Source organism: Acomys minous (assembly GCF_964271855.1).
Source record: "Acomys minous genome assembly, chromosome: 9".
Lineage (NCBI taxonomy): Eukaryota > Metazoa > Chordata > Mammalia > Rodentia > Muridae > Acomys > Acomys minous.
In genome coordinates, this window is record NC_140490.1 from 91,219,053 (window position 1) to 91,353,627 (window position 134,575).

Consider the following 134,575-nt stretch of genomic DNA (forward strand, 5'->3'; position numbering starts at 1 on the left):
CAGGTCTCCAGTTCCCAGTGCTAGCTAGCCGTCTACTGCTGTAACAAAGCAACAGAAATATAATGAGAAAAGATTAGTTTGGGGGTTTATAGCCCATGATTGGTTGACTTCATTATTTGGTGACCTATAGCAAGTTCTCACTTCATGGTCGGGACACAAAAGGGAAATGGAAGGGCCAGGAGTTATGGGGAAGAATAGGGCATGTGTGTGATTTTAAAAAATATTGTATGTATTTATTATATTGTATGTGTGTATGAAATAACAAATTAAGGTTTTAAATCATAGGATTAATAAGTACCATATGCTTTTGAAAAGCAGGGTAGATATAGGGGATACATAGATACATGTTTAGAAATCTCACACATAAGTAGACATCTTTAATCTCAGCGTTCAAGAGGTAGAGGTAGAGGCAGAAGCAGAGGCCCGCAGATCTTTGAGTTAAAGACCATCCAGGTCTACGTAGTGAATTCTAAGCCAGCCAGGGCTGTACAGTGAGACTCTGTCTCAAAAGACCAAACCAGACCAAACCAAACAGGCGCAAAACAACAAACAAACAAACAGAAAACCCTCTCCACCCCTAACATTTCCAAATGGCCACTCTGAAGGCGTCACTTTTGTTTTCTAAATACTTGCTATCTTGGCGTACGATACTCACCAACTGAAATGGTTTGCTACCCATACCCTCCTCTCTGTTCTTACCCAACTCTTCTAAAAAGACACATCAGCTTCCCAACTGAATCCTTCCCTCAGTCCTACATATGGAGTTAGTTGCCACAGCCAACCAATAGTGCTGCCCATATTATCACTTGCCTTGAAAGATAAAAGGGGCACAGGAAGATGTGAAACAGGAGAATGACATTAATCCAATTTATGATCTTAAAGGATGACCCTGGGTTGTGTGAAAAGCAAGAGAGGATACAGAGGCCCAGATGGAAAGTTACTGAATGTTAGTCCAGGTGACAGTGACTTCCACTAGCAGGAGAAGTCACAAATTTGGCAACAGATTAGACAAGATAAATTAAGAGAGAATAGGGGGTATAAAAATAACCTCCAAAACGTCAACAAAACATTATGATTTAAACCCAAAATTGTTTTTTTTTAACTGACCTTGAGGTTTGTAGCACTGGCAGCATCGCTTCTGAGATACAGAACCCAGAAGTTGTCATTTGTAGTTTGTTTCGTGTCGTTTTAAAGAGAAAGAGAAAACATGAGTTCCATTTCAGGAACAAAAGTGGCGCCCCAGTAGCAACTAATACCCAGGCTTTATGGAGTCTTCGAATGAGCTCTAAGCCTGAGAGATAATTTGGGGGATCGTTGGCATATAAATGGTAGTTATACAGAGAGATAGGCACAACCCAGGAAGCCCATGTGGCCCTAGAAAGGGGGAAACCAGATCTCATCCTTCTACCGTTTTGTCCTTTCTACCTACAGGCTGAATGTCCCTGCTGCTTCTGCTTTCTTCCGTCTATCCTTTTCCCCCAATCAGCTGGGTTTCCTTTATGGCAATTACTCCTGATTGGATCCAAGGACCCTTTCCTTCAAGTCAACTGCCCTTCCTGTCTTATTCCACCGAGGCTCTCTGAAGCGTGAGTGCTGCCTGCACCGATGGTTGTGGAGAGCTGCTTGACTGTTTATCCGTCATTCTCTCATATTCCGGCTCGCTCCCTTGCTCTTCCTCAGTCCTGTATCCACTTTCTATCACCCACAGCTCATACCTCAAACAACTACACTCCCTCTCACTCCAGCACTTACAAAACCTTTGGTGATCTTGTCTATGTAAGCCTCAACTGCTGCTTCCCTACAAAGCAGTTTTGAGCCGGGCGTGGTGGCGTAATCCCAGCACTTGGGAGGCAGAGGCAGGCGGATCACTGTGAGTTCGAGGCCAGCCTGGTCTACAAAGCGAGTCCAAGACAGCCAAGGCTACACAGAGAAACCCTGTCTCAAAACACACACACACACATACACACACACACACACACACACACACACACACACACACACACAAAACAAAGAAAAAAAACTCATACACCTATGAATAGCAACATCACTTGGCCTGTTTTTGTCTGGAAATGATAATTTCTGTGTTTGGAGCTTGTGACCCTCACCCTGTAATAGACCTTTACATTCAAGCTTATTTTATTTTTTTGACCTTTGTTTCATGACTAAGTATAGAACTCTTCATAAAGTTTATTGGCTGGAAAGAGCTCAGTAAATATCCAGCATCAAGATGTACAATTAAACTTCTATAATTCCACTGTCAACTGTATAATTATTTAGCCAGAAAATGATTCTAAGAAATATCCAAATGTTGAAAAGTTAGCTAGATGCATTTATATTCCAAGAATCCCACATTCTTTCTGTACTTCTGAAAGACAAACAGAAAGAAGGAAATGAATTACATATTGATGTCATCAGAGCATAATATTTCAAGCAGTATTTTTTTAAAAATGCAAAAAGGAAAGCTTTCAAGTTACACCAAATCTCATGAACCACATTTCCCTGGCCTGTGACTCACCAATTTCATGTGAATTAGTTCAAATTTCATGGTAACATGATTCCATGTAAGAGCAGAAGTGATCGCTGAAAAGAATAGTTCGTGCTTGACGGAATCCAACCGCGTCACCAACCAAACGCACTCACGGTTTTATAAAGTTTGGTTTAATAAGGTAAATATTGTGCATAGTTTAATATTTACTAGCTGGAGCTTTGTCGCTTTGGTCACTTGATTGTAAGGCAAATCACACATGCTTTTGCCACTGCCTGCTTCACAACTGCAGTGGGACTAATTCTGTCTTCAGGCAGTCTGTCTTTCTCACTGCAGATGCTGAGGTTTGCTCTCACTGGGCTCCGTAGTATTGGATAGGTGATCGACTCTAAAGTGATAAGATTCTCTACGCTTGGTCTTTCTAATCAAAGCTTTCTGACTGTTTTTCAGCATGACTCTTTGCCCATATTTAAGATGTTTCCACTGTTGAATACTGTTCATGTATAAAATTTTTGATGGTGTTTCACCCATGTTACATATCTACGTTTAGAACATTATATCATGCCAAATACAATGAAGGCACTCGATGGTCATTAAACTTGGTTCTTGTTCCTGAGATGAATAAACTGTATGCTAGAGAGATAGAGCCTAAACTATTGGGCTCTCTTGGAAGCAGAAACTTTGCTTCAGGAGTTAAGTAGGTAGACAGCTACAGTAGTTCTGGGGTGACTTTGGAAATGAAAGCTGAGCACAAGGGAAATCACTGTGACAGGCCTTGGTTCTGTTGGATTCAGCCACCTATGAAAGATTCCCGCCCCATCCCCCCCACCCCCCACCCCAGCCCCCGTTGTGCACATCAGGAGGCTTATAAATTGGATGCAGGCTACTCAATCACTTTCAAAAGTCAGCTTTCTCTGGGGGAACAGAGAACAGTTTTGTAATTCCTATAGTGAGAGAAGCTGCCACAGTGAAATAGCAGCAATTGGGGTTAGGCAGGCACCCCCCCTTTCCAGAGCAGATTCCCCAGTAAAGTGTTTTTCTTTCTTGGTTTTCTTAAAACGAGATCCAAGTTATGGTTTCATAATTTCCCCGTCACTGGCCCTGAAATGAAGTTACTACCGCCCTTAAACTGGACCAGCTCCACTTGTTGCACAGCAAACGTTTGTCCAAGATTCAAACCAAACTGAATGTTTGAGGGTTTGGGTTGTTTTGAGTTTTCTAAATTTTCATGAACCTTATTGCACTTCCTGATCTTTTCTGGGAGAAAGTGTGGAAAAACTGACCACTTTGGTGCCAGGGTTAGAAGCAGCCTCCAAGCATCCCCATTAACAGCATGGAGAGAGGGCAGGCCTAGATAGACATGAAATGATGTGTGTGTATATAATTTAATATATACAATATCTTATTTAATACATATTATTTAATTCTGACATTTTCTCCTATAACACACTCTCCTAGCTCCTCCCACTTAAAATATGTGATAGCAAACTAGAGTGTTGCATTCCTAAAACCAGAATCATATTTAAAAATCAGTAATTTTTCTTCAGAACTGACTAGCTATTAGCTATCATAAAAACAACAATTAAAAATTGAGTAAATGCAGACACGTAGTAAATGCTGTTTTGTAAGAACTGAGTAAAAGAGAAATGGATGACTAGGTTTAAGCCTTTGGACTTGAAGATTTGCCGGATTCCACGGACATTTCAGCAGAACGTGGACTTGCATAAAGAAAAGTCATGCGTGAAACAGGCTTATGAGGAATTCACTCCACAGAAGAGCCTTTGGGAACGCCGAAGCCAGTGTAAGCCATGGATTAGACAGATAGTTAAGGACTGTGCTAGTCTCAATAAATTCGCCGAATCTATTCCTGGCTTGGGCGGGTACCAGTTTCAGAGAGCACCGCCATGAGCGACACCGTCAGACTTCCGTCCTGGTTAAAGAGCTTGCAAGGAAATGGAGCCACGGAAAACAAGGATGAAAATGGCAGTGGTGACCACTGCACCACAAGCAATACGTCATTCTTTACCATTACGACTGAGCCCCTCATGCAGAAGTCTGCGTGGTGGCTATGTCTGGAGTAAGCTGCTTAGTGGTTGCTTGGCATGGGTTGTCACTTGGCAAAGAAGCATTCTATTGATGCGTCAGATTCTCACAGGAGATGTGGAGGGTCATTTAAGAACAAGCCATACTCAAGGTAATGTTCTTACAGGCTTTGTTGTATACCCTTATGTCGAAAGTGCCAGAACAGGGGCTGGGAGGATGTCTTCGCCGTTAAGAGCAGATACTGCTCTTACAGAGGACCTGAGTTCGATTCCCAGAGCCCATGTCAGATGCCTCACAACTAAGTATATCTCCCATCTCAGGGTAATCATCTGGCTTCTGTGGGCAATTGCACTCACAGACATATCCACACACAGACACAGACACACCTACACAAATTAAAAATAGATCTTTTAGAAATCTGGACTGTCGATCTTTTGATTTTTTCCAAAAATAGAAACATAATTAAATATAACCTGGTAGTCTTCCAAAGGACTTAACAAAGACAAAACTGCTGTAACCTATTGCGATTCTTAATCACTGCTTCCAACAATATTTGGAGATAAAATACACTTTAAAAAAAATCCTTGTGAATGTTACCTTGAGTAGGTGTAACTATCTGTACATAGTGGCATGCTGCAACAGAACTGACCAGAGGTCAGTCACCAGGTGTGGGGAGGAGTCCTAGGGTCATGACAAAGGGAAAACTGTTAATCACAGGCAAAGCAGGAGTATTGAAGATCAAAGAAATAGCTCCAGTTATGCATTGGCTCCAGGGGAAGGAAGTCTCAGCTTGGGCCTGTACAATCAGCAGGAATCAGGACAGGATAGCCACTGACTAAAATAAATCAAGTTGATTTATAAATCAACCCAAAACAGCTATGTCTACAACAAAACATACTTCTTATGAGTCCAATAAGACTCATTAAAAATAGTAGAGGTAAGTAATTTTTAACTCACATTTTTATGCAATAGAATTTAATTTACAAAACTCAGAATACAGAAAAATCATAAAGAAAATACATGTACCCCAAATCCTACTTTGAGAAATTGTACTGCTAGGTATCAACTTTAAGAAACACACACACACACACACACACACACACACACACACACACACACACACACGTATATATGTATGTGAATATGTAAATTTAAAATGTGCTTATTTTTTAATGTATTCTAAGAGCTGTCTAACTTCATATATTATTCTTATCATCATCATCATTATTATTAGTTTTTGTGAGACAGGATCTATGCAGCCCTGTCTGTCCTGGAACTCACTGAGCAGACCAATCTGGCCCCGAACTCAAAGAGTTCTGCCTGCTTCCACCTCCCAAGTGCTGGGATTAAAGGCATATACCAGGACCATCTATAATCACTCTTAATGACCACATACATACATTTATACATATATGTACACTCACATGTAAACATATACACATGAGTACATACCACACACAACAAAAACAAATAAGTTTTGTTAGGTACTAATAATGCTGCACTCAGAGTTCTTTTCCCCATGCAGAGTTCTAGCAGTACTATCCGGAAATGATGACAGCTTTGCAGTGGATGTAAACATGCTTTTGTTTTGACCACAAGTGTGGGGTGTGAAACAGACTTGTGTAAGGGTGTGCGATGAGAGAACAGGTGATGTTTGTCCACTGGAAGAGGAACCACCTCTTGCGGGGGCATGGTCTTTGCCAACTGATAAACATCCTAGCATGGACTTTGAGAGGAGATAGGTAGGTAGGTAGGTAGGTAGACAGATAGACAGACAGATAGATAGATAGACAGACAGACAGACAGATAGATAGATAGATACGAGCCCAAAACAAGAGGTGGGGCTTTTTGGTCTTGGTTGTTCGTCACTAGACTTTGAGATGCTCCTAGAGAGAACTGCTCCAGCAAACACTTCGAGATTCTGGGTTCTGGCTGCTGCTCCGGTTTCCAGTCACTTTTGCTGAATTGTTGGTTTGCTGTTTAACAGGTCTGTTGAATCCTGCTGACTTCACCAGTGGAATCGCTCCAAGGAACTGAGTCTTAAAAAGTCTAACTCTCTTGTTTCCATTAACCTCTTTCTCCTCTATATCTAGGCTAGGTGGGTTGGAAGGGAGGTGTAAGCATTAAAGAACCCCCAAAAAGTAGGTTTGAAAAAGTTCAAAGCCTACACAGCTTTGTCCCTTTCTAAAAGTTTTGTATTTTTCTGCCCTTTCATTCCCACTTCTGATGAATCTATTCTTCCCTGAACAAGAAGAACTTATATGTCTTGTGTGTGTGTGTGCACATGCGTGTGCACGCATGTGTGTCTGTGTGTGCGTGTGTCTTGTGTGTGTGATGTGTTTGAGTGTGTGTGATGTGTTTGTGTGATGTGTGACTGTCTGTGTGTGTCTGAGTGTGTGATGTGTTTGTATGTGTGAGTGTGGGTGTCTGTGTGTGATTGTGTGTGAGTGTGTGTGAGATATGTGTGTGTGATGTGTGTGATTGTGTGTGTCTGTATGATGAGTGTGTGATGTGTGTGTGAGTGTGTGAGTATGATGTGTGTGAATGTGTGTGTGTGATGTGTGTGTGTGACCTATTGAGTTGAACTAGGGTTGCTTACTCAAGCATTGGTGGTGAATTATTTAATGGAACATGGGCAACTTACTGGTGGCTACACCACCAAGTAGACACATCCCCCCTCTGCCTCCCAGCAGCAACCACTAACTGCAAGTAGCTCCTCAGGGAGGGGTGCAGCTTCATGATCCCCCCTCCTCATCCATGATGGGATGCAGATGGGTCCAACTTTGGGCAGAGCGCCTGCAGGTAGTCACAACTGCTCAGGTGTATAGTTGTATTCAGAAGACAGCATCTTAGAGCGCTGGGGCCCATCCTCCGGATCTTGCGTTCCTTCCATCCCCCCTTCCACCATGTTCCCTGAGCCTTGGAGTGAGGATGCAGATGTCCTGTTTAGGGCTGAGCACCCAACAGTCACTTTGTTCTTGAACATTTAATTGAACAGTTATTGAACAGTTAATAGTCTCTATATTTCTGGTTATTATTTTTGGTTTTAGTGTTTTGAGCTTGTGTAGCTCAGGCTGGCCTTGAACTCACTATACAGCTGAACAATTTCTTGAACTCTTGATCTTCATGTGTCTACCTCCCAAATGCAGGGATTCTGGGCATGTGCCACCACATACTCTTTAATGAATTTGTTTAAATTTCTAAGACAATGGTAATGAATAATGACTGGCACACTGGTCTTCACTTGCCAATAGCGGAAATATTTCAATGTAAACTATCATATTGGTGTTAATTTATAACAATATAATTGCTCTTGTGTTCTTCCTTAATTTAACATTTATTTTTCAGGTATAGCTATAGTATTTATTCTAATAATTTAATAGAAATCAAGAAAGCCATATCTAAGATAAGTCAAGGATATAAGATGAGCTCATTTCAAATGCTGCAAAAATGATTAAAAATTACTGTTTTCTCATGCCCTTGCCCCTTGCTGAGAATTTACTTCATACAACCAAATTGACTAGAGAATTAAACTAAGGGTAGTAATAAATGTTTAAAGCATAATAAGACTATTATGCTATGCTGTGTTATGCTATACTATGCTGTACTATACTAATAAAAACAAAAACATTATGAGACTAAGACTAAATGAACATTAAAAAGGAAGACAACAGTATGAGATGGTCATATGTTCAGATAATGAACTCTCATACAACTACAAAAAAAACAAAGACGTTATACACAAAAGGACACCTCACAGACTCCTCTCCGGAATGACATGGGCAGTGGAAGTAGCAGTAGGCTAATGTTTTGAAGTTGTAAGTGACCTAGGATAAAATGAGTAATCATTAGACACTTTAATATCAACTCTAAAGTTAAGAATTGGGATTTTTAGTAGGGAAAAAAAAACAAAATTAGATTAAACATAAAACCCATGTAGCGTTGTAACCAGAAGCATCAGTATAAATTCATGAGGTGCCTCACTCACTCCGCATAATCCTTTCATTTGCTCTCACCCACCATGGAGACCTAGAAAAGATCATCTCTACAAGCACTTGTCCCTACAACCAAGAGCACCCCCATTACAATTCCAGTTTTCACCTCAAAACTTGTGAAAGAAGTGCTAGGTTCCAAGTCTAGGGCAAGAAGTGTCAGAATGGACTTGGTATTAATATGTATCATGCCTTGACACGGAAGCTCGTGCCCAAGAGAAGACTTTTTCAATGGCCAAAGATGGGACAATTTGAGCTTTAGGTTGGATAACACCAGCAATTATGTTTAAGTATGTTAGTTTGTGTTGACACCTAGAGAATAACTGGCCACCTTCAGGAAAGGAGAGGCATCTTCCTCCTTTTATTCTGAGTGCTACAATAACTAAAAATAATCAAGCACTCTGTCTTAATTTCTTATGTAAATCTCCTACTATTGAGTAACAAAGTAGCAGATAAGGGTGTGGGGTTTTTTTTGGAAAATATTCCAAATAATAAATTATGAAAGAAACAATATGCAGTTGGAGATGGTTCAGTGGTTACAAGCACCAGGTGCTCTTCCAAAGGGCCTGGGTTCGATTCCCAGCACCCACTTGGCAGCTCACAACCATCTGTAGCTCCAGTCCAGGGGATCTGACGCCTACTTTCAGCCTCCGTAGGCAACAGACACGCATGCGACACACACGCATGCAGGCAACATACCCATACCCACAATTTTTAATGAAAAATTATAAATATAGAATAGCATTACTTTAAACTGCCAGCTAATTAAGCATCAACAGTTAATTATATTACTTCTGACTTTGTAACTAAAGGACTCACTTGAACTCCTGTCAAAGGGGCCAAACCCGAGTCTTTCTAATTCTCTAGGTACTATTACTAATTTGTATGAAAAGGAAATAAATAAGCCAAACTTCACTATGAGAAAAATCCTGACTGGGATATGCTATAGATGACTTATTTTTTGGTTCTTTCACTGGGCGGATTATGAGAAACAGAAAATAATGGGGGAGAGATGTGTCTATGAAAAGGAACAGCATCCTTTTCAACAAGAAAGACTAAACTCTAAATTATGACATGTGCACTTGAACAATAAGAAAACGAAGAAATGTAATCAATGAATACTTATGAAGCAGTAACAGTAGTTCCTCGGAGAGCATAAGTGAGGGGTTGACAAGGCGCGTGAGCCCAGGTGGGCTTGGGTAATGCGTGGAAATGTTTTGTTTCTTGACCTCGCCAGTGGCTATTGTAGCTCTTAATTCACTGACCTTCCAGTTCCCTTTCTGGTTTTGTGTGTAATGCAATGTATTTCTGCATACTGTAATGACAAAAAAAACACTATAAATTATGATTCATTAAGTCACTAAAGTAGCAGTTGCTTTCCTTGTGTGTAACAAAATAACCTGACAAAGCAACTTATTGTTTCGGTGCGTGTTTGAGACTGAGGGTGCAGTGAATTATGGGAGGGGAGACGTTGCAGCCGAAGAGGGAAGCCACTGATCATGCTCAGTTCAGTCAGCAGACAGGCGAACACAGGTGTTTGTTCAGCTTGCTTCCTCCTGTTGCTCAGTCTAGAAATATAGCCCCTGAAACGGTGACCCCCAACCTTAACGTAGGTTTTTTTTCCCACTCTAGTTAACCCAAAATCTAGAAACGTTCTCACAGATGTGCCCAGCGGTTTGCCTTCACGGGGAATCTAGACCCTGCCAAGTGGACGATAAACATCAACCATCAAACTTTGTTATTTATGTGTATTTTATTAGTTGACTAGGAACTGAATCAAGATGATAGGGACTTAAGAAGTGTTCTGTCGTAGGTTTTTGTCTGTCTGACTGACTAGCTGTTTGTCATCCGCCCCCTGCCCCAGATCCATCCCCCTTTCACCTCCTGTCAGAAGAGAACAGCCCTTCCAAGGACACCTACCAAATAAGGACTAACAAGCTACAATAGATCAGGCACATGTTTTCCCATCAAAGCTGGACAAGGCAACCCAGGAGGAGGAGAAAGGTCCCAAAGGCAAGCAAAAGAGTCACAGACAGCGCCTGCTTCCATTGTCCCTCAAGAACACCTGGGAGATGATGTCAACAGGAATCAGTACTCAAGGTCATCCTCAGTCACACAGATATGAGGCTGGAAACAGCCTAAGTGTCCCTCAGTTGAAGAATGGATAAAGAAGCTGTGGTACATTTACACTAGGGAATACTACTCAGCTATTAAAAACAAGGAAATCCTGAAATTTGTGGACAAATGGATGGAACGAGAAATGATCATAATGAGTGAGTTAACCCAGAAGCAGAAGGGCTCACATGGTATATACTCACTTATAATAGGACACTAGCCCAAAAGGCATGTCCCACAAAAGTCTTCACTTACCAGGAGATTGGGATAGATGTGAGGACATCCTACTGGGACTCTAGGTAAGAGAAATATAGGAGAATGGGGAAATAGAAGGATCCAGAGGGTCCTAGAAACCTACAACATCGTGACAGGTGGATCGGGGACCAGGTGTGTCTGCTCAAACTATTTCACTAACCAAAGACAGTACAATAGTAAACATCGAACCCCTACTCAGATCTACGCAATGGACAGGACACTCTCCACAGTTATGTGGAGAGCGGGGACTGACTTTGACATGAACTCTGGTGCCCCATATTTGACCACCTCCCCTTGGTGGGGAGGCCTGGTGGCACTCAATCAAAGAAAGAATAAGCAGGCTACTAAGATGAGACTTGATAGCTTATGACCATATAGTTGGGGAGGGGGTCCTCCTTGGTCATAGACCTAGGGGAGGGGAATAGGGTGAAAGCCGCAGGGAGGAACAACAGGAGGACACAAGGGATGGGATAACAATAGTTGTAATCTGAATAAATTAATTAAAGAAAAAAGAAAAAAACCTGAGGTATGCAATGAGACCCTGTCTTAAAAGCAAAGAGCAGGAAGCTGAATCTAATGGCTGGCAGGTAAGAGCACTGGATACTACTGCAGACGACCTGGGTTTGATCTCCAGCACCCACGAGGCAGCTTGCAAGAGTCTGTAACTCCACTCACAGGGATTCTGACCCCTCTTCTAGCTTCCACGGGCAATGCACACAGACGAGACACATGCACGCGTGTAGGGAGAACACTCCTGAGCAGAAAATAAAAGTAAAACAATGAAAAACAAATGCATGCCCTCTCCTCAAAAAAATAAAAATAAAAAAAGAGTCGATTTTAGTGTCTGATGACACCCTTTACCAAGAACCATTAATAATCCACAGTTCGTGTGGGTGTATTTGGATTTTTAAGGAAGGATTTATAAAGAAAGACAGGCCAATATGATCCATTTCAATAACATTCATTTGATACCTAGTTTTCTTTCCTGACAGATCAAAAGGTCATGGGATTAACCAGACTATCAATGATTAAATAAAAGCTACTAGAGGCACTTAGGTAATGTAACCCAGAAGGGGACATTTCTCCAGCTTCCTGTAGAGCTACATTTAATTCTCATGCAGTTATTTCACATCAGAACACCTCTTAAAACTGTTCCTTAAGTGATTAAAACTTTATTAGAAATAGCATGCAAATAAAAGAAACATTAGGAAGTGAGATTAAAACTGACTAGTTCCTCTTGCCCACTCCACAGTTGACCAACAAAATCACTATTCAGGAGTAAAGTTGTAAGCTACCAGCACATTCCTTCACTTTGCTATTGACATCTGAGATGGGGCTTCCACAAGCCAGCCTGGAATTCTCTATCCTCTCACTCCATTTCTCTACCACTGGGGTTGTAGGCAGGCACTACCCTACCTGGCTACCACACACGTTCTGTCACTAGGATCCCTTACAATGAAACTACACCATTTGGAGTGACAACTGAAGAGAGCGTTTCTTACTTGCCACTCCTTGCAATAATGAGCGACTATATGAGAGGGAGGCAAGATCAAGCCTTGTAGGGCATCAAGAAGAGGACTTTGCAGGGAATAACTGAGCCAACAGCGTGCATCTTTTTCTCTTTGCCTGCTTTCTAGCACCTTCCAAGCAGGAATCTGGAATGGCTGGAACTGCAGCAACTACCTCACGACTTTAAGGAAAAGAATCCAGTCACTACATTCAACAACAAGAAAAATAAGGAGTCTGTTCATCAGGAATGCCCGCCCAGTTATTTCAGATCCTTTACTATGGATTTCTGTTCCTCAGACAACTACTGATACAATAATCAGTGATATATATATATATATATATATAAACAGTGTCAGCATCCACTGACACACCATTTAACAGAAGTGTAGATAAGATACACACACTCAGCTGGATGTGGTGGCGCACACCTTTAATCCCAGTTCTTGGGAGGCAGAGGCAGGTGGATCACTGTGAGTTCACAGCCAGCCTGGTCTACAAAGTGAGTCCAGGACAACCAAGCCTACACAGAGAAGCCCTGTCTCAAAAACCTTTAAAAAAAAAAAAGATACACACAAAAATCCTCTGAGAAAGGAATTACATTTCATAATCCCCTTCAAATTAAAGAAGGCTGCTAGGATTTACCAGAATAACAGCACTGGGGTGTGAAGAGAGGGAAAAAAACAACTAAAATAATGAGCAATAGCAAAGTCCCAACGTTTCTGGTTTATCTTCTGCAACCTTCTATGGAATATCATTATGAAAAACATTTAGTAGGTATCCAGATAACTTTCAGCTTATGTGTAACTGGGTCTGTTTAATGAATTAGCACAATCTCTGCCTCCCAGCGATCACTCCTATGGGCACAAGTCACAACACAGAAAGAGTTTCAAGACAAAAAGATTGCCACTGACGAGAAAAATATAACTTCTGGCAGCTGCTAGAGCCTATCATTTCTTTCCGTCATTGGGGAGACCTTGGCCAGAATCCTTCTGGATCAGTTATTGCTCAGTGATGGCAACTGTGTCCTCCCAGGATAACTGTGGCTTTACACCACAGGGAAACTGACATAACCATTGCTCTATGTCACAGACAAGAAAAACACAGCAATAAGGCTGACCATTAATCTACTGACTGCACTAAAATGCCAACAGAATCTGTAGGCCTCAGCCATAAATTGTATCTGGCTTTTTGTGCCTCAAACTTAACACTATCTAAGAAGTTGGTGGGACAGTGTACACTTAGTCAATTCCTTAAGAGTCACCAAACAGCTACTACATATATCACTGTAAAATTCTACTTATTTATCTGACTACTTAGTGACAGCCTTTCTCATTAGAATACTTGCTGCATGGGCGGGGCAAGGGGGTGCAGGGAAAGCTTGAAATGGTCTTATCTATAACCTAATTCACAGTACTTACTTTAGTGATCCATGTGTCCTGGATGAGCAAAAATATTTGCATAAGAGAATTATAAGACACAAATTTCTAGCCGGGCGTGGTGGCACACACCTTTAATCCCAGCACTCGGGGAGGCAGAGGCAGGTGGACCGCTGTGAGCTCGAGACCAGCCTGGTCTACAAAGCAAGTCCAGGACAGCTAAGGCTACACAAAGAAACCCTGTCTCGAAAAACAAACAAAAACAAAAACAAAAAAATGTTACAAATTTTTTATCATTTCCCACTGGTGAGATAAAACATAAAACAGGGCTGGGTAGAGCTATCTGAAAAAGTGATTGCTGTACAAACAGAGGGCTTGAGTTTAGATTCTCCTAGAGGCCCAGTAAAAAGCCAGGCACAGCGGCATGTGCTTGGGGCAGGCAAAGACAGGTAGAGTGTTTGGCTGGGACCAAATTGGCAACCTTCTCGTTCATGGTGAGAACCTGTCTCAAAAAGTAAAGTGACTTGAGGTAGAGAAAAACACCTAATGTCTAACTCTAACCTGCTCTGTCTGGCCTCTGCACAAGTGTACACACACACACAGACACACAGACACAAAGACACACACACACACACACACACACACAGACACACACACACACACACACACACACACACACACACACACACACACACACACACACACACACACACACACACACACGGTGTGGGGGAATGTGGGGAAAAGACATTTATCCCATGCCCTCTAAGCCTAAGGGAAGGACTTGGAAAGGACTCAAGCTACAAAAGATAGGGGGAAGGGCTCCAAACTGCCATCTCCTGGTCAAGACAGGCATTGCAATCAGGAACTCAAGGTCCCTGTGGATACCTGCTCAGCACCTGCTCAGGGATGAGTCTATCAACAGTTAGGCATGGAGGTGGGCTTAGGGGGCCTACTCCTCACTGCTGAACTTTGTGCTACTGAGAGATTAAGGAAGGAGAGTCGTTGCCTTCCTTTGTGCACCCACTGGTGGCCCACCAGGTTCTAATGGATGGTTCCAATCTGTCACACAGATGGCCCTAGCAAAGGGGTCACAAAACAAAAGAGTCATAAATATGAGGAACGGACTGGTATGTGGGGGCGGGGAGGGAGAAGGCAGTTTGATAAGGATGGAAGGGAGGTAAGAGATGATGGAGAGAGGGAAGCATCAAAGTGTGGTCCTGCATCTCCCAGAAGGGCCGCTGGATGCACAGCGCTGGAAGTGTGCATTTCTCCACTGGAAGGTCTGAGCACCCATTCTTGGTTTTCAGGTAGAAAAGGATGAGACACATAATGAGGTCCATGTCACAAAATCTCTGGTCCAGCCGGGGTGCAGGAAAAGAAGATATTCTCCGCAATATATGTTATTGTTCTTTTAGCTGGCCTGTCCGCGCCAGGCCAGGGGGCAGCTCGGAACTCGGGGCTCCAAAACTTAGGGAGTCTGGCTGCTGCTGCTTCGGGAACAGCGTGAAAGAGCAACAGGATCTGTGCTGCCGCCAGCCAAGTCAGGGGCCCAGGAATGAATTTTTCCGGGGAAAACGGAAGCTCCTTCATTCCCCAGTGCTACAACTCAGAATAAACAGCCAGCTTGTTTGATGAAATAGACGGTGATCGCTGCTTTATTTCATGTGAAACGGGGACTTATAAACCTTGGGCAGTCGGGTGGAGCTTTGAGGATGAATGTCTCTCATTGGCTGGGATGGGGACTAGTGGTGATGCTTTATTTGCACAGGGAAAGATAACAGGCAACAAGTTTACATAACTGACCACACCTTGGGGTTGTGTCACGTGCTCCTGAGGCAGGCTCGGAAACATGGAGAGAGAGGGCTTTGTCACAGACTTTCCATTCTCAGGATGAGATTTTAAATGTCAAGTTTTGATATTTTGGGGGCGGGGCGGGGTTATGGAACACGTTCTGTCTCGCTAGTGCCACGCCAACCCCCCTGGAGGCACGGTTCATGAGCCCCACATCCAAGTTCTAATGTTGGACTGGAATCCAACAGAACACCCTCCAGCGACGAGAATGTTCTGCAGTCACCACTCACGTGTGGCAATCAAGCTCTGGGCATGTGGCTAAGGGGGCAGCAGCACCACGATGCCTCACTCCGTCTGACTCTACACAGCACCCATTAGTGTCTCTTAAACATTCACTGAAGAATGTCTCAGAGCTTGGGGAACCTTAAATTATGTTTGGGGCTGAAAGTGCCCGTGGCCCCTGCCACACACACACACTGCCACTACACCCAAAATATACACAGCCGAAACAAAAATCCAGGGATGCTAGTCAGCACGTTGTTTACATGAGAACTGTACTCTTCTAAGTTATATTTAAAGAAAGAGTGGGAAAGAGTTTTGCCACTGTTGGCTCTACTGAGTACTAACAGGGTTTGGATATACAACATTGCTGGGATTACAAACTCAAACATCTGAAACATAAACACAAGATGAAGACAAATCCAAGACGAGATCAGGGTATGGGATTGAGGAGAAGCTGTGGTACAGCTACAAGGACTTTAAATATAACCCTTAGGATATGGTTCCAAAGGCTTTATCCTTTATCCATCCATCCATCATCCATCTATCATCTATCTATCTATCTATTATCTATCTATCTGACTACCTATCTACTTATTTGTGGTGACAGAATCTCGTGTAACCAAGGCTGACCTCAAACTTGCTCTGTCGCTGAGGATGGCTTGATCCTCCTGACTCCATCTCCCAAGCAGCAGGAGTATAGACATGTGCCAGCATGCCTGGCAAGGTTTCTAATGGACCCTTGAAACGAGACAGTTGGCATTTTCAAAGGTCTACCCTGGGTGTTAAACGTAAAAAGGTGGATGATGAGGGTAGGTGGCAGCAGGGAGGTAAGGAGAGAGGACTGGGGCAAAGCGCGGTAGACTCCTCCACCTTCTGTTACTTTGCATTCTGATTGGCATACATACAGTGGCATAGCCAAGAACAAATTCTACTCAGTTTACAGAGGAGTTTTTTTTTTCTTAATTCAGATACTATTTACACTAACATGTTCTAATCTGTTAAAAGATGATCTTACGGATATTTGTAACAAAGCTGGGTAGTGGTAGAGCACACATTTAATCCCAGCACTTGGGAGGCAGAGGCAGGCAGATCTCTGTGAGTTTGAGGCCAGACTGGTCTACAAAGCGAGTCCAGGACAGCCAAGGTTACACAGAGAAACTTTGTCTTGAAAAAGCAAAACAAACAAACCCACAAATATTTGCAACAACACTCCACAGGATAAAAAAAGTACTTCTAATGGATGTTGTGATGCTTTGTGCTGCTAGCTAGTCAAATTGACAGGATGTTGAATCCCCTGGGATTTGAGCATGTGCATAGGGAACCGTCTTCATCGTATTGGTTGAGGGAGAAGAACTGCCCAATGTAGGTGGTGCCGGGAGATGTCTGGGATCCTGGACTAATCGGAGAGAGAGAACTGAGCATGAGCAACAGGGTGCAGCGGTCACTGCTATTCCAACTGTGAATGTTACATGACAAGCTCCCGCCACCTAGATCTCCCCCACCACGATGGGCCATATCCTTGAGCTGTGAGCCAAAATAAACCATTAACATTGTTTTGTCAAAGTACTTTGTCAGAACAACAGGAGAGAGACTAAAAGAAACAAGTATGTTCTTGGATTAAGTAAATGAGAAATGGAAAGATGCGCTTATTCTATTTGCTAAAGCCCCAGAGGAACGGACGCCTCCAGAAGCCGTCTCTAGGTGTGCCAGCAGTCCATGTTTCACAGAAAGGTAGTGAGATTAGTGGGCAACCACAACTGCCCAAAGGAGGTCAGTTTAACACAAGGCCACTTGTGTTCTATGCTGCAATCCCCGTGCGTCCCAGAAACCTCTAGTTTTCCTGGAAATGTTAAGGGCCAACTCCATGTGTGTGACTGAGCTTCATCTGTATCACAAACTAGATGTCCGATTTTGAGCAATGACTTATTCTCTGCCCCCCAATACTTTGGCTAGCTAACACATGAAATGCATTTAGTAACATGGTATATAGTGAATACAACGGTGACTTTACGAGTTTCGTGACTGAGTGGCCACGGAATCCGTCACAGGAACTGCCCTGCCTGCTTGCACACCAATTGTTTTGCCAAAGAGGAAATAAGCACAGAACTGTTAGGTAACATGGTCATGCCCATCTGAGCAGCAATCCTGAGAGTCAAACACAAGGATGTAAGGCCCCTTAGCATGTGCTTTTAAATGATGCTCCTGTGGCTCATATACACATTCACATGCTAAGCTGCCTCACACACACTAGTTCATTGTTAGATTCCCCCCAAACCCGTAAATGTTACATGATTTAGAATGTCTTTGAAAATATAACTAGGTTAAAGGGTTTAAGATGAGATTATCCTGGGTTATCTTAGTGGGTACTAAACGCCATCATATGAATACTTATAAAAGAAAGGCAGGGGAGTAAGGACAGATGCAAAGAGAGCACTATTAAAGGCAGAACAGAGAAAGATTCCGCCACAAACCAAGGAAGGCTAACAGTCACCAGAAGCTGGAAGAGGCAAGAAAAGACCATCCCCTGGAGCCTCCAGACGGAGAACTGTCAGGCCCACACATTGATTTCAGACTTAAAAGCTGTAAAAGAGAATCATCTGTTTAAGCCACTAAGTGTATAGTCATTTGTTACAGACCTAGATAATTAATAAATAGCTATCATATATTGTGCCAGTTTGTCTCTTAACAAGATAAGGCATCCTTTTTTGTTTTTGTTTTTGTTTTTGTTTTTGTTTTTGTTTTTCGAGACAGGGTTTCTCTGTGTAGCCTTGGCTGTCCTGGACTCGCTTTGTAGACCAGGCTGGCCTTGAACTCACAGCGATCCACCTGCCTCTGCCTCCCAAGTGCTGGGATCAAAGGCGTGCGCCACCACACCTGGCTAAGGCCTCCATATTTTTATCTTGTGCGCATTGAAATTTTACGATGTGCCACTATTCTTCAAACTAAGAAAGAACTAAAGTGTGAGATGGACAATAAACTAGTAAACAAATGAGGTGGTTTTACAGAGAAGTACAGTAAGTGGCCTAAGGAGGGAGGTAGAACAGTACACGACAGAGGTGACGGGCTCCTTTATCTCGTGTGACCAAGGAAACGCTCTCAGAAGCTGTGAGAGTTGAATGAGCCTTATGAGTGGCAAAAGCTGGAACATGGGAATGCGCTTCAGACCAGTAATGGCAGAGAAGACTGACCAAAACTGATCTTGTCATAGCACAGCAATAGAAAGAAGAACAGCATGGCTAAAGAGTGATGAAAGAGGGAGACTCTGAACAAGTACACTCAGCAAGGAAGGCGGGAGTTACAATGATACTTTCATAAGAAAGATGGATTGATTTGTCTTTCATGGACCAAAAGCATACAAAACTTCAGAAGGCATTCAACAACAAATGGTTATGGATTGTGCTTTTGGGGTCAAATAGGAACCAGCTAGGCATAGAGGCTGATGGCAACTTGTCTTACCCTAGTATTTTGTGATTAAATAGATGTCTGCTGATTGAGGAAGGCCTACGTGATACGGTCCTCCTAGCTAGTGAAGGTTCTTATGATGATGGCAAAGGTTGACGTGGGAAAGGCTTCTCAAATATAACACTGTTCCTAGCATCTCCTTATGTAATATTTGATGAGCATGACCTTAGTGAAGGCTAATCACTAAACTGGAGATCAGAGTCAAAGAGTGGGCTACAAAGTTACATCGCATGATTCTAGCAAAGAGTGAGGTCATGATGGCAAGACTCGGCAGACAAGGATAGCTTTTATAGACTAATAAATACATAATTTTAATTGTGGCAATGTATTGCAAGAGTGAAAATTCAAAATATAAAGCTTGGCTAGAGTACTCAGACAAAGCTAGAAGAAGAAGAGTCGTATGTATGTATATGTGCATGTATGTGGTGGTATGTGCATGTCTGTGGGGGCACATGTTTTGTGCAGATACAAGTACACATGTGTAGAGGCCAGAAGTCAACACAAGGTATCTTCCTCAACTGTTCTCTACCTGACTTTGAGGGGCAGGTTCTGTTGCTGAACCTGTAGTTCGCCAGTTAGGTAGGCGGAATAGCCAGTGAACTCCAGGTACCTGCCTATACTCATATCCCGGTACTAGAATTATAGATGTATGCTACAATGCTTGCCTCTTTCACTGAATTCTGGAAATTAAACTCAGGTCCTCATATTTTCATGAGACATTTTATGAAATCCAAGAAGTAGGATCTTGAAGAACGTTTTAGATTTGGATGGATGAATGGGTGGATGGATGGATGGGTGGATGGGTGGATGGATGGATGGATGGGTGGGTGGATGGATGGATGGATGGGTGGATGGATGGATGGGTGGTTGGGTGGATGGATGGATGGATGGGTGGGTGGGTGGGTGGATGGGTGAGTGGATGGATGGATGGATGGATGGATGGATGGTTGGGTGGATGGATGGATGGGTGGATGGATGGATGGGTGGATGGATGGATGGGTGGTTGGGTGGATGGATGGATGGATGGGTGGGTGGGTGGGTGGATGGGTGAGTGGATGGATGGATGGGTGGGTGGATGGATGGATGGATGGGTGGATGGATGGATGGGTGGTTGGGTGGATGGATGGATGGATGGGTGGGTGGGTGGGTGGATGGGTGAGTGGATGGATGGATGGATGGATGGATGGATGGATGGATGGACGGACGAACAAAATGAAGGGATTTTAAGAGCAAGAGTTATTGTTAGTATAGCAATGATGCTGGTAAAGAGTACTGCCATGGAAATGATGAAAAGATTAGCAGGTATGCCCGTTATCCAGAATTTTTCACTATTCAATGTACCACACACAGGAAAATGTAGTCTTACGAATGAGCCACACATTTAACCTATATAGAAGAAACCACTACATTTTAAAATGTTTTAGTAGTCTAGAGTTTGAAATATAGGAATGTTTGAGGGCTAAAGAAATTCATGAGAGCACAAATCTAAGATTCCTAACATGCATAACAATGAAGATCCAGTGTAGCTTTACAGTAAATAACAGGAAGAAGCCTTGAATTTGGAATCAGTGTATACATAGAACAATTCTTGTTGGTAACCCAGTGTTGAAAGCCGCCATCAGATTGTTTTTCTGGAAGCAAGATATCGTATAACTCCAAAACTGCTAGGAATGAAAACAAAGTTCAAAAATCATCTTTTCAAGAACAGTCATGAAAACAGTCATGAGTATTATCTTAAGCATGTTCATCAACTTTCAATGGTACTTGAGTCTTGGTTTGTGACAAAGCGTGAAAGGAATTCTTAAAATTATCAGTTTACAATTCTAATATTTGAGTGTGTTCTATTCCTTACAACTGGCTCGATTGGCTTAATTAATTTCGTTTACATCGCATGAAATACAACGACCCGTCCGGTAACGAGATCCAAGGCCAGGCTGACCTCACTATGTGGAAATGAGGCTGGTACTGGGCCTCGTGATGCTCCTGCCTCCACCTGCAGAATTCTAGGATGGCAGGAGAACCGGCATGCCCAGCTCAGTATTGTTGACTCTGGGTGGTCAAAATAACTATATTTCCCTGTTAACTCTATAACACAACCCAGAGGCCCCTGGAGAGGGAATGGCGGAACGGATTCCTCTGCAAGCCAAACCTACTATACCATCTGCTCTGTTGACTCTGCGCCACACGCAAACGTCACTTTTGGTACCTGTTTTCCTACACCTTTATTTCCATTATTTTTTCTCTTTCCCCCTCTCTTATTTTTAAACTATGCTATCAGAATATCAGGTACATTTAGAAGTTTATCCACTTCACTGATTTCTACATATGTTTAAGAGTTGGGAAGTGAGATGAATGTCCTTTTTAGTTTATACTGTCAGGAGAATATGAAATCTTCTATTATTTGCCTCACAGATTCACCTGTCAGTGTTATCACCGTGTTAGATCTTCCATCTTTAATTGGAATCTTCCCTTAGTGTCACACCATGTTTGTGTGTAATTCACCTTTTCTGCGTTCCTCACTATAAATCCTTGGCACAGTGTCACTAATCAATGTCACCCCTTAGTCCCCCTCATTCATCCTTAAATCTTTTCCCATCGGGGATTAGTACCTATTAGTATTATTGACAAATGATTGGTTAAGGTGATTAGCGAACACCATATGATGAAGTCAACAATATTAGCTCTCATAAACACAGTAGCAATTGGCACAGATGGTTGGTCCATGTGTTACTGTGCATCTATTTATTAATTTACAGTGACTTTATTTGAATTTTTGAAAATTAAAAATTACATTCCTAAAATAAATAGCATCTGGTCATGACATATGACTTCCATATAACTAGATTCTAGATGAGAATATTTTGTTGAGGGTTTTTATACCTATATTCATGAGAAATAATGGCTAGCCTTTATTGTTTTTCCCTTATTTTAATATTCTTTTTAGGTTTTGGTAACCAAGTTTATGCCAGACTTATAAAAATCAGTCTGGATGCAGCAAGAAAAATTAAACATACACGTAGATGTGCACAAATACACAAACATATACATGATTTACCATAGGGATTTGACCACATGCAACTGTGGTAGCTAATTTCACATCCCTTGTAAAAATCATTCCGTCTCCTGCTGACATCAGATGGATATAAATTAAAAACCAAGGAGCAAAAGAATAGAGGCAACCAGAATCTACTTGAAATGAGCATGGCTTGAAACAGAGTGAGAGTCATCAGACTTTCCCATGGCTGAACCTTCCAATACAGAACACACACACACACACACACACACACACACACACACACACACACAGACACACACACACACACACACACACACAGACACACACACACACACACACACACACACACACACACACAGAGCCAGAGAAATTGAACATGATTCCAAGGGAAAGCAGAGAAATAATAGGCCTGACTGCTACCAAGGCCAGTGAGATGACCCAGCAAACAAGTGACATCATGTGTGAATGACAGAGACTTATTTTCCTTCACTTCCAGTTCTCAATGGCCCCTGTGCTCCACAGCAACTGGAAGCATACAGGTAAAGACAGCGAAATTCTGAAAATCCAGTTCCGTCAAGGCAAGTAGATATATTGAAAAATCTACACAAGAACACTTAGAACCCACACTCTTGACAACTTTCAAGTACATAAGTTGTTATGAGCTATAGCCACTACCTTATACGATACGTATTTGAACTTATTCCCAACAATTTTTTTTTCCTATTTGATCAGTATTTTCCCAATTCTCCTCCCACAACCAAAAATACTTCTGTTTTATTTTTCTTTTATTGAAAACATATTTTCATATACTATTATCCTAATTATAGTTTTTCCTCCCTCCACTTCTCCTGTTTCTTCCCACCTCCCCTGACCTCTGCAGATCCACTCCCTTTCTGACTCACATAAGAAAAGGCTTCTAAAAGACAACTAAATATGACAAAATAAAACATAATTGGATGAAGTAAAAAAAAAACTATCTTATCAAAAGTTGTACATAACAACCCAACAGGAGGAAAGAGTCCCAGCAGCAGGAACAAGAGTCAGAGACCCACTTGTGTTCTCAGTCAGGAGTCTCATAAAAATCCTAAGGTGACAGCTATAGCACATATGCAGAGGACCTGGTGCGGACCCATGTAGGCCCTGCGCTTGCTGCTTCAGTCTCTGTGAGCTCATGTGTGCCTCGTGTAGTTGGTTCAGAGGGCCCTGTTCTCCTGATGTCCTTCATCCCCTCTGGCTCTTACAATCTTTACCTCCCATTACACAGGATTCCCTTAGTTCCTGTTGGGGCGGCATTTGATGGAGACATCCCAGTTAGACACTCTCAGCATAATGGCTAGCTGTGAGACTCTGCACCTGTTCCCATCTGTTGCCTGAGGAAGACTCTTTGATGATAACTGGATAAGGCACTGATCTATTAGTATAGAAGAATATCATTAGGATTCATTTATTGCTCTCTCTCTCTCTCTCTCTCTCTCTCTCTCTCTCTCTCTCTCTCTCTCTCTCTCTCTCTTGAGTAGTGTTTGGTTTACCTTAGATCTCTGAGCCATTCTTGGTTACACGAGCAGTGTCTAGTGCCAAGTATGGCTTCCTTCTTATGGATTGAGCTTTAAGTCAAATCAGACATTAGTTGGCTAGTCCCAGAAGTTCTGTGCCACCATTGCCCTATCGTATCTTTCAGGCAGGATAGATTGTAGGTCAAGGGTTTTATGGTAGGCTTGGGTTTCCATGTTTCTCTTTTAATAGCCTGGAAAGTATCTTCCCTTAGGAAAGAGACTATAATGTAGGGGTTAAGGCATATAGGCACCAGTTTGACCTCTACATGTTCCACAAATTCTGTGGGTGTTGTCCTCAGCATCGGGGCCCTGATGTCAGTTTGTGGATAGCAACACTTTGTCTTAGTAATAGCCTGGGTTCTTTGCGGGTGCCCATGGATTCCCTGGTCAACAACTCAATTGAACGCAACCCAATACCAGCACTGGAAGCTTCACCTAGCAACACGAGACGGCCTGTTGACACTCACTCCATACCAGCACCACCCCCACGCCCCCATTAGTAGAGGTCTTCATTAGGATTGCCTTCAGAGATTCCGGGGTTTCCACACCTCCCCACAAAGTCCCCCCAGTTCTAGCCATCTCTCCTGACACTCTCGCCCTCTGCACCATCTCCCTCCCCTAGCTGGTCCTCACCCCCAGCCCACCCATAAAATATATTATATTTCCCCCCTCCCAGGGAGATGCATGTGCTCCCCCAGACACACCTCCTCTTTACCTAACCTCTCTGGATCTACAAATTATGGCTTGGTTATAACTGACTTAAAGACTAATATTCACTTATAAATGATATATGCCATTTTTTATCTTTCTACGTTTCAGCTACCTCACTCAGGAAAATTATGTCTAGTTCCATCCATCTGCCTGCAAATTTCATGTCATGTTTTTAACAGCTGAATGATACTTAATTGTGTTAATGTACCACATTTTCTTTATTCGTTCTTCTGTTGAGGGACATCTAGGTTGTTTCTAGTATCTGGCTATTATGAATAAAGCCACAGTAAACATGGTTGAGCAAATGTCCCTGTGGTTATATGCCCAAAATTGGTATAGCTGGATCTTGAAGGAGAGTGATTCCCAACTTTCTGAGGAACTGTCATATTGATTTCCATACTGGCTGTACAATTTTGCACTTTCACCAGCAATGTAGAATTCCCCTTGCTCCACACCCCTACCAGCATAAGCTGTCACTGTGTTTTTGATCTTAGCCATTCTGACAGGTAAAAAATGGAACCTCAAAGTAGTTTTGATTTGTATTTCCCTCATGGCTAAGGATACTGGACATTTCTTTGATTCCTAGCCATTTGAGACTATCTATTGAGAATTCTGTTTATATGTATACCCATTTTATTTTATTATTTTGTTTTTAATTAATTTATTCAGATTACAACTCAATTGTATCCCATCACTTGTATCCACCCGTTCCTCCCTCTGTCCCATTCCCACCCTTTTCCCCTCCCCTAAGTCTATGTCCGAAGGGGATCTCCTCCCCCACTATATGGTCATAGCCTATCAAATCTCACCTTGGTAGCCTGCTTATTCTTTCTTTGAGCACCCCCAGGGCTCCCCACCAAGGGGAGGTCGTCAAATATGGGGCACCAGAGTTCATGCCAGAGTTAGTCCCTGCTCTCCACCCAACTGTGGAGAATGTCCTGTCCATTGGCTAGATCCAAGCAGGGGTTCAATGTTTACTACTTGTATTGTCCTTGGTTAGTGCAATAGTTTGAGCAGATACCCCTGGGCCCTCTGATCCACCCGTTACAATGTTCTTCCTGTAGGTTTCTAGGACCCTCTGGATCATTCTATTTCCCCATCTCCTATATTTAACATAGAGTCCCAGTGGGATCTGTCCAAATCTCCTGGTAAATGAAGACTTTCATGGGACCTGCCTTTTGGGCTAGGGCTCAATTATAAGTGAGTATATACCTTGTGATTGTTTCTGTTTCTGGGTTAACTCAGTCAGTATGATCATTTCTAATTCCCTTCATTTGTCCACAAATTTTGGGATTTCCTTGTTTTTTATAACTGAGTAGTATTCCATAGTGTAAATGTACCATAGTTTCTTTATCCATTCTTCAACTGAGTTTCTTTACCCATTTTGGTTGTTTCAGGTTCTGGCTATTATGAATAAGGCTGCTATGAACATGGTTGAGCATATGTCCCTGCTGTGTGGTGGAGCATTTTATGGGTATATTCCAAGGAGTGGAATAGCTGGGACTTTCCCAGTTTTCTGAGAAAGCACCAGATAGACTTCATATGGAAAAACAAAAAAATCCAGAATCGCTAAAACAATCCTATACAATAAAAGATCCTCTGGAGGAATCTTCATCCCTGATCTCAAGCTGTATTATAGAGCAACAGTAATTAAAACACCATGGTACTGGCACAGAAATAGGCTGGTTGATCAATGGAATTGGGTCAAAGACCCAGAAATGAATCCACACACATATGATCACTTGATTTTTGACAAAGAAGCCAAATCTATTCAATGGAAAAAGGATAGCATCTTCAACAAGTGGTGCTGGTCGAACTGGATGTCTACATGTATAAAAATGCAATTGGACCCATATTTGTCACTATGCACAAAACTCAAGTCCACCGGAGACATTAAATCAGTTAGAAGAAAAAGCGGGGAAGAGCCTGGATCACATTGGCACAGGAGACAACCTCCTGAACAGAACCCCAAAAGCCCAGTCCTTAAGGTCGACAATTAACAAATGGGACCTCATGAGGCTGAGAAGCTTCTGTAAGGCAGGAGACACTGTCAACAGAACAAAGCGACAGTCTACAGACTGGGAAAAGATCTTCACCAACCCTACATCTGACAAAGGTCTAATATCCAAAATATATAAAGAACTCACGAAATTAAACATCACCAAACCAAATAGCCCAATTGGGAAATGGGGCTCAGAACTAAACAGAGAATTCTCAACAGAGGAATATCAAATGGCTGAGAAACATTTAAAGAAATGCTCAACGTCTCTAGTCATCAGAGAAATGCAAATCAAAACAACTCTGAGATTCCATCTTACACCCATCAGAAAGGCTAAGATCAAAAATTCAAGCGACACCACATGCTGGCAAGGATGTGGAGAAAGAGAAACACTCCTTCCTTGCTAGTGGAAATGCAAACTTGTGCGCCCCATTTAAATTGGATTTTTTTTATATCTAGTTTCTTAAACTCTTTATATATTTTGGATATTAGTCCTGTACTGAATGTGGAGGTGAAAAATATTTTTCTATTCTGTAGGCTACCTCTTTGTCTGAATGACAGTCCTTTGCCTTACAGAAGCTTTTCAGTTTCATAAGGTCTCGTTTATTAATTGTTGAACTTAGTGCCTGTGCTATCAGAAAATCCTCTTCTGTGCCAGTAAGTTCAAGGCTATTTCCTACTTTCTCTTCAGTTAGGTCAGGGTATCTGGTTTTATGTTGAGGTCTTTGATCCACCTGGATTTGACTTTTGTGCAGGGTGATATGTGTAGATTTATTTGCATTCTTCTACAGGCGGACATCCACTTGGACCAGTACCATTTGTTGAAGATACATTTTTCCAGAGTATATTTCTGGCTTTTTTTAAATCAAAGATCAGGTGTCTATAGAAGTGTAGATTTATATCTGGGTCTTCAATTTGATGCCATTGATTGGGGGGGGGTCTGTTTTTATGTCAATATCAAGCAGTTTTTATTACTATAGTTCTGTAGTACAACTTCAAATTGGGAATGGTGAGCCCTCTTTTATTATCCCAGATATCCTGTGATTTCTATATAAAGTTGAGAATTATCCATTTAAAGTTTTTAATGGATCGTGGTAGAATTTTGATGGGGATTGCATTGAATCTGTTAACTGTTTTTGGAAGGATGGGCATTTTTGCCATTAATGCTCGAAATTCATCAGCACAGGAGATCTTTCTATCTTCTGAAATAAATTTTAATTTCTTTCTTCAATGACTTGAAGCTTTTTTTTAATCATACAAAGTCTTTCACTTGCTTGGTTGGAGTTAATCCAAAATATTTTATATTAGTCATGGCTATCATGAAAGTTGTTTCCTTAACTTGTCAGTCTGTCATTTGAACATAGGAGGGTACTGGTGTCTGTGTGTTGATTTTCTATCCAGTACTTTGATGAAAGTGTTTATCAGATATATGAGTTCCCTGTTGGAATTTTTAGGGCCATTGTGTATACTATCATATCATCAGAAAATAGCAAAATTTTTACTTCTTTCTACTTTGTATTCTCTTGATTGCCTATATAGATTAAATATGAAGAGGGTGGACAATCTAGTCTTGTCCCTGATTTTAGTGGAATGGCTTTTAGTTTCTCTTCATTTAATTTGATGTTGGCTATAGGTTTGTTATAAATTCCCTTTATTATGTTGAAGTATATCCCCCGTATCCCTAATCCTTCCAGGACTTTTAACAAGGTATTTTGGACTTTGTCAAATGACTATTCTGCATTCAATGAGATACATTTTTTTCTCTCACTTTGTTTATATGGTGGATTACATTTACATTTCATATATTGAACCATCCCTGCCTCTCTGGGATGAAGCCCACTTGATCATGGTGGATGATCTTTTTGAGGAGTTCTTGGATTTAGTTTCCAAATATTTTATTATGTATTTTTGCATCTATAAGGGAAATTGGTCTGTAATTCTCTCTTTGTGGAGTCTATATGGTTTGGGTACCAAAGTAACTGTGGCCTCATAAAATGAATTGGGCAACATTCTTGTTTTTATTTTGTGATATAATTTAAGAATTATTGGTGTGAACTCTTTTTTGAAAGTCTGGTAAAATTCTGCACTAAAACCATCTGTTCCTGAGCTTTTTACCCCCATTGGGAGACTTTTAATTACTGTTCTCATTCTACTGGTAGCTATAGGTCTATTTAAACTGTTAACCTGATCTTGATTTAATTTTGGTAAATAGTACCTATCTGAGAAAATTATCAATTTCTTCTAGATTTTCCAGTTTGACGTAGAGGTTTTTGAACTATGACCTAATGATTCTTTGGATTTCATCATGTGTCTGTTATATCCCCCCTTTCATTTCTGATTTTGCTAATTTGGTTATGCTCTTCCTGTCTTTTAGTTAGTTTAGATAAGAGTTTGTCTATCTTGATTTTCTTAAAGAACCAGCTGTTTCATTGATTCTTTGTATTTGCTTTGTTTCTATTTTATTGATTTCAGCTCTCAGTTTATTTTCTGCCATCTACTTCTCTTGGGTGTGTCTGCTACTGCTTGTTCTAGAGCCTCCAGGTGTGTTGTTAAGCTGCCAAAGGAGATCTCTCCAATTTTTATGTAGGCATTTAGTGCTATGAACCTTCCTCTTAGCACCACTTTTGTGGTGTCCCATAAATTTTCCATGCTGTGTATCCATTTTTGTTTAATACTACAAAGTCTTTTCCTTTAATTCTGTTTGACCCATTTATCATTCAGTAGAGAGCTCTTCAGTTTGCATGCATTTGTGAGGTTCTGTTGTTGGTCTCCAGCTTTAATCCACGATAGGTGGACAGGATCCAGGGAGTTATTTCAATGTTCTTGTAGTTGTTGAGATTTGCTTTTTGTCTTTGTATGTGGTCAATTTGGATCCACCTTCAGCCTACTTGTTGCCCTGGGAAGAACAGCCCTTAGGGTAGCAGGGAGTGCCTGCTAGAGTTAGGGATTGGAAAAACCAAAGTGGGGGAGGGTTAGAAAAGGAAAATCTGTGGGGTCCACAAGGAATGGAAGCAGAGGACAGGGAAGGCTGCCAAAGGGTGTTCTGCTGTAGAGCTGGGCATGGGACTGTGGGGGTTTGATATGAGGGAACAGGAGAGTGTTACTTCCTCTATTTTTCTAAAGGGTTTCTATAAGATTGGTGTGTGTGTGTGTGTGTGTGTGTGTGTGTGTGCGCGCGCGCGTGCAGAGGCCAGAACAACCTTGGGTGATGGTGTTCCTCAAATGCTATCTACCTTTTTATTTTTTATTCCCAAGAAAAGGTTCCCCCTACTTAATTAAAATATTTATTTTTATGTTTTGCCTGTATGTACATGAGTGCCCTGCATGCTAGGTGCTAGGAACCAAATCTAAGTCTTCTGCAGGAGCAGCAAGTGCTCTTAACTAGTGAGCCATCTCTATAGCTCAGGACAAGGTCTCTTCCTGAGTAAGCTAGGCTGGCCAGTGAGCCCTGGGGATTCCCCTGTCTCCTCTTTCCCAGTGATATGGCATATGTATGGGGCTATACATTAAAAAAAGAAAAAGAAAACCTTCGGTTCTGGGGGACCAAATTAGGTCTTCATGTTTGCACAGTAAGGACGTTAACAACTGAACTGTCACCCCAGGCAAGATTTAGGTATTATTGTGTGAAAGAATTTATCAGTAAAATCATCTTCCCTGTGACAGTAGTTTTAACTCATGCATTCAATGACTTTCATGGACACAGAAATATTTAATTATTAAACTTTTCTTGTGCCAGTCTTCTTATTAATATTTACTAGTTGTTTACAAAAGTTAGAAAACTATACCCTTACAAGTTGCTCATATTTACAAGTAAAGATTTATTGTGACACAGTCAACCCTTTAAAGCACATAGTATGTGTCATGGCTGCTTTTGCATTACTGTAGTAGCACTAAACAGCTATGGCCCTGTGGCACAGAAAAACATATCTAGCCCTCTGCAGAAAAACGTTTGCCAATTTATTGTTCATTTAATTTGTAAAACATGGTTGAAGATTGTCATTTCTGGATATGTGTTTCTCTGTGCAAATATGTGTACGTGTGTGTGTGTGTGTGTGTGTGTGTGTGTGTGTGTGTGTGAAATCTGAGAAACAAGAGGAGAAGAGACCAGATCCACAATTATCCAACTTAAGCAAGCTGTAACCCAGACCCAGAAAGACACGCATGGCATGTACTCACTCATAAGTGGATATTAGCCATAAAGTACAGGATAACTAGGTACAATCCACAGACCCAAAGAGGCTAGGTCACTAGGAGGGCCCAAGGGAAGGTGGCAGCATGTCACTCGGAAGAGGAAACAAAATAGTCATAAAAAGTGGATGGCAGGAGGAAACTGGGGGAGTGGGAGAGGGGAACAGCGGTGGGGACCAGATGTGGGGAGAGCAGGGTAGGAGGGCTGGGAGAGAGATTGGAAATCAGTGGGGGTGGCATCTCTGGGAAAAGCCAGAGACCTAGGACAAGGGAAGGCTCCTGGGAGTCCCTTAGGGTAACAGTAGCTGAGACTTCTAGCAGGGAGAGATATGAGCCTGAAGTGGCCACACCCTCTAGGCTGGCTGCACTCCCAGTGGAGGGAGAGGACACCAGCCCATCCACAAATCCTTCAACCCAAAATTTGTCCTGACTACAAGAATTGTTGGGATAAGGATGGAGGAAGATTGGCAAACCAACAACTGGCCTAAACTACCCCATGGAAGAGAGCCAACCCAACACTATTAATGATACTTGGATATGGTTGTAGACAGGAGCTTAGCATAACTGTCTTCTGAGAAGATTCATATAGAAACTGATGGAAACAGATGCGGAGATCCACATCCAAAAGACAGGTAGATCTTGGGGAGTCTTATGGAAGAGTGTGGGAAAGGACTGAGGGAGCCAAAGGGGTCAAGGACACCACAAGAAGACCTACAGAGTAAAGTAACCTGGGCCCATGGGGCCTCACAGAGACTGAACCAACAACCAAAGAGCATTCATGGGCTGGACCCGGGCCCCATGTATATGTAGCAGATGGTCATCATGTGGGTGCCCAACAATGGAAGTAGGAGCTATCTCTGACTGCTGACTGCCTTTGGATCCCTTTCTCCTAGCTGGGTTGCTTTGTCTGGCCTCAGTGAGAGAGAATGCTCTTAGTCCTGCTGAGACTTAATGTGCCAGCATAGCGAGTAACCATGAGGGGGCTCCTCTTCCCCTCAGAGAAGGGGAAGAAGAAGGGGGGGAGTATGAGGGTGGGACTGTGATTCCAAAGTATAATCTATGATTTTAAAAAGAAAGCTTAGCATACATAACAATCATGAAAATGAAACAAATTGTGTAATCGACTCTAATATTATTATAAAGACAAGCTGATATATGGGCAAAGTTATTCCATCACCTTTAAAATCTGCTCTCTTAGCAAGTGTCAAGTATGCATCAAGACATTACAGCAATAAAACCTAAATAAATACCTCAACCAATAAACAAGTTAGGAAGTCTCAAACAGCTCTTTACTGTTAGGGATTTAATTCTTGAAACAGGCATCAAAGCAAAGCAGTTAGAGGAAGGAAAAATGTTTCAGTTGGATCTCCACGTGGAAAGAAAAAAAAACCAGAGGAACTATGTCCTACGACTTACAAAATGCAAGAATTAATATGAAAGATGATAGATTTAAATATAAGATAAAAAGCATTCAGAAGTATAAGAAACATTTATAAAACGGACTATTACTCAGCTATTAAATACAAGAACATCATGAAAATTGCAGGCAAATGGATGGAACTAGAAAATATAGTTCTGCGTGAGGTAACCCAAATCTAGAAAGACACACATGATGTGTCTTAAGTGGATATTGGTCATACAGTACAGGATAAGCATGCTATAACTCACAAACCCAAAGAAGCTGAGTAACAAGGAGGACTCAAGGGAGGATGCTTGAATCCCACTGAGAAGGGGAAATAAGCTAGACATCACAAATGGAGGCTAAAAGGAAACTGGGTGAGGGGAGTTGGAGAGGGCAATGAGGTTGGGGTAGGGAATCAGGTGTGGGGAGAGCAGGGACCGGGAGAGATGAGAAGGCTGGGAAACTTAAGGGAAATTGAGGTTGGGGTATCTCTGGGACAAGCTCTTAGGAAGCGGGGAGGCTCTGAGGAAGATAGGACCTTACCTGAGACTCCTAGCCGCAGGGATACTGAGACTGAAGTGGCCACTTCATGTAGCTAGGCAGGGCTTCGAGTGGAGGGAGGGGCATGTCAACCCACCCACAAAACCCTCAACCCAAAAATTGTCCTGCCTACAAGATGTGCAAGGATAAAAGATGGAACAGAGATGGAGGGAATGGCCAACCGATGACTGGCCAACTTGAGACTCACCCATGGGAGAGACCCAACCACTGACACTATTAATGATTCTCTGCTATCCTTGCAGACAGGAACCTAGCCTAGCTGTCATCTGAGAGGCTTCATGAAGCAAATAATGGAAACAGATGCAGATGTCCACAGCCAAACATTAAGCAGAACTCAGGAGTCTTGTGGAAGAGGCAGGGGAAGGATTGAGGGATCTGGAGGGGTCAAGGACACCACAAGAAGACTTAAATAGCCAACTAACCTGGGCCCATGGGGGCTTCACAGAGACTGAACAACTAGCCAAAGAGCATGCATGGGCTGGACCTAGACCCCTTACACATATGAAGCTAATAGCCTGCTTGGTCCTCAAGTGGATTCCCTAACAACTGGAGTGGGGCCTGTCTATAACTTGGACTCTGTTGCTCCCTCTGGATCCTGTTTCCCTAGCAGGGCTGCCTTGTCTTGCCTCAAGGAAAGAGAAGACACTCAGTCCTGATATGGCTTGATGTGCCAGGGTGGGTTGGTCTGGGGGATGAGGTATGGGGCAGTAGGTGGGAAGGTGGGATGGGGGGAAGGAGGGAATGGAGTTGTGATTGGGAAGTAAAATAAACAAATAAATAAATAAATGGAAAAAACTTTCATATGTTAGAAATAAGCAAATACTTCTTAGGAAATTAAAGCAATAACAATTCTTTCTTTTCCTCTTTTTTATTATTTTATTTTTTACATATACAATAACTCCTTAATTTGATAAATTGTGTCTAATCAAAAGGAAAATTGTATGCTCACCAAAATTTTACTAAGCTAAGGGAAGACTAAGAGATAATAGTAACATACACACATACACAGAGAGAGAGAGAGACAGAGAGAGAGAGAGAGACAGAGAGAGAGAGAGAGAGACAGAGAGAGAGAGAGAGAGAGAGAGAGAGAGAGAGAGAGAGAGAGAGAAGTACACTAGTAATAATGAACTCTTACAACTCAGTTAACAAAAGGAAACACACATGCTCTACAAAAACCGTGGGAGGCAAAACATTTAAACAGCTTACACAGAAGATCTCTGAATAGCTAAAAATCTTCTCAGCCTCTGGGAAATAGAACTAACGCCACAATGAGACATCACTAACCATCGACAAGAATGGCTGAAAGGAGAGACCATGCACCCACTGTGCATGGCTTACCAGCGGTTAACACACCTTCATATTTCCTGCCTGTCTTATTGAAAATCATCTTATCTATTATTAAGATGTGCACTAGATTGTGGGTACTTATGGGCCATTCTTATTTTATTTTTTAAAGCAACAAACAAAGGAAAAATTATTTGAATATACAAGTTCCTGCTTTCCTGGCTTTTAAATAACTGACCACCTATAAAGGTGAACATCAGAGTATCATCAGACACGATTCTCAGAAATTTACATAGCAACAGCATGCTAATTATAAGAAGTGAGAGAAGCTTAATAATAAAATGATTTATAAAGATGGTGTATGCAGTAGTTGGTCAGAAAATAAGGCCACATTTAACATAAACCTAGTATTCAGACAGGTTTCCTGAAACACACAATTCCATCTGGAAATAGTTTTTCTTCTTCAAAGTTGCTTTCTACCACTTGGGGAACTTTCATTTTCAGCATCAATGAAAAAGAAATCTGCCATGCTCTACTGAACATCAGAGTAACCAATGTAAAAGAAGTTATCATTAAAACCTGGAAACTATCTCCATAATTAAATGGTTTGGGAACCTCATAGTGTTCAGAGGCTGGAACAGTTGAAGCAAAATAAAGGAAAATAACTAATTTTTAAACTGTCAGAATGGTTTGGATTTGGCCCCAATCTTAGAGGAAGCCTAGCCAAAACAATTCACCCAGTGGAAACTTAAAATAAAATACATAATTGTTAATATTTATTATACTTCAAGACTGCAACTAAGAAGAAAAGAAAAGGATAAGTATTAACAAGCACTTCTATAGAAGATGCACACACCTCCACCAAAGCAGGTTTTAAATGCTGGAGGTGGGGGGAGGGGCGGGGTGTGGGCCACAAAAAAACAGCATTAAGAAGATTAAAAGCAGGAGCAAAAACAGACAAGCACTCTCTAAGAGTAAAAATAACAGAGATTTTTGTTTAAGTAACATCCATAAAAACACTTGCCTATTTTAGTAGCCTCAAGTGACTGAGCATAACTATGTCTATCTGATACCTTGCACACATCATATAATGTAAATTACTAAAACAAAAGAGGAAACATTAAATACTTCTCTACAGCTGAAAATAACAAGAAGTTTAAATCCTATCAACAGAATCCCACACCCAAATAGTTCAACAATAAGGGAATAGATGCTCTTTCATCCCATCGTATGGAATGAGTACAATCTAACGTCAAATTCAGACACACTCAACACAGAGAGAGAACTCAGGATCTCATTCGTGATAATAAAGGTAATAATACTGAATGAAATATTTCCAAGTTGGATATAAATAAAAGATGTTTTACAATCACATGAAAACCTTAATACTAGAAAAAAATATATTAGCATACTAAAGAAGAAATTTGTATGATCGTTTCCAAAATACATAGAGTATTAGGCATTCAATAAAATCCAACAATTTGTGGTAAAATTGGTAGTAAGGCAGAAATAGAATCCCTTGCCCTTTAGACAGTATACTAGAGACCTACAGTCTGCTCCAGGGTAAAGTGTTGCTAGTCTTTATAAAACCATCACTACTGTAAAGATGTCTGCTTCTCTCTCCATTTCAACACTCGCTGGAGGTCTGGGCAGTATGTCTTCACAGGAAGTCCTACAGGAATCCATATGCTTTTGCAGCAAGAATTGTCCCAAGAATAGCCAAGGAATTGCTTAAGAAAAACTGGCAGCAGATGAGATGGCGTGTAGGTTTCACCCACAAGACATTAAAATACAGATTGATAAGGCTGTTGATGTGACAGCAGAGTGAACGACTGAGAAAGGGGTTCACACATTCAAGGAAGCCTGTCGTCCCACACAGACAGTACTGCAGGGCAGCAGCAGGAGGTATATAGACACCAGAGACAGAAAAGCCTTAATAGACCACTGCTTGCAACATCCTAAATAATTTAGATTTAATTAAAAAATAACGAATGTGAAAATAAAAACAAGTTTTAAAAAGGAAAATATATGGAAATATGTTAATAATCGCAGAGTTAGTAAAGATTTCCTTTAAAAACAACATATTAAAAATAACTAAACATGAAGGAAAAATTCACATATTAAATAGTAAGCAGTTTGGGCCACCAAAACACACCGCAAACAAGTCGAAATAACAAGGCCCCAAAACAAGAAAAATATTTCCATATACATATCCAAGGTACAGAATAGTATATGAAAAGAGCTCATAACCAATTATCAAAAGACAACTAAGAGCCAGGCCTGCTCCTCTTGCCTCTCTGGATGTTGAGGAGGACTGAAAATTTAAGGCCTACATGGGTCACATTGGAAAACAGTACTACACCATCTAAAGAATGAAAACTAAAAGAAAAAAAGGGCTAGAGAGACAACTCAGTGGGAGAGCATCCTAGATTCAAATCTCACGGCAAGGGAGAGAACACAGAACACACCTAAAAGCTCAACCTCTTTAGTAACTAGGGAATTAAAAATTCAAAGTATAATGAAACACTCAAGTAATGTCAAGGTAGAATATGTGGCAATAGGGATTCTTGTACCCCATTAAATTAAAGTATAAATTGGTTACAACAATTTGGAAAGAAAACTTGTCATTTCTAAATCACATATTCCATGGCCTAGAAAGTCCACAGCTAAAAACATAGCTTTATAAACACCACACACACACACACACAGAGAGAGAGAGAGAGAGGAGAGAGAGAGAGAGAGAGAGAGAGAGAGAGAGAGAGAGAGAGAGAAAGCAGAAAGCATTACAATCTTAAAAATTAAGTCTGAAATGTGATTAAGAAACATGATTTCTAAACTGGATGTGGTGGCAACACATACCTGTAATCCCTGTTTTTGGTGGGGTGAGGCAGGAGGATTGCCATAACTTTAAGGCCAACCAGGCCTACATAACAAGATCCTGTCTCAATAAATAAGAAACAAAGAAAAACCTAAACATTCTAAAACTAATCCTTATAGATTCCATGACTATCTATTAATTACTAAATTCACTAATAAAAACCAGCATTGTCCTCTTGGAACTAAGAAAAAACACATCAGACAAATCAGCTTTAGAGCAGCGCCTTTAGTCTATGCTGACAAGAGACTTTAATCACAGAAGAGCATATCAAGTGTTTATAAAGGAAAATCTTTTCTAGAGATATCCTCCATTTAGTAAGGATTAAAAGGACATAAAACTTTTATCCCTATTATCCATGAATTAAATAACTTGTTTTAATATCTTAATCAGAAAATACACAGAAGAAAACAGTAATATCAAGGGAGCCCAGCGTCCTGTGGTCTTCCTTAATAACAACCCACTCTCAAGAGCCTATAATCTACTCAGCAGAAAGCCTCCTATTAAAGACCTTAATCAGATTCTGAGAAAATTCACACACAAAATAAACAACAGGTCACTAAAACCAAAACAATGCCGGCGTTAGCGGCTTTACAAAGGGCCAGGCTCTGCGCGATGAGTCACTTCTAAAATGATGAAAAGATAAGCCCTTCAAGTGTTTTCTATTCAGACAGAAAATATATAAAGGCAGGAATCATTCAGCCACCGGCAGAGTGCGAAATTGTCCCCTTGCGCACTCTTGTTTGCCTTTAGCATCAAACTAAGGATGGCAAAAATGAGTCTTTCTTCCTACATGTTAATGCTGACCGTTTCTCTGTTTTCTCAAGGTATTCTACTTTCGGCATCCAAGTCCACAAGGAATTTAGAAGACGACATAGTATTTAATACATTTAGGATGGGAAAAGCCTTTCAGAAGGAGGATACGGCAGAAAGGTCAGTTGTTGCTCCTTCTCTGGAACAATACAAAAACGATGACAACGGCTTCATGACCGATGACGAGAACAAAATTTCAAAGGTGAGTGTACATGTAGTCTGTCTTTTACTGCACTAGTAATGAGAGCGATTTTTACAAGTCACCCAGAAGTGGATGTCATATTTTCACTTTATAAATAGTACGTGCAAACAGAGCCACAGGATGCATTAAGATATCTAGTATAAGTTCATACAAGCCAGGCACTTCTCCCATCTTATCCAAAAACTTTGGTTCTTGTATCTAAGAGGTTTTGGAAGTGAAAAGCAGCAGAGAGCATCTTAGAATTGATCAGCAAGACCGTTGTGCAACTGGGTTTAGCTCCACTCTAGCCAGCTGGCATACAAACCAATCTTCTCTTACAGAACACAGGCTTCAAACAGAATCTCATAAGCCGTGGCCTGCCACTGACTCTGGCTATAAAACCTTATCTTGCTCTGAAAGGATCCGTAGCTTTTCCAGCTGAGAATGGAGCTCAGAACACTGAGTCAACACAAGAAAAGAGAGAAATTGGGGATGAAGAAAATTCAGCTAAATTTCCTATAGGAAGGAGAGATTTTGACAGTGAGTAGCCTTTTAAAAACTCAACTCCACGTAACTCTGTAAAAAGAGCTCTGTGCTCACTGACTTGTATATGAGCACAATAAAATCAAGTAAGACCCTGGTTCGGTTCTACCAGTTCGTAGGTGACCCCTGTCAAAATGGGGAATTTTTAAAAAATCAGTAATTGTGGTTTGATTTATTCAGAGTTCACTATAAGTCCATAGCTTTTCTTAATTCTGTGCAGTAATTATAGCTGTTGTTTGTTCCCTTTCAGTGCTCAGGTGCATGCTGGGAAGAGTCTACCGGCCCTGCTGGCAAGTCTGACAGCTGCTGGTCCATGTCACCCTTTCCAACGGCTCATTCCAAGTGGAGAGAAAAGCCCTCATGTTGATATGACTGTTTTATCTGAAGTGTCTGCTTTACAAGAAAACTACTTAAGATATGTAATAATCTAAATGATATGCTTTGACTTGTGCATTAAACTTCATAAAAGTTCTGCATATTTCTGACTTACTGGTGTTTCTGAATAGTAGCTAACGTGTGAGCCTCAAGTATATTTATCAAAATGATACAGCATCAACATTTATGTCTTGAGATTTAAAAGTTAGTTCATGGCTTTGGTGAATAGCCTTATATGTACCTAAATCTGGAGCACACAAATGACAAAATCATAGCCTAAAAAACTGACTTATCTTGGTCTGGCCAGGAATCAGTTTGACCTTGGCAGCACACCTACTGCCTTTTGCCCCTCGGGCCAGCTTGCCACCAGCTTTATCGCGTGCGTCATTGGGTGCTTTAGGGATCTTAACATCTTTATGTTGGTGCCGTTCATTTCCATTATCACAGCGAACATTCTCACTGTCAAAATCCATCTGTTTCCTTTTTGATATTTTCTTTTCTGTAGATTTTCTTAATATTTTGTCATCTTTATACTTGCCCAGATGCACATTTTCAGAACTTGTTTCAGGTCCTGCTCTTCCAAAAGAGGAATGTGCTCCCTCTGTTACAAAGGATGACAAGGGGAAAGGAATAATGATATTTAGTATTTTACATTATGAGACATAAAAAAATAATCATTAAAAATGGCCAGAGTATTTAAAGACATGGTTATAATAAAATAATCCTACTCGATTAAATGTCAAGAAGTATATAATCACATTTTCATCTTACTATGCCATTTCCCGTCCCAAACATGAATATCTATGTAAAAATACAACAGGTAAAACTATGAATTCTTTTCTAAATCCACTTAGAGCATATTGTATCATACTCCTATCAGTAAATCTGTACTTAGGTTCAATTTCTTAAACAAATCCAGGGCTAGAAAATATAAGTCTTTATATTTCTTAGTGCTTTGCAAAAATAATCTAGATTTACTAAGATAAAACCATTTGGTTGACTAATTGTTTAAACAAGGTTAATTACCAGAAGCATCATTTTCCAAGTGCAGAGCACACAACGGCTTTGATGATAAATTAACATCCCATTTATTCTTGCTCATCATGTAGTCGTCTTTATAAGTACAAGCAAACTGTGATCTAATCAATGTCTGCCTCATCTGATAACAAGAAGAAGAAATGTGCAATTATATTTTGTCTTATTTTCCATTTAGCTATATACACACTGCCTGGTGATTAACACAGAATATATAGACTTGCCTTACAGGGAACTTTTAACCATATTTTGTTTAGTTTTCAAACTCACTCATTACTATGGCTAGCCTCTTAGTTCTTTTTAGAAACACTAGCTTTATCCATATATTATATTTTTATAACAGTTTTAAAAATCAATTTTATAGTCTTTAGAGGTTCTGGAATGCATTCCTTCCTTTGGGCTGCCCTGAAGTGACTGCTATGATAACTGAAGTAATAATACACCCATAAAAGTCATTAAAAAATGGGAGTTCTCCATCTAATGAAAAAAGGAACACAATACTTTGAGAGAAAGAGTAGTACATGTGGCTAAAGAGACTGGCAGAAGGAGAAAAGCAGGACAAAAATGGGACCGGAGAAGCTAAAAGAAACAGAAGTGGCGGATGCTTAGCATGGGGAGCACAAACAACAGGGAAGACATTGCTTCTTGGTTAAAACAAATACTTGGGAAAACGAATGTTTGTCATTATATCATTCTAGGAAGATTCAACAAAGAGTATTAGTGGTCAAAATTTCAAAATATATTCTTAAACTTAACGTCAAAAATAAGAAATGAAAGCCCAGCTTTCTCATAAACAGAAGATAATCAGACAGATAACGTTCCTTCTAAGTGGGGTGTGGTAACACACTGAAGTCCTAACACACAGAGGCTAATGTGGGTGGATGAAAGTTGAAGGCCAGTCTGGATTATATTCTGAGGCACTGGATGGCAAGGAGGGAAAGGAGAAGGAAAAGAGAAAGTTAATTTAGCAAATAGGACAGGAAAACAAGCAGTTTGAAATGCATTCTGCAAATATGAGACTACTGAGCTATTATAGAATTAGGAAAACATTTCAGAATAACACATAACATGACTGCCATCAGTTACACTTGGTCCATAACCATTAATCTTATGAGAGATTTCTCCAAATCACTAGAAGCTATCTTACATCCTTTTAACACTTCCAATTATATTATGTTGGTTATTACTAAGAATATTTATTGATTGAAATGTAATTACATATTATATTCAATAATGTTGTTATGTAATCAGAGACCAGTGCTCCAATTCACTTAGATGTTTGCAAAGATGACGGCAATGAAATCCCTGACCATTGTTTAAAAGATATGACAACAGCCTCCTTTCCAGCTGCTTCATAAAAGCCAATTTCATTCAGAGTGATAAATTATCTTTATGACTAATGACACACATTTCCATATTAGAAAAAAATTGTGTTCCATAATTTTCAATGAAGAACTAGGCAACTGGAGTTTTTAAAATCACAAAGTTGCAAAAGAGTATAAAAATTCAGAAAACTACAGCTACAAAGCACTGTGTTCATATAGTAATGAGAACAGGTACAGATGAAAAAATGATTAACCATGAAATACATATCAAAATACAAAAAACAAGCTCCTTTATCCACTGCACCATCATGCCAGACCCTTATTAACTAGATAACTTTAATAAATAAATAAATCATCAACCTCTAATATGTCCACACATAAGTATAATAACATTCACTTCACAGAACTGTTAGCATTATAGAAGTAAAAACATAAACGTTGCTGAACATTGTGTACACCTTTGATCCCAGCACTCAGAAGGCAAAGGTAGTCAGATCTCTGTTAGTTCAAGGCCAGCCTCGCCTACAGAGCAAGATCTAGGCCAACAAGAGCCAGAGTGACACTGTCTTAACAACAACAACAACAACAACAAAAAAATGTGTGTGTGTGTGTGTCCCCTTGTCCCAAACACCAAGTACAGGTGATTAAAGATTGGGACATATATGTGATATTTATGTTCACTCTGGAGTTCTAACATAGACACTGGGTGACTATTGTAACACAGAGGAAGGATGGACGCCATAAAGTAAGTTCTGCTGAATCAGGTTCCTCGGGTCCAGGCCAATTCTGAAAGGATAATAGAATGTAGCTCAAAACAAGGACCTTATAATTAGCTTCTTTGTTTAATTATTAAAACAGTGCAAGCTACACTGGCTTGCATTTATAACTTGAAAGGGAATGCTTTTTCTTTGTTCATAAAAGATGAATTTTTCTGCACAAGATTAGTGGTCACATAGAATTGAGATTACTTCCTGTTGTAAATCTTCCAAATCTCTCTGTGTATTTGATTTGGAATCACAAGTAAGCAAAACAGTTCCCCCTTGAAAGTGCTTTTGAAGTACTAAACGACTCAGAATAATGTCCAGATTCATACATGGCTGTTAAAATCATTTCATGTTCAAGTCACATGAGAGAAATAGATTGAATGTTTTCTTTTGTGGAGTGATTTCCCTCCTTTGGGAAGATTGCTATCCACAGTGAAACTGCAACGAGCTTCAGACTTGCCAAGCACGGGAAAGTCCTTTGCCACGGCCCTTTGTACACTCATTAGGACGCTCCCAGTAAGAGGGAAACAGAACTTCACATAGGAAAGCATGAGCTGAGTTAAAGCACTGAACAGGCATAGACACTCCCAAGTTAGATACATTAAGGAAAGGAAGGCCTTAAGCTTAAAGAGGGAAACTATCCTCAAAATACCTGCTAACTAGGTATCTTAAATAAATTATTCCAAATTTATCTTCCTATTCTTACATTATCACATTTTCAGAAGAATAGAGATTTTATATCTTTTGGTACTTGAAGAACTTAAACACATATAAAGTATTTTGCTATCAGAGAAAAGTCAACTATACAGCTAAATAGAAAAAGTCATCTAAGCAATATTTAGGAGCTCTGGAGCTTTCAAATGGAGGTCAGCCTCTTAAAACACACCAAAGTGGACTAGAGAGATGGCTCAGCAGTTAAGAGCACCAGCTGCTCTTCCAGAGGACCCAGGTTCAATCCCCAGCATCCACATGGCATCTCACAACTGTCTGTAACTCCAGTTCCAAGGGATCGCAAACACACAAGCTTCCTGGACTCGTCTCCTTCCTTCCATAGACTCCTTTTACGTGGCCAATAGCAATTTCTCAGCACATGTTCCAAACTGGCAAATAACACCAGAAAGAAAACAATCACTAGACTAGAGTCATTCTCTCTGGATTCTGAGTTTAGCTCTTCTGCTTCACAGCTTTAACATGTCTCTAAGATGTGTTCCCTAAACTTATCTGCCTTTTCTATTCCTGTTACAGTATGACAAGTGGTGCTCAGCCACTAGCTGGGAGTCTCCAGTCTGTGGCCAATTACTTAGTTCTATTCCCTTACTTGAAAGCATCTTATTTCTCCCCAGAGTCATATATTTTCTGGCCCACATTTTTTTTTTTTTTTGCCCACGGGATGGCTGGGGTAGATGTTGAGGCAACCTCTAAAGAAGTTCTTCTTTCTGGGTCCCCTTCTTGAGTTTATTAGTATATATTACCACAAGGTCCACTTTATCTCATCAGGGGCTATACTTCATTCTAACTAGAGGAGCATTTGGGTGGGATTTAGTATGGAGCCTGGGAGGCTTCACTTCTCTCAGTACATACATTTTAGGGTTCTTTCTCACACATTACTATTCAGTTACTTGTGGCTACAAGAAAAAAAACACACATTTACTTGCTTCTCAGTTTAGGAAATCCTAAGGAGAATTCCCATAATTATGTGTATTCAATAGTACTATATCTGTTATCTGGTAACCAGGCCTAGGACTAAATTGGTACTGCACCCCTGTATCTGATGATTAGGACTAAATTAAGTTGCTAAATCATGCTAAGCTTTTTTCTTCTGAGACTTTTAGCTTCTGTTGTTGGCCATGTTGGGGGCACTGCAACTTATTACAATATGTTTTGTTATTTTTCTCAGTGATAACTTTTGGAGTGTGTGTGTGTGTGTGTGTGTGTGTGTGTGTGTGTGTGTGTGTGTGTGTGTGACTTGTGGAAGTCAGAGGTTGACATGAGGAAGCTTCCCTCAGTCGTTTCATCACTGTAATCTTTGAGGCAGGGTCTCTCACTGAAACTGGAGACTGCCAATTTAGCTTAGCTGGGTGGCCAGTACACATCAGGATTGACCTGTCTATCCCACCACTGCCTTCCTCCCCTCCCAGAGCTAGGGCCACAGGGGCAAGCCAGCATGACAGCTTTTCCTTGGTTGCTAAGAATCTGAACCCAAGCCTCTATGCTTGCACAGCAAACCCTTCACCTACTGAACCATCATCTCCTCAGCCCTTTTTTTTTTTTTTAGTTTTAATTACTTTTTAATTCATTTTAGGAAGCAAGAGAGAGGAGATTCTTAGAATCAATCTCAATGCACCTATTTAATTCGGATATGTTTTCAAGTTATCTAAGAAAGAATTTTCTAACACCACAAGACAAGCACTATTGATGGAGGCAGCAGAATCACAGAGAAGAGAACTTTCTTACCCTCCTCATGTCTCCAGTTCACCGTGCCCACTGCTCCTTGTTTTAAGGATCCTATACCTTCTTGATTGGGTTGTTTCCATTATTAAGTAGATAAATACATATACAACACAGAATCACCAAGATGGTAAAAAGCACTGAAGACACAGTAGAGAAAAGACATATCCAGGACCTTTCAGTTGCAGCAGATATGCAAGGTGCTGGCAAACCAGGATGGAAGGAATAAAGTTTAAGAAGGTTAAATGTGCCCTTAAAAAATCTTGTAATAAAAAAGTAATGGTAAAGAAATGAAAGAAATATTCTCCAAGGGTCTGTCTATATCAAAGCCATGAAGGTTTAGTGAGAGCCTTCCCATTTTCTTCACAGGGGAGTTTATTGGACTATCAGATGCACGTTTCCTAATAGACCCCAGTGTGAAATGAAAGTTGAATTCCTAATTTTGCCACCAGAGGAGCATCCCTGTATATTTATGAATAAGGGCACTCAAATCTAAGGAGAATTGATTTTGTAATATTGATTAATTATTGTAACAATTATATAATCAGTTAATCCAATACTGATTTGGATATATAACACCAAGTACAAAAACTCTAAATCCTCTAGTATTTTCCTCTTTTAAAATGCTCAGAGTAGTTCAAGTCTTGATCACATTTAATTCCCATAACAAAGCAGACATCACCACAACTTTATACTAAGTCAGCAATAAGTGGTTGGACTATGGCTTCATCGTCACTCGAGGGGCAAACAGTCTTCTTATTCCCAACAAACACTCTACCTGGCTGTGCTTCAGTTGTAGGTGTGGCTAAACTAGTGGATTTCACATCCGACTTTGCAAAGGCTGCTTACGATAAAGCATAATTATGAACTCTAATTCTTTACTGTCTTTAGTTTCAGAGCTTTGTAGACGAGGCTGACTCCACTGTTAAATAATAAAGCAACCTAAGTTTAATTTCATGGTTTTGCACATTGACATAAAATACTGCATGGTCCTTGTAATAGACAGCATCCCTCTAAAATCTGTTTCTACCTATGTACATGACACTAAATTAGATGATCTTTTCTATTTCTCTAATACACATGAATTTGTTCTCATTTTACAGTAATTAGCTTATCCTTGAGAATTCTAAAAATGCACAATCCCAAAGCACATTCTAAGTATTTGTCCTTATGCCACAGATAAATGCAGTCCTCATCATTTTGCCAAGGAAACGTCTCTGCAACAGATGGAGACCACTACAGAAAACCATAAGCAATCAAAACAGAACAGTGGAACCCGGTCCCAAGGGCTGCATCTACAACACAGCTGCAGCACCTAAGGAAGGCTCAGGGATCAACGGAGAAGAGAGGGCAAAGAGACTTTTTGGAGCTGAGGGATCAGGGAACTTGTTGTGAGATTAGTATTAGAAGCTACATTCATAAAATCTCACCAACATGGCTGCCTAGACATGGCCTGCGCACGGATGACATCAGCAGACAAGCTAACATAGATGAGGGCAGTGAGAGAGGCAGGGAGGCGGGGGACATCAAGGGGCATCTGCCCTGCACAGAGAACTACAGGCAACTCAGGAATGCTCAAAGTAGGAAAAATAGTTCTCCCCAGGGAAGGACACCAATACCAAATGGTCAGCCATGAAAGTAAATACAAACAAGTAACATTATACAGACTAAACAGGTTGTATTAGAGTATACGTGTGTGTGTGTGTGTGTGTGTGTGTGTGTGTGTTTACACACACACATAGATGTATGTATATACACATAATAACTAACAAAAATGAGGCCATGAATTTCAAAGAGAAAAAGGAGGGGGTATGTGAGAAGGCCTGAAGGAAGGAAATGGGAAATGATGTAATTATGATTAAAATAAAAAGAAACAATTTTAAAAAGAAATATAAAAGAAAAATTTACATAAAATTAAACCATCAGTTTTCTTTTTCTTTTTGATTCAACTGGTTGTATGAAAATATCACAGACTTTTTAAAATTAAGAATATTTAAAGTTGTCAATATCTTCTATAGATTTAAAAAGAATTTATACACTAAAATTGTTTCCATAAAGTTTCAAAGACAGATGTGTTTTGAAAAACTTTATCCTTTGTCTATAAGTATTTATATTAACAAAGTTGACAAATTTGATTCACAGAAAAAAGATACAGCAAACTTAATGACATTAATTACTAACAACTACTAGGAAGTAATAGAAAAATTATGCTGACTAATAAATAGCACAAGCTACAGTTATTTTTCTGTTATAACAAGATGAAAAATTAGTTGATAATAATAACTTTTATATAAAAACTTGTAACAAATTAATAATTACTAACATATAACATATACTATGTGCCCACAATATAGTACCTACTGGATAAGAGTATATCACTGTAAAACATAAAATAAAAAATTCAAAAGTTTGAATAAACACATTATCAGCTATAGTCACATATGTTCTACTGAAAAATCAGAAAACCTACTTCGTGATAAATGAAACTATAACCAACGGCTAAGGAACAAAGTAAAGACTCTCTCATCAAAATCTAAAAAGATATTCTGCCATTATGTCTTCAGAATTTATAATCTGGATTATATATAATATATGTTATATATAATTAAATTATATTACACATGAATGTTACATATTATATATAATTATATTACATATACTTATTAAATTTTAAATTTTTACATATAACATAAAATTAACTTTTAATTATATATAATTTAGAATGTCATCCAAAGGCCTTTCCCCTTTATAGTCTTAGTACCATTAACAATATCAGAAGTACAAATAAGACCACAGCTCTTTTCACTGATTCAATAGACATTAATGCAACATTTACAACAGCAGCTGCTTATTTCTTTTATTTTAGTTCATATAAAGTAAAAAGCCACAGATAGGTCAAGATTATGTAAAAGCAATGTTTTTACAAACTGTCATTGCTTTTTTTTATTGTGCTATATGAATTACATAATTACAATATCCAGCCCTGTTTTATATATTTACTTCTTCTAAAATAGAACAATATTTATCATTTTATAATTAAACTTTATTGTACCTTATTTTTTTCCACTTGCATTGATTTATGGATTCTCTCTCTAAGTGGTTTAATTGATGTGTTATTCATTTGTGTGGGAGACCTATGAGGGAAAAAAACACATTAATAGGGCTTGAATGACTCTGTTCTTTCAAAATTTATATTGACATTTAAGCACCAATGAAACTATATCACGAGAAAAGGCCTTTAGAAGGTGTTCAGTTTAGTGTAAGAGCTTGAGAGCTGGTTTGGCCATTGTTGTCCTTTCAAATTTCCAGCCATGTGAAGATGCACGGCAGTGCTACTCATGAGGAGCAGGCCTCTAGCTGTAAGTGGCAACCAGTCTGCTGACACTTTGATCCTGAATTTCCAGCCTACAGAACCATGAGAAATGACTCTGTCACTCATAAGTTACCCAGTCTCAGACACCCTTTGGTAGTAACGCACGTGAACTGTGACACCCATTGGCCAGAGTAGCGTTTAAACTAGTTTTCTCCCTACTCTCATAAGCATATTTACAAGAAAAAGCCCTGCCATCATCTGACTGTATTTAACCACTAAATGTGACTGCACGTGGGGACAAGGATTTGAGGAGGTAGCTGCAGGTAAAGGAGCTCCTCAGGGCACCTCTCTATTGGATAGGACAAATGCATGGTAAGAAAGGGGCAAGAGAGAGAGAATATTACGTGCACACACTTTAAAAAGGTCATGTAAGAAAAACAAAACAAACGGGCATCTTCTAACAAGGCAAAGTTCTCACCAGAACCCACCTAGGCCACTTCTCACTTCACACTAGGTCTGTGTTGTTTAACAGCAGTCTGCATCGGTCTTTGCTATTTATTATGGCTATCGGAGCAATGCCATGGCCATACAAGGTCTTTACAGAACACCAACATTCACTTAGCAAGGAAGCCAGCAGACGCCGACTCGGCTATACATGTGGTGTGCAGGCCTCATTCTGTTCTTCCGCAGAACAGCAAGCAGTCAAGGAGGAATGGCTTCACGTTTGGGGAAAGAAGCCTTTGCTAACAGCTCTCTTCAGCATATTTTTCACTCACTCTCAATTCTCAGTTCTTCACTTAGTCAGTGAGGATGCTACTAAAAGGAACGGCTTTACAGGCCACGTCTTAACAAAGTTCTTGACATATACCAAAAGAAATCATTTTTTTCCACAGCAAAACACTGAAATGAAAACACTAAAATGGAAACAACCAGCTCCACTCTTACTGCTACATCATAAACAGAACTGTGCTGCAGCGACATGTCCAATCTTTCTTTAGCTTTTGCTTTTTTCATATTATCCAGCCTCTTCCACGTTTTGCGCCATAAGTACACATTCCTCTGATAATCAGCAGGTATTTTTCATATTAAAAAAACATTCAAGCTAGTAGTCACACACATAGCTTCCACACCACATACCTGAAGAGTGTGAGGAGAGACGTCCCGCTGTGAGGAAGTGTGCTCTCATCATTATACAAAAGCTCTGCTCTGTTCCTGGTCGGGGCACTGGCTGCATCTTCGTCCAAAAGAATCAGCAACATTTTCACAGCATCTCTGCCACAGTATGCAGTGTCATGGTTTATGGCAAAAGATTTTGGCTAGAAGGGAAATTGGTTTTAAAGTAGACATAACAATCATTCCCAACTAGGTGAGTCAAGCCACGCGTTTCTATTTCAAATGCCACTCTTCTTCTTCTATTGCTGAAATCACAGAAAATCAGCTATAAAAAGTAGACATTTCTCCATCCAACCACACTATAATCAATCTTACCAATTTTCAGATATATAAAAATATGATATATATACATATGCATATGTATATGAATATCATATTCTGATGTGAGAAGCATTGTGCTTTAAGAGAGAAAAACCTAATAACTATCTAGTTAGGCCTCAACACCATGACTTTTATCTCTTAATCTCTGTGTATTTTTCCTCTCATACAAAAGGGGTATGGGGTCCTGGCAATCCAAACCAAATTGGATCTAATCAAGAGCCAGGAATGGTGGCGCTCGCCTATAACCCCAGCACCGGGGATGCAGAGGCAGAGCAAAACTAGTTTCAGGTACATAAGTTGAAGATCAGCCTGGCCTATAATGAGACCCTGCCTCAAAAAAGCAAAAACAAAAGGTTTAATAAGATGAAAATGCACGATTATTCTATATTCTAAGCATTCTGTTAAGAAACTAAGGCTTCAAAGGTGAAAACCACAATCTTCAACGAAATCACAGCCCTCTGATAAGATAAATACGTTATCAAAAAGCTACATTAGAGTGCTGTGACATTTCCAACATAAATACACAGTGTGGTAGAAACACTCACAATGGTGAGAGTCCTGTGGCATAAAGGACAGCCTGGGGAGGAGTCCAGTGAGAGAGGAAGGAGCTTCAGAGACAGACAGAGGGGAAGTCTAGGTGCCAGGGGGAAGGCAGCGTCCCACTAAGCAAGTTCAATAATCTCATTTAGACCTTAGAAAAATCAACAGTAGCAATGGGTAAAATATATTTTGGGACAAAGTTTGTCAAATATGGACACAGCTGCAGCAACTTAAAAGACTATGATAAATTGGTTTTAAGATGAAGTGGTCTGAAATAAATAGTGCTAGAGATAAAACAGATTAAAAATGGAGAGCTGGGAAATGTAGCAATGAGAGAAAAAACGAATGTCACAAGTAATACATGACAATGCAAAATTACATACAGGTACATATGAACATAAACTCTTGGAGATTTTTGTTAGGTTTGAAATAATCTACTAATTATGTACACGACAGACTCTGGAAAGATGCTTAACTGCTCTATGTTCAAGATGTACTTCCCTGGCAAAAGAGGAGCAATGACAGTGCCTTGCCCACTGGGGTGAGGGACACAGTGCCTAAAATAGAGACAATCTTTCAGAGCCCTCTGTGGCACCTGTGTGCCTAGGGTTGGTCTTGTTCACTGTGTGTTCAGATACTGATTTCTCTGCCCCAAGCTCAGGTTGCAATCTAGACATGGGCTGGAAGGAAGAGATAGTAGGCAGAGAGGGTGAAAGGAAGAGGAAGAGGGTCACAGGACCACGGTGTAGCACATGAGGAGTCACCATGAGGACAAGATGGAGCAGGGGTGGCCAGGGTAAGACTAGAAGACAGGTAAGAGGACACATGTCTGGGAAGTAGCCCAGCTAGTGTAGCCGGGTTAGAACAGATGAGAATCTGCCCAGCTACAATGCTTTAAAGCTTATTAATAAATCTAACAGGTCTCCATCTCATTATTTGGGAGCTAGAGAGGCTATAGAAAAAAACATTTACATTCAGCACCTGTGCCAGTCTCCTCCACATTTATTAATGTGCTTTTGGCTTCTTTTCTCTATTTGGCAGCTGGGGATACCAGACGAACTGAATGTGCAGCTCTACTCAAAGTAAAACCAAGAGCCTACGATGAACAGACAATTACCACATAGTTTACATCAGTGTCAGCAAGTGCCACATTGCTAATAGTACCCTCACTGAGTGTTGTTTGGTTATCTTTTCAAGATCTGTGACTTAGTGGAAAACACAAAACTAAAACAGGTGGCATGTGTGGGGATTTTGTCTACCTACAAATGGGAGACTGGCACTCTGAGTGATCTGAGACGGCGGTGGTTCCTGGCATACACTTGCAGTGATAGCGCCCTTGTGCGTGGTGCCAACACAGTCACTCAGAATGTTGGCATGCACATGAAATAAATGGGGTGGAATCCCCGAATCTTCCCCACGATGCCTTTGAAGGAAATCTAAGACCACACATTTTTGTAGGAAAACAGATAAAAATGATCACCAAGGCCTCTGGATGAAAGAATGAATAAATAGCAAAAGTGTTTGTTCATGCACTGCCTGCCATGGTGACACTTAATGAAAGGGGCCTTTGTTAACCAAATAAATACCACAATGTGGACAGGCACAATGGTTTACATGTGCAATTCCAGCATCATAAATCTATACGAGGAGCTTGAGGCCAGCCTGGGCTACATAGTGAGCTCCAAACCAACCTGGGCTACACAGTAAGACTTTTTCTCAAATAAAAACAAAGAAAGAAAAGAAAAACACAGACCCACTATAATATGCACTCTGAGGTTCTGTTCTGTATTTAAAATCCTGGTAGCTCACTTCTATAGTAATTATTAAAACTGACTATCAATGCAAAGAAGCCAGAGAAGAAGTGTATGCTGGATAAGATTCCAAAATATAAAGATGACTGAAACGTAGCCAACTGGAAATGTAATTAGTAATAAAAATTATATAGCTCTATAAATGAAAACTAAACTTCTGACTACAAAACCTGTTCTAATGGGACTGCTGCTGTCCTGCAGAGAGAAGAGTACTGGGGCCAAAACCCAGACTATAATTTTACATCTAAGTAACTAGGAAAATAATGGTATTATAAGGATAATTATTGAAAAGTAGCCCTAAGCGCCTTAAATATTCAGTGCTGAAAGAGATACTGGAGATTATCCAAAGCCTTATTGTAACAAATATATTTTCCCCAAGGGTGTTATGATTTACCTAAGTTGAACATAATCCTATTGAGAAAATTTAATTTGATGGTGTCATCTTAAAGCATACAAAATACATCTTCTGACTTAAGTAGCAATAGCAAACAATTTCTGCAGTGAACAGAAGAGATTATGTTTTGTATAGAAGGACAATGAAGAATAAATCTGTTACCGGTGCAGGACTGAGGCTGGTGGAGCTGACAGCTACATCTTCTTGAGAATTGATAATATTTTTAATCCTCAAATTCAAATCCTGAACAACCTCCTCTACTGCTTTATAGAAAGGATCCCCACTGCTGTGGCCTTTGGTCAGCTGTGTCTTTATCACCGATAATATCCGACCCCCTGCAAGGCTGGAAACAGAGATAAGAGTGTGCTTGTAATAGGTTTGTAAATGACAGAATGCTTATAAGCTTGAAAACTTGTTTCTCAGTGTTAATCAACACCTTTCAAAGAACATAGCTTTGATCTTATAGATCAAATAAGAGAAAGATAAAAAACCAAGAGAAACAAAATAAAGATGTTCTGAGGCCCAGCATGACACAAGTTACATCTTCCTTGATTTCAAAGCCGTGTCTATGTAGTATGATGACAGATCTGATGGATTCCTATATATATCAAGTATATGTCTATATATGTAGGATATTACCGTTACACACTGCTAAGATAGCAGAAACAGTCACCTCTCATTGAACGCCTAACACATTACATTCATCTTAAAACCAATTCAATAAGCTGTTACGAGTCTCATAAGGATTAAATAACTTGATCTAGGTCACACAGTGGTCCAGGAAGGGAGAAGGAAAAAAGAAGGCTCACCTGAAGTAAATACTATACTGCCAGACATGAAGACAAAAGTATTATATTATATTATATACAGAAGAGGAAAGTAAGCAAGTCAATATTGACCCAAAGCAACCCAAAAACTAAACCACTTATGGCTAATAGACCAGTGTTTTTCAAACCCTGAAATCAGTTTGTTTATATGCCTGAAATGGGGTTGCAGCTCCTACTGTACAGGACTGGCATAGGTCCAGTGTGAGGAACACACGGGGTGGATCTTGGTCTGCTCTAAAGAAGAAACTAAAAGTGTCCAACAATAAAAGACGACTCTCTTTTGAAGTCGTGAGGTATCCCTGGAAAGGCTGTGCTCAATAAGATATGTCTGATGCAGTTCTACCTTTCTCCTCCTTGCACATGCTCTAAGCATCTCTTTTGTGATAACATAAAGGAAAAACTATGAACTGCTGCTGTTTATCCTCAATACATTATCATCAGATCATACATCTTAGTCAGGTGTTCTAACAAGCATCTGAAATATGACTGATGAGGTAAATATTTGGTCCATATAGAAGGGGAAAATTATGAGACAATGGCAACTCATTAGCTCCATCTCTCTCACATTTCCTGTCTTGGCTTTCTGAGTCACTTGCTCCAGAAAGGGTGCTATGTAACTGTGTTGGTAACACGGGTGACCTTTAGGCTAGAGCAGTGTGGGAACCATTTCACACAGAAATCAGCTCTGAGAGAGGAACTGCATTTAACAATCTTCAGATACCCACTTCCCCTTGAAGAGAAGAGAGGACTGATGTTGATGAGTAACAGAGCCCTGCCCCACCTGAAGACTGTAGTAATAAAACACTGCACATTTCCCCTGCAGAATGAGCCTTTATTTTTATTACTTAATAAAAGCTTCATATTTATTTAGTTTTCTAACGGTGCTTCAACACTTTCACAATGGTCGTCTGCTCTTCAATAAAAAAGTATGCTGCACACATGGAACATTAGACCCTAGGATGTGCTTTTTTGTTTTGTCTTTGGCAATCTCATAAAGACTTAGGTCTCACGGGATAAATCCCTTGAAGTCTGTATAATATAAACATATGTCTGCATACTATAAAGATAAATAATTCTGTCACCAAGAGTTTGGGACAACCTAGTTTTGTTAGAGGTTGTATTGTCAAAAAGTCTATGGTGGGATGTTCAATGCTATACATTCTGAGTGCCTCTGATCACAGTCCTAGGAATGGGTGTACTAAAGCTAAAGGTTTTAACTGTAGAAAAAGTTATTCTTTATTACTCATATTCCAATGCAATATAGTAGTACATAGGAGGTTGAATTTACATTATCATGGTCCATACTTGGGATAGACATCTCATTGAGCAAAAATAATAAAAATACAGGCTAAAAATCAGGTGAAGAAAAGTCAGAGAGACAAGTAAAAAATGGAGCAAGTCAAATAGAAGACCAGGTGGATTCTATTCTGTGGGTGTGTGTGTGTGTGTGTGTGTGTGTGTGTGTGTGTGTGTGTGTGTGTGTGTGTGTGTGGTGTGGTGTGGTATGGTGTGGTGTGGTGTGGTGTGGAAATGTGTATGGGATCCAGAGATCAACTGCCTGAGGAGCTGTCCACCTCATATTTTGAGGTCAGGTCTCACTGGCATCTGGACCTTGACTAGTAGGCCTTGGCGGGTGGCCGGTGAGTCCCAGGGATCTGCTGTCTTCCCCTTTCTAGCTCTGTAATTATTGGTGCACTTTACTGCACCAGGCTTTTTATGTGTATGCTGGGCATCAAATTCAGGTACTCAGGCTTGCATGATAAGCATTTTACCCAGTGAACCATCTCTCCAACCCAGAAAAACTTCTCTTTGAATAGCCACTAACAATACTATGGGACAGTACTGGGACAGCTCAAATTGCAGATCTTGCAGGAGCATATAATCACCTACAGGGACGATCCCTCAGCATAAAGATGACCTAAGGATGAGGAGGGTTCCTATGAAAGCCTAGCGATTATAAAATGTTTTAGCATGCAATGTAAGATTCAGATGAAAGTTCCTGCTGTCATCATTTCTTCTTAAGCACAGTATTTTGTGGACAATTCAAATCAGTAAGGCAAGAAATATAAAAGGTAGGTAAAATAATTAAAATCTATCCGGTGCTATTAATTTGTGCCAATGAAAGGGTCATTCTGGGGAATGTCTGTTGAACTTCTGTAATCAGAAGTCTAGGCTGGTTCTAGGAGTCTCTTCACTTACCTGAGAACTTTCCTTGCAGCTATTACTTTAAACTTGTATTTCTCCTAAGAGAACAGACAAACTGGATGAAATGTAGCCAAAACTAATCCATAGTTGGCAGTTTGGCACTTTCTGCTTTTTCTGGGAATTACTCTCTGAAAGGGTTTTGGTACTAAATTCTGTAAACTACTTTGGTTTCGTTCATTTGTCAAGATTGTTTACAATGCATTACAAATGCTCTCAAGTCATTCTACCATTCAGAGTTCTGTGATGTGACAATGTGGGCTGGTAGTGACAGGCTACTGCTGCTATACGTAAAGGACGGTGATTTATTTTTCTTTAGATGATGCATGCTCAATGACTTGCAGGCTAGCCATTACAGTACTAGAACTGACAGATGTGTAATGGGTCCTTTCGGAATAAAACTAGTATTAGTTGATCATAGTGCTTGATTAGGACTATTAAGGATGACTACTGAAAAAACTCTGACAGCTATAGAATACATTATTGCATATATGGCTATTTTATGTTTTCTATCAATATTTTAAGCTAAATGTTTGTACGATTCCAATTTTGGTCGGCTTTCCCCTAACTGGACTATACTTGTTCTCGTGGCGGTGAAATGCTATGCATATTACGCCACATGAGTCCTCATCCTACCCCATGTTAAGGAGCCCTCTAACTTGTAACGCAAACAGTAATGGGGAAATTTTAGCACAGTAGCTACAGTTCTCAGGACCTATGTCAATAAGGTAATATTGGGTGAGGTTACTGGCCTGACAAAAATCGTTTTTATTAAAGAGGGTCTTCTGAGTAGTTTTTAAATTTATCCTTTTATTGAAGTAGCTAGGTCAGTTACATATGTTTATTAAAGGTACAAATAAATCATCAAATCATTTTAGTGGAAATATTAAGGATAATAAAATGTGAAAGAATGTCTTAGTTGCAAATTATAAAAATTAAAATTTTCAAATAATATTAGGAAAAATTAACCATTTGTCCTCCCCATCACCCTCATTCTTTCTATGAGAACAAAACTGCTGAATTCTCAAGATGATGTAATTCACTGCCAGAATTGTAGCTAGCAAAAGATTTATAAGACTTATTCTAACTGCTTGCCAAGGCTAGAACTTTGGCTACCAGCAAACACTGTAAATACTGCTACCATGACTAATTCATATATTTCCTAGTAAAGCCAACCATTAGACTCCCTAGTGCCGGTTTGGTAGCTTACTTCAAGCTGCTACTTTTAGAACCTCAAAGTTCCAGGGGTTGTTAACCCAAAACTCCAAGCTATCTGTGCCACACACTGGTTTACAAGATGAATAAAGCTTTTGAGGGCATAGAATGATACTAAAAGTGTAGAGAGCACTTGAGTGGAAAAGTGGAAGGAAGAATGAGTTATTTAAAAAAAAAAAAAGAATGAGTTATTCCCAAAATAATTTTTGCTAATTTAGATCAACATTAAAAGAATAACTTAAAGAACAATTTAAAGAACTTAAAAAACAACTTAAGACCAACTGTAGCTCCCAATTCCATCACACTACAGTCCCTAGGCAGAAGATACAGTGTTGCTGGCAATGAAAATCACAATTAAAAAATAAAGTGGCTGGAAGAAAACACTAAGCAATAATATGACTAAATACTTTATGCAATTGGTTACTCTTCATTTTGCTAAATAAAGTATTGAGCTTTGTCATTATGTAGTCAAGAATTTGTTAACTATTTGCTTTAATACCTTTAAAAATAAATGATAAAGGTATATAAGTAGTATCAAAACACTTCTGAAGTATTTTCAAACATGAAACAGGTAATTTTTAGCCAAATTAATATTCTATAACTACATATTTAGTCCAATATATAACGCAGGTATTTATTCATTAAAAAGCTGTATAGTAAACTTGAAGTACAGCATTCTGAAGTTCTTAACAACAGAACCTAACTGATAAACACTGACGCTTCCAAGATATTTTCAGGTAAAAGTATAGCAAGCATTTTTACGGTGGCACCTACTGGCAAAGTTCAGAAATGCAGCCAGCTTAGCTAAAATGGCCTCATGAAGAGCTGGCAGAGGACGATGAGTATCAGATTGCATTTTTCCATTTCCCCCTTTTTCCCTCTCTACCTATCTTCATTCTTCCTTAGACTCCATGGATATCACAATGTTTCCTTTATAGGATAAGCACAAACTTGAAATCAGATACAATAGCTAAATATATCTTTATCTCTTAAGTTATCAGGTGGAGGAACAAAGAGGATAAAGAAACCGGAGGGAAAGGGAGGAGTTAGATTACACACAGTTGTGCATATGGGCCAAGACTCCTGAGGCTTCATCCTGTACCAAGCATGGAATCTTGAAGGTCTTTAATCACAGTGCTATCAAAAGCCATTTCAGAGGGATGACACTGGCACTGGTGCCAGGACAGGACAGAGCAACACAGGACTGGAGGAGGAATGAACAACTCAGGTGAAAAAAAACCAGGTAAGCAAGGATGAGGACTGATACAGGCAACAAAAACTAGAAATAAGGTAGTAATTACAGGAAGAGAAGACAAGAGAAGAGGTAAAAATGTTTCTTGCTTTATTCCGTTGTTTTGTTTTGTTTTGTTTTGTTTTGTTTAAGGCAAGCTAAGTCAGAGACTTACAGATACGTCAGACTTAGACTTGGTTAACTGGAGGGAGGAGAGGTGAATCCACTAAGGTGTCAAGTAGCTTTTCAGAGAAAGACGAAAATTAATTCTTGCTGTGTGTTAAATTTGAGCTACTTTGAGGCACCGTCTCAGAGATGACTGAAGATGTCTTGGAAGCTTGGTGCTGAAGTTGGGTTTCACCAAAGACCAGACTGGGAAGAATTTACACGGAGGACGTTAGAGAGGTAGAAAATGAGAGAATGGCATCACAGATGCTACGAGAAGTTCTAAGAAGTGAGCAAAAACGAGGAATCACAACACTGCAGATGGTAGTAGCTGCCAGAGCACATCATCGAGAGAAGAGTAAGGATGACAACAGTGTGAGCCGCTCAAGGGTATCAGGAAATTACCCTCTGCTCTGCCTCAGAAACTGTGCTATGGCTGCCATGTTAGCAAAGACAAGCTCTTAGGACACTTACTGCTCAGGAAGAAATGTATCAAGATAGAAAATAGAGAAGGAGGAAAATAAAGAATACTAGTTTTCATGAATCTGAGCAAAAAGATGGAAAAGGAACGGGAACAGAAAACATAGCTTGAGGGGTTTTTTTTGGTTGGTTGGTTGGTTGTTGGTTGGTTGGTTGGTTTTCTTCTTCTTCTTCTTCTTCTTCTTCTTCTTCTTCTTCTTCTTCTTCTTCTTCTTCTTCTTCTTCTTCTTCTTCTTCTTCTTCCTATCCTTATAAGACTATGGCTAAAGTACTAGTCAAGAAAAAGTGTAAAACTGTAAGACAAATTGCATAACCAATGCAGCAAAAGCCCACTAAGCTATCCATAACCCCACAGCTGGCTCACTGCAAGTTTATCCTTTAGATTGAGCGCAAGTGTAACCTTTTCCCAGGCATGCCTTCCTAACGCCTTTATGACAAGCTTCCACAAACCAGTCAACCTAGGTCCTTCTCACTGTATCTCTTTCACCAAATACTGTAGAAGTAGGGTATGATTTTAGTTTTTGATAGTTTTACCACTTTGAATTATAAAATTAATATATACTTGCAATTTAAAAAGAAGAAAACAAAATTGTTTTTTGTTTGTTTGGGGGTTTGTTTTATTTTTCGAGTCAGGGTTTCTTTGGGTAGCCTTGGCTGTCCTGGACTCACTTTGTAGACCTGGCTGGTCTGGAACTCATATAGATCTATCTACCTCTGCCTTTCCAAGTACTGGGATTACAGGTGTGTGCCCCTGAGCCCAGCTGAAAACAAAACTGTTTAAGTGGACTCCCACTTGAAGATACTATTTAGATACCCACTTCACTGGTGTCTTCCCCACAAGATAAGGTAATTAATTATTCATTATGACCAAACTGAATACTTCAAATAAATGGTTGCTAAGTTGAAGAAATACATTCTTTCATTCTAGCTGCCTATAAAAGAAATGCATTTCTAACCATTTGGTCAATTTTCCCACCAGAGACAATCCATCAAAATTTTAACAGATTTGTTGAACTGAATGTACAAATTTATCTTAGCTTTCTCCCTAAACCTTACCAAAGCCACAAAAAAAAAAGGCAAACCAGATTTTAAAAATACATACAGAAAAAGAAAAGTAGAAGACAATATTGGTAATAGCAGAGACATTTCATCAAAGTATGGAAATACAGAAAACAGAAAGACAAGCATTAATTACCCATAACCCCCACCCCGCAAAAAATAAAATAAGTCCAAGTCACTCGCTGTTGATAGAAAATAAAGGAACACCAATGTGACCCTTAGAACCTGAAGACGCTGCAGAAGAGTCTCCGAGGAAGGCCTCGCAGGCAAAGGTATGGAGCAGACAGTGAGGGAGACTCTGCAGGAGCAACGTCTTCAAGGGCAAACGATGAATTGGTAGATGGATTAATATTAACACAGATTTGTCAAGCTTGATTGATGAAAAATAAGTAGGAAACAAATGTAGAGAGCAGGTGTTTAGAATGTGAAATGGCTCCCTTAGGCTCATGTTTGAATCCGGTTCCAGGCTGGTAGAGCTGCTTGGGAAGGTAGCAAAACCTTTCTGAAGTGGTTCAGTGGGGTGTCTAGAGGCTTTAGATGCTGGCCTCACTTCCTTTTTACTCTGCTTCCTGGGTAATGCAGTATAAGCAGCCACTTTGCTGCTCTTATGTGATAGATATCCATATAAGGTGATACATCGCAATTCAGAACATAATCCGTAAAAAATATGGAATGTGGGCTGGCAAGATGGCTCAGTGGATAAAGGTGCTTGCTGCCAAACCTGACAACTTGAGTTCGATCCCTGGGACTCCTGTAGGTTCTCTCTGACCTCCATTCCCATGTCATGGTATACATGGGCGCTCCCCACCCACACAGGCACACACATATGTTAAAGAAAGAAAGGAAAAGAAATCCAGAATCTGAATCCTGAAATGGAAAGAAGGTCCTCAGAATGAGATGACAGATTGTCCATCAGGAACTGGACTAATTCAAGTGCGAGCTCTGGTGCTTATGGCAGTGTAATCGGGGTGAACTGCTTGATCCCATGCTTCGGTCTCTTCACCTCTGAACTGAGAATAACACACTGTCTACCACATGAGGCTCTATACTGACCAAGTAACAATCTACACAGAAGAGTTTAAAACAATGTCCAGGGCAAAAGTGTTAGTAAGTATCAGTTACATTTACTTGAACAGCGCTATGGCTCACCAACCAAAATGGCAGCCATCTACAACTGCTAGTAGGGACAATCTACTCCAGCCCACAAAATACTATAAACTGAACATCTAACATATGTATATTATTAATGCAAGCCTCTCTGATTTAAATAGAATGATTGTCTCTAATGTCATGTAAAACAAATCCTAAATAAAGCAAAGACTTGCAGATGTAAGAAAACGAAAAACAGCAAAAACCAGAGTATGGAATCCACTCTTTTCGCTCTCCTTCCTCACTCTTGGTGGTGGTTTCCTTTACTGCTAAGAGTACACTTTAAAGAATTACTTGGTCATCTCCAGCTCTGAAACTGTTTCTTCCAGGTAAAGGTAAATAATAACCATCTTCACTAACGAAATTCAGCTGGAACATATCCTTTGGTTTTCTCACACACACAAACACACACACACACACAGTCATAGGCACATACACACACACAAGAGAAAGAGAGAGTTGCACACACATACATACACACAGTCACAGACATACACATATACACACACACAGACACACAGAGACAGTCACACACAGTCACAGACAGACAGACAGACAGACAGACACACACACACACACACACACACACACACACACACACACACAGTACCATGGCAAGGCAGACTCTTAGAGAGGAAGGCGTATTGTTATGATGTACTCATTTTGGTATTTCATTCCTCCTACCTAAGATTTGCTCTGGTGTTTGGTGATTTCCGTATCACCTTCATTCCCACCTCTGATTCTGTAAACTTTTAGAAAGAGAATAACAGCACACATTTATACTTTGTAAGTCATTACCTGGGACTGGGCATCTCTCCGAGGATTTCCTCTAACTTGCCGATGAAATGAATGAAGTCAGACAGCCCTTTGGCATGTGCCCACAAAGGATCTGCCGGTGATGGCGCATAGCCTTTCCCTCCAAGCTCTGACACTCTGACAAATGACGTGGCCATCTGCGAATGAAAACGGATGTAGCAGTTTTAATGATTTTGAAGGTTAAACTATAATATAATGAGGCTGGGTCCATTTATATAACCCTAGGTACACAGCTACAGTGAAGCGCATTTCACGGGTCAAGTCACTCTTTGAGGAGCAAATAATCACAAGAATAAGTGCCACGTGGAGTCTGTGCACTAGCTGGAGAGACTAACTGGCTGCAGGTGAAGACTGAGGGGCTAATTCAGATGACAAAGCAAGGGAAAAAAGAATATATTTGTATTCTTTGGTTTTGTTTTGTTTGTTTGGTGAGTGGGTGGGAGTTTTGTTTGTTTTGTTTTTAGAGACAGGGTTTCTCTGTGTAGCCCTGGCTGTTCTATACTCACTTTGTAGACCAGGCTGGCCTCGAACTCACAGTGATCCTCCTACTTCTGCCTCACGAGTGCTGGGATTAAAGGTGTGTGCCACCACGCCCAGTGTAAATTCATATTCTTAAGAGCAGACCATTGACTGTGCAGATTTTAATAATGAATATACTTTTATTTATATGGATGACTGGCTATGGAAACCATTATATAAAAGAAATTCATTTTCAATGTTAACTACTCTGTTGTTTTAAATGGGCCCAAACCTTTATTTTGCTTTGCTATGAAACACGATTTGTACAAGATAATCACTAGATTCCAGCAAGTTTTCACATTCCAGGGTAAGCAGTTCAAAGAGCTGTCTTTACACCGATAAAAATATGTATGTGATAGCTTTATCCAAGAACATCTCCAACAAAAAGATAAAATGTTTCAAAAACAGTACCTTCCGAACTATCCTCTAAAAGGCACATTACGAAATTAATCTGTGGGAAAGATTGCTGGTCAAATAACTTGAGGAAAAACAGATGAAATAACAAGGTTAACTGCTTATGAGACATAAAAAGTCACTTTGCTGAGAGACTTCTCAAAGCTCTTACTGCACAGATATGAATCATGTAAACCAGCAGCATATATGCTATGTCTGAAGAATTTGCCCTTGGAAATACTCATTCAAGAAGAGGCTATGAAAGCCAGGCACAGTAGCACATGCTTGTAACCCAGCACTTAAACAGAGACAAGAGGACCGAGAAGCTGTGGTCACCTTAGACACAGAGCAAAGCCACTCAAACTAAAGAAAGAAGGAAGGCGAAAAGAAGGAAACTATACATGTGTTTATTTGGGCAAACAGTCTACAGAATATATTTGTAGAAAATACTGCTTAAGATAAATTCTCCCTTACTGAACATGAAAAAAAAAGTGAATAGATTTTCAAATATGAAGATAAAACATAACTACTTAAAAACTGTTTCATTATAATTACAAGTCCTAAAAATGTAAGCGTCCATACCAAAAACATAGACAACTGTTTCTCTCGAGCAGCATGCTTCAGGCTGGTGAAGGCCTCTCTCCCCAGTCCTCGGTCAGGGATGTTGAGAATATGAGCCAGGGCCAGGTCATTCTTTGAATTCACTAGCAGGCTCAAATAGGAAAAGAAAATGGTCTTTGCCAGTAGCCGCACCTGTACGGTAAAGCATTCTGTTATTTTCTTTACGGCAGTTGTTCTGAACCTCTTTTTCACACGCAGTCAGAATGCACAGACTCCTGTGATCACAACACTGCTTCCCGTTCTTTAGGCAAAAAGAACAGGCAGGCAAACCTGGAACAAGCTGGGTAACCAACATCGTCTTTCTTACTGAAATGAAGCCAGTAACAAGAAAATGCTAACTCCTGGAAAATGATATAAAAGACACAGTTCATCAAGGCCTTTCTGGTGAGGCTTTTCCCTTACTTCTCTGCATAAACTTGCCAGAAAGTAACCACCAATGATAGTTTCTAGAACCTAAGAGCAGGAGCCATCTGGCTACTGTACCCCAAGTCTACATCCCACTATAGAGCAGATACAGCGCTAAAGTTAAATACTTAAGTTTTTAAGTCATTTTGATAATGATTTTGACATTATCAAATAATTAAAGATCAAAATGAATAAAACAGATGTTTAGAAAACAATGGCACTTAGTGGGTGTTGGCATTAACTGACCGACTACGAAATATGTAAGCCGTATAAAAACATATTAAATGTGTGAACAAATCTCAAGAGTTTCTACACCATTTGAATAATCAAGATAGAGAGGTGTTAGCAAAGAGACAGATACCCAGCTCCGTAGGATTTGAAAAGAACCCAGAAGCAGCAACAAAAGTAGAAAACAGAGGGTGCTCCATTCTTGAGACTGGGATAAGAGGTCTCCAATATTCATATGAAAACAAATGAATCTCAACCAAAAGCTCACGCCTTTTATGAAAATTAACTCAAACTCATAAATGTAAATACAGTTTTACAACTTTTCAAAGAAAACAAAGGATTGGGCAGAGAACTTAGATTTGACACCAATAGCATATTCAAGGGTAAAAAAAAGAAAAGAAACAAACACAACTTAGATCCCAGCAGAACTGAACTCCCCTGAAGGACTGACTCCCTTGTGTTCCCTTCAACTGTGGCTGCCACCTATAGCTCTGGAATTGTTTGTTTCTAGTTCTAGCTCTCATGTCGTACACTCAGAATCTTCTAGACCATTTCCTCAGATAACAGATTTGCAAGTGCTGAGCTCAATTCATAGTCAAATCAAGAAATTTATACATGCTCCAATAACACCGTGAATCTGAAGCCCCAGTAATGTGTCATCTCCAAATTCAAAGTATTTTATTTAAGTTTTCTTAGCCCAGTTTAAGAGGTAGAATACCTCCCTATGGACTGTTGGCCAAGGAGACCCCAATACTCCGGAAGCAATACAGACTACCCTGCTGTTCCTGGTTCCCTACCAGAACTACCTATCAGACCCTACTGCTGAAAACACAACACACTTTGGTGGCACAGCATAGAGTAATCAAATTCGAGCCAGCCTACTTGCTACGTTTCATAGTTCCAGAAGGTGCTGTGCAAGCTACTAGCAGGGAAAGGTTGTCAAAGGTCTTACCTAGCAGTGTGCATGCTACAATACTGACATGCAAAGCAAGATGTGCCCACAGATACAGTGGTGGTTTGAATGTTACGGATGTAACTAGACACTTTCTGACTGATTTTTGTGACTCATATACAGAAGGGAATTAATTGATGCCTGATACTATAAATCTGTCCAAAAGCCTGTGACTAGGGAGGTTACAGGGCCAAGAGAAGTAGGGAGAGATCTATCACTGTTGTACTACATGTTTATAGTACTGTTATCACACTACCCTCTAAATAGTTGTGTTTGTGTGCATACTCTGGTGCTGCTCTCAGACTAAGGCACAGACATGTCTCTTTGTAAGGAACAACAGTTAATGAAGAGACTCAGAGCTGATCAAAATACTAAGACTGAGTGAGTGCTCCTCCCCAAATGAGACATCTCTATCAGTACCACCCCAGTCCTTCCCAAAGCTCAGGGAACATCCAAGGAAGAGGGAACAGAAAGACTTAAAAGCCAGAGAGGAGGGCAAGAATGTGAAACACTATCCTCCGGACAAGGGACAGATATTACATACATGAGCTGACAGGAGCTGCAGTTATGTCCACAAAACCTACACAGTGCAACATTCCCGGATGCACGAAGGAGGGACACATACGATTCCCACCCCTTGCTGAGGAACTATTGGCAATTGATGACTGCTAGGGTCAGATGAGCTATTTCCCATCAGAAGCATAGACCCCCAGTAAATAACCATGCACTATGTCCAGGCAAGCAACCACAATTAAGCTCACTAGGCTTTTTTTTTTAATGCATGAAATTAGGAGCAAGATGTATTGAGGAGAAGAAAAAAGACTCTAGATGAAGTTGGAGGTTAAGAGAGAAGAGTAGGAATGAATATTATAAAATTGTATGAGAGCCCCACCCGACCCATCCTCACCCCCGGCCTATATATTTGAATGTTTGGTCCCCAGTTGGTAGAAACATTCTGAAAGGATTAGAAGGTGTGGTCTTGTTGGAGGTGTGTCATAGAGGCGTGGCCCACAGCACTGCCCTTGACTCTCTCTGCCTCCTGGTTGCTGTCCTAACATACAAGCTCTCAGCACCATGCCTGCCTACTGGCACGCTCCCTGCCATGACGGCAATGGACTCACCCTCTGACAATGAAAACCATTAAGTTCCCATTAAACATTTCTCCTGTAAGCTACCACAGTCGTAGTATATCTTCATAGCAACAGGACTGTAATGCAGATAGCATACATAAAATTGCCAGAGAATAAACAGAAATTATTTTAACTAATATGTGTCTGTTCTGCCTAGCCACATTAAAATGTTTTGAACCACATATTATATAATGTGCTTTCGATCGATAACGATGAACTCATGAGGAAACTTCTGGTAAATAGTGAGCAGATCCCAAGTTAGCCTACATTTCAAAAGAAATTTAAAGACAGCAACCCTTTGGATAATTTAAATGTGCAAATGTAAAATAATTCTTGGACAGGAGAAGCAGGCATTATTAATTTCAAAAACAAACCCTTAGACAGTGCCCACTTAACTTGGTGTCTCAAATCTGTAATTCCCAGCACTTGGTGGTCTAAGGCAGGAGGATATCTGAGCACTCAGGGCAGCTGGAACGACATAATGAGTTCCTGGACAGCCTGAGCTACAGCGTGAAACCTGCCTCACAAAAACAAAAATCAAGCAAATTCAACAAAAGGCTACATAGGATACGGAAAGGTTACTGAAATTATAGACTTTAGATAAACTATTAACAAAAGTAGAGCCAGGCAGTGGCACATGCCTTTAATCCCAGCATTCAGGAGATAGTCAAACAGATCTCTAACTTTGAGGCAGGCCTAGCTTACATAACGTTCAAAGTTAGCCAGGATTACATAGTAGCCCTTTTCAAAAACAAACAGCAACGAAAAGAAAGAAAGAAAAAAATTTTCATAAAGCACAAGAAAGGAAAGCCCAGCTGGGCGAGGTGGCTCACACCTTTAATCCCAGCACTTGGGAGGCAGAGGCAGGCAGATCGATGTGAGTTCGAGGCCAGCCTGGTCTACAAAATGAGTCTAGGACAGCCAAGGCTATACAGAGAAACCCTGTCTCGAACAAAACAAAACAAAACAAAAGCAAAAACAAACAAACAAAAAAGAAAGCAAAGCCCAAAGATAAACCCCAAGATAGAGGTAAGGGAACCCGGGTGTAATAAATGCTCATGCACTGTGCATCAGGGGTGCCTCAGCTGACCCAGAATTTTTTTATTTGCTTAAACACCCGGTAAGGGAACTTTTTCATATATTCCACTTTGTTACCTCAGAATTTCTAAAGCAATAGTTTAACACTTTAGGGAGGACAATGGGGTGAAATAAGAAAATAAAGAACATTTCTTAAATTCATCTTACTGTTCCATATGAAGATTTTTGGTGTGCCATTAGTAAATGTATTTGATAATCAGAATATACCAGCCTGGCACAGTGTGTATACCTGTGATTCCAACACTCACGGAGGCAGAGGCAAGTGGATCTCTGTGAGTCCAGGACAGCCAAGGCTGCACAGAGAGGAAACCCTGTCTTGAAAAGCAAAAAACAAACAAACAAAAAAAAATCAGAATATATCTTTGTAAGACTGCATCTCCAAAAGTTACTTTAGAATTTTAAGCATACTGATTTCTAAAAGCACCTTGTAAGTCAGGCACAAGCCTAAAAAGGTCCCTAGAAAGAAGACAAGGTACCCAGAGTAAAAGGGGGGAAGCTGATGTCAGCAAGGATGAGCAGCTCTGCAGACATGCCAAAACAGAGTCGGCACAGCTGGATGCAGGTTCTGGAGATGCCAAGTGAAGTGTGTGCATCTTTGATAACTCTACTTTTGGTGGCTGTACAGTATAAAAAGGTTTTGATTTTTTTTTTAACATCAAGCTTTATAAACAGCAGAGTCAGTTCTTACTGGTATGGGTGTGCACGCCAGTGTACGTCGTGTGTTTTGTTTTAAGCTATGTGCAAGAACACAGGCACTACCCTGTTGTGGCAGAGGGAGGACGTGCTCCTAATAGAATGTTTCCAAGGCTAGCCTGATGCAGACTTCCTGCTAGCACTGACACTTCCTCCTGACTCTCACTTGGCACAAGTTCCTTGTGGTGTAAGAGTATTCATTTTTATGTTTTCTTTCCCCTTCCACTATCAACATGGAACTCCCTTAAAAGCAGACGCCTGCTAGGGCCTGATCCCTAAAACTGGCTTTGGTAGTGTGTCAGAGATGGTGTTCCCCCTACCACAGTGGGAACTTCTCCATAGTGTCGTCTTCATACTGGCTCTTCTGCCAATTTCTTTCACTTCCTGAAAGTTGGGGTCAGTCTGAAAAGTTGGGAAGCACACTTACTGTGGAACGGCCGGCTCTCACTCAGCTGTTCAGAGTGTCAAAAGAAGCCTTCATCGGTTTTACAGAGCTAACTTTTTCATTAAAAAAGGGATGGTGGAAGCTGCACACAGACCAGAGCAAAAAACAAAGAGAAGGCAAATATCTCACACACACACACAGACACACACACACCTGGTATTCTTGACAGGAAACATTCATAGCAGCGCTGGGATATTTTTATAACAGAAACAAGAAAATACTCAAAAAATTTAATAGGGCACATTAAAAAAAAAAAAAAGACAGTGGAGCTACCTTAATGGAGCTCCCTCCATTTTAGCAGTAAAGTATAATAACTCTCAGAGCACTGAATAAACAACAAAGGCAAACAGAAAACATTTATCTGATTTACCTCTTATGTAGCTCTATCACACCAACTTCTAAATTGCTAACGTGGTTTAGGCAATGACCTTCACAACTTTAGAGCTATGTTTACCCCATTAGACAAGACAAAGCCTTAGGTGACTGAAAGTGATTAATGAAAACATTATAAATTAAAAACTCGGGGTTCTACAATTGCTAAGAAACAATTGATTCGGGCAAGGATAATCACTGCATGCGTTAAAAAAAAAATCCATTAGGTAAAAGGTTGCTGTGAAACAGGCCTGTTAAAATGGTGTCAGAAGACCTTCTAACAGTCTTTGGTGATGATACAGTGGAAACTAATTTTTATATTAGAGATCTGCCAGCTCAGGACAACCTGAATTTCTATTTCCTAATGTGATACAAAGTGAAAGATTCCATATCAGCCATGATGAATTTCCTAGAAAATTTTAACACTAAATCTTGACATAACTTTTTATTAGAGATACAACACATATAGGGACAAGTTAAAGAATAGCAGAGTATTAAGCAGACAAAGGGAGAAAAGTATAATTAGGGAATCCTTAAACATTAAAACAATAAACAGAGACACATAACTATTTTAGGAACATGTGGAAAAATCAGACATTGTATTTATCCTTTATTGCCAGGAAACAAATGCTGAGGAATTTCAGGCATATGGCACAGGATTTAATCCTTAAGACAGAAAAGGAGACAGAGAAAAAAATCAGGTACATTATTAAATCCAGGAAGCAAGTAAGCAAGTAGTTGGAGTTGATGACAGAATGTGTTCTTTAAGGTGCAATCTGCTTAGAACAGGCTTTCAGAAGAATCTACCTCAGCAATGTTTCCCAAAAAACGGAAAGAGGGAATCACCAAGTGTGTTAAATTTATTGGCACAGACCGCCATGAAAGGTAGGATTTCAAAATACTTCAATAAATTTTACTGACTTTGCCAACATTCTAAACTCACATCAATGGTGATTCTATTAAACATAGACACTTTCATAAACATTAACTTGTGGTGAGCTGAGGTCATAGGTACCTAGCATAACCTTCAGCTAAGGATAAACCCCATTTGGACAAACCTGAACATGGTACTAATTCTGAGTAGTATGCACAATGTAGACACTGAAAGAACATCATCAGTTATGGAACACATCAGCTTAAGAACCGGTCATCTGAAACAGCAGGTGTCAGCTTTGCATAGTAGAAAGTTTCAGATAGATAGAATGATAGACAGACAGACAGACAGACAGACAGACAGACCTGACAACCTGAAACTGAAAGTGTCTCTGTCACTTTGAGCTGTACCTGTGTTTGCTTGGGGCTGGTTGGTTACCATGGCCCAAACATGAGGACGCAGTTAGAATGGCATCCTTATCAGTCTCAATGCATTATCCTTTGCACATTCAGCTTTATTTTAAACAACTTAAAAACTTGGGGAAATGAAGATAAACCAAGCAGTAACCCCACCGGGCCAGCAGACGCGTGGGCCACATGCTGCTTTAGCTGGCTGGCAGTGCTATCAGTACCTGCTCATCGCTCCGGTTGCACTTCACTGGGGATGCTGGTATATGAGGGCTAGTTTCGTCATTTACTGCGCACTCTGTGCCAGACAGAAAATCCCGGAGTTGAATCTGTAGGCGATATATGGCATAATAAAATAGGAAGCAGAACACCAAGTGTCACGGGCGTTCCAGTGCAAAGACGGTTACAAATGAGCACAACAGTGTCTTTATGTACTTTGGCATATTCTCACAGGTCCTTTTAAGCTGAATGATAAGCAATTACCATTTAATTAATCTTTTATTAAATAAACAAATTATAATTCAATAATAAATTATAACTAAGGAATCTTTTTTTTTATTTTTTTATGTGCATTAGTGTGAAGGTGTCAGATACCTTGGAACTGGAGTTACAGTTGTGAGCTGCCATGTGGGTGCTGGGAATTGAACTCGAGTCCTTTGGAAGAGCAGACAGTGCTCTTAACCACTGAGCCATCTCTCCAGCCCCTAATTAAGGAATCTTATAATATTTATCAGGTCATATCTATGTATGTATCTTTTCATCCATACATCCTAGAACTTAAAACTGATCATCAGCAGACTACAATTTCTCTTCAGCTCGCAGTACTATTGACTATGACAAATAGACTGTTTAGTTATACCCTCAGGTGTTTTCCCTTCTGGAGAAACTACTAGCATCTTCATGTCAAGTTCTCTAAGGTCTTTAAATTTACCACTTCTTAGGATACTAATTTTTATGTCAATATGCCTGTTGTACTGGGAAATCTTTCCTCATATTTTTTCCAAATTATCATGAAAACAGCTTATTTTTCATAAAAATTAGGAGGATTTATTTGGGAATATTACATAGCAAGTTTTTGTGTTTCTTTATATTCTCATGTTTTATTTGAAAAGATAACAGACATCATTTTTATAATGTATTTTTGTTGGTTTTTTATCAGCTATTAGTAATTATAAGGAAAAAACTGAGCCAACTGAATACTCTGTTCACACAGGAGGAAGTTTATAAAAGTTATGAATGCTGAGCCATCTTACACAGTACATTCTTCCCACACGCAGAGCTGGGGTGGATGAAATATGGAAGGATCCCACTGACAACCGCTGTCGGCCTGCATCTAATTCATTGGCAGATTTCCTGACTTTCTGAACGTTGGTAACCCTCCAAAACAATGCCTCAAACACAAACTAGAAGAAGAAATACTTTCCACCCAACCTGAAGCTTAAAAATTATCCTCCTCACCTGCCTCTTGGAACAACCTAGACCTTACATGCCCTTGGCATATAGTAGACTGCTTTCCCATGTCAGTTTCTAGTTTCACGCAGTAGCTGTGCGGATTTCCAACTCTAGCAACAAGCTTTTTACCTGTCTGAGAAAAGCCAGCACACACACCCCTCCCTGCACCTGAAGAAGGGGTGGGGTAAAACAGGAGAAAGTGGGGGGGGGGTGCTGGAAAGTACCGGTGCTTACGGTTTTACAATCAAAGAGCTTTTTTTTTAATAGATAAAGTGGGTGGTACAAACATTTGTAAGGGTGATGCCAGCTTTATATTTAGTGGCTATGTGTCCAAAAGAACAAATGTCTGTGCCCTGTGTGGACCTCAGAGGAGGCTTCTGGCTGGTCTTCTGCATTAAGCTGGGTCACTGGTTTCTTATTCTCGGTTTCAATGGTGAGATGGTGCTGCGAGGCTTCCTCAAGATTCTGGAGCAGGCGACTTTCCCACTGCCTCACCCGCTCCATGACAGCTGCCCGTTTCGTGGGGTCTCGCTTTCCCCTGCGGGTCTTGTGGAGAATCTTGGGCAATGGTGAGTTCCGAGACATGGCTGTGAGAGACAGTTGCTTCTGTGGTGGATGTTCAACCAGTGAAGCTAACGCGGAGGGATCTTCCCCCGGAGCTGAGAGGTCCTGGCAGGGCCTTAACTGCTTACAGGGCCGCCTGGGCTTCCTTTTCCGCGAGGTGGCTGTGGCTGTGGCTCTGACCTCTGTCCCGGGAACGAGGACGTCCTGGGAAAGGTATGAAGGTGTTAGGAGTCCATCTTCCACCCTCCGTTCACAAAGGCTCAGGGCATCTCCTACAGGTCTCTGGTGACAGCTAAGGGTAGCTTCCTCGGAAGTCCTGCGTTCTGTGAGTTTTCTTAAGCGTGGGCCCATCAGGGGAAAGAGCTCTCTCGCCGGCCGGCCGGCCTGAGTTCAACGTAGGAAGCTGCGCCTGGGGCCCTCTCCTTGCAGCCCCGACAGTTGGAGCACGTGCCCTAACATCCACCCCTACGTCACCACACGGCATCCCCAGCAAGCGTATCTTTGTTAGGTAAGATCCAGCAAGTCTTGTGCTGCTCGCGTGTTATCTGTGAATTTCTGTGTATTTAAGATGCTATTCTCCCCTTAACAGCCCTCTTTTGTTGTGAATATGTCGCCAGTTGACTTTTCGCTCTCTGGCCAAGGAAATTGTCCCGTTGTCTCCATGCCAACAGGAAGCAATAGAACGACTTCTTGGCTAGAGAGAGACAGAGAACCCTGCCAGCCACAGATAGCATCTGCTGATCTGTCCCGGCGCGTCCACAGATCTCTGTGCCTAAGTTCTGAGATGGATGTTTCTGCTGGCCGGAGGTCTCTGGTGGCTAGACACTTGAAGTTCTCTTCATGTGAAACCCAGCTCTACCCCAAATCTCTCTCCTTGATATTCCAGTTAGAACCCAAAGCCTTGTATGCTCCCAGATGGAGAAGAATTGTAATCTAGGAAGTAAGGTTCAAGTTACCATGTTTCCGGGTCTACCTCCCCTTTGTCTATCTTAACTCCCAATAATTGGTGCATTAAACTACAACACACAAGAAACAATGCAGCTCTATTAAGACCATGAAGATTCAAGAGCATGAAGGATCAGAACTATTTGGGATATTCTGATATGTAACTTTAAAGACAGCACAAATTAATTAGGGTTACATTTAATGTGCTTCTGAAAAGTCAACCACAGATAAGTTTTACTGTACAATTGTTGTTTCCTTGAGAAAACATTAGTGTCTGAGACCAAGTTGTTAGAATTCCAGAGTTTTGCTCACAAACTAGCATCTTGGCAGCTTCAGTTTAATTTTGGTATTCTGTAGGGCCATGTTGACCTTTACAGACAATCTTCCACATAGACGGCCTGACGAGCAACCTTTACTTGTCCCATTTCTCAGTGAGGACATGTGTTAGGGAACCCACTCACCCTAAGCAGGGAAAAGGACGGGATGAAAACAGTCTGCCCAATAGTTCAGGCATCTCTTATATTTTTTGTTCCTGCAACTCAGTGCTTACATATAATTAGCTGTAGATATTAGCTGTGTGAGGGCTACTCAAAAACCAGCCCTATAAGCAAGAAAGAAATCTTCTTTCAAGGACACAGAAGACCACATGTGAATGTATACTTGAACAAGTTATAGTAGGGCAAAGGTCTGCATGATGTGCCAATGAAGTAAAGGCAACAAGCTACCGCATATCTGCTCTCCCTTTCCTACTTACTAACAGAAGATTTGCCTCTACCCTGGCACGTGACTACCCTGCATAGAGACTACATTCTCCACACACCCTCAACTAAGCTTTAAGCAACCAGACTGAAGCACAAAGCTTTTCCCTTAAAAGGAGAATGCCATTCCCCGGTCCTACCGCCTCCTGCAGTGAGCGCTGCTGTACTGTTGGAACTCCAACAGCCCTGTGACCTTTAACAGAGAATCACGTGGGTCTTCTACATGAAATGAACTTCTACTTCCCCTAAACACGTTTTTAAAAACTATCTTTTTTATTTTATGTTCATGAGTGTTCTATTCTCATGCACACCAGAAGAGGAAATCAGATTCCACTAGATATGGTTGTGTGAGCTGCCATGGGGGTGCTGGGAACCGAACTCGGGTCCTCTAGAAGAACAGCCATCTCTCCAGCCCTCTAAACACATTTTTATAGTAGAGATTTCCATTATACTAAATTTATATACTATTCCCAATTATCACATGAAAAGAGCCTAGTATCTCACAAAAGACAATAAATAATTCCTCCTAACTCCAGTTATATTCAGCCATTACCAACATTTACTTAATACTTTATTGGCACACAGAAAGTAGTATTTTCAATACTCCAAAACTAAAACCTTTACATAACAAATAGATTCTAAAATAGTTTATCAATTCTAATATAAACAAATCTAAGATATACTATGGCTTTTAAACTTATACCCTATTAAAAGTAAATATGTTTACACACAGAAGTCTGTTATCTCATAGATATTATATCATTTTATTCTCTAATAGTAATACATGACAAGAGACAGAGTTTCTCTGTGTAGCCTTAGTCCTGGATTGACTTTGTAGACCAGGCTGGCCTCAAACTCATAGATCTACCAAATAAACAGATGTACATTCAACAAAAAGGAAAAAAGTTGTAGACAGGAAATCTTTGATCTAATTCAAAAGAAATCTGGCATTTGGAACTTATTTCTTTGCCAAATTTTTATCTATTAAGAAAAATGTTCTTATATCAAAGAACAGTACCACAAGCCCAACAAAAATATTTCTTTTGTGTAAAAACTAGCAGGGAGCAGTGGCACATACCTGTAATCCCAGCACTTGGGGAGGCAGAGACAGGTGGATCTTTATGAGTTCAAGGCTAGCCTGGTCTACAAAGAGAGTCCACTACATCCAAGGCTACATAAAGAGATTTTTTTTTCTCAAAAAAAAAAAAAAAGATCAAGTAAAAACTAGCCTTTAAGTAGCTACATTTTCCATTTTTAACATGATTTACAAAGCAAAAATATTATCAACTCAGTATATCTTTTCTGTTTACCCAGTACTTTAGTACTGAAAACAAAGACTATTTTTTCTGCCTTCCACCATATTTTTAAGACTAGTAACTCTACAGTTTAAAATAAAAGTAACTTAGCTGAACTTTAATTTGATTAAAGTAGAATTATTTTTTAGAATACTTACAGAGGACATCATGTTATTCTCACAATTAGAAGTCAAGGTGCTACATTTTTTATAAACATCAATCAGATCTAGCATATTACTATTCTTCAAGAAATCATCATATGTATTCTTAATGTCTTCATAGTGGTCAACCACTTTCATACTTTCAGTGGGCAAGTTCAGTTTCTCATGTAAGAGGTATTTCCACGTCAGTAAGACATCACTGAGACAGACTGTAAATTCTCCATTGTGCTGAAAAAGATGAGGAAAAAAAGACAAATTTGAGTGCTTGATGCTTGGACATCCATTTATCAAGGCTTTTAATTGATATGAGAAATACAAGTAGCATGTTGCTAAACACAAAAATTTTGATAATGTGATAAAATATAAACAAACAGGCAGATAAAAAAATTTAGCAAATGGGGTTGGGCATGGTGGAGCACACTTTTAATCCCAAGACTTGGGAGGCAGAGGCTAGCCTGGTCTATAAGTTCAAGGACAGCCAGTGCAACACACAGAAACCATGTCTTGAAAAACAAGGAACTGGGTGAAAGAAGAGATAGAGAGGACACGTGGGGACAAGTCAGGTGAAGAGAGAGCAGGATGGGGAAGAAAGGGGAAACTGGTGCTGGGGCATCCCTGGGACAAGCTGGAGACCTGCGATGGAGGAGGCTCCTGGGAAGATACAGGGGCAACCCTAGCCAAGATTCTTATAGCCGGGGATACTGAGGCTAAAGTGGCTACCTCCAATAGCTAGGCAAGACTTCCAGTGGAGAGAGGGGAATACCAACCCACCCATAAAACTATTAACCCACCCACAAAACCTCAATGCAAAATTTGTTCTGCCTACAAGATATATAGGGATAAAAGATGGAACAGAGATTGAGAGAATGGCCAACCAATGCCTGGCCCAACTTGAGACCCTCCCCATGGGAGAGACCCAACCCCTGACACTAGTAATGATAACTCTACTATCCTTGCAGATGAGAACCTAGTACAACTGTTCTCTGAGAGGCTCCATCCAGCAGATAATGGAAACAGATGACAAACCTCAGGCAGAACTCAGGGAGTCTTGTGGAAGATTTGGGGCATATATTGAGGGAGATGGAGAGGTCAAGGACATCACAGGAAGACATACATAGCCAACTAACCTGGGCCCATGAGAGCTCATAGAGACTGAACCAGCAACCAAAGAACACACATAGACTGGTTGGTCCTAGGCTCCCTACACATATGAAGCTGATGGACTGCTTGGTCCTCAAGTAGGTTCACTAGCAGTTAGAGCTGGGGGTATGTCTGTCTTGGACTCTGTTGCCTCCTCTAGATGCCATTTCCTTGGCAGGGATACCTTGTCTTGCCTCAGGGAAAGAGGAGACACTTAGTCCTGATGGGATTTGATGTGCCAGGGTGCATTGGTACCCAGGCAGGAGGGTGGAGTATGGGGGAAGAGGGTGGGAGGGTGGGACTGAGAGGAGAGGAGAGAGTGGGGTTGCAATTGGGATGTAAAATGAACAAATAAATAAATGAAAAAATTTAATGAATGCATAATCAATGTTTCATATCTTCAATTCCACTATATCTTTTACTCAAAGTAAAAGGATGAGTACACAATAAACTGGACTTTGCTAAAGTGTTTTTAATCTTTTACTTTATATACCCAATGCCAAGAGGTAGTCCTATAAAACAAAATATATTCCAAGTACTGGCTTTAAATTCAGTCTTAGTGTCAGGCTATTATTATTATTACTTATTTCCAGTTTGTTACTATTGAAAAGAAACAAACGTTTCATTGCAAACCCTGGAGACTGGAAAGATTTGTTTCTTCCCTGGTCCTAACTACACTAAATTATAATGAATAAGTGCCAAATGTCAAATTATGCTGCTTTCTACAGATACTTAGATGCTACTAAGCAGACAAATTTATTCTTTTACTTCTTGGATTCTGTTTTTCCTGAAAGAAACCAAAAGATTGTGATCTGACTGTACTAGTGTATAGTTTATGAGGGACCCAATAGCATTACTGACATGATTTCATCTCAGTATAAAAGCTTTCCTTAAAGTATCTCCCTGGGTAATGACATGATACATTTCCAGCAGACATGCTAAAGGTTGCTTTGCATTCAATATGACCTTCTCCTCTATTAGTATGCAAGATATTAATAACGGTGACATCAAAAAAGCACCAGCCTTAACTCATTAAAAAAATTCCAATATTTCATTTTCAATTCACCATGAATAACAAATATGTTTTGGCATTCACATGGGGTTCTGTGAAGTATAGTATGTGCTGCCTTCCACAGCTATGTTTCTTCCAGTTTCTACTAACACTAGGACTTTTACAGTAGTCCCATTTAAAATGGATAGGTACTTAAGTAGTTAGCAATGGTTGTAAATGGGATGAAATCTTAATCAAGAATAATACAAAATAAATCAACACACTCAAAGCATACATTTTTGCATATTTGAATTACTAAAAAATCTATATCTTTATATCTTTCATGATAATCAGTCATATATGTTCTTTGAGATCCAGATTTTAAAGATATTCAAGAGTGCCTGGGTGCAGAGGACTCTCCGGTACCCAGATCCCCAGAAAAGCCCCTCACTTGCAGACCACCAACACTCCTCCAGCACCGCTCAACAGCCTCTCCTCTCCTCATCACCATACCCTGGCCCACACCTCCAGTGGATGCCCCCTATTCCGTCAGCGACCACACCAGCACCCAGTACCCTAGAATCCCTGGCAGGCTGCCAGAACTCCAGGCCCCAGCTCAGGCAGAGACCCTCTACTCAACCACAGGCCACTCTAGCCAGAATACCAGAAAGGAAACAGAAACCAAGAAACAAAACACCCACTCAACAAAGACAAACTCAGAAACAGGCACCAAGACCAATAATCATCCCAAACCCAGATATCTAAATGCCAGTGTAAAATTACAGCTGCCAATAGCCAGGGCAGTATGTCATCACCAGAGCACAGCTGTCCTCCTACAGCAAGCCCTGGATATCCCAACATGGATGAAGTATAAGAAAATGACCTTAAAACAAACTTTATAAAGATGATAGAGGTCCTTAAAGAGGAAATTAATAAATCCTTTCAAGAAAGCCAAGAAGGAGGGAAAAAACCCATTGACAGAAACAAAACTATTTGTTTAAAAAAATAAAACTATTTCCTGAAAATGGAAATAGAAGCAATAAACAAACACAAACTGAAGGAATTAGGGAAATAGAAAATCTACAGGAACTACAGACACAAGCATCACCAGTAAAGCGCAAAGAATAGAACAGAGACTCTCGGGTGTTGAAGTTACGATAGAAGAAATACATCAGTCATAGGAAACATTACATTAAATCTAATCTGCTCCTGACATAGAGCATCCAAGACATCTGGGACACTATGAAAAGACCAAACCTAAGAATAGGAGAACTAAAAGAAAAATACCAGCTCAAAGGACCAGAAAATAGTTTTAGTAAAATCACAGGAGAAATTTTCCTAACCTAAGGAGGACACATGCCTATAAAGGTATAAGAAGCTTGCAGAACACCAAATAGACTGGACCACAAAAGGAAGTCCCCTCACCACACAATAATCAAAACACTAAACACACAGAACAAAGAAGAATATTAAAAGCTGCAAGAGAAAAAGGCAAGTAACATAGGAAGGCAGATCTATTCAAATTGCACCTGACTTCTCAATGGAGACTCTAAAAGCCAGAAGGGCCTAGACAGATACCCAGCAGACTCTGAGACCAACGATGCCATCCCAGACTACTACTCATCCAAACTTGCAATCACCATGAATGAAGAAAACGAGATATTCCATGACAAAACCAAATTTAAGCAATATCTATCCACAAATCTAGCCCTACAGAAGGTTCTAGAAGAAAAACTCCAACCCAAGAAGGTTAACTACACCCACAAAAATATACACAATAATCTCACACCAGCAAAACCCAAAGAAACCCAACACACACACACACATACACACACACACACACACATACACACACACACACACACACACACACACACACACACACACACACACACAAACCATCACCAATAGCAACAATAAAATAATAGAAATTAAAAATCATTGGTAGATTTTTGGACCTGGCCAAGCAGGAGACACCATCTTGGGTGTTGACATTCATCACAACAAGGACTGAAAGGTATATAGAAGAAGTTAACGCATTCCTATTCACAGATAGTATATAATATACATAAGTGACCCCCAAAATTCTACCAGGTAACTCTCTGAGCTGATACTCACCTTTAGTGAAGTGGCTAGATACAAAATTAACTCAAAAAATGAGAAATCCTCCTAAACACAAATGACAACTGGGTGAGGGGAAAAAATGAGAAAAATAGCACCTTCACAATAGCCACAAATCATATAAGGTATCTTGGGGAAACTCTAACCTGTATGACAAAAAAAATTCAAGTAAGGAAGGGTGGGAATGGGAAGATAAAAGCGAGGAGATAGCAATCAGGATGTAATATGAATAAATTATAATAAAAGTTTTAAATGAAAAAAAACCTTCAAGGTTTTGAAAAAAGAACTTGAAGAAGATATCAGAAGATGGAAAGATCCCCATGCTTATGAACCAGTATGATCAACAAAGTAAAAATGGTCATCCTACCAAAAGCAATCTACAGATTCAACACAATCCTCATCAAAATTCCAACACAATTCTCTAAGACCTTGAAAGGAAAATACTCAACTTCTTATGGAAAAACAAAAACCCCAAAGTAGCTGAAACAATCTTGTACAATAAAAGTACTTCTGAAGGTATCATCATCCCTGATTTCAAGCTGTACTACAGAGCAATAAAAACTGCATGGTATTGGCAATAAAAATAGGCTGATCAATGGAATCAAAGCAAAGACACAGATGGAAATCCACACACCTATGGCCACCTGATTTTTAAGAAATACACAATGAAAAAAAGACACCATCTTCAACAAATTGTGCTAGTCAAACTGGATGTCTGCATGTAGAAGAATGCAAATAGATTCATATTTATCACCTTGCACAAAACTCAAGTCCAAGTGGATCAAAGACTTCAATATAAAACCAGATACAGTGAACCTAAAAGAAGGGACACATTGAACGCATTGGCACAGAAGACAGCTTCCTGAACAGAGGACTGACAGTGCAGGCACTGAGAACAACAATCAGTAAATGGGATCTCACGAAACTGAAAAGCTTCTATAAGGCAAAAGACACAGCTTACTCTCGTTCTGTTGACTATAGATAGTTAAAGTAAAATTATGCAAGTGCATCATCTTGTATATTACCAGATTAACAGCGTTCATACTGGTATTGTAAAAAAAGTTTTAAAGCCAAATAAAAAGGGCACTCCACACACCAGCTTACATAAGCACATGCCTACCATGACAGAATAGTCTATGATTCAAACCAGTAACAACTGATTGAGAGAGTAAGTGGTCAGATTAGAACATGTTTTACTCTGAAAACAGGCCAGCTGACTAATGTATGAAGCAAGTTCAAAATGTTCAACTCTTTAATTCTCAGATGGATGTGAGCTGTACTTTACAAGAAAACAAATGAGAAGTGCAAGAATTACACTTCTTTTTGAGAACTTCTATGTAAGTACTGCATCTGTATTATTCCTGATCCCTCTCTGCTCCAATTCCTCCTGTGCAGCCCCATCCCTTCTTCATTACTGTAAAATGTACATATGTGCTGACTAGACTTGGTCACTTCACAAACCAACTAGAGTTATCTGAGAGAACTTCAGTTAAGAAGATGTCTGCATAAGATCCAGCTATAAGGCACTTTCTTAATTAGTGATTGGTGAGGGAGGACCCAACCCACTATGGGTGGTTCCATCCCTAGGCTGGTGGTCCTGGTTCTATAAGAAAGCAGGCTGAGCAAGACAGGGTAAGGAATCCATGGCCTCTGCATCAGCTCCTGCCTCCAGGCCTTGCCCTGTTTGAGTGCCTCTCCTGACTTCCTTCAATGGTGAACGGCAATATGGAAGTGTAAACCAAATAAGTCCTTTCCTACCCCAACTTTGCTTTTTGATCATGATGTTTCATTGCAGCAATAGAAACCCTAACTAAGACCACATGTATGTGTATACACAACCTAATGAATTCATTTAGCATTATTTGAATGTACCCGAGTCCAGGACTAACCAGCTGGTATTGGACATGCTATGTATGAGTTTACTCTCGAAAAAAACTGATTGTCCCTCTCTTAGAAGCCACTGACTGCCTGAGGCTCTGCATTTAGGGAAGAGACTTTTAGAGTTTCCTCTCACCCACACTGGCATGTCAGTGTTGTAATTCTGCAAGTAACATTCAGGCAACCATAGTGTTGAGATTTCTTGGTGCAGTTCCCCTATCATGCCTAGAGGACACTATGTAGCAGGAATGTCATTTTTAAGAGCATATGCACCCTGTATATAAAATTAGTTTATGATGACTCAGCTTTTAAATAAAATGTAAAATTTTAATTAATTTGACTTCATTTGGTACCATTAGAGAAAAGAGCATGGATTAATTATTTCTGTAAAATTAGTTATGCAAAATACCACCAACTCAGTTTCTCTGGTTATAAAAAAAAAATTTAACAGATTAAATAAAATTTGATAATTGGTAACTGAAATTATCTATTTTTATCTCTTTCCCCTTTCAAGGTAAAATAATTCTTGAAATGAAAATCGTTAAGTGTGTGATTGTTAAGTACATTTATTCCTATTTGTTAGATCATCTTCAAAGCTAAGAGTTTACCACAGGTGCAATAATAATTGCTCTGTGTGAAGTTATGAGGTATCTTTGGTTCATGCAGTAAAACATAAGTAACATTCTTTCACCTAACAAAGTGGCAAATGCCCTATTATAGGACAGATACACTGCCAGATTCAAACTGTGAAGCCATTTCTAAAGAAAAGGCCAAACAATAACTGTTCCCCAAAAACGTTTGCCAAGACACGAAATCAAAGGTCCCCAGTAAGGAGCTAGAGGCGCTGGAGCTGGGGTGAGGGTCTTGCTGAGCAAGTGTGAGGACCTGGGCTAGAATCCAGGTGCCCACGTAAAGCTGAACAAGTAGCTCTGTCTGTAATCCTAGACTGGAAAAGGAAAATGAAAAACTACCCAGAGCGACTAACCAGTGGACTGCCTATTAAAACAGTGAGGTTTCACCTGGATACCCTGGCAAAAACGGTGAAAGAGTATCCATTTCCCCTTTCCCTTTCCGCCCTCCAAATGTAACCCTCTACCACCTTCTTTCAAAATGACGGCCTTTTTAATTTTTGAGTTGTTCTTGTGTGTGTATGTGAGTGTTTGTGTCTGTCTTTCTGTCTGTCTGTCCGTGTATCCCTAAGTCTATAAATACAGCCCGTCTGTCTGTGTATTCCTAAATGTATAAAGACAGCCTGTCTGCCTGCCTGCCTGCCTGCCTGTCTGTCTGTCTGTCTGTTCCTAAATGTATAAAGACAGCCTGTTCAGTCTATATGTTACAGGTAACATGTTTTCAGGACTGACCATTTGATGCGCTCGGTGAACTCTTGTGTGGGAAGACTATTTCTCCCACTCTCAGCATTCCTTAGTTGCCTGGAGTTTTTTGTCTAAGGTAGAGGCCCTCAAGAGCATTCGGCATTAGCATAGCTATTAGTTGTTCTTGTTCGGGTCACGTTTAGACAGCCATGTTGGTGAGACTTCATGGATGTAGCTTCTGACATTTGCTGGAGGTTGGCCTGATGTATGTTGATGATATTTACTGCTCGTTGTCTCTGTGGCCCAAATTGTCCCTTGCCTAAGAGCCTAACCTGTCTGACCAATAAAAGGCCATCACACCTGGGCAGGGCAAATGGGATAGGCGTGGCTACGATGCCCAGGCTTTGAGAGACAGACAGAATCTTGAAAAAGAGGAGGGACCTTCGCCAGCATGTGATGTAATCTTCTATATTTTGGCCATTCAGATAGGTGTAGAGCAGTATCTTGTTATCTTTAGTTCTCTAATGACAGATGATATTCAACATCTCTGTGTATTTTTACTGTCTGTATATGTTCTGTAAGGCCTTTTATATAGTTTTAAAAGATTTGTTAAGCCGGGCATTGGTAGCACATGCCTTTAATCCCAGCACTCGGGAGGCAGAGGCAGGCGGGATCTCTGTAAGTTCGAGGCCAAACTGGTCCACAAAGTGAGTCCAGGGCAGCCAGGGCTACACAGAGAAACCCTGTCTCAAAAAAACAAAAAACAAAGAACAAAAAAAGAGACAAAAGCTAAGTAATATTGAAGATATGGAGAAAGAAGAACTGCTGTACTCTAAACAGGTATGAAAATTAGTGCACCTGTAACAGGAAAGCAGTGTGAGTGCTCCTTAAGTATTTTTGAATAGATGCACAAAATGCATGTACATTCAATTTTATAGATCAATTTTATAGATCTACAAGATATGAAGACAGAGACTAACCCAAACACCACACTGGGTCACTTCAGTGTCCTGTTCTCATCAGCAGACAAGTTACCTGACAAAAATAAACATCTGAACTAAAGGACACTTGAGACCAGATATTGCTAGAACACTCCATCCAGTGGTGCAGAGTATACATCCTTCTTAGCAGCACATGGAACTTTCTCTAAAACCAGTCATATAATAGAACACAGAGTAAATCTCGAACAAATATAGGAACATTGAAATAACTTTGTGTATTCTATATGGCCACAAAGAAACAAAAGTAGAAATATACAGCAAGAGAAACTACAGAGCATATACAACCTCACAGTTATTGAACACACAATGAGACAATAGAAAAAGTTGTTGGAGACCAAGAAGCTCCTAGAACTGAATGAAAATGAAAACAGAGCAAACCAAAAGCTACGGGACCAATGCACTCAGTCCTAAGAGGGAACTTCACAGCTGTTAGTGCCTATGTTAAAATATCACACAGATTGAAAACAAATAACAGTGCATGTTAGGGATGTGGGAAAATAAGAATGGTCCAAACCCAAAATCAATAAATAGAATAATTACAAGCAGAGTAGAAATTAATGAAAAGGAAACTTAAAAAAATAAGATATCAATGAAATAATGTGTTGGTTCTTTGTAAAAGATAAACAATATTCATAAACTCTTAGCCAAACTAACCAAAAGACAAAACCTAAATTAATAAAATTATATAAAACGGAAATGTTAGAAGATACCAATGACATCATCAGGAGACATCTTAAAGACTTATATTCCACAAGCCTAGAAAACCTAAAAGAAGCTGAGCACTCACCAAGATTAAACAAAGAGTAGATAAACAATTTTAAGTAGATCTATAGCAAACAAGGAGATTAAAACAGCAATAACAAGATTTCTCAATATCAACAACAATAAGAAAAGCTCCCAAGCCCAGATGGATTCACTTCAAAATTCCAGATGGAACTTAATGAACTGACTTGAATGTTTCTCCAAGGAGAGGAAGTCTATGGAACTGTTTTTATGATGCCAGTATTATCTTGATACCAAAACTAGATAAAGACACAACAAAACAAAGAGAAAATTATAGACTAATCTCTATGATGAACATAAATGCAAAAATTCTCAATAGAATACTCACAAATGGAGTTAAATAACACATGGTCAAGTTGCCTTCAATCCAGAGATGCAGAAATGCTCAAAAGAAGCAAGTCAACAAGTAGACTACACCACACAACTGGACACAGGGACAGAAATCACACAGTCATCTCATTAGAGACAGAAAACATCTCTTCGTGAGAAAAGCACTAGAGAGACCATGAGGAGCATCTCATCATAATAAAGGCTGTATACAGCAAAAACAAAAAACAAACCACTGGCAACATCATATTTGATGGGAGACAATTCAATTTCCACTAAAATTGCAAACAAGAGTATCCATTTCCTCCACACTTAATACAGTGTTTGTAGTCTTAGCTAGAGCAGTAAGAGAAGGAAATAAATGGGATACAACTTGGAGGGGGAGAAGTCAAACTATCTTTGTTTGACAATGACAGGCTTTTATAACAAAAGAAAAAAGAAAAAACCCAAAATCCAGTTGGCTCAGCAGGTTACAAAAAAGGCACTTGCCACACAAGCCTGATGACTTAAATTCAGTTCCCAGAACCCACAATTTAGGAGTGAACAGATTGACTTCCACATACACAGCATGGCACAAGTGAACTTGCACACACATACACATACACACACATATGAACCTGCACACGCGCGCGCACACATACACGCATACACACACACGCATACACACACACAAATTATAAAAAAAAAAAAAAGAGCCTAGCATAGCTGTGTTCTGAGAGGCTCCACCCTACAGCAATCCATACAGATGCTGAGACTCGCTGCCAAACATTAGGTGGAGCACAGGGAGTCTTGTGGAAGAGTTGGAAGAAGGACAGAAGGACCTAGAGGAGACAGGAGCTCCACACGACCAACAGAGTCAATTAACTTGGGCCCAGGGTGGCTGGCAAAGACTGCAATACCAACCAAGGACTACGCATGGACTGGACCTAGGCCCCCTACACAGATGTAGCCAATGAGCACTTTAGGCTTCATGAAGGCCCCCTACAGGGGAGCGGGGGCTGACTCTAACATGGACTCTGTTGCCTGCTTTTCAATCACTTCCCCCTGGAGGAGCTGCTTTGCCAGGCCACAGGGGAAGAAGAAGAGGGGCTCAGTCCTGATGCAACTTGATGTGCTAGGGTGGGTTGGGGGGGGGCACTCCTCTCCTCTGAGTGTAGGGGAGGGGGAGGGGGAAGAGAGAGGGAAGGTGGGACTGGGAGGAGAGAAGGGAGGGGGCTAAGACTGGGATGCAAAGTAAAGAAATAAAGGGATAGATGGATATAGATAGACAGATAGACAGACAGACAGACAGATAGATGTTAGATAGGTAGGGGAAAAAACCAAAAGTATTTTTAAAAGATCCTAAATATTCCAACAGAAAGCTTTCACTTTCAGCAAAGTTGCAGGATCCAAAATTAACACAGAAAAAGCAGTAGCTTTCCTATTTACTAATGTAAACCTGTTGAGAAAGAAGAGAAACAATCTCATTCACTATTGCCTTAAAATACATGCATACAAATGCAACTCAGAATAAGCCTAGTCATGAAGCAAAAGGTTAATGACTTTTGAAAATTTTGAAACATTAAAGAAAGAAATTAGAGCACTAGAAGATAGAAAAATCACCCAAGAAAGGCGGGAAGCTGCGTGAAAGACCCATCCATCCACTCTGTCACACAAAGCCAAAATCTGTTGAAAACCGGCACTCTATATGGTCACTAGGAAAAAAGCTTCCCATAAGGCTGTGATTGGGATCCCACTGAATCAACTGGAAATAGCTTTAGTACTGTGTATCACTTGGGTTCTTCACTCAGATTTTCCCCAAGGATTGTTTTCTATTAGCAGAGGACACTAAATTAAATGTGGAATAGCAGCATAGTAAAATTTCCTAAAATTAACAACTATACTGTGGCTGCACAAGAGAATAGCATTAGATATGAAATAGAGGCTCAAGTTTTTAGGGATAAAAGCTCAAGCTGCCCACTACTTCCTGTCACATGATTCATAAAGAAGGACATGATTATGTGTACATATATTTGTACTATATATGAATAAGTATTTTTACCCGTATAGGCACACATAACTATTAGAAAGAAAGAAAGAAAGAAAGAAAGAAAGAAAGAAAGAAAGAAAGAAGAGAGAAAAGAAAAGGAGCTGGGCAGTGGTGGCACATACCTTTAATCCCAGAACTTGGGAGGCAGAGGCAGGCAAATCTCTCAGAATTTAAGGCCAGCCTGCTCTACAGAGTAAGTTTCAGAATGGTCAAGGCTACACAGAGAAACTGTCTCAAAAAACCAAAAATAAAATAAAATAAAAAATGAAAAGTCTATGGAGACAACAGAAAGATGGGTGACTGGTTGCTCGGAACTGAAAGGAGGAACAGATTACATTAACCAGCCTCCAGTAGGAGATGAGCACCGCCCATCACGGGAAAACATGCTGTCATGATTCCTTAGAAGCTAATGGCTTTTCAGGATCATGGCCATCGTTTGTAAGTTGTTTCACTCAAAAATGGTTACTACGTACAAAGTAACAAAAAAACATCCAAAATGTAGGGACACTCTACAAAATAAGTGATTGATAGACCTAAAAGTGTCAGTCCTAATAGACAGAAAGGCTGACTCACAATAAAAGAGAATAAAGACATTCTAACAGCAATTCCATGATCTTGGGTGAGGAAAATTTGTTATAAGTCATGATGTTCTGAATGAGACATGTCCTCCATGGGGTCATGTATTTGAATCCTTATGCCTTGTTGGGGGCACGGTTTGGGGAGATTATGGAACTTTTAGGAGGAGCATTACTGGAGGAAGTTTGTCACTGGGATGAGACTTGAGAGTTATAGCCTTGCCCCACTTCCATTTCACTCTCTGCTCCCTGCATGGAGAAAGAGACGATATCTCCCAGCTGCCTGCTCAGGCTACCTGCTAGCGAGCGATAAGGACTTCGCCTCTGGAATCTTAGCCAAAATAAACTCCGGTCACGGCATCTCATCACAGCAACAAAAAGGAGCCAGAAGGTCTACAGACCAATTCTGCTGCAGTCTTTAAAGTATAAGAATTAAAATACACACACAGGCAAACTTTTATAACATTTAAAAGAATAATACTGTATAAATGTGGCAACTGGGTAACTGATGAACTAATGTAGAAGGCACACAGGAATCTATGTACTAGTCCTTCAACTTTCCCATCAACTTTTATTTCCAAAACACTAAGTAAAATAAGTACTACTTCAATTTGCTCAACGTACCTATGTACCACTGATTTTTTTTAACAGCTGTGACGAAAAAATATATAAACAAACAGGACATGTAAACACCACGGCCATTTCACTACCCATGCCAAGACACTGAAACTATCACTCTGCAGACACACTCTTCCATAGATAAGCCACTGTCTTTCTCAACGCTAAGCCATGACTTCGCTTTCCCTGAACTTCTCTAAATCCTCCCTTTCTTTTTCCCTTCTCTAAATCTTCCTTTCTATCTAAGATCTATCTACAAACAAGAAGCCTTCCTTTGCCATCCTTGCCTGCATTTATCCCACGACCATCTCCCGTGGAAGGTCAGTGGGCCCACGCTATTTTCTAAAAGGCACTTTCCAGCAGATCACTGGAGAATGATTAGGGAAACAAGGTACCAACTTCTGTTTTTTGTTGTTGGTTGGCAGCATTCTGCCAGTGAACTTTCTCCAGTTATTCTGAGACAGAGCCTTAAAGGCCCAAGGCATGGGCTGGCCTGGAACTCACTCTTTAGTCCAGATAGGTCTTGAACTTCTAATCATCCTGTCTCTGTCTTCTGAGAAACTGAGTTTCCAGGCCTGTGCCAACAAACTCCAATAAACTAGTGTTTTGTTTTGTTAAGATCTCCAAAATGGGAATCCTGCAGAAGCAGGGGAGGGAGGGTTGTAGGAGGCAAAGGGCTCAAGGACACCACAAGAGCACAGCCCACAGAATCAACTAAGCAGGGCTCAGAGACTGAACCAACAATCAGGGAGCTTCTTTTAGGGAACAATGGAACAATTATTAAATAAGAATATATTTAACTATAAGAGTTGCAGATTTAATCTTTATGATTTTTTCGAGATATCAAATGTCTACATTCCAAATTCAAATTATTGACACGAAATAAGTCATTTCTAATACATAGGCCATGTTTTTCAAAAAATTCCAGCTGCAATATCTTAACACAGATATGCAGAAGCATTTTGGAAGCATCTCATTTTAGGAGGGCAAATATTGCAAAGAAAATAATGCATTTAATCAAGCTCAAGCTTATAATAGGCAACAAGTTAAATTCAGTTAAAAAAAAAAAAACGTTAAGCTAAACATAGTTTACTGACCTGTTTGTTGTTTTCTGCCATGGAAAGCTGCAGTGCCAAAAGCATGGAGTCTGGACCACATAACGTTGTTCTTTCAGAGTTACAAAGAGCACGCCAATTCCTTCTAAACTCTTTAATCATGTCCAAGACAGACGTCTGATTACACACAGCCATTCTCCTAAAGTAGAACAGAATACAATGTTAAAGTGACTTGCTTTAATTGGAAAGTAACATTTAACATGTGTAAGCAAGCATGGTTAGAAAAAAATAAGTAGCGGACAAGAGGTCATTTCATATTTACCAAGATTGCTTTTAATTAAATTTAGGAAAACAGAATAATACAATTTCTACCCAATCATATTTTCCTCTACTTTAGTTTTCTTAAGCCAAATCTTTTGAAATAACAAAAATCCAACCTTCAATTTTGAAAATTCACATAAAACAGACATGCAAATTCTGCAAATTTATAATTATAGACACAGACATCACTAATTAAGTCTGTATTTTAAGATAGTTGTTTTGAGAAAAATGGTACTATAAGTGGCAGATTAGGGGGAGGGGTGTTTCCTCTCATTCCTGAATTGTCCCAAAAGAAGTGGTTTACTTTTCTACCCATTTGAGTCTGGAACAGTCTTATGACTTGATTTGACTAGTAGATTATGAGATAATAAAAATTCTAGCTGGGCATGGTGGCACATGCCTTTAACCCCAACACCTGGGAGGCAGAGACAGGCAGATCAATGTGAGTTCAAGGCCAGCCTAGTCTATAGAGTGAGTCCAGGACATCCAAGGCTACACAGAGAAACCTTGTTTGGAAAAAAAATTTTTTTAAATAAAAATTCTAAGCCTAAGCCTTAAGAGGTTTGTACAAAACAGTTACTACAGCAAGGGTCTAGAAATGTAGATTTCTAGTGTTTCCATTGAGAGTATTTTACTACTGTGCTGAACTGTTTTATAAGCAATATATGTCTTATGATGAACATCTAATTTCCTCTGAGTCTGGAGTTTTGAGTACATGTTGGACAGGGCAGGCCTACGAGTCTAGTCCCTGGCAAAAACTCTGGCAGAGCTTCTGGCAACATTCCTTGATAGACATCACTTCCGATGGATTGTCACAACATGTGGCCAACAGAATTAAGCATGACTCTGACTCTATTACAGGGCCATTTAAAAGCCTGGGCCTGGCCTCCCCGGACTTCACATCCCGTGCCTTTTCCCTTGTTGGCATCATCCTTCTCCTTCTGAGTAATAATGCGCATCCACAACTACACCCAAATGTTGAGGTCCCTCCTAGCAGGTCCCCATCTTGGGGAGATCTTACTCTCTTGCCGACCTGAGCCTGCTGTACCAAGCCCAGCTAACCTGCAGAAGAAGACGTGTGAAGGAGGAGTAAGGCATTCCAGCTGACAGCTGACACCTACTCACCGGCACAATGAGGCCACCCTAGTCCTTGGGGACCCTGAGAACACAGAAGGGGAACTTCAGCAGCATGGGTCATCTCTGGCAAGGCGAGCAGAGGAATCAACTACCTGACCCAGCCCAGACTGCTCACCCACAGAATTTTAAGCAAATACCTGGTGGTTATTTCCCACTGACTGGGTTCTTGGTGTTTTGTTCCACAGCAAAATCCCAGCACTTGGGAGGCAGAGGCAGGCGGATCGCTGTGAATTCAAGGCCAGCCTGGTCTACAAAGGGAGTCCAGGACAGCCAAGGCTACACAGAGAAACCCTGTTTCAAAAAAACCAAAAAAAAAAAAACCCAAAAAACAGATAATCAACGTGCCATCTAACACACAAAGGTGCACAGTGCCAGATACTTTTCAAAGGTTTCATATTAAATGCTTTGCTTAGTTTTCATGACTGTCCTAATAATGTCAGTCTCTGATTATCTGCACTTGACCCATGAAGAAAGTAATGTCCAATGACACAAACCTACCAAGTAGCCAAAAGGCATAAATCCAAGATTTCTAATTTTTTCATAACGTCTCCTGGATGCATACAAAGCCCTTTCAAAAATGACCTGACGTGGTGTCTATATTCTAGAGACCAACCCTAGGTGGTGCCCTTTCTGCTTTCATTCTTCTTCCTCATGGCGTTCATCTTTTCTGAAACGTCTGTCTATGCGTGTGTTTTCGCTCATGCAGGAGTTCACCTATAGAGAGGCCCAAGGTTAACAAGGAGCGTTTGCCTCTCCTGTTCTTCACCTTGGATTGAGGACCAGTGTCTTGAGCACCAGCGCTGGCCGTATCAGCTAGCCTGGCGAGCCAGCTTGCTCGGGTATCTCTGGTCTACACCTACAGCACACGGGGATTGCAAGCAGACTACTACACCGGCGTTTCTATTCGTTCTGAGGATTTGGATTCCGGTCCTCATAACCGTGCAGATGCTTTATCCACTGTGCCCACCTCCCCAGCCCGGACTCACTCGTTCCTTGACGGGCATCTAGGACATCCTCATATAACTCGGCTGCTGTGAAAAGTGCAGCAATGGGGATGTAGGTGTCTCAGGTTTATCCAATAAAAAAAGGCACACATCACTTGCCAAATAATAAATTATAATCTGTGATGTATACGATTTGGCTTGTTTGAAATAAACCAGTGTTTAGACTTCTATAAATAAGATTTCACCTAGAATTAGATCGTCCTGACTCCCTGGCTCTATCATCTGCTAAGCTATGAGGCCTTAGCTAAGTTATAACCCTTTCCCCTGCCTCAACTTCCTTATAGTGAAAATGAAAAAAAAAAAGAGTTCTTATCTTGTACAGTTTTATGAAAAGTGAAGACTTAACTACGCATAAAGCTTTTATAGCAATGCCAAGCACATTGGTTATGTTCATGAATCATGAGTTTTTAAGGTTTTTGCATTAAAATGGAAAGAGCATTACTAGCAGTGTCAGAGGAGTCTCTCATCTAGGAGTCTACAACTTTTTTGGAAAGAGGCAAATACTAAATATTTGAGACATTTAGGCCACGCAGTCTGTGTCACAACCATTTCCCTTGACCTTGTCATTTTATAAAGGCAGTCAGGAACAACGCATGTACAAACACTGCTGGGCCCTGCTAGAATTTTATTTATGGACAATAAAACCTTGTTTTTATATGCTTTTTCAGAAGTCACAACATATTCCTTGTTTTCACCAACCATTCAAACATGTAAAGACCATGTTTAGCTCTGGAACTGGATGTCCACAAATAAGCACTGCACGTGGCCTGCCAATCTACTGCAAACGCAGCTTTTCTGGGGCTGCCTAAGCCTGTATTAACTTTATCCCTGGCTACCCAGGCAGACATATTATCAGAAAGAAACCGAGACTATGCCTCACCCTCTGCTCTTTATCTCCAAGCCTGTTGTAAAGAATCAGTGAGACACTGAATATGAAAATGGCAAGCCTAGTGAATGTGAGTGAGGAGAAAGGTGCGAGAGAAGGACGAACTAGAAAAACAGAGGTAGAATGTGGCGGAAGCAGTAACTCTTGCTTTAAAACTGCATCCAAAGTGCATTGGAGCAGAAATTTTGAGACAGGAAATTGTCGATGGAAAGGCAAAATGAGAGCGCTACACTGCCCAGCATCCCTGCTACCACAGGCCTGCACTGGCTGTACATCGTGATGGACATAAATTTCTTCACGTCCGTACAGGGGACGGTAACATCTACTTAACAGAATTACGAGGCATCAGTGAATCAAATAGGCAACTTCCTTATAGCCAGCACTTAGAAAACACTCCATTAAAAAAGTGACAGTTGACACTGTTATTCTCTTAGTCTGCTCCTCGATGTCCCTTTAAAGGGTGGAAGAGCAGACAGAAAGTGTGGGGAGTCTGCACATGTCGTGCGACAGACAGATCCCCTGGTCTAACGGACTGAGAGCAGATCTCGATGGGCTTCAGTCTTCCCCCCCCCCACACATTGACTGGGCTCCCCCCGTCGAGCCCTCGCGACCTCCCAGGTGCTTTTTCCACAAGCTTCTGTGAAATCGGCCTCAAAGAAGCCAGAAGTCAGGGCGAAGCCACCGCACAGACAACGCCGCTGACGACAGACACAAGGCAGGTCGCTGTCCCCGAAAAGCCTTCAGAAAGCAGCAGCCTGAGTTTGAGTTACGACTCGAAATGCGACCGCGGAGGAGGGTAAAAGCCAGATTCACCTAGTTCAGCGACCCAGGCGGGCGCAGGTCGAGGGAGGAGCGATGCAGCGGGGATGCCGGAAGGCGAAGGTTTGACTCGTCGCGGCGTCTCGCTGTTCAAACCTCGCGGCAGGACCCGGGAACCAATCGCCGCGCTCGCCCTCCGACCCGGAAGCAGAGCCGGCGCACGCCGCGGCCACACACAGTCTGCAGAGCTGTGCTCGGGTCGCCTCCCTGCCCTAGGTGCGTACTGAGCGCGGGGGCCGCCAGCTTGTGCCGCTTCCCCAGGGACCCTTCCCCGTCCCCCCGAGTTCTTCCCCCGGTGACCCCGCGAGGTGGGCGTGGGTCGTGAAAGGCATGGGGACACACTTCAGGGACTTGACTAGGCTTGTTCCGCGCCTCTCAGGGAGGCCCTGGGAATGTTGGCACCCTGCCCCCGCCCATCCCATGGGCTTTAAAGACCTGGACGTGAGGGGTCACCATCAAATCCGGGACCTTGAATCTCTTGCACGTCCTATTCCTCTCTGCTTTATGGACTTTTTCACCTGCTGGTCACGCATCACGCGTGTCCAGTCTGGAATGTTCTTTAAGGTTAAGCTCCCTGAGGTGGGACCCATGTGAAAGTCAGCAGATACTCAAAAGGTATTTAATGTGGGTTTTTTTTTTTTCCTGAGCCTAAGACGACCCCCCCCCCTTTTCTTGAACAACAAACTAAAATTATTCTCATATGAGAATGCTATTTCCACAGTGGACACTACCCATCCCGTGACAAATTAGTTGAGGCTTGTGACAGGCGTAATAGCAATTGGTAGCACACATTACCCCAGGTCCTGTATTTTTGTATCTGCTCATTTTAATAAATGAGTTAACTCTGATTTGTAACGTGCCCCCAGATCCTAGCATCCTTCAAGGCTCTTAGACTTCCTGGTCTCTTTAAGCAGTGTTAGGAATTTCCAGTTCATCCCACCCTTGATGCGAGTACAGCTGGATTGTCAAATTAGGATATTGAAAGTTATATAATTAAAACAAGTAATGCAGCATAGTCCTGACAAAGGCAAGTGTGTGTGTTTGTGTTTTCTCTAGCATTTGGGCCTAATACATCTAAGTATTTTAAATCCTCAGCTTGTTTGTTAACTTGGCAAATTTCCTCAAAGGAAAAAAAAGGGGGACTATGGATATACTAGAGTTTATGGAATTCTTAAATATTATGATGTCAGCAAAATATAAAACATGCCAACTACAAATAGTCCTGTGTCTCTGTTACTTAATAATTTTATGAATCTATTTTTATTAAATTTGTCCGTGTGTGTGTGTGTGTGTGTGTGGTGATATAAACAGAATTCTCTTTTGAGCTGCCCCTGACCTTGTAATACCAAGCCTTATTATCTGTCGAATGACTAACTCTTTTTAAAATTTTGTTTGTGATCCACAGTTTCGTTACTTCCCGTCGGAGGCTGTTTGGTTCTCACAACTGCTCAAGTCTTGAGATACAGAATGAAGCAAGATGCTACGAGAAACGCTGCCTACACTGTGGATTGTGAAGACTACGTACATGTGGTAGAATTTAATCCCTTCGAGAGCGGAGATTCGGGAAACCTGATCGCCTATGGCGGCAGTAATTATGTGGTTATCGGCATGTGTACGTTTCAGGTTAGTCTACAAACTGTAGGGAATCCCAGTGAAGATAGTTTTATCAGCAACAACGTTCATACAAGCCAAAGCTGAGCTGTTAAAAATAGGTTGAGTTTGAATACAAGAGAAATAATAATAATTTGAAGGTCCACAGCAAAACGCATTCCCAGTAGTAATAATTGAGACTTGTGTGAACATTACAATGATTGTTGGGGGAGGGGGAGTATAACGCTCTTCTTTCACCCAGTGCTTGGTAGTGGAATATTCTGAGAACAACTGCTATAATTGAACACTCTCTTGCTCATATTCGCATGTATTAGAAAGTGCAATTAAACGCAGTCCAGTTTAAATGTCCCTCCATTATGTGATGTCATAGGAAACAAGATGATAGTGAGAGTCTAAAAACCTATTTTCGAGAGAATTTCTAGCTTTCATAATATTCAGCTTTCCTATTAATTTGCCTTCACACTCTCTGTATCTGCAACCGGTATTTATTTATTTATTTATTTATTATGTGTACAATGCTCTGCCTGTATGTGTGCCTGCACAGCCAAAGAGGGCACCAAATCTCATTATAGATGGTTATAAGCCACCATGTAGTTGCTGGGAATTGAACTCAGGACCCTTGGAAGAGCAGCCAGTGCTCTTAACCACTGAGCCATCTCTCCAGCCCCTGCAGCAGGTGTTTAGATAACCAAGTATAGGGTCACATTTACAGCAGACAGTAGTTCGCCTTAGCCCTCTATCTGGAGCCAAAGTACCTAGAAACTTACTTTTGAATGGCTGTACTTAATGAGCATCAACCCCTCATTAGATATATAACCTGTCTTCTCAAAAAGTGAGGGATAATGGTGTTCAGTGCCGGTTGTGAGGTGTAGTGTGTCAGTGCGTATAAAGTTCTCGGAGGACATGTGGCACATTTTAACCCACATATGTATTTTAATGTAGTTGATATGGGCAATAATGACAGCCACAACCTCCTACTTAGTCCTCAAAGACAAATTGTTTCCAATAGACGTCATATCATACCATGTTATCTCACGGGAAACTTAGGTTATACATAGGAGACACTCGGCAGTGAAGATTCAACCCCCAGGGATTTTCAGCAATTCTTTGTGTACCAAAATAATATTTACAGGACTTTGTTTCTATGACCCTCGACCTAAGCTCAGCTGGACTGTCCGAATCATAAGTCATATGCATTAGACAAATAACATAGCATCATTTTAAAAATGACTTACTTCTCTAACGTGGGCCACCTACATGCAGAAAAGGAAGCAACCCACATGGTGGGTCGAGTTTCCTTCGTTATTGCTGTTGCTTTCTAAATCGGTAGGTATGGACAGAGAATTGCATTTTTCAAATACTGATAAATATATCTACCTCTAGTTCAAGTTCAGTTAGGAAAAACTAGAAGAAATCAAGACGGGAGAAAAATTAGCAAAAGGAAAGAGAGGAAAATAGGCAACAAGAAGAGAAAGGAAAATGACAAAATGAGAAAAAAGCATTTGTATTATTCAAAAGACTTGTCTTTATTGATCCTCAGATGTGGGAGAGTGACAAAGTAGGTCTCATTTCCAGATTATCTAAGGGAAAAACAATAGGCTTTTTTCTTTTATTAGCATACAAAGAGCACAAATGATTTTCAGTCTCAGCATTAGAGGTAGTTAATACAACTGTCGCCTTCCTCTTAGAGTTTCCACTCTGCTTCGGAGATGTTTGGCATGCCTAAGGATTGCATGAGAGCAAGGCCCAGACCACACTCTACCCCTGTTCTTCAGTCAGACCATTTCTTGTGTTTCTGTTCAAATGAAGTCAGTAATTCAAATATTCTGAAAAACGTGGTTTCATTAGTTTGCCCTTGGAGATCCAGAACAAATGACTGTTCTCTCTGTCCTAGTTAGATGCTGCTTAACATCCGCCTTCTTTCATCCTAGAACTTTCAAGCTTCTTGTCACCCAATTTCATACCTTGTAAGGAAAAAAAAATGTAAATCAAACCAATTTTCCCATACCTATCAGGGGAAAAAAAAAGAACAAAACAGGCCTCATTGTAAGATCATGAGGGAGCACTGAGTGCAGAAAACTTTGAGTTTGACCATAAGTTTGCAGAATCTCATGCTGTCCTTTTAACTATACAGAAATATGAGTGGGAGTGGTGAGCTTGTTGATTGCTACACGTTGTCAAGAAGCCATGAATACACTAAGGGCCAGGAAATGGACAAAGAAAGAAAGAGCGACAGAGTCTTTGCCCTGTCCCCAAAGAGAGTCTTGAATCAGTACATAAAAGCCTCATTTATAAATGACCAGACAAGGAGAGAAGCTTCGAAGCTTACTCGCCCTTCAGTAAGAAAGAAGTTCTGGTTGGACTTGAATGACAACATTGATTTAGGCAAGCACGTTATTTTTGTAGAGAAAATGAAACAGAAAGATACCTTAATCCTTCGATAGCCAACTTCATTTAGCAAGAATTTATTGAGTGCTTTTTGTACGCCAAACTCTATGTTCAGATCCAAACATTGTTTAATAGATTGGACCAAGTCAAACAAGCAGAATTTTAATAAAGATGACTGTAAGTCTTAAGACAATAGACTTAGAACTGGGGAGGGAGAATCGTGATTCAGATTTTCGTCACCTGAAAAATTAACCCCAAGTCAACAAAATGAGGACTGAACAGAGCTAACTCCAACCACCGGGCTGGAGTATAATATGAGCCACAAATGTAAGTTTAGCTGTGACAACAGTAACAGAACAGCAGGGCAGTGTCATGGGTCCGTGGGTAAAGGCCCTTCTTGCCTGGCCTCAGGCCCTGAGGTCAGTCCCCGACACCCACACGGTGGAAAATGTGAACCAACTCCTGAAAGTTGTCCTCTGGCTTCAGCATTTGTATTATAGCACGTGCGCTCACACACGTGCACACACACACACACACACACACACACACACACACACACACACTAAAAATAATGCTGAATTAATTTAAGTGAATATTTTAACTAATACAACTAAAATACTTCATATATAATCAATGTAAAGGTTATTCTATAGTTTATATTAATAGATTTAATTGAAATCTTTGTGTATGTTTTATATCTTACAAAGTAAGAATGCATACTGGCTGCATTTTAAATGCCTTAAGCTCTACATGGCTAGAGGCTTATCAGACAGCAGAGTTCTCTATAAATTGATAATAAGGTTTTTGATAATCTTTATTTCTCAACATTATTTCTCATCGCTGTGCTCTGATTTAAAGGAGATAGTATATTTGGGAATAATTTTCAGAGCTATATGAAAAATGTTTAAAGCTCAGGGAAGACTGATTAGACTAGCAAAGTTTGAATTGTCACCTCCACTTCTTTCCAGTAACTGGTGCTAAATCCACTGCGAGCAGTGCTGTGGCAAGGCTTGCCATCCAGAGATGTAACTGGAGCATTGAGTAGATTTTACATGGAAACCCTCTGACTGAACATTAAGAACTCTAATATCCCCACACATCCCCCCTCATACTACTGAATCCATGTATCCCAAATGCAGCGACTTCTTTCTCATTGGAAGTGTTCACTTTTTAAAAAAATATTTTTCATATGTTTAAATAAAAATGAAAGCACTAAATAAGAGAGTTGCATTAGATAAGCCAGCCTTGACCAAGTGAAGTTCTGTGTGTGCCCCTAAGTGGGTGAGGTAGAAAGGCCTACCACTTTCAGAGCCTTAGAATAGCCCTTCCACCAACTTGGCTGTTCCTCAGCCTCAAATTGCTGGAATCTTGTATAATCATTTCTATTACAGCAAGTTTTCCAGAGTCTCTGAATTTCCTGCCTATACAATACTGCCTACACCCCAAACCGAACCAAAAATAGCATCCATCTCTGTCTATACCACACACACACTACCCTTTTCATCGGCTGACTCAATAGCAGACAGTGATGCCAGGAGCAGGGCAAGGCTTCCTGTTACTGCATAAAGCTTGGTCTGTGCAGTCCCTGTGATTTCGTTATCCCCGTGGCCACTCAATAATTCCATATCTAATTTGAGTAACAAATACAGGACCTGCTTTTCATCACTCTTGTTACAGTAGCAAAATAATGTGTTTTTATATGAAAATTCATTTTTAGATCTGTCAAATATGGAAAAATAGATCTAAGTCAGACTGTCATTTCAGCATGATTAGAAGTTTAAACTTCATTTTAAACTGCTTAGTGGTTGCTGCCTTGGCATATCTGTTAGCTGGTAATATATGTAAATTATGAAGTAATAAATTTTGGCAATGTTTTTTTTTTCACTGCGTATATTTCTATTCTCAGATTAATGGAAAATCCTTTTGTTAAGTTGTAAGTTTACCTGAAATTTAAAGTTAAATTTAAATGTGTTTGAATTTTATAAAGACACATGTAGGATACCTATGAAATGACTTTTCTAGGATCTCAAAAGCTGTCTTGGAAAGAAAATCGATACATCTGCTGGGATTCAGCAAAAGTATATATGAGAGTGTACTGTGAAACGTATAAAAATAATATATGCCTATTACCTGGTCTACCAATTAGGAGATTAGCAATTAGAGGACCCCTGGGTACCATCCCTCACTGCCTGTCTTCTCACTCCCGGGAAATAGGCTTGGAAGCTTCTGTGGCTGGTTCCCTGTTCTTCGAATGGGATTATCGTTGTGCACAGTATTCTGAGCCACCACACCTTTATCTTCACTGCTCTTGGCCTCTAACGCAGTGGCTGGCAACCTGCGGGTCAAGACCCATTCAGGGATCAAATGACCAGTTAGCAGGAGTCACCTAAGACTGCCAGAAAATATAGCTATTTATATTACATTTCATAGCACTGGCAAAATTAGTGTTATGAAGTAGCAAGAAAAATAACTATGGTTTGGGTCACCACAGCATGAGGAACTGTATTAAAGTGCCACATCATCAGGAAAGTTGAGAACCACTGGTCTAATGGTAAATTACAATATCTTGTGCATAGATAATACTTCGTGGAAATAACACTGATTTTGGAGGCGTGAATTGTCACTCAAAGGCTCTTCCACGTAGTTAAAACTTTCATATATGTTGTTTTCTTTCTGTCAGCTGATAATCTATATGCAATAACTGATTTTGAAATCATCTCATTTTTTAATCGCTGTGCAGTGTATTTACTGTTGAAAATAAAGTATCTCCTAGGTGAAGTGTAACATTTCTTTTGTCCCTCTCCCAGGGAGCTGGGGGTCAAAATAAGAGCTTGTGCGAGGTAGGCAGATGCTCTAAAGCCACATCTCAGGCCCCCAGGATTCTTTTTCATCCCATGAACTAGTATAAGCTCAATATCTAATTTTCTTTTGCACTCTCCAAAAGCATATGCATGCCTTGTGATAAATTACTAAGGTGAACCTGAGTATTTTCTTGTTTGTCTTCATAACATTAAAACATTTACTGTATGCATTTAGGAGGAAGAAACAGACATTGAAGGAATTCAGTATAAAACACTACGAACATTTCACCATGGAGTACGAGTTGATGGCATTGCCTGGAGCCCAGAGACCAAGCTTGATTCACTGCCTCCAGTAATCAAGTAAGTTTAAACATTTCAAGGCAGTGTTACTGTCTGTGTTACGTGATCCCAAGTGCTCCATGCCTATTTTCCATAACCTTCAATGGTTATATGTTTGCTATTTTTTTAATAATTCTGTGATCTCATCTTTGTAGTTTGGATTTGTGACTATGGCTGATGCCCTGACCATGTGTTTGGTCCAGGCTGCAATCTCTTTACCTGAGTTTCATCAGACTCATTCCAAGTCACCACAGACCCCTGTACTCTTTACTTAAAGTACTATTTAAGAGCCTGCCAGATGCACAGTGGGTAAAAATACTTGCCACCACTCCTAACTTCCTGAGTTCAATTTCTAGAACCTATGTGATAGAAAGAAAGCTAAGCACCTCTAGCAAGTTGCCCTCTGACCTCCACACATCTGCCATTGTGTGGACATACAAACATGAAAACAGTACAGTGCCACTTTGTTAAAATAACATTTGCTTGAAACAGTAGTACAGCCTTTCTGATCCCGGATGTGAACCAAGGCTGTATTTGCATGCTTAGCGTGCCGTAAATCTCTAGCCAGTGGGCTTCAGTTTTGATGAGAGCAGTTTGAAAAAAATGACGATTGCTTTTGAGAAAAATCAAGTCCTAATGCCTGCTGAGCAGCCCCAGTAGGTTATGTAAGGTGTGTTACAAGTCCCTGATCTTATTCCTGCAAACGTCAGAGCTAAAAGATTTGTCTTCTGGAAAACAGTACTTAAGAAGTTTAAGTGCGCTGATTGGGCTAACGTACCATTTTAGTTCGGGGACAACTTTGATCTAATGAAACTGCCAGCTCTCAATGGTGTAGTTTGATGAGCTGGAGAGATGGCTCAAGAGTTGAGAACACAAACTGCTTTTGCAGAGAAGCCAAGTTCAATTCTTAGGGTTCATATCAGGTGGCTCACAAACACCTGTAAGTCCTCTCCTGGGGACCGGATGCCTCTGGCTTCCACACACCAACACACACGTGTACATGTAACTCAAAAAATTTTAAGGTATAGTTTTATATATTTTTCTGCATTTGTGTGTGTGTGTGTGCGCACGTGAGCGTGTGTGCAGGCATGCGCAGCACGTGCACACACAGAGCCTGGCGGACACACTTGGATGTCACCCTCAGTACAAGGGACCCTCCCACTTGCACCTCCCCAGCACATGCTACCATGCCTGGTACGTTCATTTGAGTTCTGGAAATTGAATTCAGCTCTTCACACGTACATAGCAAGTACTTTTTACCAGCTGAGCAGCAACCCAGCTCCTCTTACAGTTTTATAACCTACATCCTTTTAATGCACAACATTCCTGTATCCCCCAGGAGCTCTTCATGTTCCTTCCGGTTAATCCCTGAGCCCTAACCCTGCCACAGCAGCCATTATCTGCAGTTCTGTGACCAGAACTTAGTTCTGCCTTCTGTGACTTCATCAGTGGCAGGCGTGAGGTCTTGAGCCTCAACTCCTATGTTCTACTGGGTGTTTTGGTTTGGTTTGGTTTGGTTTTTGTTTATTAAACTTTTGAGTTTGTTTATTCTTTTCTGTAATGGATCTGAGAACAGTTTCCAGTTTTTAGCTATTGTGACTACAATTTAATGTGCATACCTTTATATAGCTTTAGTGAACCCCAAATGCATCAATCTGAGTTGGGACATGGTTTGATGATTTAGATGCAAAGGTGGCGTGGGGGAGGACTTTGAGTTACAAAGGCTAAAATGGAGTCTGATTTTTTTTTTCTTTAGGTTTTGTACTTCAGCTGCTGATATGAAGATTAGATTATTTACTTCAGATCTTCAAGATAAAAATGAATATAAGGTATATTGACAAGTATAATAAATAAATCTTTATGTTGAAATATGTTCATTTTCTTTGCTTATTAAATTGTAGCTACCATGGTTTAAAATGACCCTTTAATAATCATTGGCATTCTTTAGAAGAACAAAAGCAGTAGAATGAATGTATTTTATAAAAGTGGATTTGTGACTTTGGCTGGCACAATGGGAGCTGGGCCATCCAACAGTGGCCGTCTGCATGCTGAAGAGCCTGGGCAGGAACGCTGTACTGTTCACTCTGAAGTGTCACACCTCAGAAGTCCCAGTCTGGTCTTGAAGGCCTGGAAGTTGCTCAGTAAGATCACATGGGCACTCTGATGTCAGCAAAGAGTAGGGACAGGAGCAGCAGGCAGGAAGTGATAGCAGGCTGACAAGCAGCACTGCTTCTTCCTGGGAGCACTTTATGTCTGAGACCAGCTACTCCAGCCACCTCAGTCCAGAGGCTTGCCTCCTCCTTAATTCAAGGCCAGTCTCTCTAAAGTCTGCAGCTTAGCTTTCATTTACTATTATACTCTAGTAAATAGATTGTTAGAAGCAGCCAGTTAGTAAATGCGCTATCACTTATAGATGCTAGGAGCAGCATTAAGAGAGGAGTTTACAGGTGGGTGTATTAAGAGTGAAATGAAATGTACCTCGAAGAGAACAACCATTGAGTACAGGTCTCCTCGGCAGGATTACAGAGTGGTGGTGGACGGACTATGAGCATGATATATGCATTGATAATTACAAAAATGAAAGATAATATGCTGTATTCTTAAAATTTGCTGAGGGGTAGGTCCTAGGTTCTCACAATACACATTTAAAAAAGTGAAGAAAGCCAGGCAGTGGTAGCACACACCCTTAATCCTAGCACTCAGGAGGCAAAAGCAAGTGGATCTCAAAGTTCAAGGCCAGCCTGGTCTACACAGAGAAACCCTGTTGCAGAAAACAAAAAAAGAAAAAGAAAAGGGGGCGGGGGGAGAGAAAAGAGTGAAGCAAGTGAACCTAAAAACTTATTGTTGTTAGATTGATTAGTTTTATTGTTGCCAGTATAATTTACAGTGTACATATTCCTTAAACATATATTTACTTTAGTTACACGTCAGTAAAAGTGGAACATTTTTTTTGTTTCGGTTTGGTTTTTCGAGACAGGGTTTCTCTGTGTAGCTTGGCTGTCCTGGACTCACTTTGTAGACCAGGCTGGCCTCGAACTCACAGCAATCCACCTGCTTCTGCCTCCCAAATGCTGGTATTAAAGGCGTGCGCCACCACCTCCTGGCAAAAGTGGAACATTTTCAAGCAGATTTTTAGAAAACTAGTTGCAGACCTCCTTAAGAAAATAGATTCAGGAGCCACACTTCCTGCATTTAAAACTCAGTTCTACCTGCGGGTACCCTGTACTCTTCCTAATTGATAAAGTTAGGGTGTAGCTTCTGCCTCATAAGGTTGTGAGCAGTGGTTAAGCTAATTCATAAAAAAAAACTTAGAGAACAATATTTTATACATAGTAACATATATATATACATATATATATATGTTTTCTGTTACTAGTAAGCTCTCATGTTGAGTTGAAATTGACCATTGCACGTTCCTATTATTCCATCATTGGCCAGAAGAATTTTGTGTTGATTGTGACTGGGGGTTTGCAATGTTCACCATTCACACTGAACAAAGATTATAAACAGTGAAGGTGAACTTAGCAATGCTTATTTGTTACATGATTGTGAGTGTACAAAGCAACAGGTACATAAGGAAAAGTCTAGAAGGACTCTGTCTCAGATCCCCAAGTTATATAATAAACGAGAAAGGAAATGCTATGAGGACAGTTGCTGTTTTACAAAGTGTGCTTTTCTAAGAAATGCATACTAGAAACGACGGGCTGAGCTAACCACAGTATGTTGAGTGACTGGCTTCTCTCCAAGACAGCCTTTATAGGAAAGTGCCTCTATAACTCAGACTTTTAAAATGACAGATTTATTAAAATACTATAGGAAAAGTATATGCAAACATTAGCTAGGGACACTGTAGATTGTGCGTTCTTCTGTACTGATCTCTTTCTCTTCCAGGTTTTGGAGGGTCATTCGGATTTCATTAACGATTTGGTGTTCCATCCCAAGGAAGGCCATGAAATTGCAAGTGTAAGTGATGATCACACCTGCAGGTAAGTTGCTTGTGTTACACTTTTTTAATTGTTATTTCATTTTAATAACCATTTTAAAAATTAAGAAACTATAACTTAGCTGGGCATGGCGGTGCAACCTTTAATCCCAGCACTCGGAGGCAAAGGCAGATGGATCTCTGAGTTCAAGGCTAACTGCTATGAGTATAGCAGACGGCCATTAGTCACTTTATTGCCATGGTCTTTGGCAGTAGTAGTATTTGGTTTTCCCCTGGTACAGGGACTAGCTTGTCTCAGGCTTTGGGGCTACCTGAGCAGTATCAAGCATGGGTTCTTAGTTTAAGACTAATATATGAGGCATGTAACATACCGTCCACTTTCTCTCTAAAACATGGGATATCATAGATTTCATGTTCTGGCTAGGAATGGGAGAAGGACAGGAGAAACATTTTTTCTTAAGAGATAAAAAATTATTTTAAATGTGTAATTTTTAGCTTTGTGTCTGTGTGGCAAGGGGAAGTAATGCATGTTAGTGCAGTACCTGCAGAGTCCAGGAGTTGGCAGTAGATCCCTGGAACCACCTGATATGGGTGCTGGGAACTGAATTCAGGTCCTCTGCAGGAACTCTCAACCTATAGGCCATCTCTCTAGTCCCTCTTTTTTGTTGTTTATTTTTTGTCTTTGTTTTTACAAGCATGACCCAATAACTGGTTAGGAATCTTAAGTGATGGCCTAAGATACTCACTGAGCCAGCAGGATAGTCTTTCAAAAGAATGTTAAAGAGAGCAAGAACATCCCATTTCTTTGTGGAATGAGCAGAACATGCTAGCAAGTTCTTGGTGCAGTCTGTCTGTTTACATATATTTATGGAGTTTCTCTCCTCCCTCTCCAGTTAGAACCATAAAATATATTAAATAAATTAAAATAGCCTCTGAAGAAAGTAGCCAAGGAGAAACTGAAAGCCTTCTGAAGATTAGACCAATACAACACTTCTTTAAGAATAATCAACATTGAAGACCGTATACCTAATGCCTAAATAATTCTAAGCATAGAATGAAATCAAGATAATGTGTTACTTATTATTATATTATGGTTGAGTAATTCAGGAAATAAATACACTACAAACTGGATCACATTTGCATAATACCTTTATTAAATCAGTGAATGAGTTAATGCTGATGAAAGATAAAATAGAAGCATAGGCAATTCTTGGTTTTAATCTTTTAATTCTTCTTACTCTGTAATTAGCAATCCATTGCTTTCATCATTAATATTGCTAGTATACTAAAGTTATTGCTACGGCTTCCTTAGTAGACTTCAATATTTAAAAAAAAAATAAGAATTCGAACTAATGTTAACTTCGAAATATATTTGAAAATCTAGCATATAATAACTTAGACTTCGCAAAATTTGTTTCCATGAATTTATTTATTTAATCAATTTACAGCCTGATCAGAGCCCTCTCCCTCCTCTCCGCCCAGTCCCACCCTCACATTCCCTTCTAAAGAAGGGAAGCCCCTGCCCCATGGGTACCAGTCCACCCTGGGCATCAGGTCTAAGATGTGCAGCAGGACTAGGCACATTCTCTCCCACTGAAGCCAGACAAGGCAGCCCAGCTCTGGGAAAGGGATCTAAAGGCAGACAACAGAGTAAGAGACAGCTGCACTCCAATTGTTAGGGACCCACATGCAGAACACACTTCACATGTGCTACATGTGTGCAGGGGGTCTAGATCCAGCCCACGTATGTTCTTTAGTTGGTGGTTCAGTCTCTGTGAGCCCCCATGGATCTAGGTTAGCTTACTCTGTAGGTATTCTTGTGGAATCCTTGACCCCTCTGCCTCCCTCAATCCTTGCCCCCACTCTCTCACGAGACTCCCCGAGCTCCACCTATTATTTATCTGTGGGTCTCTGCATCTGGTTCCATCAGCTGCTGGATGAAGCCTCTCAGAGGACACTTAGCTAGGCTTCTGTCTACAAGCATAGCAGACTGTCATTGATAGTGATATAGGTTGGCTCTCTCCCATGAGGTGGGTCTCACGTTGGGCCAGTCATTGGTTGGCCATTCCTTCAGTCTCTGCTGCATCTTTAAGAATGAGTTCTAATGTTAGCTTCAGAGTATATTTGAAATCTGACATATTTTTATACCCTTAGCAAAATTCTTGCTTCAAGTTATTCCATTTAGTTGTCTCTACTTTTAAGGCTTTTACCCAGCTGTTAAAGTTTTCTATAGTTTAAGCTATAGAAACCAAAAATATATGAGTTTTACTCCCCTGTAACTGACAAAACCTGTCTTCAAGATTTGGTAGTTTGATTCCTAGGTTTGGGCTTTCTGTTGGAGTCCCACCTCTGAACTTTGCCCTAAAACCAGTGTGTTACTACTAAGTCCTTTTGTCTCCCTTCCCTCTCTTAGGAGCCTTCAGTAAAGAGCATACATCCCATGACTCTCTTTAATCATCTAACATGAGTAACTTGGTGGTTGCTTATTTGAAAGTAAGAAGGAAAATCCTCATTTTGCTATCACAACAGATTCAGTGAAAAATGTATTATCAACACAGGCGGTCCCATTCTTGCGCACAAGGACATTATAAAAGTGCCCTCTCGTCCTTACAGCTACGTCTCTGCGCTGGCACTTTTGTTCTTTCCTATTTAACTAATCAGCATGCCGAGTCATGTGATCTAGCCGTGTCTTTTAGAAGTACTGTGGTTTGTATTTTGGCTTTACCCATTAGCGAGTGCCAAATGGATACAGATGTGTCAGTTAATGTCATCCATTCCTTCTTTTGTCCGTTGTTGAAAAACATTTGCTAGCAGAAATGTCCTCCTGTGACACACTTTCTAGCAGACAAAGAGCTGCCAACTGAAATAGAGAATAAACAAATAGAAAGAACAGTGTGTTACACAGGAAATTCCTCTTGCGTTCTCAAACAGTATCTGCTACCGATTGCCAACTGAAACAGCCCTTGAAAATATCTGTGGTATCCCATATGCCAACACACAATTCGTGGGCTCTTTTAGTTAATGTAATTGATTACATTTTAATATTATATGATAAGGAGACGTAATATGCTGCTGAAAAGCACTCAGCTTGAAGTCACTTTAGCAAGACATTACAAAAACTGAAGGATAATTCATAAACTTAGACCCAGTTAACTCTTGATCCCTCCATGTTGCAGCAAATCTACATTCTATTTACAGGATGGTGTTGGAATGGGAAATTCTTTGTTACCATTTAAAGTGAGTGAGAATTGCTGTATTGCCCAGTTCTCCAGGGCCCTTCATTAAAGATTGGTTTCTTGATATGGATCTTAAAACCCTTACTTACCTCTAAAACTTAATTGCAAGCATTTACATATGTGAGCACGCCCATTTTATGTAGCTCTTGACTTTTTGGCCCCAGTAATTGAACCTGAAACCATTTACTCCAAACTTTACAAACGGCTGTTTCTTTGTGTCTGTTTGACTATGCTTTTTGTGTTTGTTTGTTTGCTTGTTTGTTTGTTTGTTTTCCACTTGAGTTGCTGGACATGGAGCCCTTAGACATGGAGACAAATGCCCTGCCACAGAGGGGAGAGCCTAGTGCAGTACCACAGAGGGGAGAGCCTAGTTCCTGATTAAAGCCTTCTTGTCCTCTGGTTTCCAGTTTTTTGAAAAATATTATGAACACATTTGGTGACAAATAAATTTGGAACTATTAAGACCTGATTTTCCTAATTTCAATGTGTGTTTTTTTATTTGGTTTGGTTTGGTTTGGTTTGGTTGGTTTAAATAGGAAGCCCTTCTGTCTAACATGAACTAGACCAGTAGTTTTTTAGAAAATTAGAAAGCTATGACACCTTAAAATCATGCCTGCCATCTTACTTTAATGCCCAACACATATGAGAAAATTGTTTGCCAAAATTTTGATAGGAGGACAAAGCTTTTTTTCCTAGATTATTAATCCATTGATTGCCAATGGAACATCCTTACTCTTATATGTCTCTTATGTATATTTCTTTGTACTCATATTCTCTCTCTATCTGTCTATCTCATTTTATGAGCACCTACCATAATAAGATATTACAATATAAACAGCGTGATTAAAAATAGTCAGTTCAGCATAAGTCAATATTTGATGAATTTTTTGTATTCATTTGTCTCACATACCTAATTTAGACTTTTTTTTGTTTTAGTTACTTGCCATCAACTTCATTTCATTGAAATGGTTCGTTCATATTCATATTTTGTCAGTTTATATAACTAAGTAATTAAACTAATAAAGAATCACATACAAAACTCATATTCCATCTTGGTAAGCATACAACAATTGCACATGAGAGTACATTAAGAAACAACTTTCTTTTTCTTATGAGTTCACAGAGGAACAATTCGCCATAAGGAATCTGCTGCATATTGTACCACTCCTATTTTAGTAAGAGTTTCTGTGGAGTAATAGAACACCGCGACCAAAAGTGACTTGGAGACAAAATCTCTCAGGCCATACTCCATCATTGAGAAAGTCAGCGTAGGAACTCAGGCAGGACCCTGGAGTCGAGAATGAAAGCAGAAGCCATTGAGGAGAGGTGGTTACTACATGCTCTCCATGGCTTGCTCAGCCTGCTTCCATATACAACCCAGAACAGGTGCGCCCACTCACACCAGTCATTAAGCAAGGAAACAGACCACAGCCTTGCCTATAGTCAATCTGAAGGGAAGCCTTTCCTCAGTTGAGTTTCTCTTCCCAAATAACTAGCTTGTGTCAATTGGCAGACAACCAGGATAATTATATCTTAAAATCTGCGCAAATGTATCCATACATAGATGAAGTGCAAGGGGCAAAGAGTGATGTCTTTAAGAAAGCAGAGTGTTTTGTTTTGTGTTGTTTTGGTCAGGGTTTCTCTGTTACACAGAGCCCTGGTTGTCCTGGTCTCTCTTGTTGACCAGCTGGCCTCGAATTCACAGAGATCCTCCTGCCTCTGTCACCCAAGTGCTGGGATTAAAGGTGTGTGCCACCACTGCCTGACAGAAAGCAGAGTCTTAAAGAGCTCTGTCCTCAGGCCTGTAGAGATGCCACAGTGGCTGAGAGCGCATACTACCCTTGCAGAGGACAGCTTTGTTTCTTAGCACCCACTTCAGGATGCTCAAATCCACCTATAACTCTAGCTCCAGAGAAATCTGATGCTGTAGCCTCTGCAAGCACCTGCACATACATGCACATAACCCACACAGAGAAACATACAAATTTTAAAAGTCTAAGAAATGAAATCTGTCTTACAAAGTAAGACCATCTGGAAAACTACAGCTTCTGACACTCAGATAAGTGATCATTTTTTATTAAAGCATAAGATGAAAGTTTCACCTTTTTACAGTAATAATTAAAAAGAATATATGGGGGAGAGGAAGAAAATACACCACAGCTAACCTGGAAAACTGTCTGACCATTGTCTATCTTGCCAAAGCTAAATACATTTATAAATTGATCCACCAGTCCCATGCCTAGGTATGTACTGGGCAGACAGTAGAGACTGTGGGAGGAGTTCTGTGCCACCAAAAGCAGGGTTTATGTGGAGGGCTGTACTCATTAAAGTTAGATGTGTTCAACAAGGTTACAATGGCATTATTGGTAAAAACTTGTGAAAATCTGATTATCTGTTATGTACTCTACTGAGAGATCTGAAGTGAGTGGCGAGATTATAATAGCATGCAATCATGTTAGACATTTTCTCAGAACCTGAAGTGAGTAAAAGAAGCCAGAACAAAAGAAATACATTCTATGTGGCTTTGTTTTTGTGCTATTAAAATATAAGCTACCTCATTAGAAGCCACAATAGTGACTTTTTGTCCTTTGGTCAAAGACTGAGGAAACATGGCTAGAGCAGATGTGGGTGACATCTGGTGCTGTGGGTGCTCCAGGGTGGCTGCTGCTGCTCCCTGTGAGTGTGTTCTGTCTTTCGTTTACTTAAGATGCACATACCGTTTATATGAAGAAGAAGAAGAAGAAGAAGAAGGTGACGTTATCAAATGGGCTTAATGTATTTGCTAGATGAACCATTTGGTAAAGATAGAAGATGAGTTGATCTCCACAAGAGAATTTCAGAGGCCTTAATTATGGAGTCTATCAAAAAGGGAAACAAGACATAACAACAATTTAAATTGTACCATCTGCATCTAATTTAGCTAGGATAACTTATTTTAGTCCAATTTGTTGTATTTTGCATACTGAGTACTGAGATTATGCAACATTTGGGAATTATTGAATCAGTATATAATTGTGAACCATAAATCAGTGCATCTTAGTCCTCTGAAATATTATCCATGCACCCCTCCTCATGCTTGAATGAGCTCTCTTTTTAAAGGATCATGAGAATAAAATACTGCTCATTAGATCACAATATACTTACTTAATTGACTTATTTTTGTAACTATCTGTCTATTTTTCACCTCTTTTGTCTCTTTTATTTGAAAAAGGGGGGAAAGCCATGATAATATTGGCGTGTATTTGCTCAATTTTTATAAAAGCCAACAAAAATCAAATTCATTTTAAAATAAAATCAGAAGAAAGAATGCTTTAGTCCACCCTCTAATGAGATTTGCTGAATTGAGAAGACAAATTTCTACTGTTCCAATAGTGATAAAATAAATGCTAGCACAATGCTTCATTATGGAAATGTCAGTAGAGAGAAAGATTTAGTTGCCTTAATTATAATCTCATTCTAGGGATCAAAGGACAAGAGCTTTCTTCAACTAAACCATAATTATTTTCTTTACATAGTAAAAATAAGCAAGATATATCTTTTGATAAAATATACACTTCTAATATTTAATCAAGTAGATGGTGCTGAAACATGCATACTAGTTTATATGTTACTATGACATTTCAAATTGACATCTTAGACTTTTTACAAATAGACTTTGTGTACTTTTCATTCCTACATTTTTAAAACTTCTTTACAGTTCTAAAGAAAATAGGAACTATAAAACCTACAGGAAAAAGGAGAAATCCTAAAAAAAAAAAAAATGCTTTTGATTATTATTAGGGGGTTGCTGAGGATGGAATCCAGCACCTCGTGTATGATAAGCACACACTCCCCTGAGCTGCACCCCTCAGCTTTGAGAGTGTTCACTCGAAGACCAGACTGCTGGAGGCTCTTTGCCACCCAGTCATCAAACTTCTATTTCCTGGCATGCTACCTGTCCCAGCACGGTGTAACAGTGGCTGAGTGAGAATCGTAAGCTAGCCACAAAGCGTAGTTCCTGGGGATAGTATTTTCACATCACAGTGTCATCTGTGCCTGCGGTTTCTGAGGTTAGGAAGCCATTGAGATGCAGAGCCCTGTCTGTAGTAAGCCGATGCTACTGATAGACAGTGAAGAAGAGCCTGTTCCTAGCCCATCTTTAATCTGGTAGCTGGTCAGCAAGGCCAGCTTGGGGGAGCAAACACTGGAGAAGTCAGCCAGATCAGAAATTATATGAAATAGGATATGCCCAAAGGTAAAAGGAATAAGCATTATGGAAAATGGCTGTGCCATTAAATTCCTTTTTGGTTTGTTTGGGGGGGTTTTGTTGGTGGTGGTTTGGTGTTTGTTTGTTGAAACAGGGTTTCTCTTTGTAGACCAAGCTGGCCTCGAGCTTACAAAGATCTGTCTGCCTCTGCCTCCCTGAGTGCTGGATTAAAGGTGTGTGCCACCACATCCAGCTGCCACTAAATTCCTATCACTTAATATTTGCTTCTCTTTATGTTACTTTGAAAATGGAAAGGCTGGTGTGTACATCCATGTGTGTATGTGTAAGCACCCGTGATAGGGATAATTGTTATTAAGAATTACTTAAGTAGGCAGGCAACCTGACTAATGGCCTAGAAACATTGATTTTGCTTACAATGAATATATAAATAATTAATGTTACTATGTTATATTAATTAGAAAATCTATGATTTTGTTTCCACAATCCAGCATGGTGAAACTTAAATTTTTATGCTTTTTCATAGTTTTCTCGCAACAGTATATTTTCTCAAAGATGTTTATTAAATATATAAAAATCTAAATAATATCAATTATGTAATAAATGGTCAAAGTATTTTTTTGGTCATGAAGTATCATAAATATTTAACATCATACTCATATTATTAGGATTTGGAGCTTGGAAGGAAAACAAACAGCTCATTTTCTTCTTCATTCTCCTGGAATGAGCGTATGCTGGCATCCTGAGGAAACTTTTAAGGTGATTATCTATAACTTGATTTTCCTTTACCAAGCTTAAAAGACATGCAGGCAGAAAACCTATCCCCATGATGGAAGGGAGTCAGTGCCTTTCCACCTCAGACACAAATCAGCACCAATGCGCGGGGTTTATGTAGAGGTCAGTACTTTAACAGGCCCTCTAAAATTGTTGGTTCTTCTGCAAACATCATTCATATATGCAGAATATACTTTTCCCAGCTTTTGGCAGATCACAGCCTAAAAATTGGTATTCAGTCTGGTTAGCAGTATGCAGTTTAAATAAACAAAAAAGCAAAAGTTCAGTCTGTGCTTATGAGCCTCGGTGGCCTAAGGCACATTTGCCCTGTACTTGTGGCACTCAGTTCCTGTTCAGATTAAAGCCATTCAGCAAGTTTCCTCATTTGCCACTATCTTTTCCATAGACTTTGAGTTCCGTGTTCATCTCGGAATTAACCCTTTAGCGTTTCCTGTAGCCGCACTCATTCCTGAGCAGCTGACCCTCATAGACCTCTAACACCTTCATGCTTTTGTCAGTCCACTATTCTGCCCTCAATTTTGCACAAAAAGATAGAGTTGATTAATATAGCAAATATACAGTGACAAAGCTTTTTCTCTTAACAATTATATTATTCCAACTACTCTTTAAACTTAAGATATCTTTTTTGTGCCTGTTTGTGATTTTTGGTTGGTTTTTGAGACAGGGTTTCTGTGCAGCCTTGGCTGTCCTGGTCTCACTTTTGTAGACCTCCCCAAGCTTTTATGTGCCTTTTATTTCTAATTGTTTGGATCAAATTTCCTTTTTTGTTTTAGCTTTCTTAAAATTAAAATACAAATTAACAGATTGTGGCATACATACCTTGTTGTGTTGCTCTCTGTACCCCCTCCCTCTCCACTGTCTTCCTGTCTTCCTGCCTTCCTGCTGGTCCCCGGCTGTCCTCCGATCCCTCCATTGTTCCTTATGTCACACACAGTCTGTGATCCTCTGAGAAAATCCTTTCCTCTTCACTTCTCATGGTCCTCTTTTTAGTACATGGCCTATATTCATGCGTCACATACATGTCTCGTGAACACGGCTACACCATTCAGAATCGCTAACAAATGGACTCGTCTGGATGTCCGTCAGCAGATACCTAACAACTGTGGTGTATGTGTAGAACTGGGTTTTAGTATTTAGCATAGAGAAAACTGAAGTCACGACATTTGCACCTCATGGTTTCTCTAAGATTCAGGTCCTAGATTTTAACATATATGTGTATGTGTGTATACATATAGACATATATACTTATGTGTATATATATATGGGAGGTTAAGTCATCAAGATCATCCTCTTTTAACTTTAGCTGTACTTCATCTCTTAGACTAACTCTATAATTTCATTTAGTTACCAATATGTTCTCAATTACCAGTGGTATGACCAGTGTATTAGTGGATTTTTTTTTCCCTTCATTCCTAAATGGAGACAGTTTCCATATTGTTGATTGCCTATTTCTTGAAACTAGTCCTGGTACACACACACACACACACACACACACACACACACACACACACACACACACACACACACCTTTTTCTTCATACTATGTCAACATTTTTTACATTCTGTTTGTGAATTGTTTTCCCTCATTTTGAAAATAGTTAAGACATAAACTCCTAGACATTTAGCACACTAAGTATCAGAACACACCATTTCTGCTGCAGTTTTCACTCTTTCCGTTCTATCATGTTACTTCACACGTCCAGGAATGTCTTCACCTTTATCACCAAAATTAAAGAAGAGTCTCGGAAAGAAAGAACTTTACAGAGGAAGTAAAGCAGCATCTTCTTTGGACGTAAGCTACGACTGCCGTGTCCACCACACATGCCCAGTCTTGTCCTTTCTAGGTGATATTCTGATGGCATGTTCCTGAGTCTTAGAAAGCGACTCTCGTTGTAATTTTTATAAAAGCAGGATTTATTGTATAAATATGCATTTGATTATGTATTCCATATATTGATAACATTAATTTATTAAACATCTAAAATTATTGGAGTCTTAAAACAAGGAAATACTGAGGTAGTAACAGCCACTTTTTCTTGATTTAAGACTTCAGTATTTCCTAGGTGCTTTGCACAACAGGCTAGTAGTTACTTTTTCCATACCAACTTGTATCCAACCTTCTAACAATACATTTCATGAACCATTATATTTTAATCAGGACACAGGCAGTCATTAACAGTATACAACAGTTTTCAACCTCTCTTCTTATATGAACTATCAAAATTAGATACCATAAAATTCAATTAAATCTTTACATAATGGTGGAAGTAGAGAAGGCTTAAAGTGAGGACTGACTTTTTACACTAAGATTTTTATTAGTTGCTCTCTCATTGTTATAAGAAAACCTTAGGAAAGAAAGGGTTTCTGTCGACTGACTGTTGAGGAGCAAGCAGTTCAGCGTGGAGGGGAAGTCATGAGAGAAGGCCACTGCTGGTCACACTGCAGCTGCGGTCAGTAAGGTGAGAAGTGCGGGCGCCCAGCTTTCCCTGCAGTCCAGGACCCCAGCACGGAGAACTGTGCCACCATGGTCCAGATGGAGTCTCCCACTTCAGCCTGCTCTGGACTATCCCCTGAGGGTTGTCTGCGCGGCGACCTACAACCTGTGGAGCTGACAACCAGTGTTCACCGTCCCCTTATGTGATAAGCCAACCTTGGCATTCAGGAATATAAACGGCAGAAATGTGGACCTGGAGAGCCACACGAATCACTTCAAACTGTATAACCCACAGTGCACCTGCTGGAAAGGGACCCAGCGTTCTTAGGTGGAACAGCGTGCCAGGGAGTGCCCATCTCCAAGACTGGCAACGCCCATTTTAGTAGGTTGGATCCCAGTGTGCCTCTGCGTGTAAGAGAACGTGAGTCTATGAGGATGGCAGAGAGGAAGGAGACATAAAAATAAGTTTAGTTTTCCCACATCATCACGAGGCATTTTCACTAAGGTAGCCATGTGTATACATGCATGGGAATTCCTCATCTTACAACTCAAGAGAAAGTCTCAGAACTAGCAGGGAGAGGTGCTCTCCTGTACCTCAGCTCGCCTTGGAAACATTCTGTTAGTAACTCGTGATCGCCCCTCCCCCAACACTGAAGGGTTCCATGTGCTACTGACACAGCTTTAAAAACAAAAGATTGCATTTTTATAAACCTTGGTTTTAAAATATTTTGAGGTTTTATAGCCACAGAAGTAGAATTATCAACAACACACGTGCTGCACTTGCATCCCAGCATCGTCAGCCTTCCCTGGTGTCTGCAAGCCCTGGAGGGCTGCTGCCATCCTTGCCGGGGTTCGCTCTTCCCTTCCAACGCTTTGTAGATGCCTTTGTAAGGCTGGACTTGACTTTGGAGGAGCAGTTAGGCATCTGGTTCTTCTCTGGCTTGGCCTTATCTCCTTTAGTAGCTACCTCAGCTTTTCTTTTGGACATTGTAGAGGTCACAGTGGTACCCAGCATTGGTCCATCATACTGCTCCCGCAGCAGTCATTCAGCTTAAAGTGAGAGAAGCAACCACCTTTCTGTCTAGACCTGCCTGTCTTTTTTGGCTGCCTTCCATTTGTCTGGAAAAGTCTAAATTGTGTAGAGATGTGTAACATAATCACCTGTCAAAAGATACACAGTGGCCTTTCACTAAATTAGAGGTAGCTTTTTCTAGAGTATTAATCTTTGTCCTCCTGGTAACAAAGCTGATACCCAAAAACTTAACTTTGAGTCTTTCTACCAATTTCCTCTGCAATGTTTTTGTACTTTTACATTACTATTTCCTACACATTTGGCTTCTGTTTGTGATAAGTATGTGTGTGTTTATACCTATATGTGTGTGTATTAGTGACATATATGTTTATATTTATTTTATAACATTGAATCTCTGCTTCTTTCTTAAATTTAGCCAATGAGATATATATGAAATTTCCTTTTCCCACCCTGTCTTACAGCTAATGGTTGCAGAGAAGAATGGAACAATCCGCTTTTATGATTTAATGGCCCAACAGGCAATATTATCTCTTCAGTCAGAACAGACACCATTAATGTCAGCACACTGGTGCTTGAAAAACACCTTCAAAGTTGGCGCTGTTGCAGGAAATGATTGGATTATCTGGGATATCACTCGGTCCAGGTAGTTATTTATATCTGTCTGCTACATCACATAAGTACGTTGTTAAATGACCCATTGGGCTATCCTTATACATGTCGGCCTCCATGAGAGTGAAAGCAAGTCTATCCTGTAAAAGAGAGAGAGAGAGAGAGAGAGAGAGAGAGAGAGAGAGAGAGAGAGAGAACTGCTGCCCTGCGGTGTGCTGGAGTCATGCCCGTAGTTTTCTATCTATTTCCATTGGGCGCTTACTTGGAATTTTCTTATAGCTTAAATGTATTGGACTTCAAGGGGAATCTACTTGAATCTAACACATAATTTGCAAAATGTAAACTCTTGTGTTTTAGTTATCCTCAGGAGACAAGGCCTGTTCACATGGATCGGGCACACTTGTTCAGGTAACATGCTGCTTTGTTGGGGTGGGCTGTAGCACTGCAGCGTAGTTTCCCAGCCTCCCTCCCCTCTGCAGAGCAATTTGGGGCGTTGGTTCCTTTTCTCACTGGTTGCTTTTTAAGGGCTAGTTTGTTTTCCCTACTAAACAGTTGCTTTGTCTTTTGCTTTAGGCAAGCAGATTTATTTTTCAGATACTTTGAAAATCTTTATAATTCACAGAAAGCATGTAGCCAGTATACCAGTACCACCTTAAATGTAAGGTTATGCTTCCTCTTTACTGATACATAATAAATGCACATGGACCTATGCATACATACAAATATTGTATTCTAAACAAGGTCATGCCAACCAGCACATATCTTTAATATGCTGAAGCTTAGTATTGCTTTGGTTTGGTTCGGTTTTATTGGTTTAAATTAACATATCTTCGTTTTTGTCATTTTATTCCATTGGGTAGTCATTAAACAGCCTTAAATAACAGGAAAAGCAAATAACTGGACTGGAGTCAGTGGGGCATTTGTAATGTGTTGCTTTTTTTTTTCAAAGTCTGAAATATTCCTACTAAAATCATAGGAATTCCATTATTATTAGGAATGAAAGCTGCACAGGTGGTACTCCACGCCTTTAATCCCAGCACTTGGGAGGCAGAGGCAGGTGGACCTCTGAGTTCAAGGCCAGCCTGGTCTACAAAGTGAGTTTCAGGACAGCTAAGGCTACACAGAGAAACGTTGTCTTAAAAAAACAAGGAAAAAAAAAAAAAATGAAAGCTGGGCCCAGCACTCAAGGAAACAGGTGTATTGCTGTGCGGCTAGCCTGATTCAGGACAGTCAAGGCTACAGAGAGAAACCCTGTCTCAAGGGGGGAAAATGAATGAAGTATATTCACCATAATATTAAAATTCTATAGATTAGGGCCCGGAGAGATAGCTCAGTGGTTAAAAGCACTGGCTGCTCTTCCACAGGACCCAGGTTCAATTCACAGCACCCACATGGCAGCTCACAACTGTTTATAACTACACTTACAGGGAGGGCTTCTGACACCCTCTCACAGACATGCATTCAGGCAAAACACCAATGAACATAAAATAAAAATAAATTATATCTTTTAAGAAATTCCATAAATTATAAAATAATCTAAACTTCAGATATGAGCAAATACATATTTTTTTTTACTCAATGAATTACGTATGGCCTTCTCAGCATTGTTTAGCAGCTCTTTGATATCAAAAACTCAGACTCAGTGCTGGGGAGACAGGTCAGTGGCTAAGAGCACTTACTGTGCAGGCCTTAAGACCTGAGTTCAAATCTCCAGCACCTACCCCAGCACTGAGGACTAGAGATGGATGGATCCTAGTTGCTCACTGGCCTGCCAGCCCGTAAAGAGTGATGAACTTCTGGCTCATTCAGAGATCCCATCTTAATGCAGTAGGAAGGAGAGCAATAAAAACACTGGCTGCGTTCCTCTGGCCAGATATCTTAGCCTGGTGCCACACAACAAGGAGACACAGAGCACTCCCCTGTTTGTTGGGGATCGTGCTGGCTTCCTTATGCCAGTTACACCTCAGCCCCTAGAGTTGAACAGTGCTGAGGGTCGGTCGCTATAAACAGAAGGACAGAGGAGCTGTTAAACAGTTACTAATATCTGAGACCAGATAACTTCCTGTCAAAAATTTGTCTTTCTTGTGCCTTCTTCACCACGTGGACAGTACTAGTCATCTGTCAGGGGTCCACTTGCACTCACTGATTTAGAGAAACACAGAGATCGAGATGCCTTGAAGCTTAAATATCCTAAGTGGTCATGTCATCCCAAGTGACATAAACACAGGTGTATCACACACATTTAAAAGGATGTCAATAAACAGGGCTGGGGAGATGGCTCCGCAGTTAAAGCACTGGCTGCTGTTGCAGAGAGCCCAGGTTCGAGCTTAGCACCCACGTGGCAGCTCACTGCTGCTTTGATCTTCAGAGTCTTCATCCATGGCTGATGCCCTGTGTCCCCACCTGTGGACTGTGTTAGCCTTGCGTGGCTTCAGAGTCTAGTTCAGGACTCACCTGAGCACCTAACAAATACACTGAGTGGGAAAGTCCTCGTAGTTAAGTGAACTGCAAATCTACATGCAAAGTCATGATAACAAACTTAGGGTTATGAAATAATTGCTTTTGCACAGAAAAATAGAGCTTCTTTTAGAAAAAAAGAAACTTCCTATTGCCTGCAGCACAATGTTTATTCTTGTTCTTTCTTTCTTCTCAGGTGGTCTGCCATTAGTGAAAACTTGTTTGCAACCACTGGATATCCTGGCAAAATGGCAACTCAGTTTCAGATTCACCATTTAGGGCACTCTCAGGTAATGGGAAAATGTTTAGTGGTGTTTGTGGGTAGTTAGTTTTTGTTTTGTTTTGTTTTTTAATGAGGTTTTTTACTTTTCTATCCAGAGATCCAAATTTGCAGTTCATAAGTAAAAATACTTACGTCTGCTATCTGCTTAAACTGAAAGGCTTTTTTTCTCTTAATGTTTTGATCACCAATAACAATAGATTATTTTTCTTCAAATTTAATGTAAAAATTGTATTTTATCCCATCTGCATTTTAGAGTATATTAATTTTGTTTGCTTGATGTGTGTAGACTACAGAAACTTTTGATTCTAGACTGTTCCCATTATTCACAGCTGGATTAGGTGTTCATTCAAGTCAGATGCAAATAGATACCATGTATTTCGTAAATATTAGGCTTCTCCTTCAAATGCAGTTTTTAATACATTTCTTTTATATTTTGTGTCTATGAATGTTTTGCCTGCGTATATGTATGTGCACCACGTGCATGTCTGGTGCCGTGGAGGTCAGGAGAGGCTACTGGACCCCCCCCTAGAACTGGCATTAGAGATGCTTGTGGGCAGCTGTATGGGGCTGGGTATCGAACCCTGGGTCCTCCGACAGTGCGCTTAGCCTCTGAGCCATCTCTCTAGTCCTGTTTCTTACTTATAAAGTGGTTTGGGGTTGGCAGAGTCCACTGCTTTGCCGTTGGTTCTCTGCACACACATCACACATAGGCACCTCCGCCGTCCATCAGAACTCATGCCCACCTCTGCTGCCTTGCTCAGATAGCTTCTCCTGGTGCTGTCTCTGCCTCCCAGGGAGAAAACAGCTTAAGAAGCAACAGCCTCACTGTAAATAATGACACTTATTTTATCAACACTTACCAGGCACTTAAATGCAATACATTCCTTTTTAAAGTAGTGTTTTTGAGTTGAGAACTCACTGTGCTTCTTCAATTCTTGGCATGTTTTTCAGCCCATCCTCATTGGTTCCATAGCTGTCGGATCTGGTCTGTCCTGGCACAGAACGCTCCCACTATGTGCAGTTGGAGGAGACCACAAGCTCTTGTTTTGGGTGACAGAAGTATGATTTTCCTCTATTTTTGATCCTACACTTTGTATTTTTAGTATATATTTTGGAGAAATCCTTATTTTTATATCAAATATACTGTAAAACTAGAAATGCTTCAGTTGTCTTTTCTGACAAATAAAATGATAAAGACTCCTTGGAAAATATTTTCCTGTTGTAATTTGTTGCATACCAAATATATGTGTGCATGTGCCCAAGTATTTTAAATATCCTGTAAGAAGTGAATAATCAATTTAACAGCTGTATATCCTAGCCTCTACACGTTGAGTGTATGTATGCTTTTACTAACTGTCAGAGATAAGAACACTGAGAACCCAGAAGTTAATCAGCTGGACCACCATATCTGAAAATTGCCCTCTTAAACTTACAAAGTGATATAAAAACAAACTTGTATTTAGGCATCGAGTTTGGGATGTGAGTATGCTGAAGATGGGATCTAGGATGGACGGCCTAGAGTAAATTAATCCAGAATGTACATTTGTATAACTGTATCTGTTTATTAAAGGTAACTATCTTCGGAAAAGATAACTTATAGATGTTTAAATGCAGTTTTGCCAAAAAGAGACAGGAGGTATTAACCTAAAAGGGAAGAAAATGCTCTTTCCAATGGTAAATTATATATTACTACATAGTAAAACATCTTCAAGAAATGAAACTCCTTCCCCTCTCAGCTGAAAGAGCAGAGTTCACCGATGCCCTCAGTTACACACAGGGCACAGGACCCTTCCCAGCTTCTCACCTGTTACACTTGTTGTGCACTCTTTCCTTAGGAAGCCTGTTCTTGGAAATGTGTTTCCATTAGACTAAAACAGAAGCCGTAATCTAAGAGGGTTGCCATTAGCTCCAGGCCAGCCTACGCTACAGAATCAGACCTTCACTCTACGAGTGAGTGAGTGAGTGAGTGAGTGAGTGAGTGAGTGAGTGAGTGAGTGAGTGAGTGAGTGAGTGAGTAAGTGAGTGAGTGAGTGGATGGATAGATGGATGGATGGATGGATGGATAATAGAGAAAGACAGGCTAAAACTTGGGGAGATGCCCGTGACAAGTTGTTAGTCATCACTCAGGTTCTCGGTAAATAACCTGGGTTCTGATATTATGCATTTCCTGAGTTTAGTTTTTCTGTGTTTATTTATAACTATGTCTAAGAGAGTTTTCTTTCTGTTGACATTCCCTCAGGATGGCTTCACTCACAAACATCATGGAAAGAAAAAAGTTGTGCTTATATGTTAGAACTTACGTTGTTTGACACTGTTGAGCAAAGTCAGGATCTCACAAATCCGCAGGATGTCGGAACTAATCCTGTTCTTTCAAGATGATGGAGTCATAAATCGCCTTCTCTTTTCGTGATCTGGCTGTTGGGAAGCTTCAGTGTCGCTCTCATGCCAAAACAAGGAATCACACATTCATGTTTGCTTCTTCGATAATTTGTGACTAGATATTGACACTGACTAGATATGTTTTAAATCTCATGTCAATAGAGGGAAATTTTTTAATCTTTTTTTTTTCTCCCACATACGTGACTTGGTGATGGTTGTTGTGGCTTTTAATTTGTCCAGAATCAGGAATTATTCCAAAAATCTTGAGGGAGTTACAAGGCACTATTATGCCCCAAGCCACTTTTAATAATTCTAAGAAAAGAACTATCCCAGACTATTTTCATCATTTTCTATAATTAACTCAATTTGACCCAGCCATTGGTACCTTTGCTAAGCAGAAGTATGCTTGCAGGGTGGAAATGACTTGTTTTGGTTGCTGCATCCTCAATTCCCCTTATAGGAGCTCAGTTGAGTCCTTAGAAACAACCTTCTGCTCCCGTGCGTCTTCAGCACTGCCTGTGTGCTCAGTAACAGGTCAAGAGCAAGCAGCTTCTTTAATAGTACACCATGCTGATTCAAAAACATCCACATCTCTAAGCATAATTGCACATTTAAAGATCTCTAGCCCTAAGACACAGGCTTTATTTTGCTTTGTTCTTATTTTACTGTGGTAAAAATAAAATCTTTTTTATTTACCGCTTCCCTTTTCTTTTCTCCCTCCAAACCCTCACATGTACCCACGCCACACCCCTGCTCTCTCCAAAATCTATGGCCTCCTTTTTCATTCTTAAACACCTCAACACAACCCATGCAGCCTATATAATGTTACTTGTATGCGTATGTTTTCAGGGCTAACCAGCTGGCATTCCACCCTGGAGAAGACGATTTCTCCCACTCCAGGCACTCCATTGGTTTATGTAGGGTTGAGGCCTCGTGGGCTTTCTCTGTCTGCTTTGACATGACTACTTTTGTCCTTGTATAGCTCATGTTTAGGCAGTCATGTTAGTGAGGCATGGGCGTGGCCTCTGGCGTTACACGGAGGCACAGTGTCACAGCAAACTCCCTGGGGATCCTCGGACTCTTACAGTCTTTCCACCTGCCCCTCTGTAACGTTCCCCTGAACCTCAGGTATGGGAGTTGTGTTGTAAGTGTATCCATTAGAACTAGACTCCACAACTATGTGTTTTGATTAGTTTCCATCTGTTGCTGAGAGAAGTTTTGTTGATGAGGGTGAGAACTACGCCTACTTGTGAGTAGAAGGACAAATACTTAGAATGTAGTTAGGGATTACACTGGTTCAGTAGAGTTGTATTCGTGAGTCCTCCAAGGTCTGTGACTTTATTAGCCCTGAGTAGTTGGCTAGGTCTCCAGTACTAGTCCTGACTTCCCTCTTGTTGAGCAGATCTTAAGTCTATTAGAGACCTGTTGGTGACCGCCGAGGTATGTGTGCCACTACTGCACCATTATGGTTACCATGCCACTGTGGTCGTGATGCTTCATAGGCGTCATAGCTGGCTATGACTGTCAATTGCTTCCCTCCTGTGGGAGTTTGTATGCCACCTCCTGGTACCATGGACACTAGTCCCCTCAGGTCTTCTGGGTCCTGTGTTCAAAGTGTATGTTGTTTTCAGCAGGGGGGACTTACCTCCCACCTCAGGGAGACGATAACTCAAAGGAGAGCTTCTCGTGCCTTAGATAAAGACCCAAACCATTTTTAATTAACATGACTTTATAATGAACATTTATTCCCTAAGCACAGTAATACAATAAAGCCATTAAGCTATTACTTAGAGATCTCATTTTTTAAAAGGAAGAATTCATGTTTTATGACCTATTTGCTGCCATGTTTAACATGAGCAGTTTCTGTTGCACACATGGTCGGTCTTTATGGGAAACCAAAGCATTAATCTACTTTCTGACTTTTCAAGCTGGCTGTAACTAGCCTGGTAAAACAACTGCCACCCTGAGTAGGAACAGGTAACATTTTGTCTGGAAATTTCTTTGCATCAGTTTACTTCCATGTATGCTTTTGTCTTGTCATTCTTTGCATTCTGGGGTAATGCTGGGGTTTTTTACTGAAGACTTTGGGACACATAACACACTTATGTAAGCGTATAAACTCCATGTCACAATGAATAGTGAGCAAAACGAAGGCCACCAAGTCTCTTGACCTTTGAAAACAATTTCCATAACTCGATAGATTTATTGTTTTTGAAATAAGACTTTCTACCATCTGCATTTAGGATGCTTTGTTGAGCCTCCTCTATTTTTGTGTAATAAAAGACAAAAGCCGCTGGCTTCTTTGCTTATGATAGTGTTTAACTACAAAACTTTGATCTTTCTTATAAACACAGCTGTCATCCCATCATTGAGCAAAATCCAGACAAGATTAGACTCGTGCCAAAATTAAGCTTAATCTTTGCATCCATCTCAAGTAAAAGCTTTCTAAGACTGTTTTAGGAAATCTCTACTCTTGAGACAGTGTACAAAGGGAATGAGGTCCCAGACAACCTCTGAAGTTAGCCAGAGTCAACTAATAATGAATTGTACCACAGTGATAAGGAAGTGGAAAGTAACCAAATTCGTCCATTTGGGTTCATTTCTGCTTAGACTGTAATCTTGAGAAAGTACTTTTCTTAGTTCACATCAAGTTTAAGTCAGACCAAAATAGGTTTCTTTTTAATGAACTTAATATTAATATTTATTTGGTCTTTCTCTCACTAGTCGTAGTGAAAATGACGTGCTCGTTCATTAAAATGGAACAGATGTATGTATTTTATTACAATGATTGTATTGTAGCTCATTTGATGTCCAGCATACAAAGAAAATCATATTTTTCAATAATATTTAGACTCAGGAGTTTTATATACAATTTTTTTGTGGCCTGTTCTCCTTGTACTTGAGCACTAGTGCCTCAAACTGCGGTATGTGTTCAATCATGCATTCTCTGCAAATGGCCTGTTCCCAGAGAACATCTGTGGAAGCATCCCTCATCTGAACTATGTGGAGTTCTGTTTATCTAATAAGAGTTTCCTGATCCTTGATTTTCAGCTTCCAAGGTCTTATCACCTCCTGGATTTGCCTGACAAATACAGCACATTCATGTCTTAGGAGCAATTCTGAAATTGTCAAGTGTTACTGGCCTTTCTGCATCATATCACCTGGACACTACAATCTCTTAAGATGTGTTCTTTGCATATATAGTCTTAGCAAGACTTTGGATCATTGCTCCTTAAACCTGTTGAAGGAAAATACCTAGAAAAGAAATAATTTCATATTATCACTATTAAAATCTTAAAAGCAGCAGTTTTTTTGGGATTCTGGAATAGACACCACAAAATCAGATTGACTTACATGTTTCTAGCAGACATTGATTCAGTGTGTCCTGACATCTGCCACCTCCCACCCCCCAAAATTTCATAATAGAAAGGGGAAATAAGGCTGCCAGTAAAGCCTTTGGTCTTCGGACATGGTGACTTTTGGAGCCCTTATTCAGAAATCTGGAGAAAGTTAAGTTCTTAATGTTAATACATCCAGGTGGGTCTTTTTTCTTTCTTGGTGGCTTTTATGTGGTTCTGGGCTTGCCTCTTGTGTTGAGATGAAAGCCAGGATACTTTAACCCTTCCTTCCACAGTTACAGAGGAGACAACGCTTCCTAAAGCAGGATAGGTAAGGAAAACTAGTGGAATCTAGCTTAGAAAACAGAGGGGGGAATATTATGTTTGGCTGTAATGATAGGATATTATTATGGATTTCCAGAGATAGTTTACTTGTTTCTTTTTAATATACCTATTTCCTCAGCAATGTGTATACTTTGCTCCAGTGACTATTAGACAGTCTCTGTGTGTGTGTCTGTGTGTGTGTGTGTGTGTGAGTGAGTGTGTGTATGTGTTTGCTTCTGGACTTCAGGAAATACCTCAGTTGTAGAACACTCAGTTGCCTAGCACATGGAAGGCCCTAGGTTTGGTCCCCAACACTGGGGAAAAAAAAAAAAGCAGATATCAAAACAGGAGAGAAGAGTGATTCTAAAGCTGGCCAGCATAATGAGCCACTTTTCTAAACTGTCGTACTCATAACTTCTGGCCTAGTCATTTTGGGGTTTTTTGGTCAGTTCTAGCAAAACTCCAACATGGTTTTCAAGTCCAGAAACAAAGCCTCAAGAGGAAATGTTGATGCTGGGGTCCATCTGAGTGACTGTGTGAAGCTGTGATTCAAAGTAACCTGACTGCTTCCAGAAGCCCAGGTGCTGAGTCACTTACTGAAAAGCCAGGAGAGGCTAATTAAAAGCAGCTGACAGTGGCCTCGTTTGCTGCGTTTTTTAATAGACTTCATTTTTTAAAAAACATATTAAAGGTGTGCAGAACCAAGCAAGCCTAAGATGGTGATCAAGGCCTACCTTGTTTCTACTCCAAACCAGTGGGTGGGTCTGACGCTGAGTTCAGGACCTCCAGTTGTTACGTAAACTGGTTAATCCTTAACTATTTGTCCTGCCTTTCCTTCAGGAGAAAAGCCTCAATTAAGGATCAGGAGCTGCCTTGTCTCCTGAAGGAGATCCCAGCATTTCCCTTGTATCTGCACGACATGGAGTCTTGCAGCTTTTTCCTGATTAGGCCAAGTGTGAAAGACCTACTCTCCCCAGAGTAGGAGTTAAGTGTTGTCACAGTGTGTATGACAGCTGTGGTACACTGTCTCTATTGTAATGACCCTTTTGATTTTGATACTGATTTCTCCTTTAAGTAAGCTAAGCTATTGGAGGCCAGGGAAGTTTGACTCCCTGACTGACAACTGTTAGATCCTTCCCTGGTGCTTTGGCGGCCTTGAGCAGGACAGTGAGCTAAGCAGCTGGCTGGATTGCCCTCACCTCACGCCAGCAATGGCCACTCTGAGAGTTACTAGCCAGTAGCCACAGCTGCTTGCTATTAAGTCATAACTACACTCCTGAAGGCCCAGCAGAAGGCCTCTGAGTGGTGCAAGCCCAGCCTATCATTTCTGGGATTAATGCATACACCCCCCCCCTTCTAACTGTGGAAGCTCGCTGTTGGGCTCACTCTCTGAGCCGGCCTGAGGACTACCTCTTGTACTGCGCCACGATGTGCAGCATGAGGCCCTTCGAAGGCTTCTTTGCCTGCCTGCTTTTGATTTTTCAGAGTGAAGAAAGGACGGCAGCAGTGACAGGGATAACACAGAGCAGCTGGGGAGGTCCCTGGGAACAGCCAGGGCAGACATAGTGCAGGATGAGTGAAGCGGAAGCGAAGCAAACGACGGGTGAGAAGTAAAGATTAGGCACTGCAGGCTTTGGTTACTGGAAGAGGCCTGAGCATATCCAAGCTTAAGGACCAAGAATCCTAACACCCCGGGCTCAAGCGCTGTACCACTTGTCCTTGTGTACGCACATTCCCAGCCTGTATGAGAAGAGCACTGGAAGACGTCACCTACTTCTGCTCGCTGCTCAGTGAAGCCAAAGATGACAATTGCCAGGGCTGCTGGTCATTAAGCACCGAAGCCCCAAAGCTATAAGCCTTCAGCCTGGTAGCCTAGAGCCCAAAGGAGCTGTAAGCCCGTGGGTCCGCGAGTCCAGCCTGTAGGCTTTGGGCGCTCACCTGGATTTGCCAGTACCAGAATGGCTTCCCACCTACCTAAAATTCTTATCCAGTAGAGCAAAAGGACCCTGGCCAACTGACCAATAACACTTTCAGTGCTGTTAACTTCTTCGTGTCATCATTCAGTCATCTCCTTAAATAAAAAGTCCCATGAGTAGAAGTGAAATAGACTTTATTCCTCCAAAGCCCTCAATTTAAGTAACTAATTAATATGAATGAATGCCTGAATGGATGAGTAAAAGAAAAGCTTGCAGAATAACATTGGGCCGTATATTGCTTTCCTGTGGACTTTCTGATTAAGTGTCTTTAGGTCCCTTCCCTTGAGTTGATTGGCTTTCTAGAGAAGAGCCTAAGTCTCCCACCAGCAGGATATAAATTTATAGGCCAGCGTTCTGAGTGACCTTGGGAAAGCCAGATCACTTAGCAGGAGTGGTCTAAAACAGACACACTGGAGTAATTACACTGGAATTCCTTGCCTTACCCGAGTCTCAACAGAGGGTTACGTCACTCTTAAGGACCGGGGCCTAGCGGAGAGGATAAGCCTAAGAGGTACTTCATTCTTCCTGTGATTATGGACCAGTTCTGCGCTTGGCTACATTTCTCATCCTTAAACAAGGAACAGAGTAAAAACAGGAGCCTATTTCTCATCCTTTCTCCTACCTAGGAACTTACCAGAGATAAAAGTAAATTGCAGCCATCTTCTAGCAATCACCTACAAAAACAAAATAACCGCTTACAGTTCTTAAGATTGTTATATTGAGTGAATAAGGGTGAGTGACAGATAGATAGATAGATAGATATGGTCTCTACTCTTAAAGTCAGTGTCCATTATAATCTGCTCAATTTACTGCCAAAATTCACTATCGGGAATGAAATCTGGCGATATGTTTTTTTTTTTTTTTTTTTTTTTTTTTTTTGCCAGTGGGAGAAAGTCTGCCTGAAACCAAATATCTCAGAAGATTTCCTGGTAGTTTGCCAAAACTTCTAGCTATAGGTTGTTTTTTTTACTAGTCCTAGAAATTCCATTATCAAAATGAGAATGGCACTGCTTTCAGGGACTACAGATGACTGATGAGCAATACACATCGAGGGTCCAAGAAGGCAGACAGAAATGGCTGTTCTTTCTGCTGGCTAGACATCACATCTTCTTCCAGCATTATTTACTTATATTGATTGAGATATATTAAACAACCTTTGCAGTTCTTTGGCCAACTAAGAAGTTCATAAATTGACAATCCTGTTTTATATACATACAACACTTTACTTATAGGTAGGTAATTGGTAGTGATGATTTTTTCTTTTTTTTTTTTCTTTTTTTTTTTTGGTCTCATCCCTTCATACACTCTTGAATTTTCCCTCTTTTGACTGGGAGCCTATCATCTTGGCTCTGGAGAGACAGAATAGGCTGACAAAGATGTGGCTAAGGCTGGTTGAGAACCCAGAGTTGGGAGTTATACCTAAGACAAAAGTTCATGGAAAATAAAGATGTGAAAGCACAAAGGTCATTAGGTCTAAATGTCATTCAACAGATACTTATTGAGGGTGTGCTGGGCAGTAGACATTGGGCTCGAATCTAAGTAGAGGTAAAGGCAGTCTGTGCCCTACTTAGTGCCCAAGGGGATCTAAGCAAACGGGCAAGCATAGCATTTACAGGATTACAGGATTAAGCAAGGCTGGCCGGCCGCATATAGTCAGAAGAATGACATCCTTGGGCAGATCAGAGAAAGTTAAGGATGGAGGAGTAAGGCTTCTGTTAAAGGTCGGGAGGTGGAAAGTTGTAAGAAAGCCTTTCAAAGCCATGACAACAGGAAACAACCAAGGAAAGCAAAAATCAATGGTTTGTTGTTGTTATTGTTGTTGTTGTTGTTGTTTGGGGTTTGTTTTGGTGGTTTTGTTTTTGGTTTGTTTGGTTTTTTTTTTTTTTGGTTTTTTTTTGGTTTTTTTTGGTTTTTCGAGACAGGGTTTCTCTGTGTAGCCTTGGCTGTCCTGGACTCACTTTGTAGACCAGGCTGGCCTCACAAAACTCAATGTTTTCCATGGGAGTACTGCAAAGCAATAACAACATGACCTTGACGAAACAAGCTCTGCAGAGACTGGTCTAGAGAAGTGCAGGCAAACACAAAGCTATGGAAGGAAAATGGCAGGCGGAGAAAGAGAAAAGCATTCTCCTGCAAGATGATTTGAGAGGAAGAAATCATGTGAGACCTTGGTAGCAACACAAGCTGGGGGACAGAGTTGGGTCTGGAAGGTGCCCAGTCCCAACACTAAATCCCCTGCAAGGTTAGTAACAGGGACAGCATGTGGTTTTTGGCAAATGCTTACTATATCCTGCATAAAGACAATCGTACTCAAGCATGTGGTATACAAACTGTTGAAAAATCAAGATGTGATGTGAGAATGCGCAGAAGTTAACCAGACAGTGGTTAGGAGCAAAGACGAGGGTTCCAGACAGGGGAGGCCTCGTGTTTAAAAAGCCGCAGTAAGCGACTCCAGGAATGGAAAGAACAGTGAAGAGCGAGACGAAAGAGGTGAGCGAACGGCTGAATGCTGGGCAGAACTTGAGATGTGGCAGGAAGGGTACAGTTGTCAACAGGCTTAAGAAAGAGCTGCTGGGGAGCGGGAGAACACAGGAAGTGGCCAATCAGATTTACCAGAGGCTGGAGGAGTACAGCCTCTGTAACTGCTACATAGCACAGCCTCACAGCCCGCTACCGCCATGGAACTCCCAACACGTGACTCCCCTACTTAAAGCTCTTCAGTAGCTCCTCTGATAACGTTTTTGTACCTTCCGTGGTTTCTCATCTCACTCAGAGAAAAACCTGAAGTCCTTGCCACACTGTGCCCTTACGAAGTGCCTCACATTTCTAAGCACCTCCGATTGCCGTGTCTCCACCATGCTTCAGCGTCACTGGCGTCCACTGTAATGCCTAGAGGAGATACACAGAGGCGGTACGGAGAAGCCAGCAAGCGAAACGCGGAAGTGACAGAGTTGTAGGGAGGGGATAGAGGGAGAGGAGGGAGAGGAGGGAGAGGAATCTGCCTCCATGAAAAAATATAGGCGGTTCCAAGCAGGAAAAAGGGATCAACTTAATCAAATGTCATTTGCAGGTCAAGTTGGATAACAAGACTCTTTTGGTGACATCATGAAAGTCACAGGTGGCCTTGAGATCAGCAGTGAAGCTTATTAAAAAAAAAAAAGTTCAGCAATGAGTGGGAGGAAAAAAAAAACTGAAGAAAGAGGAACTGGGCAATCTTTTGAAGAACTTGCCTGAAAAGAAGGGGAGAGGTTGTTTTATAGAGAAAGGTGAAATCATAGCCCATTTGCATTTTTGAAATGAGCCAATGAAAGGACCATGCTAATGATGCTGGAGAGGAGGAAACAACCACATGGGTGATGTACTCGGATGTCCAGTGTCTAGGACACAGGGAGAGTGTGGCGCCTGCACCACCACGGTACTGAGTCGAGGGCAAGGGACTGCGGATTTAACTCATAAGTGCGCACATACACACACACACACACACACACACACACACACACACACACACACACACACAATAACACAGCGGGTCCTTCGTGCTAAGAGCAGCAGCCGCAGCAGCAGCCGCAGCAGCGGTTTATTATTCTCCCCAGAGTTCCAAAGAGCCTTCTTACAGGCAGCAAAACAGGAATCCTCCTCCCAGGTGAAATCCCTCAAAAGGTGATTGCACACAGGAGGAAAAGTCTGGAGGAAGGGAGGAGTGCATTCTCAGAGCAGTAAACATGACTAGCTAACCAAGATAAACCCAGACATGGAAGCTGCTAGAAACAGGACATGAAACAGCAAGACAGGCAGGCAGCCCAGTCGGGCCTGGTTCCTACAGGAGAGGACTTGTCTTCTAGGAATGAGGACAATGAGGGGAAGGTGAGGTTTAAAGACCTGGATATCGATCAGGGATGGATGTAACAGGGAGGCCACTGCAAGCCTAACTCAGGACAGCCAATGCTAGCTATGTACTACAGGTGACAGTCATAGAAAGGCATTAAAATGCTGCCAAGCAAGTACGGCAAAAGGGGGCAAACAGTCCTGCAGAGTTGTTCTAATGAAACGCAGGGTACAAACTGTGTAAGGAAGGTCATGAGGGAAGGGAGCGGTGACGAAAATGAAGACTTTGAGGAAATCTGTGAGACTGAATCTCCTAGAAATGACAGTGAAGCTTCACCCATGATGCCTTAACAATATGGTGCCTAGACAACACCCACACAGCTCTACCACCACTAGGCATGTTAACATGGAAGAGGGCCCCGCCCCTAAACAGAGAGCTATAGGCAACTAAGGTAGGTGAAGAGTGGGAGAAACAATATTCTCTAGGCTTGATTATCCAAGCCAGGCATGATGGTACATGCCTTTAACCCCAGCACTCAAGAAGCAGAAGCAGGCAGATTGCTGTGAGTTCGAGGCCAGCCTGGTCTACAAAGCAACTCCAAGATATCCAAGGCTATGCACAGAAACCTTGTCTCAAAGAACCAAAAAAAGAAAGAAAGAAAGAAAGAAAAGAAAGAAAGAAAAGAAAAATTCTTTATCCAGTACTAATTGGCCAGCCCTGAAGTCATGCACATACATACAAATAACACTAAATGGGTTGACCAAATTATATTTATATATTTGTGCATAGATGATAGGTAGGTAGGTAGACAGATAAATAGAAAAAAGAGTTCATGAGTTTAAGAGGGAGAATGGGAAGGGTTGGATGGAGGTAACGGAAGGGGAGAAATGATGTAATTATTTCTTCCATTTCAAAAATGCAAAAATACCAAAAACAAGAACAACAGTAAGTAGGCTTCTTGTCGTTCAAAAAACTATCAACGTTGGGGTAACAGGAGAGCAAGCTGGGAAGAATGACTACGTGGACAGATGAACATGTTTCAGTAGAAATATGGAGAGGCTGAAGATCTTGACAATAACAAGCCACGGGGATTAAAGATGAAACATTAGTACCTTCTACGTCTGAAGGGCAAAAAGTAAGCTTTCAGGGGGACAGTCGAAGGGCCTGAGAAGACAGAATCCGTATGAGCTCTGGACACTCAAAGGAGGATGGATGAGAGAAACCCAAACACAGGAATACCATAGCTCGCAGGTACTCAGAAGTACAGAGGCCCGTTTACAGAGAAGGGAAAGACCGTGGCTGAGAAGCAACGAGGAGCAAAGGGAAATGGCCGACTCCTCCCCTGATAGTACACGGTGGGTGCGGATGAGGAAAGAGCCACAGGCTACACAGCAGTATCCCAGGAGAGGCTAGTGGGGATTCTGCCCATAACTGGTTTCCTCGGCTCAGAGGACATCTCAGAAGTTGGAAAGGATAAGGTTGTCAGTGTAGAATGCCTTTTTCTGTCTAGGCTGTGAAGATGATATCTCTTATTCTATTCCACCTAACTGTTATGTCTTCAAAAAGAAGCAGCGAGTCCTCTAGAAAGACAGACTTATTTCCATCAATCTACTGGGAGCTGCTCTTCAGGGCGCACTTTAGCCTAGATGTTATCAAACTGTCAATCTCTCATTTATTTGTTTTCCAGTCTAGACTTTGAGGAACTCCACAATCTCCGTTATCTGTTTATATTCATGAGAACCTAAACTTTATCTCTTCTTTTGTTCGCTTCCGTATGCCTGGGTATAATATGTTCAGTACGTAACATGGGGTATGTGAGAGTAGGCAGCTCAAGGGATGAGTAGCAGGCTGACTTCAATGCCAAGGACCATGTCTGCATCGTAAGAAGCCCTTAAATGGCATCTTTAATGTATCAATGAGTTTTCACCGAAAAGCAGCCTGACTGGTACTAACTGAGGACTCAGAAGAAGAGAATAGCCTTTGCTCCAAGGAATTTACAGCCTAATGGAAAAATTCCAGGTCGTATGGACTTTATCAAGGGGAGAAAACAAAACATAAGTACAGTTGCCTAGAACTGTCACAGTGTTTATGTAATTTATACTCGTGGCACAAGTACAGTTTAGGCATACCTCATTTTATTGTGGTTGATTTTACTGGGCTTTCCAGATAATTGCTTTTTTTTTTCCCCTCCCTACAAACTGAAGCTCTGTGGCAAGTCTATTTATTGGTCCCCTTTTCAACAGTGCGTGATGACTTCAGGCATCTATGCCACATCTTCGTAATTCTCACAGCATTTCCAGCTTTCTCAATATGTCTGCTACAATAATCTGGGATCTGTAACCACTGATGTCACTGCTGTAATTGTTTCTGAGTGCCACAGTTCGTGCCCATATAAGACGGCAGGCTTAACCCATAAGCATCATCGGTGTCCCAGCTACTCCATCTACCTGTGTCCCCCTCTAGGCCCTGAAAGACAGTAATGAAAGTAAACCAATAAATCCGCACAAGTGACCTCTTAAGTTCCCACTTGAAAGAAGAATCTCTGCTCTATCTCACTTCAAAGCAAATGCTAGAAAGGTTAAAGTCTGTGAGGGAGGCATGCAGAAAGTGCAGGCAAGCCAAAAGCTAAGCCCTTGTCACCAAACAGCCAAGTTGTAAAATCTTTTTAAAAGATATATGGATTTTTTATAAACTGTAATGTGAAATTTTGCAAATAAAAAAAAATACACACTGGAAAATAATTTTTTGAAGGGAGTTAATAAGGATAATAACAAAACCGCCTACAGTAGCCTTATTGTTAATGTGGAGAGAGTTACCGGTCGGCATAGAAGGTCAAACCAGCCACAATGTTCCCCTTAGCCAAAGCCTAGTCCAAAACAAGCTCTTAATCATCTTCAGTTCTTTGAAAACTGGGAAAGGTGAAGGCCCCACGGAAGGCAGGTTTGATGCTAGCAGAGGTTGCTTCATTCCGTTTCAAGAACGAAGCTGTCCTCAATCATAACATACAAGTGCACACACAGACTCACGGGTACTGATGCTGATGTTGCAGCAACTTACCCTAAGGTCTAGAGAAGATAAACAATGATGGTGGCTACATCTACCCCCACCAGGCTTCCAACACAGATGGAGCAGCCTTCTGCTGGGAGATGCCAGCTCAGACTTTTATAGCCAAAGGGATGTCAGTGCTATTGTCAAAGCCTCAAAGGCCAGACTGATTCTCTCGGTGGGGTTTAATGAAGCTGGGAGTTTGTACGTTAAAGCCAATGCTAATTTGCCATTCTGAAAACCCTAGGCCCCTTGAGATTCACACTAAGCTTATTCTGTTTGTACAGAATAAATGAAACAAAGCCTAGATGGCATCATAACTGTTTATAACATGGTTTGCAGACAATTTTAAGACCACTATTGAGACATACTAACCAGGAGTTTAAAAAAAAAAGATTCAAAGTATCACTGCTAGCCTACATGACCTCTTGTCACTCAGAGCTCCAACGGAGATGGGCAGTGATCTTAATGTTTTTTTTGTTTTATCAATACAAAATCCATTCTGGCCCAGTGCAGTGATGCACACCTGTAATCCCAGCACTCAGGGAGGCAGAGGCAGGCAAATCTCTGTGAGTTTGAGGCCAGCCTGGTCTACAAAGTGAGTCCAGGACAGGCAGGGCTACACAGAAAAAGCCTGTCTTGGGGGAAAATAATCCATTCTGCAGCCCATGGGTAAAGGCGCAATTTTTACATTCAGGTCTCATTTTAAATAAATATGTGTCATTACATATAGTGGCATACACCTGTAATCCCAGAACTCAAGAGGAAGACTGCAAATCCAAAGCCATGTTGGGCTATTTGGTGAGTTTGGGGTCATGGTGAAATGTACACAAGGCCCCTGTCTCAGAAAATGAAGTGGAAAGAAGAAATGCAGAAATAGAGGAAGAGAGACAGAAAGAGAGGGGAGGGAGGGAACGAGGGAACTGGGGAAGGAACAAGGAAACGGGGAAGAATGCCACGCGCACACGTGGTGGTGCACTCCTGTAATCCCAGCACTCGGGAGGCAGAGGCAGGTGGATCTCTGTGAGTTCGAGGCCAGCCTGGTCTACAAAGAGAGAACCTGTCTCGAAAAACCAAAGGAAAAAAGAAAGAAGGAAGAAAGAAAGGAAAAGAAGAAAGAAAGAAAGAAAACAGGAAAGGAAAGAAGGAAGGAATGGAAAAC

The 134,575-nt window shown here is 40.6% G+C and overlaps 3 protein-coding genes across 4 annotated transcripts; 2 read left to right on the forward strand and 1 right to left on the reverse strand.

Moving 5' to 3' along the window:
- Positions 1-37,339: 37,339 nt before the first annotated feature.
- PMCH (pro-melanin concentrating hormone) lies at positions 37,340-38,915 on the forward strand. Its single transcript, XM_084795653.1, has 3 exons — positions 37,340-37,917; positions 38,238-38,436; positions 38,690-38,915. The coding sequence occupies exons 1-3, from the start codon at positions 37,669-37,671 to the stop codon at positions 38,737-38,739; spliced, it is 498 nt and encodes a 165-aa protein (XP_084651779.1). The 5' UTR covers positions 37,340-37,668; the 3' UTR covers positions 38,740-38,915.
- Positions 38,916-39,049: 134 nt separating this feature from the next.
- Positions 39,050-92,497, reverse strand: PARPBP (PARP1 binding protein). The gene is made up of 11 exons (XM_084795650.1): positions 92,387-92,497; positions 88,268-88,424; positions 74,392-74,622; positions 69,444-69,548; positions 62,577-62,747; positions 61,065-61,219; positions 52,101-52,281; positions 48,837-49,015; positions 47,439-47,520; positions 39,841-39,973; positions 39,050-39,415 (listed from the first exon to the last, which is right to left on the reverse strand). The coding sequence occupies exons 2-11, from the start codon at positions 88,418-88,420 to the stop codon at positions 39,084-39,086; spliced, it is 1,722 nt and encodes a 573-aa protein (XP_084651776.1). The 5' UTR covers positions 88,421-88,424; positions 92,387-92,497; the 3' UTR covers positions 39,050-39,083.
- Positions 92,484-119,734, forward strand: NUP37 (nucleoporin 37). Of its 2 annotated transcripts, none has more exons than XM_084795651.1 (10): positions 92,484-92,608; positions 93,798-94,015; positions 99,428-99,552; positions 101,288-101,360; positions 103,423-103,517; positions 111,583-111,673; positions 115,638-115,819; positions 116,143-116,193; positions 118,439-118,532; positions 119,477-119,734. In XM_084795651.1, exons 2-10 carry the CDS (start codon positions 93,860-93,862, stop codon positions 119,588-119,590), a joined length of 981 nt encoding a protein of 326 aa, XP_084651777.1. In that variant the 5' UTR covers positions 92,484-92,608; positions 93,798-93,859; the 3' UTR covers positions 119,591-119,734. The 2 variants fall into 2 exon arrangements, with proteins under 2 accessions (XP_084651777.1, XP_084651778.1); XM_084795652.1 differs by having other exon boundaries at positions 92,579-92,700.
- Positions 119,735-134,575: the final 14,841 nt, after the last annotated feature.

Bases quoted from the DNA above. Each gene is read 5' to 3' on its own strand.
- PMCH (XM_084795653.1), top strand. From the start codon at position 37,669: ATGGCAAAAATGAGTCTTTCTTCCTACATGTTAATGCTGACCGTTTCT. The intron at 37,918-38,237 runs GTGAGTGTACAT...CTTCTCTTACAG, and splicing joins ACGAGAACAAAATTTCAAAG to AACACAGGCTTCAAACAGAA. The intron at 38,437-38,689 runs GTGAGTAGCCTT...GTTCCCTTTCAG, and splicing joins AGGAAGGAGAGATTTTGACA to TGCTCAGGTGCATGCTGGGA.
- PARPBP (XM_084795650.1), bottom strand. From the start codon at position 88,420: ATGGCTGTGTGTAATCAGACGTCTGTCTTGGACATGATTAAAGAGTTT. The intron at 62,748-69,443 runs GTACTGATAGCA...TTTACCGTACAG, and splicing joins GCAACCGGAGCGATGAGCAG to GTGCGGCTACTGGCAAAGAC. The intron at 39,974-47,438 runs GTACAATAAAGT...TCTTGTTATCAG, and splicing joins TGCAAGTGGAAAAAAATAAG to ATGAGGCAGACATTGATTAG.
- NUP37 (XM_084795651.1), top strand. From the start codon at position 93,860: ATGAAGCAAGATGCTACGAGAAACGCTGCCTACACTGTGGATTGTGAA. The intron at 94,016-99,427 runs GTTAGTCTACAA...GTATGCATTTAG, and splicing joins TCGGCATGTGTACGTTTCAG to GAGGAAGAAACAGACATTGA. The intron at 103,518-111,582 runs GTAAGTTGCTTG...TCATATTATTAG, and splicing joins AGTGATGATCACACCTGCAG to GATTTGGAGCTTGGAAGGAA.